The sequence below is a fragment of the Cheilinus undulatus genome, linkage group 1 (assembly GCF_018320785.1).
Source record: "Cheilinus undulatus linkage group 1, ASM1832078v1, whole genome shotgun sequence".
NCBI classification, from domain to species: domain Eukaryota; kingdom Metazoa; phylum Chordata; class Actinopteri; order Labriformes; family Labridae; genus Cheilinus; species Cheilinus undulatus.
The window spans coordinates 15448716-15585303 of NC_054865.1; the positions used below are offsets into that span (position 1 = coordinate 15448716).

General features: G+C 38.3%; 2 protein-coding genes across 6 annotated transcripts; one reads left to right on the forward strand and one right to left on the reverse strand.

Annotated features, from left to right (window-relative positions):
• The first annotated feature begins 8341 nt into the window (after positions 1–8341).
• LOC121509906 (high choriolytic enzyme 1-like) lies at positions 8342–9136 on the forward strand. Its single transcript, XM_041787696.1, has one exon. It carries the CDS (start codon positions 8342–8344, stop codon positions 9134–9136), a length of 795 nt encoding a protein of 264 aa, XP_041643630.1.
• A 10318-nt stretch (positions 9137–19454) lies between these two features.
• On the reverse strand, positions 19455–118539 carry LOC121507593 (multiple C2 and transmembrane domain-containing protein 2-like). Of its 5 annotated transcripts, none has more exons than XM_041784022.1 (23): positions 118309–118539; positions 96067–96640; positions 85948–85995; positions 84176–84290; positions 76046–76188; positions 72727–72803; positions 69243–69357; positions 69037–69069; positions 64300–64470; positions 59361–59491; positions 58539–58725; positions 56534–56627; positions 56334–56436; positions 53861–53963; positions 53576–53677; positions 53404–53478; positions 47637–47756; positions 40731–40844; positions 32068–32109; positions 27533–27642; positions 27177–27286; positions 23378–23475; positions 19455–20702 (listed from the first exon to the last, which is right to left on the reverse strand). In XM_041784022.1, the coding sequence occupies exons 2-23, from the start codon at positions 96589–96591 to the stop codon at positions 20655–20657; spliced, it is 2664 nt and encodes an 887-aa protein (XP_041639956.1). In that variant the 5' UTR covers positions 96592–96640; positions 118309–118539; the 3' UTR covers positions 19455–20654. The 5 variants fall into 5 exon arrangements, with proteins under 5 accessions (XP_041639956.1, XP_041639955.1, XP_041639954.1 ...); XM_041784021.1 differs by having other exon boundaries at positions 118272–118539; XM_041784020.1 differs by lacking the exon at positions 118309–118539 and adding an exon at positions 117822–117968.
• Between the last annotated feature and the right edge of the window lie 18049 nt (positions 118540–136588).

A 136588-nucleotide genomic window follows, 5' to 3' on the forward strand; every position in this document is an offset into this window, starting at 1 on the left:
TTTTTTCCTCTCAGGCAGACAGCACATGTAGTAAATACTTCACTGCCTGGAGCACAGCACAGTCATTTAGATAAGACTGCAAGAATCTGTCTCAACTCACAGAAACATTTCCAGGAGCTATTTCAAAGGCATCCACAGGTTTAATTGGCCAGCATATCATCTATGGCTATGATGTGTTTACGTCTGCACTCAATGCTTTCAGTCCCATCATCTTCTACCATTCATTATTTATTTTACTGAAATACAATCTTGAAGGATGGCACCATAACTTGAAATGTTTGGAGCTTCAAGTAGCATTGCAATTTTGGATGGCAGTACGCCATCCAACAGTTGGGAGGCCCTGGACTGACACCAGTATAAACTCCTTTCCCATTTAGGTATCATACTGAGTGAAAAAAATAATTTGAATCATCATTTTTCAGGCAACAAAGCCAAAGATCTACATCAGAACTTGTTCATTACCTCTTGGGAGAGCATCACATCTCAAATTAACTACATCTAAACATCTTAACATGCCTCTAGCCTGGGTGTAACATACCGTTCATACAGAAAGTATGCAGACCCCCTTCCCTTTTTTCATTTTTTATGTTGAGGCCTGATGCTACTGTCAAATACAGTATATAGATATTCTCATTAATCTGCTCTCAGTACCCTATCATGGCAAGCTGAGAAAGGAGTTTTAGAATTTTTTGCACATTTATGAAAAATAAAAACCTGAAAGGGAAGGCTACAGAAAAATGTCTGCTGCACTGAAGGTTCCCAAGAGCACAGTGGCCTCCGTCATTCTCAAATGGAACAAGACTGGCACAACCAGGACTCTTTCAAGAGCTGGTCACCTGGCAAAAATGAACAGTCAGGGGAGAAGGGCCTTAGTAAGAGGGTGACCAAGAACCTAATGGTCACACTGACTGAGCTCCAGAGATCCTGTGTGAGGATGGGACAAAGTTCCAGAAGAACAACTATCACTGCAGCCCTCCACTGATCTGGACCTTTGGCAGTGGCAAAACAGAAGCCTCAGGCTGCTGCAAAACACAACAAACTTGGTGTTTGCACAAACTTCCATGTGGCACCAAGCTCACTCAGTACAATGATGCTTTGATTGTGATCACGATTTATCTGCATGTAAATGCTTAAGAGTCTGTGCCAACAATAATGGAACTAAAAATTAATTCATCCACCAACCCTTTATTTTCTAACAAAAACCAGTAGTATCACTGTTTTACATGCTGTGGGACCTACAGTGCTCATCAGCCAGTCTGTGTACCCATCGTCCTTTGCACTCCACAGACTGGCTTGATCTTACACTGCAAAAACATTGGATGGTGAGGGAGAATCAGACCTGAGTGACTTGAAGTTTTTGAGAATGCGGAGGCTTCAGCGATTTTACAATTTAACATGTGGAAGCATTTTGGTTTCCCTGTGTCAAGAAATGAGAAAGGAGAAAAGGTGATGGAAAAACAAAAAACAACGTACAGACACTGCCAGACTTAGGTGACACAGTTACGTAATGGGAATACGAGTGATACAAGTAGCTACTCAGCAAATCATCTCATAAAGATTCGCAAAGATGTGAGGAGCGTTCACGATCCCACTTCACCAAAACAGGGTGAGGGCTCAACAGATCACAAAGTATATCAGTGAATATATCACCAAAGATCTACAGCTGCTTTCAGTGATGGACAACAAAGGTTTCAGCAGGTTAGTAGACACACTGGAGCCAAAGTATAAGTGTACACTTTCAGGCCTAATGAACACCTGAGGCCAAAATAGTTTAACTTTTGCAACACAGCCGTGGTCATGAATGTTAATTATCCCTCATTAACCAACCAAAATCAGGAGGATGTCAGGTTATTCCAGGGCAGGATTCCTTCACATGGTTGTTAGATTATTCTGAATAAAAGCAAATGCTAAGCATTCAGAGGAATCTGAAGCAGACCATAAGTGTGCAAAAAAGCTGTTACTGGGCACAGGCCCTTATTTGATTATGCACTGACCTGAATATGGTAGAGACAGTCACAATCAATTATCTAATATTGAGTGGGTTTCATATTCTGGCAAACAGAAGAAAATTATTTAGCCATTTTGGTATAAACAAAGATATTTTGTAAGTTCTCCTTCTGTTCTGTGAATATTGAAAGAAAACAGATCACCTTATACACTAGCAGTGTCAGTTCTGGTTACTAAATGAGGTCGTGCCACAGGCTTGTGTGTTATTTTAAACAAGAAACATTTGTCATGGGGTTTGGAACAAGCGTACTAGCCTAGCAGCACACTGCTTTCATGCCACTGCCATGTCGTGCTGCTCTATTTGGTTTAATCAAATAGATTTCACTAATATAACAAAATGAAACTAAAAAAGTCTGGTGATGTCACACTTAAAGTGACATGACAGCTGAAAGCAGAATTTCTCAACAATACCACACTCAGTAAATGATGTAATAAATATCATGATCAACAGACTGTTCATTTTATTGTCATTATCATGCTAAGTGGTCGTAGCAGAAGTTGCCATTCTTCTAAATTGAGACGGAGAACATGGCAAACATGTTGTGAACCTCAAGATTATGGTTGCCACTCTGAGTGTTACATTAGCATTTAGTTCAAAGGATCAGCTAAAGCAGGACTTTACATTCTAGCTGTGCACTATTTAACTGTTTGTATCAGATTTTTGTGCATTTGCACTAAATCTGCATGTAAACTGCCTGTTTGACTTTTAAACTGCTTTGAAATCTGATCATGTTGATCAGCTGGTTAGATTCAAGTGTTCTATAATCTTTAAGACAATTTTAAATCCTCTTTATATTCAGAAAATAAGAGTTCATTATAAACAAGAGTATTTGTGTTGTATAAGGATTAAACATGACGCTGTGAGAGTCTTCAGACTGATGTGAAGTAGTTTGGGGAGTTTTATAAGCAGAGTGAAAATGAGTCTCACTTTCAGACCACCAAAGTTTCAAAGTGAAACAGATATATGAACAGATGTGATATTGTTTACTGGACAGATTTTCTGCTCTGTGTAGAAACATGAAGGACATCATCGACCATAATTTGTGATTTCATGCAGAGGATAGAAACATTTATGTCACCCGCTCACAGCTGAGAAATGTTACATGAGGTTTTCTTCAGTCTCACCATGAAATGATAGCGCACACATTTTGCCTTCAGACTTATTATTCCTTTTCAGCTCTCGGCCCCTCAGCGTCAGTGATGATCAGTCTGAAAAATAACCAAGGACAAACTCACAGTCCACGGCTCTGTTTGTATTCTTGAATACTTTTTAAAGAGCACTCATGTACTGAAAGTGTCCACAGAAATACATGAAAAGCTGAATAAAATGTACATTAGAGTATTTATTTTTTAAAGTATAAAATTATTTAGTTTCCAGAACATCGTGATTCCTCTTTGAGGGATTAATGTGCCTCCATCAGAGACAATGACTTTTCAAATGGTTGCTGCATACATTTTTAATAAATTTAGAGGATTTTCAAGGTCTTTCTGCACCAAACAAAGATAAATTAAACCATTTGTGCAACATGTAGAGTCCGTGTTTTTAGGATTTCATGGGGCTCTCAGTGGCTTCAGTCCCCATTGTAACAAGTATAAAAGCATGTTTACATATTCTATGAGTCACCTCAATATCATCCTCAATCTGAACTCTCGCAGTCTCTGTACGTTCTGTTCAAGGTTTGTAAATGGGTACACAAAAACATGCCAACGAACTTTTATGTGAAGAAGCAAATCCTCAAAAACATTCATTAAAAATACTGTAAAGCTACTGTAACATAGGGGTCTCAAACAAAACTCTAACAGAATTCTGCCTGACATTTTCCAAGTTCATACATACCCATTTACACTACCCCTCACATAGTTAAAAACATCATTCAATTTTTCAGAGTGGCTTGTTTGACATAAAATAAACGTGACATGTCTGAACATGTTTTTGAGTTTTTGAGGGCTATGTGTCTGGCTTTTGTCATCGTGTGGCTGCTTTCTGCTTGAACATCTCTTTCTTAACTGAAAATTAAAATGGATGACGTACAGTTTTGAGACAGATGGACTTATCAGTAGGGACGCATCCCAAGACAGTCTGACTGCAGACGGTTTATCGCTGATGGCCGTTCTCACCAACTGTTCGTCTGAGACACCGTAAATTTCAGAATGGGAATACACGCAAAAACTTTCAAAATAACATCGGATAAAACTTCAATTTAGGGTTATGGTAAGCATAGTTTAGGAAGCTCTGTTAGATGCATAATCTACATAGATCATGTAGCTACATTAGCTATATTGCTGAAGCTTATGTTAATAAGGCAAACTTAGCTATAAATAACAGAGCTACATAGATAATGTAGCTAAAGCTAAGTTCACAAAGCAGCTATGTAAGCTACATAGATATATTATCCACACAGATACGTTGGATTTAGCGTTGCCAAAGCGTTGTAGTAATGTTAATTATGTAGCTAACGTAGCTATGTTAGCTTTAGCTCAAGCTTACGTAGCTAAAATGAGCCACCATTTGTGTAACTTCTTCTCAAGCTGGTCTATTTATAATCTAATAGAAGATTAGACCTCTGATCTTTCTTCCTGTTGTATTGAAATGTTAAATGTGAAATGTGTCTGTTTTGTTTGCAGCGTGGTGATTTCATGAATGTAACTGCCAGTTTTTGTTTATGAATGAAGTTGAATTGAAAAAAACAATCTAAAACTGGAAATATGCTGTACGGGAAAATTATGGTATTCTCTTCTGAGATATTTATCTATATAGTCTTTAAAACGTACTTCAGAGTGTAAGGAATGATGATTAATAAAGAAAAACACCTCAGCTGACAAAAGTCTGTGGGTCGAGCCTGAAACTGCACAAACTAATCTGTTTATACAGCCAATATTTACAGCTAATATACAATAAAATAATACAATACAATAACTTTAGCTATCCCCGGAGGGAAATTCATTATAGGGTTTTTTTTTTTTTATTGATAGAGGCTCATATAACCAAATATCAGCTAAAATTTTCATATCAGCTAGTACCAATAATTCAATAACTGCAGATACTAATATCATGCCAATAATACTATGCATCCCTAGCAGAAACCTTATTTTTGCAACAAATGCAGCCAAAACGAGGCACAAATAGGTCAAAAAAAAAGGGGCAAAAATGAGCAGCTGAAGTAGCGTAAAGAGTTAAAGGTAGTAGTCGAAGCTTTGCCAGCAGCAGCACGGTGCATCAGCATTAATACAAGCAGGCATTAGTAAGAAACACATCATTTCTAATACACAGCTGTGTTGAGAGAAAGAGCTGTGATTGGCTATAAGAGCTGGGAGGCAGTAATTAGTATCAGCTGGCCGTCAGCTGATTGCGGCTGAGCGTAAGACTTCTGTGAACTAACGCTAGGCTTCATCAACATTAGACAGAATGAACTAGGGCAGAACAATTAAAAATCTATGTAATTATTTTTGCTCATATTGCAAATTTGATATCAATTAATTTATTGAAGGGATCATCATTTTTCTTTTATTCTCTTTTTGATTTATAAAAAAAATACAGAAAACTGAAAATTAGGATTTTTGTGAACCATTCTATAGAAATGTATACTTCAGTGATTGTATAATATGCTTACAATTCCTGCAGCAAAAATAAATGTATTAAACTTGTATTTTGACACATTTCAAGAAAAAGAAATATTGCAACTTCTGTGATTTGAAAATTGCAGCAGGCCACGTTGCGGTTTAACCTAATCTGTGATTAATTGCCCAGCCCTGCTGAAAACAAAGGACAACATTTTTAGAAATAATCCACTTTCTTTAGATAACTGAAACCTGAAGTGACCCTCCTTCAAGGATCAACACCAGCTCTTAAACACTTTGAGTTTGAGAGCCCTGCACAAACTTTTCATAGTAGATTTGATAAGATATCCAGCAAGCATCAGTCAACATGCCATCAATACTTGAAGACCTCTAAAAAGCAACAATAAGATTTTCTAAGACACATTAAGACCTTGAGTTTTTATCCATCCAACTGATATTTCAATGATCCACATTTAAGACATTGCCAACATCAAATGTGACTCCATTTCAACACAGAATCTGAACTATAACTTCTAAATGTGTTAAATATTTGAATGTAAACCAATAGGCGGACTCTTTTCCTCCTACAGCTTACATTCAGTCCATGTCCTTCTCTTTTCTGAGCTCTGGCTCCAGAAAAACAAATGCAGTAAATTAATTGTCGGCTGAATGAGGGGATTCTAACTCTGCTCTTTTCACACATATGACCAGTTTCTCTTTTAATAAGTTATATTGAATTTCCTCACTGAATGCTGTCTTTGCTCACCAGCAGCATTCATCCAATCACCCCCCAGTGTTAGCTTTTGAGATTTGTGAGGGGAATGATTTTCATCTGCAAACAAACTGCTGTTCTGGATAGAATTCCTCTGTCGGTCCGGCCTGAGTGTTGTTATTAAGCAACCTAAAGTGACACAGTCTGCAGGGGGGCCTGCCAGTGGAAAGATGCTGTCCATTAGCTGTCAACAATGACCACTGAGTCCACCCTCCCATGGGACTGGCAAGCAAGGCATCGTCTCATCCCGAGTCTGGCTGCGAGATCACACAGGCGCCATTGTCTCAAGCAGCCCGGGGTCTTATTGTAGCAGCGTCTCTGGGAAAGGACGAGCCTTCACGTCCGTGGCCCGCTGAAGAATGGGCTTTCTGCAGGCCAAGGCCATGAAAACTGTAAGGGATGAATCCGAGAGGCTACGGAGTAGATTTGGAAAAGGGGCACCCCTCCTTAGACGAGTTTGGAGTCCCCATCCAGACCTCCCTCTCCCTCTCGCGGGGCTGACCTCCCTTCTCCACCTCTGCTTAATAAAGCCCGGGCCTTGGTCATTATTTTGGGCAGATGGAGACGGGGGCAGGCAGTGAAAGGAGCTGGTGTCACTCCTGAGGAGAGGATGGTAGGGATGACAGAGAAGAAAAAGCGAATCAGAGAAAAGATCAAAAGCAGAAGCTCGCCTTTCACTGGCCTGAAAGCGCTAAAGAGGATAAGGAACGATCGGGCCTGGGGTCTCCTGTCCTCTCTGGCAATTAGACTCAGCTGATGGAGAGAAAGGCGTGAATGGCAGGGTTCAAGGCCCTCTCTAGGACTCACACAACGGGAAGGAGTTTTTTCCCCGACGCCTCCTTTATCTTCCTCTCCTTTCAGAGTGTCAGAAATGCAGCTGAAATATCTCTCCAAAAAGACAGCACAATCCCCAATGCCAAACCTTAATCACGGTGGCTGATGAGATTGAGGGGAGTGGGGGGTGGGGGGTGTTTGAGAGAAAACACACATTCTTTTCACAATTCATCTTTACACTTTATACGAGGCCAGGATTCAAGGAAGGTGTAGTAGGCTTATATGTGATAATTAAATTGAACAAATCCAGAGTCCATTTCTTTGTGAGACATGAGCGCATGATAAATCTTTTTTTTTTTCAAATCAATAAATAACGACATCTTGTTGTGTGTTTTTTAAAGAATGAAGATTGAATGATATAAACTGAAATGAAAACCATGGGTTTGCTGGTTGGATTTTAAATCAAATAACACATAAAAAGCACAAGGATGTTCAAGGTGTCAAAATTCCTTTATAGATGTATAAAACTGAAAGAAACTCTTTCAAAGAAAAGCATAATAAACAAGCATGCAAGCATCAGTACACAAAAGCTATCTTATGAGCTACCCTGATGGACAGGAATCTATGATGGCTCTATACAATAGCTTTGACTGTTTCATACTATTTAATATTCTTCTTTTCTTCGTCTAGAGAGACGTCCCGAGCTCGGCCACAGCAACACGTCCCACAGGAACCTATTAGCATCCTCTACATATGCACGAGATTCAATAGGCCGTCTATCATTCTCACAGAGGGACACGCGGCTTCTGCTACATCTTTAGCAGCTTGTCATAAGAGGCCCACCGGGGATTTCAATTACTCAGGTCATCAGAGAGTGAAGAGATTATTATTTATTTGGGTCACTTGGTTTTTATTTTAACATATAGTATTTATTGATAAAGGTTGGTAAAAAAATCAGTTTGTAAAGCAAAGAAACATAAAACCAGCTCTGCGCAGCTTAAGGGCACACAAAGTGGACAAAAGAAACATTTAGGGATTAGATGTTTGAAAAGTAGGTTTGTCTGTGGAGTCCTCCCTCACAGGTTTATTCAGGATGAACAAAGAGGACCCCAACCCATAATCCTCCTGCAGACACACCTGTAGAGGAGAGTATAAAGAGTGAGGACTGAGCTGAGTCAAACATCAAGCTTCAAGGAGTCTCTCCACAGAAGCTCCACAGCCACCCTGAAGATGACTCCCTCTGCCGGCCTGCTCCTGCTGTTCCTGCTCGGCCTCTCTCAGGCTCTTCCTCTCCAGGAGGAAGGAAGCACAGAGGGAGAAGAAGTCCCAGACAGCGTGGACATCACCACCAGGATCCTGACCTCCAACAATGGCACAGATGAGATCCTGCTGGAAGGAGACCTGCTGGCTCCCAGAACCAGAAACGCCATGATGTGCTGGTCTCAGAACTGCCTGTGGAGGAAATCCTCCAACGGCCTGGTGGTGATCCCCTTCACCGTGAGCAGCCAGTTCAACAGCTGGGAGAGGAAGAAGATCGAGTATGCCATGCAGGTGTACCACAGCAGGACCTGCATCCGCTTCGTCCCCCGTCAGAACGAGTACGACTACATCAGCATCGAGAACAAAGCGGGATGTTTCTCCTCTCTGGGCAGAGAGGGAGGCAGACAGGTGCTCTCTCTCAACAGGCAGGGCTGCCTCTACCACGGCATCATCCAGCACGAGATCAACCACGCTCTGGGCTTCCAGCACGAACAGACCAGGAGCGACCGCGACTACTACGTCAGGATCAACTGGGAGAACATCAACCCACAGATGGCCTACAACTTCTACAGGCAGTCCACCAACAACCTGAACACTCCCTACGACTACTCCTCCATCATGCACTATGGAAGAACAGCCTTCTCCATCCAGTACGGCAAGGAATCCATCACCCCCATCCCAGACCCCAACGTCCAGATCGGACAGAGGCAGGGCATGTCCTACTGGGACATCATGAGGATCAACCTGCTCTACAGCTGCCAGTAATGATGATTCTGTCTCAGAGTTCTCATTTAGGACAAGAAGGAAGTTTACAAGTATTCTTGAATAAACAGACAGGAGAGTAAGAGATAAAGTCAATGAATGTTTTAGCTCTAATGTTGACTGAATAAACTTGAAGAACATATCAATTAATTTTGTCTCTTGTTTCTGTGTGAACTCATTAATCTTAAAGCATTAAAACATCTCAGCTCAAACACATCAGAAAACTTCCATGATCTAAGTCCCTGATGCTCAAAATAAAAGCCTGACTATCTAACATCTCCATATAAAGGATTAGTCTAGCACTGCTCTTTGTCTGCCAGCTAATCCAACAAAAGGCCAAAAACCAACAGTGAATTGATCCCACCAACAAGCTTTATCTGTGTATTTAATAAAGCCTCATAGTTCTTTCCTCTGTGTTTTTTCTTAAAACTCTTTAAAACACATCAGTGAGTCTGGCTGTTGGACTGGGTTGCCTTGAGACAGAAGACACTTCAGTCCTGGTTGCTAAACCTTTTCAGCCAGACCCCATCATTTCAGAGATAAAAATGATTTCAAGCCCCTTTCACCATACACATTAACATATAAACACATAAATTCTGATAGATACTTTATTAATCCTGAGGGAAATTCAAGCCATACACGCTAAAGCCAAAGCAGACAGCAGGATTTTTTTGTCCATTATGACTGTCACTATATCAGACTAGGCAATCACAGAGCCATGAATTTGTGCTGTGACTTGACTAACAGACATGACAGACTACATGGAGGGATGCAATCAATCATTGCAACCAATGGGGTGACATTAGAAGGAAAAGGGCTTGGGCAAGACTACAGACAAACGTACTGTATTTAGCAGAGAGTTCTAGTGGATTTCAAGAAGTGGGTAAATCTACCTACAAGCCGTTCTCAGATAAAGTGGAACTTTACTCAACACAGAATCATGCCTTCAGAAAGGAGTGGATAGCTTTTGTCTTTCTTCAGGATTAATCCAAATAAATCACAGTGGTTGAATTTGACTGTTTTGGCTGTGGTTGGAGTGGAATTGATCGTTTATGAGGACTAATATTGGAAAATTGGCGGTAAGACTCAATTTTTATTTGTAATGCTGAGTTTTAAGGTGGTGTGTAGTTGGGGAACACTGATGATCTGTTGGTATTTTCAGTGGAGGATGGTATTTGGCTGTTGTTAGTGGATAATTTATGGTAGCAGCTAATGTGCTAACGTTGCTAATGGACTATCTCAGTGATAACGGTGCTTATATGAAACTAAGTGCTGTTATTATGGGAGGCTCCATAAATTTTACAGGCCTTTCATTCTTCATTTTTGATCATTTTGGCCGTGTTCATGTATATGGCATACATTTTGGCAAGATTGTGCCTTTTTTATTTGATCTTGTTATTTCCAGCTTAGCTCCTACAGTAAGTCTAAAATATACTGTTTACAAGCAAGAGTTACACTTCAGCTGTTAAGTGCAAAAAATGTGCCATTGAAACCAATTCAAACTGCAATCTTTGATCTCATTTCAGTAAAGCAGAGTATATGTATCTTATTAAATCTGGCTGTCAGTCTCAATAGTATGTATCTGCAGACCTGCAGGCAGCAGTTTCAGGACCGCAGATTCAGGATCGTAGCTCTAGGACCCCCTTCTTGTTTATCTAGGCTTTTGCCCTGAAACTGATCATTTTTACTACTCTCCACCAGATGGTGTCATTTTGTCCATATATGGTATAAAAACATGGTAAACATGTAAAAAATGATAATGTAGAAAAAAACAATGTTGTTACTAATAACTGACATATTCCAGGCTGTGATGATTCAACACAAAACAATTTACTTTACATGTAGTTTATTGAGAGTAATTAATTTTTCTGTTTATGTTCATTGAAAAACACGTTGGCATCATGACAAAAAAACTGACATTCAAAGGGTTAATAAATACTTGATATCAATAATTAGGTCAGTTGTAGGTGAAATAAATTAGCTTGAAAGTAGAATAACTACTGGTCATAACCTGCCACATAAACAAAAATAGGATAAATAAAAAAATAAATCACAGGAGGGTCAGAGGCCTTTACAAGGAAGCTGGATTTTCTCTTATTGAGATAACTTCAGGATTAAACCTGGATTTTCTGTACGACGACACTGGTTCACTTCTTACAGGGATAAATCACCACGGTAACTTATCCTGAACGGCTAACGTGCTGCAGAGCAGGTTATGTTCTGGATACGAGATCAGTGAGTATAAAAGCACCGCCTCCTGACCGAGGCAGTGCTTTTATACTCACTGATCAGTTCTCTTGGAAAATGGCCTGCCCATTCTTAGAAGATCCTGTAGACGTTGGTGCACGGATCATGAGAAGAGCGCTTAGTAGAGAAAGAATATTTAGGGATGGATGATAGATAAATTCCGGTGATTTCATCCATACATCAGAGACAGTGTGGAGAAATAAAGCCTTGTCACTTGTCGCTTTGATGTATGTTTTTATATTTGATCTTCACTTGTTCCCAAGTCCTTTTTGCTCCACTAGGGTTGCATCTGAAATAATGGGGTTAATAATAATAATAACAATAATAATAAAGTGAAACTGAGTGATCAGAGTGCTGTCCGTTTATATTGTCCGATGAATTAATATTGTATAATCTGATGAATTTACGTGTTAACAGGGTCTGAAAGTTTCGACCAGCATTCCTTCCTGGCTTTTGCTGCGGCAACAGTGTTGTTTCTAACCTGGATGATTGCTTTAAATTCCTCATATTTTTCAAGAATGATTGTCTGTTCCTCCATTGAGAAATACGCTTCTCTGCAGGGTTTCTCCATGTCTGCGATTGGTCAGATGCTGCAAACACCACCCCTTTTATGTGAGCGCGCACTGATCCAGCTTGGAAAACCCTGGGCACAGTTACTGAGTTTTTAACCAGCTTCATCATACAGCTGATCTGGATTGTGAATGTCTTTATAAGTCAATCCAGCTAGCAGAGAGATATCCTGGGTGTGTTAATCCAGCCTCGTTGTACAGGCCTCAGGAAAACGTTGAGGCTAACAGCAAGCAGCGTCCGTGTCTCTGCTCCCGTTGTTGAGGCAGTAGCGTGACATTGACCGTTAAATCCCGCTGTACAAAGTTCCACCAAGCAAGCGAGGCTGTATGTTAAAAGGTTAACGCCATTTATCAAGCTAACAGCTAAACACGCACTAGCATAGACAATTCTTTTCTGTAAACAAACGTCAGGCTGACAGGCTGACAGGCTGACGTCTTCTTCAGGGTGTTTGGTCCACAGTTTCTTAACAGCTATGTAGCTGACAACTACAACATTTATACAAAATATTTCAACCGTAAACTCATTCATAGGGATTATTCTCCTTCTGTTCGCCTCTCTCTCATCCTTGTACAATCCACCACCAGTCTCTGGTGCCTATGTCGCCCCCTACTGTTCAAAACCTGCCACATAAACAAAAATAGGATAAATAAATAAATCACAGGAAGGTCAGGTTAAAAGTTATTATTTACTCTTTTGCACAGTACATTGTTTTAATTTGTCGTTCCTCACAGATTCCATTTTTCTTATTTATTTTGCCCCTCTGGGTTACTCAACAATAACAGCTGCTTTTTGAGACAAAATTGGAAACACCTGTAGTGTTCCAAATCACATACGTCCATTAGTATACTTCAGTGCACCAGGTGCATCTCAAAAACTTCAGATATACAAAAGGTTTTCTTTTTTCCTGCTATTTATGTCAAAAAGTTAAACCTCTATAAATTCCAGATCCATCTCATTCGAAATGAAATGTTCCACTGCTTTTTTTGTTTTAATCTTGATTAAAGCTCACAGCTTCCACCATCTCCACCAAAATCCACCATCTCAAACTATTAGAAAATTTTGAAAAAGTACAATTTCTTGTCAGTTATTTCTCTCACTCTGGTACAGTACACTCAACAGGAATCATGGGAAGACTGTAGACTTGACAACTGTCCAAGAGACAATCAATGACACCCTTCATAAGGAGGGTAAGCCACAGAGGGTCATTGCTGGAAGGGAAGGCTGTTCTCAGACGCTGTATCTAAGCATGTTCATGGAAAGTTGACTAGAAGGGAAGAGTGTGATAAGAAAAGGTAACAAAGAAACAGAGATGAGCCAGAGGATTGCCCAAAAAAAGCAGATTCAAGAATTTAGGGGAGCTTAACAAGGAGTGGACTTAGGCTGGAGTCAGTGGATCAAGAGCCACCACACAGACGGGTCCAGGAAATGGACTACAAGTATGGTGTTCCAAGAGTCAAACCACTCTTGATTCGCTGACATCGTAGGCGTCTCACCTGATCTAAGGAAGCAGAACTGGACCCTTACTCAGTGGTCCAAAGTCCTGTTTTCAGATAAAAGTAATCAGTGTATTTCATTTGTAAATTAATGTGTGACTTCAACGTGCTTGAAGTCCAGTATGTTCAGTTTCCACAGTCAATGATGGTCTGAGGTTCCATGTCATCAGCTACTGTTGGTCCATTGTGCTTCATCAAGTCCAGAGTGAATGCTGTCAGCCATCTACCAGGAGATTTTAGAGACCTTCAGGCTTTCATTTGCCTAGAAGCTTTATGGAGACACTGATTTTTTATCCAGCAGGACTTGTCACCAGCCCACAGTGAAGCCAAAAGTACCAGGAACTGGTTTGCTGACCTGGTATTACTGTGTTTGATTGACCAGCCAACTGGCCTGACCTGAACCCCATAGAGAATCTCTGGGGAAATGTCTGGAGGAAGATGAGAAACACCAGACTCAACAAAAAAGACAAGCCGAAGGCTGCTATCAGAGCTAATTTGGATTCATAACACCACTGACCATGGCGCTGGACTACAAGCACCTGAATTCCGATCTCCCTTCAGACTCTGGGACCTTGATTTCCAAATGAAATGCAAAACTGTCCTTTCATCTGAAAACAGGACTTTGGTACCAGCTAAGAAGCTCAGGATGTCTGTTTTGCTGGATTGTCTCGACACTAGGAACACAGTACTTAAAGCCCATCTCCTGGACCATCTCTGTGTGGTGGGTCTTACTGACTCCAGCCTCACTCCACTCTGGTACCATATCCGTGTCTTTTAACAAGGACCACCAATGACATATCAGGAACTTTCAAGGTCTCATTTAACAGGGGGAGACTTCATCAGTACCCCTAGTGGGAAAATCTGACACAGACAGGGAGATATAAAAGTACTGACACACAGTGTGGGTGAATTTAAAAGTAAAGTTATTGAATTCAAATACATATTTTTTGCCAACATTATCCTCAGAGATAGAATAACAAACTTCTTTTTATTTTTCCTTCAAAAAAGTCTGCAGATCTAAAGAAACGCTGAAACAAAAGCCAAACTTGTGGTGTCTGTGTTGGTCTCCCTCTGTTCAGAGTCATTGTGTGTCCCCCCTGTCAGTCAGAGCTGTCGGCTGCTCGTAGCCTCGGGCTCTGCGGGATCGAGGCTTTGATGTTGGCCGGCTCAGGGACAACACAGTCGCCCCACCGCCTCTGGGCAGCGGCCCAGCTCCAACATACTGCGCCTGTGATTTACCTGCACCCAAACTCCCTGAAGGATTGTTAACGCTGTGGGGAGCAGTGGGGTCATGGAAGTGGTGCACATGGTCACAGTCAGGCTCGTTATTAAAAGCTCTGAATGTTGAAGGAGGGTAAACAAACTGTAAAAAGACAAATGTTTTCCAAAATTAAAGCTTGGATGGGATATTTAAGCACAGATAAGTGTACACTGTTGCAGCCGATTACTTTGAAGTGAAGTAAAAATAGATATTTTGGGAAATAATTCCCATTTATTTTGTAAACATCCACACTCATCAGGAGTGATGTGTAATTATCATCAAGTTGTTCTGATTATCAAAATAATCATCCTCTCCTATCGCTGCTGTTAACCTCTCATTTGCAACAATTAAACAGATAGTGTGTTCATAGAATGGGCTTTTCCACTGACAGGATTGGAGGGAGAATGAATTTTTCTCTTGCTCTAGTAAAAAGTAGGTGGAGTGCAAACAACCTGCAACAGCCCGATTGATTCACATCAGGAAAAACAAGCTGACAGCTATACTGCACATTCAAAATATATGTAAAAAATAAAAAACAGTAGCATTTTTGGAAACATGCTGCTGATATAAAAATAATTCTGAAGGGACAAGCACCTGCATTAAAATCAGATGCCCTGCAGATACATAAATGATGTCACACAAACAACTAAACAGAACAACTGCAAAAGCAAAGCACAGCAAATCCTCTCACTCTTTGAACAGTTTATAATTGAAAGAGAGAGTGAGTGAGACCACACTGATACAAACTGTAGGATGTCCTTTATTAGACTGTTATGATTAATTATAATTTAACACAAAAAAAAAAAAAAAAAGAGCTGTCATAAGAATGTACCTAACATTAGTCATTACTAACTCAAACGCAAATAGTAATGCTTCATTTAATGGCCTAAACACAGAATTTAAGCCACTTTAAGCTGTTTGATTTGTACAGTAAAGAATATTTATTGCTAATTAAAGTAAATTTTACTTACTATTTAAATTTTGTTCAGCTGGTATGGGCATCTGCTCACTCACATAGCCAATCCCACGACCTATCAGGATCCAATCATCCCGCTTAAACTCAGTTCTCTTCCGCAGTCAGTCGGTTGTATCAGTGAGACAGCTGCAACCCTCCTCCACCCCAGCCACCTCCATTACATCTCATCTGTGTGTAGGTCTGATCTTCATCATCTTATCCTACTCCATCCACATCATTGTCATGACTCCATGAGGGTTTCTTACCCCTGCTGTTGGCCCACCTTCAAGTTCCAAGGGTATCACGATAGAGTCTATTTATCAGCGACACTACACAATTTCATACATTTCAAAAATTGTATTGTTAAACTTTTATTAAGTCTCTCTTGACTGAAATGCATTTATCAGTGCCTAACCAGAGTTTCATATAAACAACTACAACTAACCATATTTATTAATGTGGTCTCTGGACTTCCTGTAGCCCACAGTCTATACAGCATGTTAAAGCTTAAACTTCTGATGCAAATAAGCATTTTCCCTATAAAGACTTAGAGCTGTGTATCTGAGACCTGTACATGGTTGACCAGCTACTGTATGTCCATTTCAAATAAGTGAGAAATAAAGAATGCAAGCGTGCCTTTCCATCGTTGAAACTCTTTTTGTTTTCGTCTTTTGCACGTTCCTGAATTTGCAGCATGTTTTTTCTACCGATGTCAGCTCTTTGGGCTGTAATAAGTCATACACTTGTGGGCCACCATACTTTTCTGTAAGCGGGAGAAATGTTCGTTTTTATTCCAAACCAGCCGTCTGAAAAAAAATCTTATTTTATCAAACACATTATCCATTTAATAGCTGCAGATGAGAGGTTAACAGCAGTGATAGGAGAGGATGATTATTCTCATAATCAGAACAACTTGATGATAATTACACATCACTTATGATGAGTGGGGATGTTTGGAAACAGAAAGATGTTTCTGAAAGAATGAGTGGATATGATACTGACTTGACTGCTCTGCAGGACCTGAAAAGTGTTGTGATCGGAACCAATCAGCTTTCAGCATGAAGGTTAACTATAATTGAGCCTTTATGCTACATGTTACAGGCTTTTGTCCTGAAAATTAATATAAAATTCATGTTAAGGATTCAATGCCCATTCAGTTTCAAAGAGCAGGAATAGTTTGAAGGTGAAGTGTTGCAGGAATAGAGACAAAGTGACGCTCAGAGCAAACACATCTGTCACTGTGGAAACACATTCATGCAGCTTGGGAAGTGTTTGATGTTTTATATTGGGACGGGTACAGCACCTATAAAAAGTATTCACCACTTTGGATGTTTTACTCTTAATGATTTTATAAATCAATAATGGGCCACATAATTTGGCTTTTTGGACAAAAAAACGCTCAATCAGTGAAATGGGAATCACCTGCAGTAAATGTGTCTCAGGTGATTGTATTAAAGACACCTGTATTTGGAAGGTCTGGTCACTGGTTTATCAGTATGCCTGTCTACCATTACCCCATGAAGACAAAAGAACACTCCAGGCAGCTCAGAGAAAAGGTTATTGAAAAGAATAAGTCAGGGGATTGATACAAAAGAAATCCAAGTCACTGCACATCCCCCAGAGTTCAGTTAAATCCATCATCAAGGAATGGAGAATTTGGCACGTGTAAATCTGCCTAGATCAGGCCGTCCTCAAAAACAGACTGATCGTGCAAGGAGACAAGTGGGAGAGGCCACCAAGACACATATGACTACTCTGAAGGAGTTACAAGCTTCAGCAGCTGAGATGGGAGTGACTCTGCATACAACAACTGTTGCTCAGGTTCTTCACCAGTCAAAGCTTTATGGGAGAGTGGCAAAGAGAAAGACACTGTTGAAGAAAATGCAGATTAAATCTCGATTAGTGTTCACCAAAAGACATGTAGGAGACTCCATGGTCAAGTGGAAGAAAGTGCTTTGGTCTAATGAGACCAAAATGGTGCTTTTGGAAATCAGACAAGATGCTATGCACATCACCAGAAACACACCACTGTGAAGCATGGTGGTGGCAGCATCATGCTGTAGGGATGCTTCTCAGCAGCCAACCTGGGAAGGCTTTTAAAGGTAGAGGGTAAAATGTAGGAAAATCCTGTTGGACAGTCTTAGTCTACAGGAGAACCACGGCAGTGATCTAGTCAAAGCCCAGACCCCAGTCCAAAAGAGAATTGGTAGATGGACTTGAAAAGTCATGCTTATCCCTGTGCAACCTGACTAAGCTTGAGCAGTTCTGCAAAGACAAATGGAGTAAAATTGCAGTATCCAAATGTGCAAGCCTGATTGGAACCTATCCACACAGACTTAGTGCTGTGATTGCAGCCAAAATACTGAGTTGAAGGGAGTGAATATTGATGCAGTCACTTATTTCACATTTCATATTTTATTTAACTGACATTACTCTGTAATAATCTGTTTTCACTTTGCTATTAAAGAGATCTTTTGGTCAAAAAAGCCAAATTATATTGATTTTTTGATCAAATCAGTAAAAGGGTAAAACATAAAGGGGGGTGAATACTTTCTATAGGCATTGTCATTGTGGTACACCCTCTCCATCCTGTGTGCAAACAGTCAACATCAAGAAGTTAATTCAGTGTTTAAAAAGACAGTAAATTGATGATAGTGGACATTCACAGCCTCTGCAGAGCTTTATATAAAGTCTCTCTGTGTGCACACGCACACAGCTGCACGCTCTCAGGTCCAGTTTTTTGAGTTTTAACAAGTCTTTAGAGACTGATCAGCCGCTGTATTTGCGGCTCATCAGGATGCGTGTGCCACCTCACATTAGTCCCCATGTGTGAACTGTGATTTTACTTGGTAATTCTGACGCGTCCTGCTGCCTATACATATTCATGCTGAGCCTGTAAGTGTCAAATTGAGATGTCCTTCCAGCGCCCTTGACAGCGAGTTATTAATATTGAATACCTAAGTCAACATTGTGACTAGATAAGGAGATACACAGGCCCTCGTCTGCCATACACTCCTCATCCTCAGTCCTTGAGACAATTTAACAAATTCAACACATTATTTCAATCTGTAAGCATTATGTTGGGTATTATATTCACTGTATGTGCAATGGGAATTGAAGAGACGTCAGGTGATATTTGATGTATTTTTCATCAACCCCAGCGTTAATAGACAATTTCCCAAAATAATTATAACATTCTTTATCTATAATCAAACCCTACAGTATTAAAATATTTCTTTTGCATCTGTAACAGATATTAAAGGGTTGTGATTTTATTTCAGAGCCGTTTTCCTCTAATTTTCCTCATTTCAGAGGCAGCAGACTGAGGGCCCACGCGCTCTGACTTAAAAGGCAGAAATCCCGGGGTATTACTGTGAACGCCAACATCTTAACTACTCCCATTCTCCAATCCCTAAATTGGTGCTGCTCTTGTTGTTGCTTGTGGCTGCTTTATAAACCTCCTCCTGCTCTTGAGCGCTGTTCAGCCTGCGAGCTGCTGCAGGTCTGTCTGGCTGCTGTGCTTGATAGGATGCTGGCTGCAGGCGTCTCGTCACAGCAGCTGAGAGGAGGTCGCCGAGGTCCTCCTGCTAGTGGCGACGCCCAAGGGCCAACAGCACAGCGGGGAGCCTGGGTGCCAGCGAGGTCTCACACAGCCTCGCCTCGCTTCATGAAAGCCTAATGAAGAGAGGGGGGCTCTGAAAAAAGGGCCGTTAGACGCCCACAATCCTGCAGCAACGGAAAGGAGGAAGAATACGGCGTGTAGGGGAATTCAAAGAGCCGAGACACAGAAGAATATCGAGTGGAGTGCATTTATTGCTGTTGGATATGAGAAATAAAGTCTTCATAAGTGGTTAGCATTAATAAATAAAGTTATGTGTGTGCAGATCTGGTCCCTTACTGCTCACAGGCAAAGAATAAAACATAACAATGGGCACAGTGAATCCTGGATGAATTAAATCGTAAAACAATATGAGAAATGCAGGCACTTGTATTAATCCTCTTGTAAAATCAGATCTGTGAAGAAATAGTCAACTCTGCTTGCACATAACTCATACATATTTCAAGAAATAAGGAAACAAAGTTTTACGATGCATAACACTTGTACTTTTTTTATATAATGATGAATATGGTCATGCAATATATCAGAGCTCTGAAAAGGCAAACCTTACCTCACTTTTATTATGGTAATTGAATCTTGAAACATATAAATGTGCTTAGAAAATGTCTTAATCTCTTAAAAGAAACTATTAATTTTAATCTTTAGGTTGTTTTTAGAATGTAGAAAATCCAATTTATGGTTAAAAAAAAATCTTCACATTCATTAATAGAAATTGTAAAAAATATACAAGTGTCACTGAAAATACATTCAGTTATGCAACTTTAGCTGACATATCAGCTGTTTTCAGTGGGACAAAACTCAAGCCACACTGCAAAGACTCAAGTCTAAGGAAGTGTATTTGCTTAATTTGTAGCCAAATCTCTCATTACAATAAATATATTTACCTGACAAGCCCACATTCCGACCTCTTCTTTGAGAGGTGCAAGCAAAATTTACTTGTTGGGTGTCTTAACATGTATGTAATATCAAGGTTTGTCAATGCACTATATAATATAATATAATATAATATATAATATGTAATAATAATAATAGAGCAAGATAATATTTTTCAACAAACAAGACAAATACACATCCTTAGATTTTAGTTTTAGCAGTGCAGAAAAATAAAACAGCAGCTTTTGACTGTAAAGAACAAACTGTACAAACACTTAAAATCTTTGGACAAAATGTTACAAATGTTCCCAGAAATGCACAGACAGACACATGGTTAAAATCCTTTGTAAAAATGTGCAGTGAGCCTGGACTTCTTTGGTTTCAACGTCTTTAGCTGCATGAGTGCAACACTCCAGCAGATGCTTTGCAGTTCCTTTGCAGTTTTGGGGGAATTAAACTCGTAAACAGCAGCATCGTGTCCTGTTTTCCACACTGTCCTGCCTCTATAAGATCTTCTTCTTCTTGCTGCTTTTTGTCTCGCTGTATTGAACCTGCAGAAAAGAAGAACCAGAGTCACTTAAACTCACACCGCAACAAAGATGTTAAGTCGTGAGTTTACTGGGAAGGCTTTAAATAAATGCATCTTGACGGCAAAACATCAGATCTTGGCATAATCTTATTACACATAATATAAGCCATAAACCACATTTCAAGTCCTGATATAATACTATTTTAAGATATTATATTCAGCTAATGCAGCAAGAAAAATTTACTTAAGTCTTTAAAAAGGGGGTCTATCTCTAAATTTGTATTTCTAATTTCATGACATACAATGTGCAAAATTATCTTGCTGCAATCACAGATATTTTAACTTTGGTGTTATTCATGCCTTATTTTTTGCACAATATAATAAAATAAGATGCTCATCTAGACTTGTAAGGTTGATGTAGCATGTAAGATATTTATAACTTGCTAAGATTTGACTTTTTGCAGCATTCTTTAACTGAAAAACATCAACATGCACAAACATTTGTGCATGATGATAAAGTAGTGCCACAGCAGAGCAGGATGACTGCAGTCATAAGGACAGAAAAACAGTGGTCAGCAGAGACACTAGAGAGAGAGAGTGAGCGGGCGTCACTATACCCAGAGGCCCAAGGGCATCAGAGGAGGAGGAGGAGGCAAACGGGGTCAAACAGCTCAGAGAGCCACGGACAGAGTCGCACAGGGAGAAGAGGAGAGATGACGGTGGCTAAAAAGAGAGAGAGGACAGAGGAGAGAGGCAGTGGAAGAAAGGAAAGAAGCATGAATAGAAGAGGAAAATAGAGCCGTTTCACAGACACACACTGCTGAAAACTTGTAGATCTTTTCAGTCAAACTGCCCCTGAATCTTCCTGAGTTTCTTATTCACACATCCACTTACAAAAAGAGATTATCCCTGTCAGATAAGAGGAGGAGGGCTGTCTCAGGAGGAAGAACGTGATGTAAAACCAACGAAGCAAAGCCAAATGAAGCAACACAGCACCATGATGTGATAGTTTGTCCTTTGAATCAATGCTTATAGCTGCAAATGTTAATATTAGAATAATCAGGGTTGTTCCCACTAACACCACATATACTGCTACTCTTATTGTGGACATGGGCATCCTGCTGCTGCATCTGACTACCACTGCTTCAATTATCAACATCAGCCTAACATCTATTATCCTCATTAGTAACATTTACGTGCAACAGCTGCTCAGTTTCACCTCTTATAATTACCAATATCAGTCTTCTTCCTTTCATTATCATCTTAATTGCTATTTCTGTTAATAAAATGATTAGTCTATAATAATATGATAATTACTACTAATTCTACACATATTGGTAACACTGTTGCTGGCATTATAGAAGAAAAAGATTAGGATAAACTTATTGCCGGGACAGCCAGTATTTCTTTCCATCATTGTTTGCCCTGCTTTTTTTCTCTCCATCCCATCCCATCCTTTTCTGCATCTCCCTCTATCCCAGTGGTTCCCATCCCGAGGCCTAAGGCCCACTGGGGAGGCAGCAGGTTTTGTCTGCCTCTGTGGCTGTCAAAATTAGATTTATAAACTAACAAAAACCAATGTAACACTTGTTTTGATGGTTCATAAAAAGGTCTTTGGTTGATCAATTGGTATTTTATCACTGAAAACAACTGAAGTCGACTTTTATGTTTGACAGTAATAAATCATGTTTTCATATTAAAAAAAGGTTGGGAACTACTGCTTTATCCCCTCAGACCCAGCACAGCATCGGCAGAAGGCTGATCAGCATGAATCTTGCTCTTCTCGAGGTTTCTACTTGGTTAAAGGTGTTTTTCCCCTTGCTAAGTCCCGCTTAAAGTTGCCCAGTGCTGTGCTAATGGTGAACTGGTGTTGGTGGATTAATATCAGGAAAAATGTATTTTTTCAGAGAAAACATGAGGTGAAAATCTACCAAATCTGGCAACTTTTAAAAGAGGGCTTCCCACTCTTATTTTTCTGCATTGTCCTCTATCCCTTTACAAACTCAACACAGCTTTAAGAGATGGCTGATACACACAACGCCACAGTTTTTCCTTTGGTCAGTTCTCACGGGATTAAAAACACAGAAGACCGGTGTGATTATAACAAATTACCAAAGGTCCCAATTCTAGTCCTGTGCAAATAGGGCATTTGTGCCATATAAATGCATTTTTAAGCAATCCCTGCAACTTTAATCTTAGCACAAAACAACAAAACGTCTAGCAGAACTTTTACTTAGAAGCAGAAAAAATGCAGCTAATCTTCTTTAAAAATGTGTACAGCTGTCCCTGGTTTATGAGCTTATCAGCTATATTGAATCACCAACAGAAGTCCTGCATCCTTTGTGGAGACTTCCATAGACATAATTTTGGTATTTTTTGTTAAAGTGCTGTATTTGATGCGTCTTATTTTGCCTCTTTTGTCTGCTCATCACATTGTACTCTAGTTAAGGTCATGCAGGAGACACCAGCAGCAGCATCAGCAGCGTCTCCTGTCTCAGCCTGGGAACAGCAGACCTCCACCAGGGATGTATCGTGACCAAAAACACAACAGAAATTATACAGGGCTACATAATTATACAGAAGAATCTAATTATACAGACAGGAGTGCTGAATGCCTGGGAGTTGTTGTAGTAAAACTCAGAGCTGCAGGGCTCTGGGATTTGGGGCTTCCTGGCCGGCTGATCCAGTGAGGCTTACCTTCTGCACATCTGAAGGCACCCTCGACAGGAAATCAAGCACTTCATTGTTGTCGATGCTGTACGGGTTCCGTAGCTTCTTGGTGAATTTATTGATACCTAAAACAGAAATTCACACCAACATATCATTAGCACTAGTCTCCTGTGGCTGCGCTCTTTGTTTCCACACAAACAAGTAAGAGGAGACTCGTGTTGTCCAAGAAAATATTGCCTCGAGAACCGCGGCCTGCAAGTGCCTTTTTCTTGTTTTACTTTCACTTTGCAGACAGAAAAACAGCATTTTTTACTCTTGAGGCAGTCAGACAATATCCATCTATCTGCACAGTTCTGAGAACAAACTTTAATTCATGCATCAAAAGATAAAAGCAAAAAGGTCAAAGAAGCTGAAAATACTGAAGGAAATACTCTTGTGACCATGTTTATGTACAAGAGAATGAGAAAGATCAAATTGAATTAAAAAAGAAGAAAGACTTTGCGAAAGATTCTTTTCTATCGGTCTTTTCAGATATATTTTTGTTCTATTTTACTGAAGTCACCTCACATATGGCAGTTAAACAGACATTTACATCTTTATTCTACTTTTGTGTTCACTGTTTTGCACCAAAGCATCAGAGTCCTGTATCTGTAAATGTAATCAGAAATAAACCAAAACTCTGATTTTATTCTCTGGTTAATTAGACATGTGACACAGCAGTAGACTAAAAGAACAGATAACATATTCACTACAAAGTAACATGTTTGAAAAGGTGCAGGACTAAGTCAACACGTATTTATCCTTCACTTTAAATCAACTTATCCTGACCCTAACCCAAATATTCTGAAACCTGTTGCTGCCAAATCCTTTATGGGCATTAAATTTTAGAAAAATTTCTCAGGTCAAACATCTGATATGTTCTCCTTTTGAAAATTTGTTATGAAATACAGGGTTTCGATGGTTCAAATATCACTATATTTTGTCTTTATTTCCATTTTACACAAAATGCCAACTTTTTAGGAAAACAAAGTTTCACCTAGTGTCAATACCAGAGGAAAATAAATACATTAACCTCTTAAAACCCAGCATGTATGGACATTAGGAGGACATTTTTTTTTATACGATAATACTTTGTGCTGTAAGATTTTTTAAGATAATTGTCCAAAATGTCCAGCGAAGTTGAATTGATCTGATTGAAATGTTGAGAAAATTTGCTGTGAAATTTTCATCTGAAATTTTAGTGAACGTGTTTTTATATTATGGGCAATCTGCTACTTTTCAAGTGTTTTTATTAAATTTTTGGGGTTATATTTATATATACTGAAGGGTTTCATTGAAAGATTTTGGGGTAATTTACTTTGATTTTCATTCCCATTTGTATTAGAATTTGGGAAATATATTTTGATGTTTTGTGGAATTTATCTGAAAATTTTCTAGCACATGTAAATATTTCATTTCACACATGCTTTGAATGTTTCTCTATTTTATTTTCAATGAAAATTTGGAAAATTGTTTGTACAATTTTGGGACTTTGACTGGGAATTTGGGGAGGGGGTCCAGAATTTTCATGGAATTTTTTAGATTTGTTTTTATGGCTTTTTATGCATTCATTAATAGAAAAGGACAGTGGATAGAACCTAGAATATGAGTGAAAGAGTGGAGGAGAGACATTTGGGAAAGGAGCCACAGGCTAGACTTGAACTCAGGCTGCCTGCATTCACGGGGTGTGACTTAACCGTTGGCCATCTGCTCCCCAATTTTCATAGACATTAGAGGGACTTTGTTTGGATGTTTAGGGGAATTTTGTATCTATCAGGGAATTTGGGGAATGTACTTACACATTTTTGAGAAATAATAATAATCTTAGGGATGATCTGCTTTTATTTGGGGGCATTTCAATTGAAATGTTATGGCTTTATGAAAAAGTTACACTGAAACATTAAAGGAATGATTGATCAAATTTTGGGGTTCTTTTTATGGGATACTTTTATAAATATGGTGAAGAATTTTAACAGACATTTTAGGTAAACCAAAGAGAGTTTGGTTCATGCTTGGTTTTAACACGCTCTTGTGGTCCATCTGCAGACATCTGTGGACATCATTTTTGGTAAAAACTAATTCCTATTCAAAGATAAGTCTGAGCTTTTAAACCTATCAGGTCCTACTGATCCTGAATAAGTGGTAGAAACTAAAAATGTATTCCAAACAAAAGCTCAGGACTCAGGAGGTTAATCAATTGATTTAACAAGAAATAACCATCTCCCCTCTTTCCTTTACCTGTGCAGTTTTGCTTTGTTTAGTTCAATTTCAGTAACTCATCCACTGTTTTAGCACCTGTGTATTTTCATTGTTTTTTAACACACAGTTTCTCAAGGTTAGAGTTTCTCCTAAAATTATAACAGTCTGCTCTGTTGAAAAACATGTTTGAATATTAGCTAGAAGTCATACATTGCTTTATTTGTTAAATTTAATGAGATCCATATTTCCACACGTGATTAAAAAGCTGTGCTAGTGAGTTCACATTATCCCACATTGTTAATAGTCATTATAACTCTGTTTGTCATGATTGTAATGGCTGCAGGCTGCTTTTGCTCCCCAGACTTTAACACATTAATTCTGCTAAGACTAAACCCCTGAACCATGTAAAGAGTGTACTGCTTCATGATCCAAAATGTACGCTCCCTCATGACTGCAATATTTTTCAAGGCTTCACCCCAAAGTGTCTTACCACAATGTGAAGTTAAGTCATGATATGAGCATTTCTAACAATTAGATAGGAGAAAAAATCTCTCTTAAAGGCAGACTGAACTGGTCACTGCTGGAGGCGGTGCAGCAACCTGACTGCTGACCAGCGGTGAGTTTTGAGCTTGATGGCACTCTATATTGAGGGGATTAACCCTACATGCTAAATGCCCAGAACAAATACTAGTGGCAAGCACAAAAGGCAGTTATCAGGAAGTGGCTCGACAAGGAACCATCAAGAAAGCAGAATAGATAGCAATCATTAAGAAACTATTTGATATGGAAAATGTCCTTTTAGTTAAGACTCTTTCATGAGAAATTTTTATGGTACTGGTCCAAATGTATAAGAGGTAACATAGGAAAATGGTGTTTGGTGCTTCTTATTACCACTACTAATTTAATTTGAGTTTATTCTCCTTGCCTTTCTGTGACTTACTCCGTTAGATTGCATAGGTTTGTATGTAAAATGTTCTGTAAGGTCGTTTATGAGACAAATGGGGGTCAGTTTGGCCTGAAGATAAGATAAACCGACAATGATAGTGACTCTAATCTTGAGACAGTGACCTCGACTTTAAACGTAATTGGAAAAAAGAGCAAATTGTTTTGTAAAAAGAAACAATAATTTAAAAAATGTGATCAAACTCTACCAGTAACTGTTTCAATACACAGCAACAAAAAATAGAAGCCTTAGGACCTGATGCTGCATGGGCAACAAGTTGAAAGCAAACTCCTGCACACTCTAAACTGCACAAATATGTTAGCAGCAAAACCCTTTTGATGCACGACAAGAGCAATCCAGACAGCAGTCTGTTGTTTACTTGCTGTAGATTTTGCCTATATGAATAAAGATTTACAGTGTTTTTTAAACATTTTAGTAAAATGCAATATTTCTGATTATTAAAATTATAATGTCATCTTCTTATCTCACGCTGTATGACAAAGCCTTGAAGTAGCTAACATTTTGACAACCATGCAGGTTTTGCAGTTCCTCATAAAGAGAGGATGAGCAACACTCAGCCAAAATGTAAGTGAACAGACACACAAACAGAGAAAAGAAGATGCAATGTGCAGTAATTAGACTTACCCCAAATTAAAACTATGTAGCGTATGGGGATGAAGTATGTGAGGATTGTTGCTGTGACAAAGATCAGAAAAGCCAGACCGGACAGGAACGGCACCGACCAGTTAAAAGTGCTGGAAAAATGAGATGATAACTCAATTTTACATAGAAATTACAACATAAGAAGGTTAAACTAATAAAATAATTGAAAACTGACTTTTCTGATTAACTAATATATAACAGAGAACTGGGTATTTACAAGAATACATAGACCAGTGCATTTACTCCTGTAGTGATGGTAAACATCTGAGGTCCCTCCAGCTGAAATACAAATGAATATTTAACAGCAGCAAGCTGGACTATGAATCTTTTATTCTTACTTTTTAATTCTCTCTCCAAAGCAGGCGATCTCGTCCAGCAGGGTCTGGAGGGTGATGATAGTTTCTTGGACCATGTGGATTTTCTCCATCAGCCCTCGTCTCTCCGACTCCTGGAGCAGAAAAACAAACAGAATACAAAGTCTGAAGTTTTTCAACTCCTCCACAAGAAAAAGGGAGCTTAACTTTCAACTCGTAAAAAAGGCTGCTGTCCAAAACCATGTACAGCGGTTTTCAAATAAAGCTGATATCAGCGTTTTAGTGCTAGGCAGTATAATGACTGGTCATTGATTTTCCTCTGCAATAAAACATTTCATGATTGGGAGAAACTATGTTTACAGCGATCAATGATTAATAAAAGTTCTATTATATTGTACCGTATCTTAACTAATCATCCTGTGTGTCTACTATATTCACCACATATATGTTTAAATGGCATATTTTAGGAATTAGAAAGTCTCTTTTAGTGGACGTTGTAAAGAATTTATTTTCTCAAGAAAAAAGCTTTGTGTTGGTTCCAACAACAGCCGCAAAAGGGATGATTTTTAAACATGCCGTTAATTAGACTCTATAGTTTAATGTAGAACTACGATAAAAAATAGACATTAAATACGTAGTCAACAGTGAGTTCAATCTCATTTAGCAAAACGACAAGGAAAAAGCCATTAATGTGCTTCTGTTTATATAAAATGTTGTTTTAAAGGGCTTTTGTAGTTGTCTGTTGCATCATATAATTTTGATTTCAAGCAGCTTTAAAACCATGCAAAAATTTAACAAAGCTTTTTGAATGAAAGTATCCTTCTTTAAACTGATTTATTAAGACAGCTATCATGAAGAACTTAAATTTATGATTTTGTTTAATTTAAACAACACAAATACCAACTGAAATCCATCAGCTCCTTTAACAATAAGATTTTATTCAGCTTTATCCAGGCAAACACATCTGAAAAACTCTCAAGGCCACAGCTTCGACTGCTACAAGTGTTAATAATAAAACCTTTCAAAGAGGAGTTAAAAACACTGAAACAGATTCTCTCCACACTGATAAGAAAATCTGCAAAATGTGGTTGAAAACACAGTTTTTTAAAAAAGACTTCTTGGAGTGAACGCTCTTTAAAAAGGGACTGGACTTCACATTATGGGGAAGACGAGCAACTGTTCTCAGGCTCGTCCAGATCCCAGGAGGACGGACGGCTTTAAAGTAAACAGAGGAGCTCAGACTTCAGACGGAGACACGGACAAATGTCCACATCAAACAGAGAGAGAGAGCGGAGGAGGACTGGAGAGAGGGGCTGCGGTCTGTGAGGGGGAGCTGCTGCGGATATAAAGAGGTTATTTAAAAGCCAAAGCCACGGTCCTCGTCACTTTCTCTGTGATACACTGCAAAAACTAGAGTCTCACCACTTGTCTTGTTTAGTTTTAAATCAAAGCATTGCATTACTCGAGATAAACCACACTCACCTCAGAGGTCCAGATAAACATCTTATTTGAGGATTTTATTAGCAAAAAAAGGCCTGCAGTGCTTGTTCTTTATTAGCAATATTTGCTATTGGGGAAAGCAAATTTTAATCATTCAGAGTCTAAAAAATGAGAATGCACAATCTGAATAAGTTAGTACAATTCATTTTAATGCACAGCAAGAACATTTTCAACAAAATAAGTGCAATGAGATATTTTTGACAAGAAATTGAACTTAAATGGTTTTTATTTTATTCTGTTTTTTTGCAGTGTACATTGCTAAAACTCAAATCTCAGCAAGAGAACTATAATGTTGTAATTTTCACTTAAATGTATCTAAACTTAATAAAAGCCACTTTAAACTAATTAGTCCAAATAAACGTCTTATATCAGCATTAACAAATGTTAAAAATTTTGATAGTGTTTTATTAGGAAATTGGGGAAACAGTTCCACCAAGGACGTAATCAACATTTTTTAAATGTTCTGAAATATGATGAATACACAAATAAAGAAACAGACACTCAAGTAAAATTTCTCTGCTGCATTTGCAGATTTTTTACTACAAACATTTCAGGCCTGACTTCACTTGAAATTACACGACAAAAACTAAGACTCAAGTTTTTGCAATGCATGAATTCGTTTGATGCCTGGAGTTAGGGCTGGGTGAAAAATTATTATTACTTATGAATCAGATTTGTGGAAATTGAGATTGATCTCAATTTCATCGAAAATGTACAAAAAGAAGTTCAAGCTACTGTCAGGAACTCTTAATTTTTGTTGGCTTTGGTGAATCCTGTGAACAAAATGATGAATCATTTATTTACATACCGATCATGTATAGAGTGGTATAAAAACCAGTGTTATCTTCATTGACTAAATTGTTTGCCTTTATTCCATGAGGAAGACGAGACAGAGACTAGCTAAGAACAGACTACTGATGATAAAAAGGGACAAAAACGAGACTTAAATGTCAGTGCTGGAGTGGTGGACCTTCAAAATCTATGAAATTTCTCCACTGTGTAGTTTGTGAAAACACAAGGACAGATTGGGTTGACAGTATTATCTCCCGTATACTTTATAGTAATTAAAGTGTTGATGGCCCATTAAGATGAGTCTTTAACAATTAACTTAGTTTTACAATATGGATAACACAAAAAGTGTGAAGAAAATAATTAGTTTAACTAAATATAAAGATTTAAATATGAGGACTTTTTTATGCTTTAATTCAGGAGGGAGGGCAGTGGAAAGAGTTGGAGACAGGGATCTGGGGTGACAACAACTAAACAACTAAAACCACTAAAACTTGACTAAACTGTGTTTCAGTTTTCGTTGACTTAATCTAGACTAAAACTTTCAAGAGTGAAAATGACTAAAATGGGACTAACCCTAAAAAAGTATTTTCATATAAAAACTGAGACTAAATTGATAACAGCTGCCAAAATAAGCACTGTCCCTTAAAACATCAAACTGACTTCAATAATCAATCTTTAATAATCAACTTCTTCTGTTTAAAATACTAATAAACAGTTTTGACGACATTCAAAAGCATCTCCTCTCTGATTTTCTGTATCACTAAAATTTACCAAAATGCAGTCCTTCTCCAATTATCGACATATGGAATTAATCACCATTAATCAATTACATGCCTTTAATTAACTGAGTATTTTTATTAACCAACTGACAGCACTAGAAATAACATAAAAATACTGAAATGACTAAAGTCCTCCTGAGGTCTTGTTTGCCTTTTAGGTCCCACAGAGACATCAGCATTAGTTTCAGTCTTTTTCTGAAGTCAATAAAAACTTTTAAGACCCTGAGTATCAATGTAAATAACTCCCCTTTTCCTGAAACTACACAGTGTAGTTTTAAAGACAAGTTCACAGCTACTTTAACCCTTAAAGGGAAATGTAGATTACATTTTATGTGATCAATTAAATAAAAGAAAAATTTTTCTGGATGTTTATTTTACTTGTAGTTTTTTAAGCTGTAAGGAAAATTGATTAAAATGGTAAATTTGGTTTGGAGTGAGAAAAAAAATCAGAGACTTTATTTTTAGGCTGTATCGCCCAGCCCTACCTGAGTAACATTAATACTGACTAAAATCACTAAACATTTTAGAGCATGAATTGTAAAAACTAAGAGGTGATTTTATTGTAAAAAGCATGCAGTAAGTACAATCTATGTGTAAACATGCTCTGACCACTAATAAAAACACTGACTGTAGCTTATACTAATATCAATCAGATCTTTTTTTGACAAGCTTTCAATGAATGCACAAGAAAACATCAACTTTTTGCAGTGTAAATGTTTTCTTTTGCTCAGAATCTGAGTGATCACTGGCTCATTGCCCTCCAGCAGTGGGAGGATGAGCCTGGGAAAAATACTACAGAGGAGATCAAACCTGCGATATTCCAGATGCACACTGACTATCAGTCCCAAAAAACACATGTAAGACAATTTACTCTCATCCTCGAGTATTATCCATCAAACCTACTCACTGCATTTAACCACTTCAGCCATTTCAGGGTCATGTTCCCACTGGAACCAGTATGAGAACCACTTCACATCAGGCCCACGCAGCCCATTCAAAACGTCTGCAATAAACTGCTGTCAGTGTGGAGAAATATTTCATCTCCTAAAAGCATTGTAACACTCTGAACACAAACTTTGCAATGAGCTTTGAAAAGGCATGTCTAAGTGCTGTCATTAGTTCCATATTGATGGTATTATATAGCGTGTTAAGCTCAGGAGCTTTCCCAAATGCAGCAGGACCTCCTTCCCCCGCCCCTCTATTAGCATATGAATGTGTGCTGACAAGTGGGAACGGGCTGCTGAGGTCTTCATTAAGCTCAAATGTCTTTAGTAACCGCGTGTTTACAAAAAATAAAAGAGGTGGCTGGCAGCAATCAAACTGCATCAGAAGATTTAGAGCTGAATAAAAAGCTTAAAGAGAGAAAATCAGAGATCAGATGCAGATACCTTTGTCAACATGGAGAAATAAAACACTTCTCTATCCATCAGTATATACATAAATATAAAGAGGCTTAGGCAACAAAGAACTCACGCTACAGGTACATACCTTCTCATCATCCTCCTCTTCATCCCCCACATCCATATTTTCCTGAAATGAAAAAGAAGATTTATCTTAAGCAAAAGACAATCAGTGGATGATTAAAAACTTATTATTGCATTTTTTTCTCGTTTGGGACTCTGTATGAACTTCAGCAGGGTGACAGGGTTTTCATGTGACAAAGAGCAGAGAGCAGCCGTGACCTCCAGGTCAGCCTAAAGAAACACGGTGGGACAGTTGATTGACAGGTCACGTCGGCTTCTTTCCTCAACAAACCGGGGTGACCTAAGGTGAGACAACTCACACCAGTGCACGAGTACTTAAAGATCCAGTGAAGAGTTTTTAACGGTTCAGCTGAGATTTAAAATGAGGACTCTTCATGACCCACAAAATCAGGACAGCTCATCAGCCACAACACTGACTACCTCTATACAGATTTTATATGACAAAGAGTTCAGCTGCACAACCCAAAACGGGACATTTTAGTGTTTTAATTTTCCAATGCAAACACTGTTAATGGCTGAGTCTTTGCAGTGGAGAATAAAATCAAGCAAACTGCATCTGACGCATGCACCAAACACAAATGGCAAAGAAATAAGACTAACCTATGTCCAAAGGGGTTGCCAAAATTGACACAAGGATCACAGGAGCTTTAAAATAGAATTTAATCTTTATAAAGAGGTTTAAGGTAGGGCTGGGTGATTAATGAAAATTTAGATCAAATCACAGTATGGCTTGCTGCAATTTTCATGTCGCAAAAGGTGCAATATTTCTTTAACCTGAAATCTACATCAAAATACCAGCTTAAAACTTTTTTTGCTGCAAAATATGTATTACATACCATGCTTCATTTCTGTATGTTTTTTTTACTTTGAACTTTTGAGAATGACATAAAAAATAATCACTCCTTTCAACGCAATTCATATAAAATTTGCAATATGAGTCAAAATCAACACAATTACTTTTTTTTTTTAACTACTGCAGCCCAAATTTAGTCTAACATTGTGTTGGTTAGAATATAGAATGATTTATTGCTTGTGTTTGTTGGAAAATACATAAGATGAGGAACTTAAGAAATAATTGCATATCATTGCAATTACAATATTGGGGGAGAAAACTCAATAAGAATATTTTCCCAAATCACTGAGCCCTAGTCAACTGGTTTACTTAAAGGACGTTACTCACAGTATAAAGAAGCTGCACAGAGTTTAAAATAAACAGATTTATTATGTGACCTCTTGATATTCCCCTATGGTCCTCTCAGCTTTTACCCTTTAAACTTGTGAATTTGGGTAGAGATGAGAATGGGCATAAACTCTCAAGGCATTAATTATAAATGTGTGCTTTCTACGTAGTACTGTCTTCATGACAGTAATTAAAGCAATACCGAGGCTATCTTTCAATACCCCGGTATAAGGTATTACTGTATCACCGCCCATTCCTAAATGTGAACATGAAAAATTAAGTTGTTGTCATTGTTTGTTGTAGCCTTTTTACAACTGCCAGAGGGTTCAAGCGAGCTAAGGCTCAAGTCAAATTAAAAAAAAAAAAAAAAAAAAAAAAGTTAGCCATGGGATTTTTTTGTTTGCCATGAAACAGGAAGTTTTTGATCATATCCATGATCGTATTTTACGTTTTGTTTTGGTGGTGTGCAGGTCTACTTAGTTTTGCAGTGCACTGTTAATTCCTACAGATGGCAGCAAACCTGATATAAGAGCATAAAGCTCATCCTTAAATTTCCACATACAGCGAACACGCCGCGAACTGCCGGCAAATCGTACTGCAGAGCACATCGCTCCCTCTCTAGTCTATCAGAGCATTTCCACAGCCAGCGCTCCAGACCGGCAGCAGCGTGTGCCTGGACCGACACTTTGCTCTGTTTCGTTCGAGATACGCTGCAGGTCTATTTTCAGCGCCGGCCGCTGCCAAACTGCTTCAGTATCCATCGATCAGAAACACAATACAATGCACAGACTCCCAATCGTAATTCATCAATATATCAACATTACGTCTCATCCTGCATCAAGAGCAAAGGGTCACCAAGAGGTCAGTGGGTCACAGAGCTACAACAGCACCATTGAAGAGGAAGAGTTAGCCTTTGGGAAATTAAGCCAAAGAATTTTACATAAAACCACAGATTCTTTAAGCAAACATGAACCTTTTAACTTCCTAATGTACTCATCCAATGGCAGAAGCAATAATATCATGGACTTATACCGGAAAGAATGACAAATTAACCCCAAAAGTTAAAATAGTCCGCTGTGGACATACTATTCCTGTGTGAACTAGCAGTTCTCCTGTGATCTTCCTGCTGGTCAGGGCTTGCGCGCTGCAGCGGAGCACTCTAGACTTCGCTTCCAATGGGCAAGGTCACTTGCCTTCGATCAGGGCAAACCTTGTGGTGCTTCGGTGCACGGCGCAGTCATCCTATGTGGAAATTGCGGGTTATTCAGTCAACAGGCTGCTCTTACTGCCTTTGATCAACAGCACTTCTTCTCAACTGGTCCAACCTCAAGACCCACCATTATCTCGTTAATGACAAAATGCAACCCAAATTTCTTACATCTTGCAATCATAAATAAATGTTTTTAGATTAAAAATAGGGCAGTTTGACTTAAATTGAACAAAAGATAAAATGAAATAAAAGGATGAGACAATTAGAATAAGAGCACATTGGGGTACGGATGGTCTCGTGGTTAGGTCATGCAGGACCAAAAACAAAGTTTGGGGATTTAGCGATAGCTGGGTAAAGTTTATTATGTTGACTGATGAGCAGCATACAGGTGGACAGAGTTGTTTTCAAGCTGACAGTTAAAGGTGCTGCATTTCATTTTAATGTGATTCACAAAGCTGATGACCTCACGACTTATTGGCTGACAGTTAAGTTGTATAATTATACTACAGCACACATCTGGTCTTTCCCACAGGCTCAGACACCAGGGTACTAACCATATCAGCTACAAGTATTAGATCAAACTCACAAATTAGTCTTTCTTTATATTATTGTTGGACTTTTTGCTATTTTTTGGATAGGACAGCGGAAGGACAGAAAATATAGGGGGGAAGACATGCACTAAAAAGTGCCCAGACCAGGAATCAATCCTTCAACCAGTGTGTCGAGGACTCCAGCCTCTTTAGTATATATGGGTAGCTGCTTAACCAACTGAGGAAAAACAGAGGCCATCAATGTCATTTTATTTTAAATTAGAAAACCAGATAATGATTGGTTGCTGATTAATCAGGGCATCTCTAGTTTGGTTATCCACCTTGGAAATACATCATTTGGTTCACTGATAGCACATACATAGCTCTGATGTAACATATACAATTATTCAAAAGTGCTTGTTCTTAACAATAGAAATAAATGTTTACATCAGGGTTTTAAAATAAATTGTCTACTCAAACACACTGCATGAGAGGTGAATTCTTGTCATCAGTTTTCAATTTATGAGGGATGAGAGCTCCAGCTCTAGCTCCGTCTGTTACTGGGCTCATTCAAAGTTATAGTGAGACAGATTTTGCAATAGTGAAACCACCTTTGGGCTTCAAAAGCAGCTCCAGGAACCAATGGGTGATGTCACTGATATTATGTCCATGTTCATATGCACTCTATGGTGTGAACTTCGCAGGTAATACTCAAGAAAATTCATCAAAAACTAATGGGTGGTGGTGATAAAGTTTATTTCCTGTGAGCAATGCAATCTTCTAGCACAGTATAAAAGTGCTCCATGTGCTCACCAACATTTCTCCTCCTCCCATTGGGCACTGTAAATACGTCCGATTACATGGACTATCAATATCAGGCGTGTTCTGCCTCCTGAGACGCCCCCACAAGCATCTGACAGAAATGTCCCTTTTTGGAAGGCACATGAGTTAACTTTTAGGGTCAGCCTGTCCTGAAAGTTTATCAAACTTTGCAAACATGTAGAAACGGTCAGAGATTTTTTTAAGCATTGTGGCTCCCTGATATTTCATTCAGTACCACTGAGCTTTTTGGGCCTTTACAGCTCCCTGTTGTTTTTATTTCTGATCAAATGTTTCCCATTCTTGACCTTCATAGCACTGCTCCTGGCCCTTCAAGATCCATTAAAAAGGCTACAATCCATCATGTCAAATACATTTATACAATAATATGTTTTCCCTACATTTATCAACATGGTTATAAAGCTGATGTGATAAGCCAATTTTTCTTGGGTGTAAGTGATAAAATAAACCTCTAACAACTTTCCTAATAGTTTATTTCAGTATTGATATAACTGCTTTTTATGTTCATAAACTGCAATTTTTTTATTGTGAACTGGTGATCTCATGAAAAAGTATCAAACAAAAAGCAGACAATTTGAAGAAAATGCCTGAGGCTCTGGGAAGTTGTTAAAAAAGCTAAAATTACTTGATGTATTGATTAAAGAAAACTTAATAGCCAAATATTTTTTAAACTGATTAATTGCTTCAGTCGTTAAACCAGCAGAAATTTCAAACATGTTGGTTCCAGCGCCTCTTTTTATGATGTTTCTGTCATTTCTGACATTAAATCACTCAAAGAAAGCAATTTGAAGACATCCTTTCAGGCTTTCAGAATGGTTTTTTTTTGTCACATTTTTTGACATTTTTTCATACCAACTGATTAATTAGTTTCTTGAAAAACATGATTGGCAGAAAAATAATTTAAAAATTGTTGCTCCTATTTCTCATTAATTGTCTTTTTTGACAAATTTCTGACATGAGTAGACTGTTAAAAAATCCCTAATTAGTGGTTAGTGGCTTCTCTTCTTGGTTGTAAATCAGCACATGCTCACCAGTAATGACTATATAACAGAGTACACTGTGTTGTGAGCATTGTTCTGTGTATATAATTTGCAGAAACATACAGTTTGTGTTGAACGACCATCAATGAAGTCAGTAAATACAGCTGCTGCTCCACACTGAGCACACACAAGATACAACATCCTTCTGAGTCTGTGATAAAGACAGGTATGAAGCAGGGGAGGGGGGCTTTGAATTGCAACCTTTACAAAGTGAAGGCCTTAAAACTTTTTTTAAATTTGACCAGTTAGATCAGGAAGAGGCCAACAGAGCAATTATAGCAAAAAAAAAAAAAAAAAAAAAAAAAAAGAAACAGAATTCACGTTGATGACTGGAAACAGAAAAAAAAAATACAGTCTTAGTGGCAGACAAAAACTGAAAATTAGTTCAGACTGTAATCACATGTTGCATTATTCTATTCAGTGAGTTTTCTATGCTTATGTATTATGTGTTATTTTATTATTATGTGGCTAGGTTGCAGCTGGTTGCTATGGAAACAAACCAGCTTTAAAACATTACCACAAACCACAATCTGTGGTTCATGAAGCTGTTCTTTATTGCAGAAAATAAAAAGCTGAGAATGAACAGAGGATGTCTGGGCTTCAGTCCAAGGAAAAGATGAACAAAGGAGATAATTACGTTTATTTTATATTTATGTAGCACCTTTAATAACATGGGTTCAACATGGGTTCTTTGTCATACATGCAAAGGCTAACATTATAAAGGAAGCATAAGAATCAAAGCAACTCTAAAATAATCTAAACAAATAAAAACTAAACAACTTTTGAGCCTCCATTTTTAACGTACATGCAGACTTCATCCAGCAGCCTTTTAGGACCATAGGAATGTTATGTTGTGTCATATATATAATATGATATGTCAATTATCATATATCAAAAATAAAAATGTGCTTATTTTGCATTGACAGTAGGAAACCTCCCTAAAGGGGCCCTATCTGAGATTCAGTGCAGGGGAAAATATGTTGGTATATTTGTGTTTTAATGTATGCTTATGAAGTGTTCTGAATTCTTTCAAAACTCATCTCTTTTGGTTTAATCACCGTGAACTGGAGGACAGACGTGTCAGTACTGTATGTTTTTAACATTGATTTACAAGTTAATCTAGTGTTTCTAGCGCTCAGCAGCCTATGTGCTAAAATGCCTTGGGACTTTATTGTGTTTTTGCGGCTCTCTAAGTTTAAAATACAACCCCAACTCCAAAAAAGTTGGTTCTGTGTAAAATATAAATAAAACAGAGTACAATGATTTGCAAATCTCATAAAGCTACATTTTATTCACAATTGAACATAAACAACATATCAGATGTTAAAACCAAAACATTTTACCACTTTGTGAAAAATATTAGCTCATTTTGAATTTGATGGCAGCAACACATCTCAAAAAAGTAGGGACAGGGTCATATTAACCATTGTGTAGCATCTCCTCTTCTTATAACAACAGTCTGTAAACATCTGAGAAGTTAGGAAACCAGTTGCTGAAGTTTAGGGAGAGGAATGTTGTCCTGTTCTTGTCTCATGTAGGATTCTAGCTGCTCAACAGTCAGTTTGGTTTTTTTTTTGTTTTTTTTTCGTTGTATTGTGCTAAACATTTTCTATTGTGAAAAGGTCTGGACTGCAGGGAGGCCAGTTCAGCACCAGCACTCTTCTGTGGAAGGATGTGATGTGGAACAGATTGTCTTGCTGAAATATTCAAGGCCTTCCCTGAAAGAGACAATGTCTGGATGGGAGCATAGGTTGCTCTAAAGCCCATTATACTTTTCTCAGTCTCGATAGTGCCTGTCCAGATGGGTAAACTGCCTATGTCACAGGCACTAATGCAACCCTACACCGTCAGAGATGTAGACTTTAAAACTGAGCGCTGATGACAAGCATGGATGGTCTCTCTCCTCTTTAGTTGTCAGGACATAGCATCCATGGTCTCCAAAATTATTTTCAAATTTTTATTATCTGACTGCAGAACAGTTTACCTTTTGCATCAGTCTATTCTGAATTAGCTTTGGTCCAGAGACACAGCCGTGTATCTGGATCATGTTCACATACAGATTTAACTCATATTTGTTGATGGCACAGTGAGCTGTGTTGACAGACAGACAAGAATTTCTGGAAATGTTCCTGGGCCCATGCAGTGATTTCCAGGACAGAATCAGGCCTGTTTTTAATGCAGCGCTGCCTGGGGGCCTAAAGATCAGAAGCATTAAATACTGACCTTCAGCCTTGTCCCTTGCTCAAAGAGACTTCTCAAGATTCTCTGTATCTTTTGATGATATTATGGACTGTAGATGATGGAATTTTCAAAGTCTTCACAATTTTACATAGTGGAAAAGTTTTCTGAAAATGCTCTACATTTTTGGACAGTTCTTCCACAGATTGGTGAACCTCAACCCATCTTTACTTCTGAGAGACTCTGCCTCTCTAAATTCCTCCTTTTATTCCCTGGTCATGTTATTGACCTTTTGCCAGTTTACCTAATCAGTTGCAAAAGTCTTCTCCAGCTGTTTTTAATTATTACCACCTACTTTTCCAGCCTTTTGTTGCCCTGTCCATTCATTTCTGAGATGTGTTGCTGCCAGCAAATTCAAAATGAGAGCATATTTTTCATGAAATGATAAAATTTCTCAGTCTCAACATCTGGTATGTTGTTAAAGTTCATATGGGTTTGTGAGATTTGAAAATCATTGCATTCTGTTTTTATTGCACGCCTTACCTTCATGTGTCCTAAACATACTGTCAACCAGAGTTTATAATAGTCAACATGTGCTACAGTGTTTTTTTCCTGTACATATATATTTTTTTTATATTTTATGCAGCTGATGCTGTGAATATTATTCTGCATTTTATTAATTTAGGATCATTACGTACCAACAACTGTTGTCACGCAGATCAGCTGTTGAAGCCTATTCCAAATTGTAAATTGTGTAATGCATAAAATGTGCAGCTAAATAATACTGATATAAGATCAGGCACTTGTAAAGAGAAGCTGTAGGAGGAAGAGATGAAGCACTGTGCATATGAAGAGAGCTGAGGTGCGCACACACACATAAAGTAAAATAAAGTCATCTTTGAACCTACGCTGCAACTAACTGACAGAAAAGCATTATTAATGATGCGTCTCTGTCAAAACTTTGATAACAATGTCATACACAACCTCTAGTTTTCACAGGTGCAGAAAAAAGTCACACAGACCTTTAAAAAAAATTATCACTCTAAATTACAGAGATGCAGATTCACACAGGATTCCAATTACCTGTGGACCCCTGGGTGTGCTGAAATATGGTAGGTATTTTGCTCTGAAATTTTTACTCCTTAAATTACAGACATGGTGATTGGCACGGGATTAAAACACAAACATCCTGTGGTTATTCCAAATTACCAGAGGTCCCCAGGTAATACATGTCCAGCATGAAAAGGGATTTTGTTTTAGTAATCATGATGCCTGGTGTTGATTCATCATTAGTCACATATTTACTGTAAGTTGTCAGACAAAAAATACTGTTTTGCTATTAATGCAAAACGGAGCACATTGTTTTTCTTTAGCCTTGCTGAGCCCCCCTGTCGTCACTTCAGCCCCCCCAGGGGCCCACTTTGCAAACCACTGACCTAGCAAATGTGAGAAACCCTTTGAAAGTGAGGTCGTTGGCACTGCCAGGACATAAAGCCTTTACTGAACACAGGACCAGAGCTGTTGAAAGTTTTGTGCCACTGCCATCCAACCATTATCAGCACTGAAACAGTCTCTGACAGCAGCTTGTCTCTAAAATCGTCTTATGTATAGCAATGAAAGCAGACATGATGGTGCAGGATTATCTGGCAGAGTGTCAGGTTGTAAATACAGATAAAATCAGATGCTCACCAGATCCTGACTGACATGACCCGACCGGATCTGGAGGTAGTTCCAGGAGATGAGCAGGACCAGAAAGAAGGGCAGCATGTAAAACTCCCAGTACCACACTGTGACCACAAACACCTGCAGGCAGAAGAGGTCAGAAGTCAGATATCAGTGAAGGCAGACACGAGGGGGCCAGGAGGATAAAACAAAGTGCTCTTCATTAAGACATTTCCAATAGATCCTGAATCCCTGCCGGCTAAAGGTCGATTCCATCTGCTATTGATTACACAAGCACTGGTCAAGCTGATGAAGGCTACCCCACCACTATCAAAGCCGTGTTCCTGCGTACAGTTACTCTGCATATGCTGTGCGGGCCGAGCACACGGCTCAGCTGGACCTGCTCGCCCTTCACCCCCCGCATATCCACTGACATTAAGCACGTTAGTCTAATTGCTCTGCCTCTCTCATCTCGTGTACATTAAAGACAACCACGCAGCCACAGGGAGCCTCTGTGTGAATATGTCATTAGCATCCATAATGGCACTTGTGATGCACATTCCACCTGTGCGTGGCTCAGGTAAAAAGGATAAGAGGATAAAGGGGTATGGCTTGTGATGTCTCTAAATGGAATGATAAAATAATCCTGTCAGAGAGGCAGCGCCGGCCAAAATGGCAGCAAGCCACAAGGCGTGGGGAAGGGTTTTACTGGTTTTTATACGCTAATAAAAATAGAAGTGAACATCTGGTAAAGACATCACTCTCCTCTGAGGCACCAACTGACATAAAAGATGGCAGACGCCCCCTCCATCCGCCGCCACCGCCACTACCAGCACCAGCTTTAATGTGCAAAAAGCCAAGCTTGCTCTTGTCTGTGTTATCACAAGCCAAAGCAGGGCCTGGGAGAGGAGATGAAACCAATTCCTCACTGAAAGGGTTATGTTTTATTAGTGAGGACTTTGTAATGACTGCGAAAGCCGGGACAGAGGGGAAAGCCAAGTCACGCTTCGGTGGAAACGTATACTCAGGCCGTAAAGATTGTGATAATTGCAGCCCATTTCAACTTGAGAGGCATTACACAGTCTTTGACAGCAAAAAGGGCTCTGGAAATACAATCCAGATCAGAGAGAGAGAAAAATGAAAGGCTACCTAATATTAGGAGAGCTACTGAACTGGAGGGTAGCACATTTTTAGAGTGTAGCAGGATTTCCACACTAATGCTCGGAGGAAGGGTTTGCATGGCACAGCTGTAATCCCGAGAGCACAGAAACCACCGACATCATTCAGTCCACTCTTTGTTTAAAAGTCAGACTGTGTTACTTTTACTGGACACCAATTATCACAACCATTAGTAGCACTAATGAAGCATGATGAATATTGTAATGCAAAATTAGAACACTTTAGGATGTAACAAAACCTGGAAAAACAATTAAAAGTCATTAAATAAGGAAATTTTAAAGAATCTGGCAAAATTATTATATAATTATTATAGCATATAGCAAACTCTACAGTCAACAGAGGGAGAATCCTGTAACATGCATAGTTTTTGTAAAAAAAAAAAAAAAGATATTTAAAAAGAAAAAGAAAGGGGGATTTTGCCTTTCTATGTCAGAAAAAAGGATATAATCGTATCAAGACCCTAGTAGTGGGTCGTAGTGAGTTGAGTCTATCATCGTATCCCACTAATGTCCAGCTGATTAGACACGTAAAGAGCAGAGAGGCTTAAGTTAGCTAAAATAAAGGCTGGCTCAGACAACTGATTTCTTTGCAGCTAAAGTCCAGTGTTGTCTTGGTTGTGTCCTGTGTTGACAGCCTGGCCACACAACTCCCAACCACTCATCATATGCCGACGTCACCACTGTCTCTGCTACTGTGTGGGAGTTCACAGGTCATCAGGGGGGCGAGTCAAAGAGAGTGAATCATAGAAGTTCTCTATGCAATGTAAGGGGTCTTATGCTCTGACAAGAAGAAAAAACACAAGAAACAAGTATGAACTCTTCCTGAAGCAACAAGAGGAGGAAAATATGGACTAGGCCTCCAAATAGAACTTTAGCAGTGAATGCGATGAAATGTCAAGAAAAATCACTGCATGTGCACATAAATACCCGGAGACATGGGGACTTGTTTTATACCACTTTGGTGAATGGTGGTACTAAGATAAGAACAAATGCTTTCCTGTTGGTAGGCATCAGGACATGCCTCGTTGACGTTAGGTCAGGGTGTGAAACTAGACAACAATACAAGAAAAAATCCTGACATGCTAGTTTTGTTAAATCATAATCCTGGGGCAATGTCAGCTCTTTCTGTCAAAAGGTAATGACAAAACTGCTTCTGGAAAATGTAGCTAACTACATGTTTAATGACATATATTTTCCACCCCATATTACCTCTTTACTGCTAGTCGGTGTGTATGTCATGAACAAATTTTGAAGTGTGATTCTTGAGACAAACATACAGTTAAAGTGAGACTAATGTGAGGATTCTTAGACAAGCAGAAGCAATATCTCCTGTTGGCAAGGACCCTTTAACTTGAGTCAAATTTCTGAATTACTTGAAAAGTTGCACAGTTGTCATTCAGTGTAGTATAATGCATTTTTTTTACTGGAGCCTCACAGATTTTTTTCTCTCTTATTAAAGATTAAGACACGTTGTAGAATTATAGATATGGACAGGATGCAATGGTGCACTCACATCAAGATTGTCACATTTTTATTAGGTGTTTTAAAACCATAAAATTGTTTACTTTTATGATCAATAGTAACAAGGAGCTCTGAAACTGTATAAACTACATCTATTTAATAAGACACGTGCTGTGCTATACTTCTACACTAGTGTATGGCTTCTCATGAAGCCCGTCAATCAGATTTCTTACTTCTTTCAACAGCAGACAAATAATGTTGCTTGCTGTCAGAAAGCTTTATTTATCCCTGATTTAATCAACTCTTCTAAACTGCTAAGAGAGAAATAATTGAAGGCAAGGCAAGCATGTTTTATTTTTAAAGTACACTAACAATCACACTACAGTCACGTCAGTGTACATGAACACTGAGATGATTCAAAGTGTTTTCACAGTGAAGCATCAGCAGTTTTACCATAGGGCAAAGTTTGGCAGTTAAATAGGCCTGGGGCCTTTGAGGGGCCTCAAGATATACTCATCCTAGGTGTGCCAATATGAAGCTTATGTCTAAAATTCATACATGGAATTTATATAAGTGGCCAAGAGTGAATAAAGGAGCATTTAATTGTTTGTCATCCAAAAAATGTCCCTGGGAAGGACCCCTGGCCCCAACAGCAATGGCCAAGCCCCCAAAATCCCCAAAATGTCCTCAAATCAAGCAGATCATAGTTAGGTGGAATCCTACAGACATAATGAGACAATAAATTGTTGGATTACTGTGACAAATCAATCAGAAAATCCCATGACAAAGACAAGACTAGCTCAAAATAGATCTTTGATGACTAAAAATATGTTTACTTTTCATCAAGCGGACTAATGCAAAACTGAATTGTATTTTTTGTCCGTTTTTTAAAATCCATTATATTTCTCCACTGTGGGTAAATCTGCCAAAATACAACACATCTGTAGCTCTTCTGCCTCTCAGCTGTAGACAGCAAAGACCACAGTTTCCACAGAGTACATAGATCAACACTAGTATGATTTGGCACAAGATTCAGGAAAAGAGAATAAATCTTTTGACTAAAAGGAAAGACTGAAATGTAATCACTTTTTATGGATCAAAACTGGACTGCAATATTTTGAATCTTTCTCAACGAAAGCTTGACTAAAACTATGAAGGGCAGAAATGACTTGAATGTGACTAAAACTAATGAACATTTTGATCTTAAGATGAAGACTAAAATTAAAGGTAGATCTCAAAATTAACATTATTGTGCATGTTAGACGGTATGCAGGAGTTTGTTATTTCTACGGTATTAAAACAGATATCAGTATCATTTGATTTTACAAGAATATCATCTATGTTTAAGATTCTGGTATTTTGACAGCCTTAATTCAACCTCGAGAAGCTCTAAATTCACTGATACAGAATTCATGGAGATGCTCTCTGTCTTTCAGGAGCGGTTTGATGTTTTCAGTCACTGTGTGCAGCAAGGGTTACACCAGCCTTTCCTAAACAGACATCTCTATTTTCTTTTCAAGTATTCATCTCCTAATTGATAAAGTAACATGTAAGTTATATCCTTTGTTTATTTTGTTACTTTTTTACTTTGAAAGCACATTTTACCAAGTATTCAAGTATTTTATGATTATTTACAGTTTGATTCTAATTTTCAAAGTTATGTTTGTGGTTTTTATATGATTTTATACGAGGCCCTCCTTGCAGTCTCCAAACAGTGTGCCTAGGCCCACACTTTGGGATCCACTGGTTTACACCACAAGGCAATCGTTAGTAGGAAAGAAGGAAGAAAGTAATAGAGAACATGGATTCCCAACCTTATTCCATAGAGCTCCCCTACTCGTATCTAAGAAAAGCCCACCCCACCAGGACCCACTTGAATTCTCAAGTTTAGAAAGTTGATTTACGGGGCGCAGGTGGCCCAGTGGTTTGGGCGTGCCCCACGTGTGCAGACTGCCCAGGTTCGAATCGACCTGTGGCCCTTTGCCGCATAGAGCAAATGCAGTAATATTGGATATTTACGTTATTCATAGTTATCGTCATAATCTAGTACCTAACTCTTCTGTTCTGTTGCACCAAATTATCCATACATCTTGATCCACTTATAACATTTTATTCCCATTACCATAGAAATTCTTCTTGCAAGGCGTAGATAACCTAGCAGTTAGGGTGCATACCAAGTACGCGGGTGGCCTGGGTTTGAGTCTGACCTGTGGCTTCACAGGTCATTCCCTGCTCTCTCATGCCTGTTTCTGACTCTATCCACCATCCTTCACTCTGAGTAAAGACATAAAAAGCCCAAAAATAAATCTTAAAGAAAATGAAATCCTTCTTGCACTGTCCCATGCTAAATGTTACTACACTGTTGTTTCTCTGAAACTCTGAAATTACAGGTTTATTGTAAATTCCTCTAAAATTGTGAGTTTATTTCCTTGTAAACATACGACTTCATAATCTCCAAAACTGTAATTTTTTTCACTAAAATTTAGACTTTTGCTCAAAAATAAATGGATTCTCGTCCTTTTTTTATTTGTATTTTTTTGTGTTGCCCACCGTTATACATTGTACTTCCAATCACAGTTTAAAAAAATATACACATGTACATATAATTTTGACATTGTTAGAGCACATAAGGTCCCGTGCCTCCCCGCCCCCACCTGCACCCCCCCCCAGGGGTGCCCAGACCCCAGGTTGGAAAACACTGAAAAAGAAGGTGCGACATAGATGAATAATTATCTCTGTCCTGGCCTATCAACATTCAAACAATTGCTTTAAACCCACCTTTTTAATACATTTTTAATGTTAGTTTGTGCTGTTTTACATGCTTTTGATTATATAACCTGAGTGTAAATGTTGAATGCTTGTTTTAACTTATTTATTTTATATTTCTTAACTTTTGACTGATGTTAAGTGCATTTGAGTACATGAAAAGCTGTAATATTCCGTATCTTCTTAAACTGGGCTTCTAGATATTTTCTTTTTTGGGAGAGAAGGCAGAGACTCAAATATTTTGACAGCCCGTACATTTTAAGTAAAGTGCCCCGACTGAAGCACTCTGCATGAAGGTGTGTGACACTCGGCAGATGTTGCAGGTAGATCGTCTCTGTCCTGTCATGTAGAGTGAAGCTCTGCTCCATCACTCTCATGTGGAGATATTAAGCAGCCATTTATTTCTTCTCACTGAGGCTTGAAAAGGCAGGAAGTGTGAAAACATGAGTACAGATGGTACTGTCTTTCAAACACTCAGATGCAGTGGGAGGATGTGTGTGCGCTTCTATGATCTGAGCCTGACTGTGAGTGTGCGTGTCTGAGCTGTCAGGCAAAACAACGATATTATCCATAATATTTATCAGAGGGAGTTGGGTATTTTTCTCAGTCTTAATTTAAAGAATGGTTTGCCGTCAGTGTGTTAACTGTGGTTTTAATATTTTTATTGAAAGCAGTTTGTGATTAAAGCATGCTGACCCCTCATGGCACAGTTTCTGCTGGTCCAAGTTTTCCTAAATTACAAATGCACGGCTCAGAGCTAAATAGTAGCTTCTGTTCAGATAACAGCTCTGTGCAGCAGCTCCCATTTTTCACAGCAAATTGAACAAACTGTGCTATTGGCCGGCATACAGTATCTGTTCACCACTCTGCCTGTGTCAAAATGCTGTGCAAAACTATAGTGCCATCTACAGGATGCATGCTGCAAAAACAAGAAGAACTCTCCATGACCTTGATTGCCTGCATAGTTAATGCACAACTGGCTGTTTGGTTTGATTTAAGCAGGATTTGAAAGTGAATAAAGCCAAAAAGATCAGCACCCATTCCTCTGTGCGGTTTAGAGACAAGGCCTGAGAGACTTGTCCCGTGTTTCTGTCTTCACACTTGCTTAACACTTGTTTTAAACAATGGCTGGATGGAGAATAAGCCTTATCTCCAAAGAGCCTTTTAATTGGACTTCTGTCTGCATAATGGGGTCTAAATCAAACCGAGTACAGATTGGACAGAGGGTTAATGAGTTGTCAGGGAAGTCGAACAAAAATAGACTCTATCTCATCTCCACTGGGACTGTACCCGCTCCAGCTGAGGCTTAACTCTGCATCCACGAGACACGCAACACTAAAAAGCGTCCACTCCAACACAGAGTGAGGGCCAAGCCTGCATTTCTGCTGAGCCCAACACCGCATTGATTAAGATTCTCTCCGGGAGAGTTCAGGCAGGGGCTGGCCAGACTGCGCCTGTCTTCTGCAGCTTGGAGGGAAAATAGAGAGAAATGCAGATAGTGTGATGATAAGCAGTTAAAGCACATCACCAGGAAGGCTAGCAGGCTCCTCTGAACGTTCTCCCACTGGAAGCAGCTTTTGATGTACTGCAGCGTGGATATGATCGCCCTGTACAGCGTCTGAACACGCAGCACGTTCCTGGCCAGCGCCTGAAAGACAAATTTAAAAACATGCATGAATATTACAGCAGTTGTGCACAAACATGGATTAAAGTGTTCCTAATGGTGTGTGTGCATGAGAAATGTATTCAAAGCAAACAGGAAAGTGACACAGTGAAATAATGAGAGTAGCCGGTATGTTTTGGAGTGAGCCACTATGGTCAGGTCGAAAAATGTCAGTAATCTGACCTGATTTTGTCAACTGACACTCTCAACATTAAAACAGAGGGAAACGCTGCACGTTACCATCCCAGTGCTCAGTGTGTAAGCCAATTTCAGCATTAGCGAGCGATGTATTGTCTGACAACAATGAGCCTTTGTAGGGAGTACAGACAGTCAGGCACCCTGTCTCGCACCCTGTCCTGCACACTGTATATCAAACTAATGTAGCAGAACAGCGGACAAGAACTCTGCACAGTCGGGGTCAATTAAAGCCCGATTCAACAAAATCAGGCAGAGGAAAGACTTTGCTCCCTGCAGTCGATGCTTTTCAGGAAAAAGCAGAGCAGAAATGTTCACGCTTACTTCAAAAACAGATTAACATTATTTCTGCAAAGGTATGTATGATCACTTCTTTATCTGACTCTACGTTTTCTCTATGATTGGTTTTCTAATTATCCATACATCACAGGAATATTGTCAAAAGTGCAGTGACCTCTGATCCTTGCCCTCTTTACACTTGGATGCTTGAAATGTTTAATGTTATGGGTTTCAGGGCCGTCATTATTTTCACTGCCACTATAAATCTGCCGCTGTACATCATAATGAAGAAAAATCTCTTCTGACCTATAAATGGTGGGAAAAAATTGAAAATGTGCAACTTTTTAGAGTTACAAAAAAAGCACAGCGTCCTATTTATATCCTAGTAATCTTCCCTAATCTGAAAAACCAAAAGAAACCAGTGAACTACTCAATAAATCATCTGTTGTCTAACTTGTCACTCCATAAAGTGCTTTTCTACTTTTCAGAAGTATGAAAGTCTTCAGCCACCATAACATTTTTAAAAACATAATTCATCAAACATCTGAAGAAAATCTGTCCAACTTGCAAAAAAGGGGTACGTATTTGCAAAGTTTCAGTACTAGACCTTCGTCAGGCTAGTATTGAAATGTTGTAAATAAAAACCCTTTATTGCAAGTTGAACGGTGTGCAAGAGTCTCCTTTAAGTTGTTTGCTGAACACCTTGCCCACTGATGCACCTGTCCTAAGAAATAGATGTGGAGAGTGATTCTTTCATTGAAAACTGTAATCCATGCCATTTGTTCTGTAACATAAATGACTGTGTAAGATTGTTTCTAAGCATAACAACAATCTCAAGCAGGCCGTTTTTCTTGCTTGTGGAGAAAAATAGCAGACGAAACCCTGACGGTCAGTGCTGACCTACACAGAGGTCTGGCACAAATAGCATAGAGACACTATGTTATCGCTGGAACAGAGAGACAAATAAAAGACAGCCTGCATTTAAAGAAGAGCTCTGTTAGTGCTATAGAAACCTGGTATGATGTACTAGAGTAGTGGTTTTCAAAGTGTGAGGTGGGCCTCCCCTGGGAGGTGCAACAGGACTTCAGTGGAGGCACAGAACCATAAACCACACAAAGGTGATTTGCTTTGCTAACTCCTGCTGTGCACAGGGAAAATTAGACAATTATCGTTAATGTAGAGTTGACAATTAAAGTTGGGATTTTCCTGCATTGGTACTGATGATGCAAATGGCCACATTGTTTAATCAGCAAAGATGTACACATTAAAGACAGCATTAGGCTGTGTAAACCCTGGGGTCATATTGAGACAAAAGCACTAAGTCTAGTGACCAAACCAGGGGATTTTTTTGAGAAGAAGTAAGAGGAATTTTAGACACTGAAGGTAACTGAGAATCAGCCTGTATGAGTGCAGGTTTTTTGCACCAACAATGATCAAAAGTGATTACGAGGCAAGGCTGAAGGTAGAGGATGATCTGTTGTTATGCAACCCTGCATTAACTGCATATATGCTAACTCATAGTTCCCACTAAATAAGAGTGTAGAGCATTAAAATCAGGTCTTATTGGCAATAAGTTCATCACTGAAACTAATTAGCTGACTGCCTTGGAGAGATGTATGTTTAAAAAAATATGCTGAACAAAATATAAAAATGTAAAAAAAAAAGCTTAAAAAAGAAACATAAATGTTTGATAATAAAGTTGTTAAAATCATATTTTTTTTATGGTGGTGGGGGTCCAAGGAATAAATTATTTTCTCTTGAGGGAGGCTCACTTTCCAACACTTTGAAAACCCCTGTACTAGAGGATTATTGGAAAAAAAACTTTAAGCTAGTCCCTTCATAGGAGTTTAACATGTGGTACATGCAAAGTAAGGTCACCCTCAATACTAAATTTGGCCTTGGAAACCACTTTAATGTGAAAATTGTGGTCTTTGTTAATTGTGTGTACTTATTATTGTAGTTTTTATTTTACATAAGACACTGGTGGTCATTAAAACTTTACCAACAGTATGAGGTCTGTGGTGGCAAAGCATTGATGGTGTACTTAGTGTAGATTGCTGAGAATAAAAATAAATTTAAAAAAACTTTATCATCAGACATTGAAAACATTTAAGGGGGTCTGAATACTTTCTGAATGCACGGTAAAACTTACAAAAAAAAAAACTCTTTTAAAAACCCATTTGAAACAAACTGCAGCCATAAAAAAAGCAAGATTGTTAAAGCAACAACTGATAAAACCAAGTGTTGTATAGAGTTTGTTTTATGTTGTTCAGAGTGGTTACTGCAGAGGAAATAAGCTATGTTTACAAAGGCCTTGATGTTCATGGAGAAAATAAAATGACATTATGAAACAATCTATAATATATTTCTGACTGAAGGTGGTTTAAACATCACATCGCCTGTTCCTGTGACATTATTTGTCTTTTTGGGCTCCTTCAGAATAGCAGGATGTTGGCTGTTGTTCACACCATCATGGTTGTGAGCTGCTTCTGTCATTCCTGTGTTTCTTTACAAGCTTTATCCAAACTGAGTCAATAAACTAAATATTTTTTCCTGCCTTCATACATGTTATAACAATAATTTTCTAAATAGGAGCTAAACAGTAGATAAACTGTGCATATTAATCAATTGTTAAAGGAGGTTGTCACCAGCACATATTATTCTAAGGAGTGAAGAATGACTGCTCTATGTAACTGTGTGCTAGTGAAAAACCAATACTATGATAACCCCAGAGCTGAATGGTATATTGTTTAACAGCCAGGGTGGGGATGTGCACATGGCAGGACCTGCAATACTAGTCATGTGACCTCAAGCACATCATGCCAACACGTCTGTGCTGTTTAATGCAACCCAAAATGTAAATTTTATCGATTTTGCGACTAATTTTCAATAAAAATCAGTCTGAAATCACCATCAGCAGTCAGAACTGAACACAGGGCATGCAGAATCTGTGTTAATCCTTCCAGTACATTCAGGCTACAGGCGACGCTGCCTCTGTCAGACACACCGGCATTGAGCAGGTAGATGCTGAACTATGCAAGGTCCATCTTGCGTGAGCGCTTTCACGCTATCAGCAGCACTTCTTCAGGTTCTCATTTATACATGGTCCATAAATGGCACAGACATGCCATCATACAATAATGAGGCTGATCTTGTCAACTAGATATTCACAAACTGTGAAAATTAAGGTTGATACTGATGTTTAGAACAACAATTTAATTTTCCATAACTTATTTGGTGTAAGACTCCTAGTATGCCAACATTCTCTCACACATTTGACCATGAATACAAAAAACCATGGGTGAGGGAAATATATTCATGCCGCATTATTTGGCTGATAGCCCACGTTGGTAAATAGTGCTGATATCAGCCAGTTCCAATGTTAAACTAATGCATCCCGACATCCAAATATAGACTAAACACAACTTTCATTGTTGTTGGAAATAGGTGATGGCATTAAAGCTGCACAGTAACAAGCAATAATCTTATTCTGCAAAGTGAATAAAGAAATGAGGGCTCCAACTTTTCCTCCTCTATTCCTCCTTCTTCTTGTGTGTGTCAGAGCCACTTTCAGAGGGCTGATCCAGTGCTGGATGTTTTACCCTTTAATTTATCTTGTTAATCAATCATGGTTAATATAATTTGGCTTTGTGACAACAACAAAAATACCACAAAACCTTGTTAATGTCAAAATGAAAACAGATTTCTATGAAGTAATGTCAGTTACACAAAAATATGTAATATGAAATAAGTGACTGCATAAATATTCAACCACTTCAAGTCAGTATTTAGTAGAGTCACCTTTGGCTGCAATCACAGCACCGAGTGTGTGGATAGATCTCAGTCAGGCTTTCACATCTGGACACTAAAATTTTACTTGTTCTTCTCCATAAAACTGCCCAAGCTTGGTCAGACTGAACAGGGATCAGGCATGAACAGCCCTTTTCAAGTCAAGCCACAAATTCTCTATCAGATTGACTTTGCCACTCCAGAACATTCACCTTGTCATCTTTAAATCAATTCTGTGTAGCTTTCGCTCTAGGTGTTGGGTCATTGTCTTGCTGGGAAATCAATCTTCTCCCAAGCCTTAGTTCTCTTGCGGACTGAGTAAGATTGTCCTCCAGCTTTTCTATATTTTGCTGCATTCATTTCACCCTCTACCTTTACAAGCCTTACAGGGCTGGCTGTTGGGAAGCATCCCCACAGCATGATGCTGCCACCACAGTGCTGCACAGTGGGGATGGTGTGTTTGTGGTGATGTACAGGGTTGAGTGTCCGCCACACACAGTGTATTCTGATGGCTAAAAAGCTCCATTTTGGTCTCATTAGACCAAAGAACTTTCTTCCACTTGACCATGGAGTCTGCCACAGGCTTTCTCTCTGCCACTCTCCTATAACGCTTTGACTGGGCAACAATTGTTGAAAGCAAAGTCTCCCATCTCAGCTGCTGAAGCTTGTAACTACGTCAGAGTAGTCACAACCAGCCTCTCTCACCAGTCTCCTTCTTGCACAGTCACTCAGTTTGTGAGGACAGCCTGATCTAAGTAGATTTACACATGTGCATTTCCTTCCATGTATCCATCCCTTGGCTTATACTTTTCAATAACCTTTTCTCTAAGTTGCTTGGAGTGTTCTTTTGTCCTTATGGTGTAATGGTAGCCAGGAATACTGATTAACCAGGGACCTGGACCTTCCGGACACAGGTGTCTTTATACTACAATCTCAGACACATTCACTGCACTCAAGTGATCCTCATTTCACTAATTATGAGACTACTAGCACCAGTCGGCTGGACCTCTAATGTATTAGGTCAGTCATATTTCACATTCCATTTATTTTTTTAATTGACAGCATAAGTCTGTTTTCACTTTGACATTAAGGAAGTTTAATTATTGATTTATAAAACAAATAAAAGGGTAAAACATCCAAGGGGGTGAATACTTTTTAAAAGCATTGTATCTTAATTTGGCTTATTTCTTAATTTATTAAAAAAGAAAATCAGCATAAATAACACAGAAATTAAAGACATTGCAACATCCATTTTTTCTGATATCCTTCAGCCCTAGTCAGGTGTTTGCCAAAAATGTATTTTACTGAATTGTATCGTTGATTATAAGTCCTTTATTTTTAGAGTTAATAATTCAGTGCTGCTTCAAACCTTTTTGGAAAACTTGGGGTTATCCTCCATGAATGTCCTCTCTCTGGGCTGGAACGTTCTGATACTCGCTCTGACCTGATGAGAAAACATCAGTAAATGATGAGAAGCGGACAGAATCAGGCCTTTCTTTCAGAGCTGTCGTGTCCTCTTTACGAGCTGAACTTTTACTCACAGGGTTAAAAATAACCTCGAGCTCCAGAGTGATGCTCCCTTTCGACAGCCCGCCTAGGTCCTCTTTCTTCAGCGGGTAGGTGATCTGCTGTCCCCTGCGGATCTGTGGGACAGAAAGGGCATCAGGTGGTGAACTCAGACATGCACCTGACCATCAGTCAAGCTGGATTACATCTTAGCAAGTCCTCAACCTGCAGGAGTGTGATCGCCCTCTTCACTTTAATTTACACTAGGAGTGGTAATAGATTAGTCTATACAATGGACTCCTGGAGAGGTGTGTGCGTACCGAGAGCAGAGGAATGGCGACTTTTCCCAGGAAGTCTGGCGCCTTGTCTCCATCCTCATCAAAGATGGTCACTACCAGAACATCATGAATGTCTTTGACAGGGCTGCAGGAACAAATAACAAGGTCAGATACTCCTTAAAATCAGGTTTAAATAACAAAACCCCATTTCCAAAAAGTTGGACCATTGTGTAAGATGTAAATAAAAGCAAAATGAGATGTTTTTCAATGAATTAAACCTAATATTTAATAAAAATGACACAAAGACAACATATTAAATGTTGAAACTATGGAAATGTTTTGCTCCTGTAAAAAATGCATGCTAATTGTGTTGCCAGTATGAAATAAAAAAGGCACAATTAGCATGCATTTTTTACAGGAGCAAAACATTAGAACGGTGATGATAAAACTTTAACAAACCGTATGCTTGCTTTTTGTTAACGAGTAGAGACAGGACTAAAAGGTTAGTGGTGCGCTGTCGGACATTCAAAAATCCATGATAATTTCTCCCACTGTGCATCTGATCTGTCTGTCAAAATACCAGCAGGAGACAGAAGTGCTGTGTGCACTGCCCAGCAAAGAGCAGGAGCCTACGTGAATACATGCTTGCATGTATGTGTGCAAGAAGCAGAGCTGCACACAGAGCCAGCTGATTAGATAACGACCCTTAACAAGCTAACGTTTGCCGGGCCACACAGTAAGTAATCTCTATTAACAGATTCTACATAGAAATCTAGAACCTGTACACAGGGGTCAGCATGGGAAGTGCTCTGGTTTCTGTTTGCAATACATTTGTTCAACTGTAATTACAAATATTGTACAAGCAGGATTTGGTGTGTGCAGAAGAAAAAGTCCATGTGAGGGTTAGAGTTCCAAAAGTCCTTTTTGCTTAGGAAGGTTCTTGATCGAGGGAAGCGGCCCGGAAGCATCAGAGCAGCAGAAATTATACGAGCAAAAAGGAGCTTCACTAATTCCTTTATTATCTCCTTTAGCAGAGGATACACTGGACCATCCTTCACCAAAGTGGAGAAGAAAAAGAGAAGAAAAACCAACAATTCTTTGTGTCAATTTCATATAAAATAATGCCCCTCATTTAAAGTCCATGTGAAGTGATTGTAAAAATAATAATCATTAGGTTTGCTGTCTGACAGGTCACTATATTATGAACCACCAAGACAAATTTCAGTCATGAAAAACATACGTTCAGAAAATCATGCTTCAATATCATGAAAAATGAGGCAGTAAAATCTGCTCTAGGATAGTGTGGGCATGGCGGTTTTATGAACTGTAGCCACGCCCTTTACGAGAAATATGATCCTCTAAAATTTTATGAAAAATACATCTAATCAGAGCATAGCTGCCTGGCTCTGTGCCAGAGCAGAAAAGGAATTGGGGATTAAATTTACTGTTTTCTGGCACAAATCTCTCCGCTATGATACTTCTAATGACCCGTGGGCCACTGTGGCTGATAGATTTGGGAAATTTACCTCACGATGAACAAAAACACAGCATGTAGCTGACTGTTAACTTTCAATGAAGGCAGTTATATCAGCAAACAAAAGACTATTAAGATTAACTGCTTAGTGATTTTATATCATTGTAGCCTCAGGGGGGCATGGTTATTTCCCATCAACACTGGTGATATCATGGGCTCAGATTCTTGCCATACCTAATTTAAACCAAGCCAGGAAAGAAACTGTCTAAATCAAAAATATACACAGATCTCAGTGTTTTCCCCTGTTTACAGCAACCTTATTACAATATATCAAGTGTGTAAATCCACACTCAGTAACCCATCATGACAAAGTAAAAACAGAATTTTAGAACATTTTAAACCTATTTAAAAAAAAGCTGATACATCACATTTCCATAAATAATTCCACTAATTTTAAGTAGTACCTTGCTGCTGTTATCAAAAACAGTCTGTATTTAAAAAAAAAAAATACTGATGTAGTTTATAAATATCCCAGCAGTGGCTGCACTTCCTCCAAAAGCTCAACCAGTTTGGGGTGTGCCGCAAACTAATGTTGGTGTTTTATCACTCCACGGTTGAATCTGTCCTGACCTTCGCCATTATCTCCTGGTTTGGTTTCCTCTTTTTAGGAGATAAAAAGAGGTTAGAACACATTGTTAAGGTTACCTGTAAAATGATTGGCATTAAATTTCCTGATTTTTTCTAACTTTTTACAAGAGGGTTTAGTCTACGGCTCAGGACATCAAAGAGTGTCCTGAGCGTCCTCTTCATGATGAATTTTTGAGCTCCATCCTCTGGCAGGAGCTTCAGATTACTGAAGGTCAAATCCAAAAGGATAAAACATTCTTTCATCCCTCAAGCCTTTACACAACTAAATTTGAAAATGAACAATCATGATGCACCATATCTTCACCATATTTCACACAATGCCCCAACTTTTTAGAAAATGTAAAAATGTAGGGGATAAAAAGACAAAGTGTGGTTAGAAAAAGAGGAACTCACAATGTGAAGGCTTTATTCCACTCTGGGTGGAGGCTCTTGTACACCGTGTGGGTCTGCAGTCTGTCATTGCCCAATTCGAGTACACAGAAGGGATCACTTTTACCTGCACATCACAACAACAAGAAAAAAAACTCTCACTCTGGGCTCCATCTGTCCTGTGACACAGAATAAATACAGATCTGAAATGTGCAGACACAAACCGTTTAAATCAGCTGCCAGCAGATCTGCAGCCTTGATAACCTTGATTTGAAGGAAACCAACATCACGCAGGTTTTTCAAGGACCTTTTCAAACTCTGTGAGGACAGAGGAGAAATGAAGAGTTAGACTTCAGTTCATTTAGACAACATAGAGTGAACAAACTAACTACAAGACTACACAATTGTTGTTATTTTTTATCCATTTTTTAAACTCTGAAATATTCTAATCCATTTAAATCCTCTGTGGGAAAAACCCAGTTAAATTAAGTGATAACAGCTGACAAGGTTGCTAAAAAAATCTTTGGTCTTCTACAGGAGCATATACCATTATTTCACACTCTGGTAGCTCAGGTTAAGCCTACTTTTAATCGTTGTGACATTATGGTTAATATCAGGCTCTATTATGGTTAATGTAAGGCTCTGGCTGATGGGGTAGTAGAAAAGAGTAAGCAGACATGTTGTATCCCTCCTCTCAACCTCTGAAGGCCCTTTTATGAATTCCCAGGGTAGATTCACCTCAACTGAAAATCTGGCGTTTAGCTACTCTTTAAGTTGCAGAAGATAAATGGACCCTGTCAGACTTTTCCTTCTCTCCAGGAAACATTTCAGACAACTTGGGTTTAGAAATAAACCCTGTTTAGGACTCTGATCTTTATGAGTCTAAATCAAACTAAAAGTTGCATTCTGTTCAGAGTTTTCTAAGACAAAGGAAACCTGTGGGGTCTGATACAAGTCATAAGATGTTCTTTGTAGCACAGTCACAAATTCATATCCATTTTCCTCTAAAAATCATCTGTTTGCTAGAGAGACCAGGGTTACAGCTGGACCTCTTTTCAATGTTTTTACATTCTTTGGCAAACTCTTCTGTAACGATGGCTTCTCTCCTTATTTAGATATCTGTGCTGCACAGCTAAGTCCTGACATAATACTGATGGAATTCCTCACTAAATGACCTTGTGGCTGATGTCATGGCTTATGTAACATTGAATAAGGAGATTTTATCTCAGAGATAGAAGAGATGAATCAGAAATCTTCAGACCAGTTTACACCTGGTGAACCTAGATCTGACTGAATGCTGGGACCCAAGGGTGCTGGTTTGGTTCAGTAGGTAGAGCAGGTGCCTCATATGCAGAGGCTATTGTCTTTGATGCTTTGGCTCAGGTTCAACAGACCTCAGCTCTTTCATGCATGTCTTCTTGACAGGGCTGCTCCTGGGGAACTAGGTAGAATTTTCTGTAAAGCCTTTATCTAATGTTAAAACAGCTCTCCAGATATACTCAAGGGAGCATTATTATACTGGGGTGAAGTTGATCAGTATGAAAAGCTGGATGATCATTTAACAACAGTAAATTTATTATTTAGATACCATCCTGATGAATAGGAAAAAATCATGTGATGTGCAAACATAACAGGACCCCCATAGTGAATAGGCTCTGCACACAACAGTGTTAATTTTGTTGACTAAAAATGTTTGTGACAGCCTTTTCATCCATGACAAAAACTAGACTAAGACTAACAAAAAAGATTTGTGATGACTAAAACTGACAAAAAGTAAGTTTAGTTTTCATCAAGATGACTAAAACTAGACTAAAATGTAATGTAGTTTTCATTGGACATTCAAAACCCATAATATTTCTCCACTGTGGGTACATCTGTCAAAAAACAATGCAAAAATGTTTTGAGTTTTCATTGAATAAAACTAAAATGGATTTCATTTAAAGACTAAAACTAAGACTAAAATTAAAAAATAGCTGCCAAAATAAACACTGGCACACAAGCCCGCTCTCTCTTCCCCACGTTTCCCTACTCTCTTACTAAAAGCAAAAAGGCAAAATAATAAAAAAAAGAAGAATGAGTCTTTCATCAGATTCAGACTGAGTTTGAACTGAGGGCTTTTTCTATCTTAATAACAATTTTTAAACGACTTGTGGTTTAGCTAAATTTTCCTGATGAAGTGACGCCACAGGACAGTAAAACTATAATAACTACAGTAGTGCAGGTACTGACGTAGGTGTCGAGCTGGTTCTGTAGCTCACGAGGCTCACTGAGCGGAGCGGAGCAGAGATCGGAGATGGAGATGCCGCTGCACGTGTTCAGCGTGAGCAGGAAGATCAGGCGTCCTCTCCCGTTGTCCAGAGTATGTGTGAACAGCTGCCTTTGATCATAAGGAACCTTGGACAGGTTGATTTCACACCTGCACATAAACATAAATACAGAGGCCTTTAGATTAGGACCCTGACAATTACACAGAATAGAGGGGTAAGCACTGATGTCACTCTGAGCGCAGGAAATGGATGAAAAGGGAAGGAAACAGTTATAACCACTTTAATTAGGGATATTTGAACTCAACAGAGATCTATACTGTCTTCTGAAGACACAGCAGATCATTAAGACTGATATGACATCACAAATCCGAGTGTCCTGAGAACTCTGGAGAACTCGGGCCATGCACAACTATGGGACTGTTGTATGAGCACAAGTTTTGGCCGTGTGTCATAAACGTTTCAGTGGCACAGCAAATGCTGACATTAGACCACCGCTGTTTAAGAGTTGGATGCAGTCAGTCTGAGCAGAGGCAGGGATAAAACAATCATCAGAGGGAGGGAATCAGAAGCAGAAGTGGGGGAAATCCCCACCATCCCCCCTGCAATTCATACCCTGTTCATCCCTACTTTAATTTATAGTAGATGTGGCTGTAGAAGACTCATGGTGCCTCTTAGGTACTTACGGAAACTTTTTTCTGAAACAAAAAACAAATGGCACATAGACAAGCATGGTCATAGCCAAACTCATGCACAATAACAGAGGTACAAAGCCACGCATGCTTACGATCCCCAGCACTCCTCAGTCCTCCGTCCCTCCTTGCACCAGAGCTCCACCTCCAGGATGTCTGAACCATCCATGAACTGGTTAAATGTGAACCTCTCTCTCCACTGAGGGTTGGACACTCTGCCCTGAGTCTAAATAAGGAAAAAAGACCCATAAAATATTACAACCAAATAACAAATATTTATTTGCATGTACTCTGTCAGCTGATAAAAGCATTTCAAAATAAAATAACACTGTCAAAAAACACAGAAACTCTTATTATCCTGGTACCTTACAATTATGATCTGCTTTCTGTGCTTTACCGATCAATTCTGTGTCAGACAAGAAGCAGAATTTTCCATTAAGACAGGACAATTATTAACCATCTCTGCTGGCAGCCTGAGTTTATGCAAAGACAATGGACGCAGTGGCAGTGTAGCTCATTAGCATGTGCTGCAGCTTTGATGTGTAATGGATGATGCTGCAGAATAACAGGATAATCATCAGTGACAGCAGCCACAGAGCCAGCAGTGCACAAAAATGAGCATCATCACTGCCAGACGTCATGCAGCTGCCAGGATGAGCCGGATTTACGGCTCAGGCATTTCCTGTCTCATACCAAAAATCCACTTATCTTATTTTGAACTCATTCATTAATTTTAGGTCACCCATTGACACAAAATCAGCGATGGAAAACATACGAGAGAAATTAAATATGTGGTGTGTTTACTTAGTTCTGCAGTGTGAGAAACACCCAGCTTTCATGAATTTAGGGTCATACAACATTTACTTTTGCAGAAGCATGTATTTCATAATGTTGACTTCTAAAATTCCAAGGCAGTTTTAAATTACTGATAAATGGGTATAGAATACTGAGCACCCATGTTTTTTTTAAATAAATGACTGAGTTTAGTTAACCTTCACTCCAATATCAATGTTTCCTGCCAGCCCCTAGGGAAAATTGACAGCAAATGCATCTGAGGAGGTGATAAAAATTACATCAATCAGAATAAGACCAGAGTTTACACATAGCAGTGACAAGAAGATAAAGACCAAATGTTGCGTCACCTGCCATTTCTTTGTCGTCCACTTTATATTATGCCTTGCCTCCTCTAGCCCCCACCCCCAAAGTCTCCCACAGTGAGTTGCATGTGTTAGTCAGTTCAGGAAGATCAGAGGGGGAGTCTTTATTGAAATGAATAATCACATGAAAATATGCAATATGCAGAATGCTGGAGGCTTGCACTTGTTTTTCAAGTCTTTTGAAGTTGCAGGAGTCTATTAAATTACTGAGCATCATTTATAGGCCATACCAACAACTTTGCACAGACTTGTGCCTGTTTCGGACTGGGTGCATGTTTTGCTGCATGAGTGTGTTTGCTCCAACCCGCACTGTCACAGCTTTGATACCAGGCGCATGTGTGCTGCTTGTTGGCTTTGTCTCTTCCTCCTCCTGTCTTTCTTCAGGAGTAATAAATTGGTAAATCTCCCTAGAGGTGACATTGTATCACTGAAATGAGATGAGGAATGTTCAGGAAATAAAGCATTCTGAACATGTGAATTTCTCCACAGACATGCTAGACTGGGCTCTTACTATGAACGTACAAATGGGAAATAACTTGTTTCTTTTGCCTGTGACACGTTTTATCGATGTCGAAGCAGAACGCTTCACCAGTAGCTGTTATTAACAACTTTATTAGACTGGCCCATTTCAGATAATTGCCTTCATCTACAGACACTGCAAACATACTTTACCATTGTGACAAACATATTCTAAAACAAGGTCAAACTGGCTTTCTATTTATAATATTCCAGTCTGTTTAAGCCAAAAGATGAACACAGAAAAAAATAGGAAAGACTTCTATACTTCCGATTCTCTGTATGTGGGAGGCATCATGTCTGGAAGATGCGGCATTCATAGGAAGTCTGAAAGTCCTGAATAACATGCGAGCCAAATTGAAAACAAGCCGTGTTATTAGCAAGATCTCATGTACCCGGTCTGAAACTGATCTTAGACCTTACATCATATAGGTATAAAGGAGACCTAATCTAGTCACTTTAACTGGTTACATACGGCAGCAATGTCTCAAAATGCCCTGTAAAGGTCACTCCTTTGTATACCAGTTGTGAATACCCCCAATTTTATTATAACTCATATCTATTCTTTTACCGTTTTCATTAGAATTTTTGTATTCACTACCTCTTTGTGTGCTTTACAGAACATGATAGACACACAACATATCAAATTTAAAAACTGCATATTCAATGTTGTTTATGCACCAGCTTGATGCATAAAACCTGATTAAAAGCAGATACTTCTTTATAGAACATTATATTCAACCCCCTACATAAAGTCAGGAAAAAGCCCTCCAGTAAAAATCTGTTTTTAAAATGACTTAGAGGAAAGAAGAGTGTCAGCCACCGTGGTTTCCTCAGGTAGGTTGTTCCAGAGCCTTGACGGAAGATGCTATGCCCCCCCTTAGCTTTCAGCCGAACTTCTGGTAAAAATAAAGATCTTTGCCTGAGGATCTCAGTGTGTGTGCAGGAGGACAGGGAGATGGGAGGTTGGTGAAGTAACTGGGACAGAGACACTTTAAAGTGGTCAACAAAATCTTAAAATTTATCCTAAAATGTACTGGCAGCCAATGTAAAGATGCTGTAACAGGTGTAATGTGCTTGTACTTCTTAGTTCTGGTTAAAATCTTGGCAGCAGAGTTATGCACCATCTGTAGCCTGCCCAGGGATTTGTGGTTAAGAACTGCTGTTGCAATAATCAAGCCTTGAAGAAATGACAGCATGTAAAACTGTCTCTGTATCTTTAAAAGTTAAAAATGACGGAATCTTTGAAATATTTTTGAGGTGATAAAAACGCAAATGTAAATGTCAATATAAACATGGTATCATCTGCCTGCCTGTCCAAGACTCAACTGACTGCAGTTTCAGATTTAGATCAATCAAATGTTGCATTTGAAACCAGAGAAAATACAAATGTTAAGAGAAAACAAAAGGGGAAATTCTACCAAATTAGGCAATTTTAGAAACACAACTACTCCCTCTTCTCTTTTTCTGCATCTTTCTCACTAGCATTGGTTATGAACTGAGACACTTTTTTTTCTAAACATACATGTTGTATGTGTTGTGACAGGTATGTGTCCTGTTAAATATTACAGATGATTGTAAAGCTCAAGAAAAGTAATAGAAATTAACCATTAGGTCTAATTTTAATTTGATCCAGTAGATATTAAATTAGAACAAGAGCTGTTGTCTGCTTGAGATTTTTTTCCTGTTTTCCTTTTTTCTCCCCTTTACATTTATTTTCTTTCACTAATAGTTTACTTTGCTGTCCCTGCTAATATCACACATAGTTGAAGTCTTGTTATGCCAATATGAGTCTGGTCTGCTCAACATTCCTGCCCTTCGTTAGAGAACGTTATTTTCACCACTGTAATGGCACTAAATACTGCTGGTGCTGTAGTCATGGTGATGAACGGAGGTCTTTATTATAATAGGATAAATTCTTTATTATAAAACTGATGATAACACTGATCTATAATAGGGCTGTCACGATATCAGATTTTCACTTCACAATTATCATGGGCAAAAAATGTCACGATAACGGTATTATCACGATTTCAGTAAAAGAAATTAAATAATAATGGGACAATTAATCAAATTGATCTTTAACTTTATTTATGTTGTGTTCTCTCTTTTGGTAGATGAATTACACTCAAAATACCTGTCTAAGGAGGTACTGCAGCTGCTGTGTCATTGAGGAGGGTCAGTGTTTGTGTGTGAGGAGGAAGGGGGAAGGGAGACGAAGCAGGGTGGAAGAAAACAGGGGCGGATGTAGAAACAAACTGTTGAAGTGGCACTGAATCATTTACACGACATTATCATATGCACATTTTTAACATGATATTGAAATTTTATTTTTTAATACCACGATTATCATCAAAATCGGTATATCGCGACAGCTCTAGTCTATAATAATAGGCCACTTCAGTTATGACTTGGCACTCTACAAACAAAGACTGATTGATATTAGTGTAATCATGATTCTGTAGATCATCTAGACCAGTGGTTCTCAAGTGGTGGGCCAGGACCCAAAAGTGGGTTGTGAAACTCTTAGCAGTTGGTCTCGAAAAAGTGCCCGGAAAAAAAATAGTGCAGAAAAGTCTATAAAGTATGGAAGCCATAAGTCAACACAGATCCATCCTTTTATTTTACTTTCTTTTCCTTTGATAAAGAACACATTTCAGTCTCCAAACTCATTTTCTCATGATTTTGAGTTATTTATCTGATTTTCTTGGAATAATAATGCTGTTTTTTTTCAAGATAATGTAATTCCTCACAAATTTACAAAATTGCATGCTGTCCAAGGAAAATGGAGAAAAAATAAAATGTATGCATGCATGATTTATGTATCTATGCATGTTTTTTAGATATACTGAAGCAATTTAATAATAAAAAAAAAAAAATTTGGGTAGTGACTCCTGATAAAGGTGTAGTGGTAGGTCCTGATGCTTGACCAGTTGAGAACCACTGTTCTAGACCTGCTGTCAATGATGTAACATTTGTAATGAGTTGGTTGAAATGAAACTAAAAACTGATCATCTAACATGTTATTTAACTCCTGGAACACATACTTGTATGTGAAATCTGTACTTTACTGGACTGCTTTACATATCAAAGTAAAAATAAATACATAAATTACATCAGTTTTGCAATGAAAACTGCAGATATGCATCGTTCAGTACTCATGGAAGGGCTAATGAAAATAATAATGGAAAAAGTGAATAAATAAATGTGTATATGATTGAGTAATAAAGGGAAAGAATCAGAGGAAAGGGATTAGGGGGTGACTAGGAGGTGGGAAGAATAATACGGAAAATTCAAAGAAGAGGAGGAGGGGAGAAGAGGAGAAGGAGGAGTTGAATAGGTCCAGTCCTCCAGCCAGTACCTTGCTTTTGTATCTCTGCTCTCCCAGTCTGAAACGAACAAAGAGTTGACCCCCCAGCGTGTCCAGCGGCAGCTCCTGACCCTCGACCAGAGTCACTGACACCACAGACGTCCAGAGCTGACTCTTCCTCAGCGTCTCTGACAGCCGAAAGCTCTGAGATGAGCCGCCCGACTGCAGGAGAGGGACATCAAACAAAGAGGAGAGAGGGGGGAGAAAAGGAACAGAGATCCATTCATAATACAAATAAAAATCTTTATACAAAAAATTCCTTTTACAAATAAATTTAATTGTCTTGCAATATTCAAGAAAAAATGCAAACCGATGTGTTAAATAGAGGGGACTCTACTTTGAAAAGGTCACTTAAACACCATTAACAGCTTAAATCAGATGCAAAGATGCTCTACGTCAGAGTTTTGTACCATCAGGGAGAATAAGAGATAGCACTATCTCTCTTCTGCAGTAAAAGAGCATAAAATTGTTCCCTAATTTCACTTAAAGATTAGCTAAAGCCTGACATCGCTACAATGCAGAGCCTATTCCTTGTCTCTATACAATAACAGGGAGCCATATTCTAACATAATTAGCTGAGCTTACATGAAGGCACGGCTCTGTGGGGAGATAAATTTAACCCAGATTCAATTAATGCAGATCAAGCTGACTATGTAGTCATGTCTGAGCATGTTCTCCCACATGCAAAGGCAGAACATTGAGTGTAACTGAATGCACAGTAAGGCAGAGTGTCTGAAGGAGCAGGGAAACATGCACTCAGTGGTCACTTTATTACGTCCATCTGTGCAGTAGCACAAACAAACTGCTAAAGACAGAATCATGTCATGGCTCATGGCTCCAACTGAATCTATCAGCATGCAGAGTTGGTTAGAAGTTTTTGGACTGGTCCCAGAAATAAGTGAAGATGTGCTGGTTTGAGCCCTGCTCACATTCACACACTCGTGCAACACAGAGGAGATGGTGTACAGATGGGATGAGAACAAAAACAAAGCATGCATCCAGCAGCTGCTCTGTGGGTGAGGAACACAACGACCAGACTCGATTCATGGTTACAGCTATTTTTAAATGTTTTTTTATTGTTCATTTTCTTTAAGGTCCTACACAGCTGTCTCTTCTTAAACAGCTAAACTCAAAACCTATCTATTGTCACTCCATGCATGAGCGCAGATGTGATAGATATTATAGTTGGTGTACGTGCACTTTTGCTTTTCTAGGTTTTTATTTGAGTTTCTTTATGTATGCTGTGTGCTGAGTCCAAAATTTACTGGATTAACGTTTTATTGATTTGATTCCTGTAACTCATTCATGGCTGTAGTTTAGACTTTTATCCTTGTATTCCTGTTTTAACAGTTGATGTACAGCACATTGAGCTTGTCTTACAGTAAAATATATCCTCTAAATAAAAAAAAAAAAAGCCATTGCTAGTTCAAGGTTAACAGTGAAGCCTTTGAAAAAGAGAAATATTAAACATCTGTATTTAAAAAGCTAAATAAATCAATAAGAAAGACCTTTGATAGTTTCGCTTGCTATGATTCGTAGCTCATGTGATGTTTTCAGGGATGCTCAATCAACTTTTCAAGGTGAGCGTCATATGTGTGCACAAATAGCCATATTTATTCACCCAGACTACACCAGAAACCTTTGCTGACAGCCCCTAAGTCAATTTGCATGAGAAGTATTAAGTAAAATTTACTATTAGCACAAGGGAATGAGATGTGTGATGTTTGCATCACACAATAGGTGAGTCTGGTGCAATTTTTCTGCACAGCACAAAGATGTTTCATTCTCTTTACTGCTCTCCAGTATGTTATTTTCCACATTCTTTGATACTCTCACTATAAAAAAAATCCACGTAGCACTGATATTCCAGACATGTTTCAGTATTTCTAAAGTTAAGCTGTACAAGGTACTTGGCAAAAGTAAAGCTTTAGAGATTTCAGTGTGCATCGTTTCTTTAAGAATGACAATGAAGCTAGGCTATACAGGGCTACTGATGAGTGCAGTTTCCCCGTGTAATTTAGCAAATTCAATATGATTATGGGCCTAAAAACAATGTTTTTGAAGTGTTTTATTTTGCACCCAGAAAGCCTCTGTGTTTGCCAGTGCAAGCTTTTGTTATCAGTTATGTGGCTTCCGCCCCAGCATATCCTATCAGCGGGTCAGCTGTCAAAACACCTTCAGGACATTTCTGATGCCTGCAGCCTGCACCACTCCCCATGCAGAGTTCCTGTCTCACTGAACACTGTTGTTTAACTGACCTTCTGCAGAAAAATAAATAAAATAGTGCCAAACACAAATGCCTTCTTGGTGAAAAATGAAACACTTCAAAAATTTGGTTTCAGAGTAAAATTGAGCAAACACTGCTTTTGGCCCAATTTTTCCTTAAACTCTCTGACGCAGAGTAACTGTACCTGTCTGTAGTGCTGTATAGCTTAGCTTCCCCAAGCGCGCCCTGTCTGAAGAGGTAATGCCCACTGAAATCATCGTAAGCTAAAGCCACTCCTTTGGCAAGAACTTCATACAACTCAACTTCAGAGATACAAAAACATCCCTTTGAAGCTAAAACTGCCATTATAGTGCTGGATTCTCTTTCTTCAGCCAACATTTCTGTGTTGTCATGTCTATGTCATTATCACTCCATCAGTAGGACAGTAAAAGTCTCCTGAAGTGAGTTTCACATGTCAACAAGCAGTTCAGGAGGATTTGAGGGGCAGCCTGTCCAGAAATGGTTAGGAGTGTGAAAAAGGCTATGGTTTCTAATATAAGCAAATTTTACAGAAATACTGCTATGGCTGACTTTGTGTGTAAGTTTAAGAGCCTGACTATCGTGGGATTTTTACAGATGACATTGATACTGATTGAAGATGAAAAACCTCCCAGTGAGCCCAAACTGAGCTGGAGAGAATAAATTTGGGGTTGATTTTACTATGCCAGTTGACTGTATATGAATATACAGTGCATTCATTAAGTATTCAGACACCCTTCACTTTTTCTAATTTTGTAATGATGCAGCCTGAAAGGAAGTTGGGGAATTTTTTTTTTATTCTCATTAATCTACACTCAATAACCAATGAGATAAAGTGAAAACAGAATTAGAAAAAAATGCAAATTCATTAAGAAAAAAAAAATTTTGAAATATCATATTGACCTTAGTATTCAGACCATTTGATCTGTGCCTGTCAACATTCCTGTCTCTGAGCTCTGCAGGCTGTTCCTCAGACCTCATGGCTTGGTTTCTGCTCTGATATTATTGTCAGCTGTAAGGCCTTCTATAGAGAGGTGTGTGCCTTTCCAAATCATGTCTAATCAGTTTAATTTACCACAGGTGGACTCAATCAAGGTGAAGAAACACCTAAGCAAAGGTCGAGAGAAATAGGAGGAACCTGAGCTAAATTTCAAGTGTTTTTTTAAAAGGTCTGAATACTTAATGTGATATTTCAGTTTTTTGTTTTTAATCAATTTGCAAAAAAAAATCTGTTTTCACTTTGTTTTGATGGGGTACTGAGTGTAGAGTGATGAGGATAAAAATGAATTTTTTCGACTGTAGCATCAGACTGTGACATTACAAAACTGAAAAAAGTGAAAAAAGTTTGAATACTTTCTGAACCCACTGTAAAAAGCTTTTCAATCTTAAAACATAACTTTAGTTTAGGGCATTATATGATAGACCTCTGGGAATATTGGACCACTGCAAAGTATGGATTTATTTGGTTCTATAAGCTAAAAATTTGTGTTTGAAAACATTAAACACTTTGTGTTTCATGGTCAATCTTTCCTCCCAACTTCTGATTAAAATATCAGCATTTACGCATTTTATTTGCGGAAGAAAAAGTGCAGGCGGTGTGGAAAACGATCTTGGTGGTCTCTTAAAAAGAAAAAAGACTTCCAACTTTTTTCTTAATCAGCATCAGTTCTTGCAATGAAGTCATTTTCTTTCAGTTTCTGTCGTTTCAACAAAGCTTTAGTTCATTCTTCTTAATGGAGTACTGATATTCGTTAGCTGACTTTGCATTATGGTGGCACGACTGAACCTTTTAGCAACTAATCAGCTTCATGTACTTGATATTCTTTATTTTTTCAAGGACAGAAACATGAAAACAATGTAAATTAATCATGTCCTGGCCTTAGCAGCAGCTCTAAAATGATAGACTGTTCCTTAGAGACGAATCAGTCAAGTTTGTTGTTGACATAGCTGCCATCATAAGTGGCACTCCTCCTTAATTTTTTTTTTGAATGTTCTAAAAGTTAAATTCTTTCATTTGTGAACCTCTGAGCACAGCAACAAAAAACACAGATTGAAAATTGGACTTAAAGTCCATGATCTTATTGTTTATAGTTTTAACCCAACAGCGGCCTATGGCAGAAAGGAATATGCAAAACCAGACTTTGATTTGATAATAATCAAATATCCTAATTCAATGCTATTGTTGGTTTTTAAACAGGATTTGTTGACATAAAAAAATTATGTAATCTAACACTTTTTTAGTTTGCAAGGCAAATACTGTCACAAAATTCAGCAGCTTTGTGTAGCAGGTGAACAAATCAATTTGTATATAGTTAAAGACTTCTCTCTAATCTGTAGTTCTAATCCTCTTTTCCTGTTTCATTAAATGTGGGGATTTGCTGCCCTCTTGTGCATGGAAAACAAATGAATCAGATCAACTTAAAAACCTTGATAAAAAATTGTTTTCTAAATGTCTGTCCAGTGCTCCCTCCACCGTGCCTTACCCTAATGCTTCTTTTCTGTTTTTGAGGCCACCACTGCCAGCAGGAGCATGCATGTTAGGTGCAAAACAAAACAATACTGGGGTTAGTTGTCAGACACGGACAAAACAATGTGTAAAACAAACAGTGATGAGTGATAAATACGATGCAGCACAAGTATCCCTACTGCTAGATAACATGCAGTAAATATATATGGGAGGTTGCCACACATGGCCTCTTTTGCTGTCTCTGTCCCTGCGTGACAGGCTCAAGTCCACCAGCACGGAGCCCATGTCGTCCTCCAGGCTGTTTGGGTCATCTAGGGGCAAATCCAGCTCGTGGACCCTGAAAAAGGAGAATTAAAGCTTCAGTTATAAAGAAAATTTCAGCATGTGAGAGGAAACAAAGCAGAAGTGTTTTATGAATGGACTACATGCACTGGTGCAGCTGCTTCATAATGTGGATTATGAAATTACTCGTTTTTACTGAGAAGGACTTCAGCTAATTTCTGGTCATCTAACTATTCAAAGCTCTTCTTACACCTCAGATCACCTTCAACTGTTCACACATTGATGGCAAATGCTGATACGTCGAATTTTCATCAGTATAAACGGGTCCCATTCACACACATTCACATGCCACAGAAACAGGAGCAAACTGGAGGTCCACACCTTTGCCAAGGGACACTTTAAAGTGATTGCAGGCTTGAGTTGTCTTGTGAAATGGCCATTGAACATGACAATAGTTCAATCTTGACAAAGAGTCTCTAACTTTTAGGATCACTGAATAAGGGCACAGAACCAAATTTTGAACAAACACTAAAATGTTTTTTTCCCACATAGCCACTGCAAAACTTTACTGTTCAAAGGTAAAGGTTTATCAGATTTAGATTTATCAGTTTATGGTTGAGCTGATTTCAGTCAGAAACACTTTCATCATACATTTTACCATTTTATTGCAAAATGGATCTATAGTTTTACTTGGTGGAACATGCTCTGCTCAAAAAGATGCTCACTGGGTTAGCCAAGCGGCATGCAGTAAGCAATGAATCCATAGTAGCAGGAATCTGAATATGAGGGTGCTACAAGCTTTATGCTATAAAGGAGGAGGCTGGGGTGGAGGAGGTTAAGCTTTGCTAGCAGTGGCAGCAGCATGGTGCATCAGCATTAATGCAAGCAGGGCTTATTGAAAAAGTACATCATTTTTAAATACACTGCTGTGTTGAGAGAAAGAGCTGTGATTGGCTGTAGGAGCTGGGAGGTGATAATTAGGATCTGTTGGCTGTCAGCTGATCACGGCTGGGCGTTTGACAACCGTGTCCTGCATGAACTAACGCTGAGCTTCATAAATGTGGAAAAATCATGATCATGATAATCTGGATTAATATTAAGATTGAGACAATCATGATTAAAAACTTTAATTACTCACTTATTTTACAACAAGACAAGCAATAAATGAATATCTGAGAGTAAATACAAATATCTAAAATAATAATTTATCCACCTTATTCCAAACCCCCATGACACTTTGCATAAATGTGGGTGCAACTTCTGGTCCTTTCTGTCAGAGCAGGACTTTGCATAGTAATGAGATGTGGATCCTAAAATATGTAAACATCACCTGTTACACCTCAAATGGAATAATTCTATTATACCTTCACCTTCCTCCGCCCCTGATAACGTGCATAAATTGAGCTAACTTTATTTGCTTCATAATGGTTTTTGCATATTAACAGGGATGAGTGTAATAAGAGTTGTAAAAGGAGTTGGAACATGAGCTTTTATACTTCAAATAAGATGTAGAGCCCAGTCAGAGCTGTAGCTTGTGTCTCTTTAGTTTGTGGGTTTTCTGAAATTCTTATTTCACCCCAACTCTTTAAATGTGTGAATTATATTAATATCCATGAGTCACTTGTTTATCTCTTCAGTCGGTAAATCTCATATTCCTTCAAAAAAAAAAACAAATAAATAAATATTAAAGGGCACACATCTCTGACGCATTCAGTCAGTTAACAGCTTGTTTTAACACTGTAGTTAGAGACACATTCAAGTTAGTTTAGTTATTAGTACCACGACAATAGAAACAAGATGTTACAGAAAATATAACTTAAAACTTTCAGCCTACCACAGAATTTAGCTGGATTCCTGATTTTAAAAAAGGAATTAGTCTTTCCATAATTTAAGATTTATTCATTCCGAAACAGCTGCTATTGGTGCTGAGTTACTTTTTGTAAGTAATTGGAAAAACCCCCTCAGGAATAAGGTGGATTTATAATAGAAGAAAATCTGGAAAAAACACTACATGGGACATAGTACTTATTTAATGTTGATGGTCTTGTTTCTATGATCATGGGAAGCCTGATTCATGAGAAAATACAATCAAAATTCAAACGTGATTTATTGCCCTACATTAGTTTTCTTGCAGAAACTCACAAATGTCTGATGAGGTAAAATGACTTGCAGTGGAAAAAAGTTTGGAAGTAAAATAATTCAAAGGCTTCTTTACAGTGCTTTAACTATAATCTAGAACAAAAAGTAAACCGGACAAAATGTATGCAATATTATTGCCATGATATTGGCGTTTTGAAAAAACAAGCGTGCTTAGATGCCCTTGCCAATCTGACTCACTCATCACTATTTTATAATGTCTAAGGGTGGCACCTATGACATAAATGAGGATAAAGTAGAAGAAGATAATGACAGTAGGACAATGTAGGACAGCGTTGAAAAGAAGTCAAAGGATGAGGAGTGATCAGAGGTGAGACTGAAACCAAATGAAATCATTATATTAACATTTGACATTTTCAAGATTTGTAAACCAATAAAAAATAAACTTATTTTCTGCACACTTTCTAACTCTCTTCATCTTAAAAAAAAAAAGATATTCGTACAGTAATATATATAAAAACGTTAGCCCTACAGCATCAGTGATAAGGAAGACTCCACATATTGAGTGAGTAGCGTTGTTTAATCCCTACTTGTCATTTCATTGCAGAAGCTCTGGTGCCGTTCCATGCAGATGTGAAGCAAAAACACATTTTTGCAAATATAAGTGGACTTACCGTCAAATGAAACCAGACTATTATTGTATTACATGAAACACATGAAAATATGATAACAAGTAAGAAAAAACAATGTTTATGAAACCATTACTATTTCTAATCAGAAAATTTTAATTTGAGCTGGGATAAACTCCAGCCCCCTGATCCTAAAGGGATTAGCATAGTTGAAAATAGATGTGTAGATGGATATCTACAGGATATCACCTGTTTTGTTTTTTAAAGTTATAGGATCCTTAAAAATATGCCTTTTCTGTTATACAACAGAATTAATCAAGATCAGCAGCTGTAATAAAATCTGTGCAGGTAAACTTTACTATCAAAGACCTTTGTTGTATGTCTCATAGTGTGGCCTCTGTATTATAAATGTATTTATATAGTGAGTTTTACTTTATCAAGAGACTGTGGGAAATACTCAGCCCTACTATGTCATCAAAGCACTGACAAGTTTACTGATTAAGATCAGACTCTGACTCATTTAAATTCCCTCTAAACCCCTGCTATTTAATGCTCTACTAGGAGATGTTTACATGTCTTGAGTGTTGACCTCTACAGTCCAGGATCAGTTTTTAGCTACAGTTGGGTTCACTCCTGCTGCTTCCAACCCAAACCACACTCACTAAGAGTTGAGAGCTAACGCTCGCTGAGAAACTCACTTGTCAATCTCCAGATCGCTCAGGAAGACACTGGTGGAGCCCATGAAGTCATCAGTTGTCAGGTCACGGTCGTACACCTGTCAAATACCAACAGACTGTTAACACACGACATACCGCAACAGTGAGCATCTGTTAAACTCATAGCACCTCTGTGTGAAGAATCTAGATTATGTTCATCACAGACAGACTAAAAATACACAACAGGAACAATTAAAGGTTTCAGTCTGACAGGTCGAATTGAGGTGGAGAGTCAATGGAGCACAAGCAGACTGAAATATGCCATTCATGTGATGACTGATCACGCCTCATAGCATGCCTCTGAGGTTTAGGTGCCATAACGGTTTTTCTCACAGTGCAGGGTGATAAACTCAGCAACCAGGAAGTCATCAAAACTGAGAAACCATCATCATAAGACTTACTACAACAGTAACAACAATCAACCACAGGGATTTTAAAATCCATAAACCCATGTTTCATTCACAATAGAGTAAAATAAACATATCAGATGTTGAAAATGAAAAATTTTACCATTTCATGAAAAAATATTAGCTCCTTTTAGATTTCACGACAGCAAAAGAGTAGGGACAGGGCCATATTTACCATTGTGTAGCATCCTCCCTTCTTTTAACAACAGTGGGAGGTGAGGAGACCAGTTTTGGGAAAGGAATGTTGTCCCATTCCTGCAATCCATACCATTCTTGGTGAAAGGTCTGCAGGTAGGCCAGTTCAGCACCCAGACTCTTCTAAAGTGAAGCCATGCTTTTATGATGGATGTGGTATGTGGTTCAGCATCGTCTTGCTGAAGTATTCAAGGTCTTTAAGATGGAAGGATATGATGTTCTAAGACATCAGTATACTTTTCAGCATCGGCAGTATCATTCCAAATGTGTAAGCTGCCCACGCCATGGGCATTAATGCAACCCCATACCATCAGAGATGCAGGCTTGTTAAATGTGCACTGGATGGTTCCTCTGGTTTTAGTCTGTAGGATATGGCATTCATGGTATTCCAAAAAGAATTTCAAATTTTGATTCATCTGACCACAGAACAGTTTTCCATTTTGCCTCAGTCCTTTTGAAATGAGCTCTGTCTCAGAGAATGTGCCAATTGTGCATCCTGTTCACATACACCGCGTTCCACATTATTATGCAAACGACGTTTTTCTCTGATTTTCTAAATATCAATGCAAATGACAGTCATAATATTTTTCAAGTCATCAACAGTTAGAGTATAATTCAAATGTTTTTGAACAAACTTCATAATGATAACTATTATTCTTTTAAAAATAAAAACCTCAAAATGCACTTTTCCACATGTTCCACATTATTAAGCAGGCCACAGGTTTCAGCAATATGGGAAAGAACAAGGATCTCTCTGCTGCTGAAAAGTGTCAAATAGTGCAATGCCTTGGACAAGGAATGAAAACATTCGATATTTCAGGAAAAATTAAGCATGGTTATCGTACTGTGAAGAAATTTGTGGCCGATCCAGAGCACAGACGGGTTTGTGCAGATAAAGACATAATGAGGAAGGTTTCTGACGGGCAAATACATCAGATTAAGAGAGCAGATGCTAAAATGCCATTACAAAGCAGCAAACAAGTATTTGAGGCTGCTGGTGCCTCTGGAGTCCCACCAACCTCAAGGTGTAGGATCCTCCAGAGGTTTGCAGTCGTGTATAAACCTACTATTCAGCCACCCTAACCAATGCTCACAAGCAGAAATGGTTGCAGTGGGCCCAGAAATACATGAAGACTCATTTTCAAACAGTCTTGTTGACTGATGAGTGCCGTGCAACCCTGGATGGTCCAGATGGAGGAGTAGTGGATGGTTGGTGGATGGCCACCATGTCCCAGTGAGGCCGGGACGTCAACAAGGAGGGGGCGGAGTCATGTTTGGGCTGGAATCATGAAGAGAGAGCTGATAGGCCCCTTTAAGGTCCCTAAAGGTGTGAAAATGACCTCGGCAAAGTATATAGAGTTTCTGACTGACCACTTTCTTCCATGGTACAAAAAGAGAATCATGCCTTCTGTAGCAAAATTTTCTTCAAGCATAACAATGCTCCATCTCATGCTGCAAAGAATCCCTCTGTGTCATTGGCTGCTATGGGTATAAAAGGAGAGAAACTCATGGTGTGGCCCCTCATCCTCCCCTGATCTCAACCCTACTGAGAACCTTTGGAGCATCGTCAAGCTAAAGATCTATGAGGGTGGGAGGCAGTTCACATCAAAACAGCAGCTCTAGGAGAATATTCTGACATCCTGCAAAAAAAAAAATTCTAGCAGAAACTCTCCAAAAACTCACAAGTTCAATGGATGCAAGAATAGTGAAGGTGATATCAAAGAAAGGCTCCTATGTTAACATGAAACTTGTCCTGTTAAGATGTTTTTTATTGAAATAGCTTTGATTTCAGTAAATATGACCCCCTGATGCTGCAATTTCTACAAATGACCATTTTCAGTTCTTTACAACCTATAAAATGTTTTAAAAAGCTGTTGTGCTTAATAATGTGGAACAGTGCATTTTGAGGTTTTTATTTTAAAAAAAAATTTTTTTGTCATTATGAAGTTTGTTCAAAAACATTTGAATTATGCTCTAACGGCTGATGACTTGAAAAATATTCTGACTGTCATTTGCATTAATATTTAGGAAAATCAGAGAAAAATATCATTTGCATAATAATGTGGAACACGGTGTATAGAAGGCTTCATCTTTGCATGATACAGCTTTAACTCACATTTGTGAATGGCATGTCACTGTGTACAGACAAGGATTTCTAGAAAAGTTCATGAGCCCATGAAGTGATTTCCAGACAGAATCATGCCTGTTTTTAATGCAGTGCTGCCTGAGGGCCCCGAGAGCCCCAGCATCCAATATTGACCTTCCACCTTGTCCCCTGCTCAGAGATTTCTCCAGATTCTTTCAATCTTTTGATGATATTATGGACTGTAGATGATGGGACATTCAAAGTCTTCATAATTTCACATTTAAGGAACATTTTTCTGAAAATTTTTCGACAACTTTTAGATGCAGTTTTTTTTTTAGATATTGGTGAACCTCTGCTCATCTTTACCTCTGAGGGTCTCCACCTCTCTTAAATGCTCCTTTCATACCCAATAATGTCACTGACCTGTTGTCAATTAACCAGATTAGCTGCACAATGCTCTGCCAGCAGTTTCACTTAGTTTACCAGTCTTATGCTGACCATGAAATGGTAAAATGTCTCAGTTTCAACATCTGTTATGTGGCAGCCCAGCTTTTCTGGAAGTGAGGCTGTACTTTATAGTGAATTTAACTCATAAAAGTTAAGAGAAAGTTACCTTGATGTACAGTTTCTGGTTCAAGTCTTTCACAGGTAAGGAGAAGGTCTCATTCCATGTGGGGTTCAGATCTTTATAAACCACTTTGCTTTTGTAGAAGGTTTTTCCGTCCAGTTTAAACTTCACATACGGGTCACTGGTTCCTAAAAAATGATAAACAACATTACACAATACAGTTTTACAGTGTCAGTCTTCTACCTTTCAACTGAGCATCCCTTTAACATTTCAATGTTAAATATTATTATTATGGATTGATATCTACCACACTATGTGTGGTTTTTTTTGCCCTTCTCTGCCATTGCTCTATTGTTTCTGTTTTGTTCTTTTACTTGTGTTTAATTGTTGAAATGTTTTTAAAGGCACATATTTGCACATACAAGTCAAAGGAAAACTTCTTCCTTTGCATGCTAAAATAATCAATCTAATATTTTCTCATCTAGTTTTCCTATTCTACTCTGAATAAATGAGAAGACCACTTCTGTCTTTCGCAGGTCTGAATTTTTCCCCATGACTGTGTCTTAATTTACCAGTGAAGCCCCTGTCTCTTATTTCAAAAGTAGTTCACTGAAGCTTTCTAGTTTCCTGTAAAAGACAGGACCTGTGAGCTCATAATGTCAACTCTCATGAGTCTGTACTGAGGATGTGGTTTTGGTTTCTATCCTCTTCAACCGATCGGACCACAATTTCCTGAAACAGAGGCCAATCAAAACTAAGCTTGCCCTGTGAAAGTGACAGCCAGCTTTTGTGAAAGTTTATTGGCATCTTAATACTGTTTATTATTCACAAATCCGAAATTAAATTAAGAAGACTGTTCCTGGTGTAACACAAAAAGAGTTTCTTTAAGTTAAATGGAAGTGCTATAAAACATTTAATTTCATTTTGTAGCTACAGGGTGGTCACGACCAAGAACTTTAAACTTTTATAAGGTACTGGTAAAAATTGAACAATATTTCCTGTTTGGATAGCACAAAAGCAAAAAGTAGAAGTAGAAGTCTTAGGTACCCAATGTTGGGTAACTTCTTTTAAATTTCCCAGAACTTTAAACAAACTCCTCTGTTGTCTCCACTGCTGGCTTTTTAAAGAAACATCAACATAACTCTTGCATTTTTATGGAAACCCCAAAAGGCCTTGAAAAACAATGGACATTTTTTAACTTGTGAAACTGATTTCTCACTTGTGGCAGCTTTTGGTAGAAATATGACCCAAAATATTTCCAGACTTTGCTACTGGACTCCTTGGGTCATGTAAGTAAGAGACGTCTCATTTTTAAACACATGGGGTCAAACATTACAAAGGCTGTCAACCTTATGTAGGTCCGGTCCAGTTATTAATCTTCTTTGACTTAACCAGCAGAGGGCAGCAGACTCCCAACTCACTGTGTGCATCAACGTCCATTTAGAACAAATTCTGCTTCTCTGGGGTTTTGTTGTACCAATACGAGCTTTACACTCACCATTTATTACATAATAAACGTAAGTCATCATCAGCAAAAAGCTATAGGTATATAGTATTTCATAGAAAAAAAAAACAGAAACTCACTTAAAGGTCATTCATACTTAAAGTAAATAAAACATTTTAAGGGGTAAAATAAAACCATAACTACATAAATCAGTAAACAAATGAGTAAATTAAAAAACAATCAGCAGATGAGATGAGTGAAGGCTGATTCATATCACACTGACATAAGTGACACTGTAAATTTAGCTCAGGTTGCTTCCATCTATCCAGTCTGCCATAAAGCACAGATCCATGGAGGGCTGCAATGATGGTTGTTCTTCTGGAACTTTGCCCCTTCTCCACACAGGACCTCTGGAGCTCAGTCAGAGCGGACATAGGTTTGGCCACCTGATTGCTCAGTTTGGCCGGTCAACCAGCTCTTGGGAGAGTCCTTGTGGTGCCAAGCTTCTTTCACTTAAGAAAGATGGAGGCCACTGGCCTACTGGGAAACTTAAGTGCAACAGAATTTTTTCTGCCCTCTCCAGATCTGTTCCTGTCAACAATCCTGTCTCTGAGCTCTGCAGACAGTCCCTTTGACCTCATGGTTTGGTTTTTGATCTGATCTGCATTGTCAGCTAATACTTATGCCATTGTGATATTTAAGTTTTTTCATTTTTTTAATACATTTGAAAAAACTGTTTTTTTTTTTTTCACTTTGTCATCATGCGGTAATGAGTGTAGATTTATGAGGAGAAAATGAATTTAAACAACTGTAGCATCAATCTCCAACAGAACAAACTTTAAAGAAGTGAAGGAATACTTTCATTAAATGTGTCATGAGCTTCTCATACTAAACAAATAAGAGGCCAGACAAGACAGAAAACACTCTTACATTCAATCACCTTCTAAAAGATCTTTTCCTAAAAAGGGAATGGTGTTCTGTGGGGAACAATATCAAATGTTAATAAAAACAGACTCAGTTCAAAACATTTAAACTGCATATTTACATGAAAATTACATAGATAACATATCAAATGTTGAACTGAGAACTTTTCTTTTTTTGTGAATGATGTACCCTTTTAAATTTGATGAAGAACCCACATTTGAAACAGCTGGGACAAGCTGGGTGTGTTTCAGCTCTACATCATCATCTTTTGTTTTACCAGCACTTTACAGTGCTGATCTTAACAAAGCATCGTCAAACATTTTGTGCTTGCTGTAGGATTTCAAAAGTTCAGGCCTGGTCTCCTGTTGTATTTTATGCTATTTTATTCTCATGATGAGTATGCAACAAGTTGGGACTGCAGGCAGGTCGACTCCTTTTCTCTGAAATACATACCAATTTGGAAGCTCAGCCTTTCATGGAGAGTGTGAACCTCTCCCAAACTTTACTTTGGATAGACTTGGCCAAACACATAAATCATCTGTTTCCACTTGTCCTCAGTTCCTATCCAAATGTTTTCTTTAGTATTGCGAAACTTTTTCCTTCTTTTGATCCAATTCTAAAAAGATGTTTCTGGCAAATAACTCAAAATTAACATTGATTTTAACAAAATCAAAATTTCTCAGTTAAAGCATTTGATTTATTGTCTTTTTGATCATGTTAACTAAATATGGGGTTTGGAGGTTCTGCAAAGCCTCACACCCACTTCTTTGGTGTTTTTTAACAACATCCCCTCTTTTTAGGAGGGGTTTTAGTAGGGTTGCTGACAGCTGAAGAGAGACAGGAAACATGGGGAGTGAGACATGCAGCAAAGTCCTCTGAATATGGGCGCCTGCTCTACCCACTGGGCTACTTTAGCACCCTTGGTTTGACTTTATAATGTCTTGCTCTTGATAATTCTCATATTCTCTTTCATAATCTATTACAAAGTCTCCTTTTTCCCTTTACCTTGTTGCAGAAATGTGCTCTATCAATAAACTTGCCATTTGTTGCCTCATTACTATATTTGTCTATTTTCAAACATTTGTTAATGTACAAACTAAACTACGTATTCTTAATGTTTCCTCACAGCTCATCAAAAAGTTCTCCCTTTGGCAGATCCACATCTCTGCTTCATATTTGTCTTCTCTATTGTTACTGTAAAGCACATATACATTATGTAATGCACATAGCTGATCAAACAGGAAAAAGCTTGTTTATGCACTGTTTTAGAAAAAAAACCCTGATGACCTCAACAATAAGAGAGCTTAATTCTGCTGCCACCTGATCCTTCCCTTTCATTTGGTGCATTATCATTGCACAGAGCCTTTTTGTGTAAATATGCAGCCACACGAGAGCAAGAGAGTCATCATAAGAGTGAATAGTTGGAGTGAAAGGCTTGCTGTTATGAATGCTGGGTGTGGTCCAGACAGGTTTTAATACGCTGTGAGGAATCCTGCCCTGGCTGTTTTACACTACAGGAGTGAACCTGATACTCAGCCATCTTAATGTCCCTGGAATCATTAACAAAGCATGCAATAAAAACATAGACACTCCTGGATGTCATTGACTAGCCAAGGCTAAACACACACAGCGAGGACAGTGCAAGCAAAACACAGTACGGATAAATACAAGACCTTTTTTTAGCAAGTTTAGACAATCTTCCTAGCACAAATAGGATTTTTAGTTGAGACTAAGTTAACATGAGCAAAGTTGAGATCTGATAACACTTTAGTTATCAGTGATAGTTCATGAGTGATAAATGCCATTATTAAATGATGAATGAGTTTTATTAACAGTTAAGTGAGCAGAAGAAGGAGCAGCTTAGAACAGCAACAGTAGCATTTATACACATGGTGAGAAAAACACATTAAGATAATAATGATGACAAAGGTGGCTAGCAGTTAAAGCATGCATTATACCCGGCAGGAATGTAAGACAAACTTTACAAACAACAATAAGAGTACAGCTTTCGCCAAGAGTTTTGAGAATGGCACAAACAGTGACTTTCACAAAGTCTGCTGCCTCACTGCTTTAGATCTTGTCAGATGTTCTGAAGTTTACTGAAGTGTAATTACAAGCACTTCATGAGTGCAAAACGCTTTTACTGACTATACATTAAGTTAATGCAAAGAGTTTATATTTGCAGTGTTGACCCTTCTTTTTCAAGACCTCTGCAATTCACCCTGGCATGCTAGCAATCAACTCCTGGGCGACATCCTGACTGATGGCTGCCCATTGATTCTTCAATCAAAGCTTGGAGTTTGTCAGAATTTGTGGGTTTTTGTTTGGCTTCCCACCTCTTGAGGATTGACCAAAGGTTCTCAATGGGATTAGGGTCTGGTGAGTTTCCTGGCCATGGACCCAAAATTTTGATGTTTTTTTTTTTTTTTGACAGACCCACAGTGGAGAAATATAAATTTTTAATGTCCAACAAAGATTTATTTAGATTTTAGTCTAGTTTTAGTCATCTTGACAAAAACTTAACTTACTTTTTGTCAGTTTTAGTCATCACAGATCTGTCTTTGACTAGTCTTAGACTAGTTTTTCATCATGAAAAAAAGGCTGTTGACAAACATTTTTAGTCATAGTTTTAGTCGACAAAATTGTAACTGCTGAGAAGGCAACCCCACACATGAATGGTCTCAGGTACTTTACTATGACAAAGGACTGATGGTAGCACTCATCTTTACTTCTCCAGACAAGATTTTTTTTCTAGATGCTCAAAACAATTGGGAAGGGGATTCATAAAAGAAATTACTCCAGTCCCCAGCAGTCCAATCCCTGTACCTTTTGCGACCCTCCAAAAGCCATTACCTCAATGTGCATGCAGATGCACCCACACCTGCCTGCTGCCATTCCTGAGCAAGCTCTGCACTGGTGTTGCCCTGATCCCGCAGCTGAATCAACTTTAGGACACAGTCCTGGTGCTTGTTGGACTTTCTTTGGCACCCTGGAGCCGTCTTAACAACAACTGAACCTCTCTCCTTTTTGTTTTTGATGATCTGATACATAGTAGATTTAAGTGCAATCTCAAAGCAGCCCAAGAAGCCCTTTTTGTGCAAAGCAACGACAGCTGCACTTGTTTCCTTGCAGGCAACCATGGCTAACAGAGGAAGAACAATGATGTCAAGCACCAGCCTCCTTTTAAAGCTTCCAGTCTGTTATTCTAACTCAGTCAGCATGACAGAGAGATCTGCAGCCTTGTCCTCCTCAAAACTCTCTTGTGTTAATGAGACAATCACTGACACGATGTCAACTCGTCCTTTTGTTGCAGAGCTGAAATGTAGTGGAAATATTTTTCTTGGGATTAAGTTCAGGGCTTTGCAATTAATTGCAATTCATGTGATCCCTCTTCATAACATTCTGGAGTATATGCAGATTACCATCATAAAAACGGAGGCAGCAGACTTTGTAAAAATTAATATTTGTGTCATTCTCAAAACTTCTGGCCACAGCTGTATTCTGTTTTTGCTACAACCATCTGCGCAAAGAAAAATTATGATTTCACTGAATATTGTAGCAGTAAATAGTTTGATGCAGCCTTATATGTCATATCAGATAAGAGCAAACAGATCAGTAAACCAACAACCAGTGTGAGTAATCATCAAGTTCCCTTAAAAATACCAGTGTTTATTCTCCAAAACAGTAGCTGTTGAAGATTTTCCAAGTTTCTGTGGATTATTGCATTAGGATTTTTGCATGTCTAAAAACTCCTCTGTTTCAGCCATTCTGAGAACGAGCAGTTTCTGTGTCTGTGACACAGAATGAGCTGTCTGGCCCCGCCCCTGACCATACCTCTCTCAGCAAATGGATGCAGCACTCCTGATGTTACAATGTTACATACACTTTTATCCAAATTTAAGGATTTGAACCATCAATCTCCCAGACAAAAGTCAGCAGGGTAACCCACTGAGCTATCCAGCATCTCAGCTGGTAGCTGAGAGGATCAGAAGAGGAGCGTGGAACTTTCTTCCAAGCGGGGAGAGCTAACCAAACCTGGGGGCAGATGCTTACTCCCCATGTGACATCATGAGGGTAAAATCTGAGAATGGCTTGTTCCAGCACACATTTTCTGAAAGGTGGAGAAAGAGAGGGTGGAAGGAAATGGATTTTTCTGGTATTTGGGGGGGATTGTGGACAGGCCAGGGGCACATATTTTTGTTAGAAAAGCCTGAAAAAGTGATTTTTGCACAATATGTCCCCTTTAAATGATGAGTTCATCTTATCTTTGTCTATTTTTTATGATCTAAATCATTTGAATGTGACAAATGTGCAAAAAAGAGAAAACAGGAAGGTGGAAAATATTTTTTCATAGTACTGTATATTTTGAGTATTTTACATGTCGTGCTTTAGTTCTTATGGAGCCCATTAAGGGACACAGGAGAAAAAAATAAAAAATGGGAGAATTTTTTTTAAACAGTTTGCGAGATCTCGCAAAAGTAGATTTAAACGATGTAGCAGTAACTACTTCCGGGTCAAACCAACCAAAACAATAGAGGGCGAACATCTGTGGGGGAGATTAATTGAATTTTACTTTGAAATTGGCCTAAAATTTAAAGAAATTCAATCCGTGTTTAGTCGCAGGCATGCTTTTCGTCTCAGAGAAAGGCATTTGAAGGCATTTTGGGTGAAAGGGGACTCTTTCGTTGTAAAACTTACTTGGATCTGGCGTACCTGGTCGAATTCATCAGCAACCAGTTGTAATCTACCAGACAGCTGCACGGTAAAGATGGGTGTGTGCCAAATGCAGAGAGCTAGTATTACATGTAAGTAAAGAAAACGTACAAATGGGTTTGAAAGAGATGGATCCAGGATGGCATTCATTAAGACAAGCCAGCCATCTAAGTAGATGGAACTACTTTGCAACAGGAGCTCACTTCATCTGGCACTTGGATTCATACGATAAACTGAAGCCATATGGGATGCATATCAATGGGGGCATTGTTGGCTTTATAAGGAAGGTCAAATGGCTTAATGCCTACATAACATTTGGCACTCACTCATCTGTACCCGTGCAGCTGTCCAGAGGATTACAACTGGTTGCTGATGAATTCGACCAGGTCCACCAGATCCGAGTGTTACAACAAGAGTCCCCTTTCATTCAAAATGCCTTCAAATGCCTTTCTCTGAGACGAAAAGCATGCCTGAGATTAAGCTTGGGTTGAATTTCTTTAAATTTTGGGACAATTTCAAACTTCAGTAAAGTAATAAAGATATTCACAGATTTGTCCTTTCCGCCATAATAACTCAGCAGAGGACCATCACATTTACAAAAAACCTCAATCACCGTACATATGGTCTGATTTCAATCTACTTTTGCGAGATCTTGCAACCTGTTTAAAATATTTTTTTCCACCCAATTTTTTATTTTTTTTTTTTTCATGTCCCTTATAAAAAAAATTTTTCTCCCTTAATGTTTTTTTTTCATGTCCCTTAAGGGCTCTGTAAGTTCTTTGTTATTTTGTAAGGAAAAAAACTTTTTAAGACCTATTTATTTGGAAATTTTCTGTGATTTTTTCTGTGATATGTAGTTATTGTTCAGGAGTCCTATGTGTTTCTGCCTCTGATTGTGTTGATAAACTGGTTTTGCAGTGGTTTATATCAAAAGATCTGCAGGTGGAAAGAATGGGGGAGCATTGAGGAAGGAGACTGGTTTTGTACAAGGGCGCCACAAGACCCATGCCAGTAATAATGCATTAGAAAGTAAAAATGATAAGGTCCTATAATGTAAATGCTGGTGCAGTAGTTTTTAAGGAGGATGTTCTTACCACAGCGGTCTCTGATGACCAGGTTTCGTCCTTCCTTCAGGTTGATGGTGAGCAGGAAGGACTGGGACAGATCCCTGTTCTCCAGCACAGTTGGGGTCTCATTGCCCATCTCACTCTGCACACATAATAAAAATCATCAATCACAACACCAGAATTTTAATTTAATATCATACCAGTGAAAATTAGATACAACCAGATACAACGGCAAAAAATCTAAGTCCTTGGCACTCTGTTTCACTAAAAAATGCAAAAAAGTCCAGCACATTGTCTTTATTTAATAGATCAAACAGCAACATTTCTGTAATGTGCACATTCTCTTTCACTGATGGTAGTTCTGTTCAAAATCTGACTGAAGAAGTCATTTGACTGAACCTTTAAAACTCAAACTTTTCCCGCAAAGCATTACCCTCCAGCAGTGACCCTCTGCAAGTTAAAAAAAAAAAAAGAAAAAAAAGTGCTATCATAATAATGTGAGGACTACAGATGAAATTAGCATCACACTAAATCTGGTGCAGCCATCTTTTTATTATTATTTTTTTAATAGTTAATGACACTGCACACTGTCCTGTAAATAAACTAAACTAAACTCGATCATAACAAAATCTGGTCATAGCACAAATCTGCACAAATAACTCTTGCCTTTTTTTAAATTTTGACATCAGTAAAGAGGAGGACAAAGACTTGGATATGCAGTGATTTCTGAAATTGCATACAAACTAGCCTATTAAAGTCTAATAAATATTACCGTCATAAACAATGTTGAAGTTAATTTTTTGTGTATGTTCTGTTCCACCCCCCCTTGTTTGTAGCTTAAAAAAAGCCTTAATCGTGGCTACTGTGGTGGTTTTATCCTGGAATGGTTAGAATCCTGAGAATCAGAGCTTTTTGGTGATGTACTGTAAAATATGTGGCATACTTATAAACAGTCATTCTGTAGATAACTGAATAATTACAAGAAATATCTGCAGCTGTCCTGATGATGGGCCCTTGAATTTTCAAGGGGATAATGTTGTTTTCTATTATTACAAAACCACTCTTCATTTTTCTCTTTTTGTTGCATATTAAGTTATCTCTTTTAACAATGATGGTGTCGACACTGTCTCTATGGCAGCAAAAGCCAGTCATATAAAAATACTGCTTTAAGCTTCTTTTAAACTGTGACACAAAACTAAAGCTTCTTCCTTCTGCTTTCATTTATCTATGTGAACATCACTTGATCTTCACATGCTGGAATTTACTTTAGTGTGTTTTTTTTCTCCTGATTTTGTACTTGTATTTTGCTAAATGCACTGTATATATGGGCACCCTCCCTGTGGGGCTTAATGCTGTTTTATGCTCCCTGTTTATGTCATGGATTTTGTAATCACTATTAAGCCCCTTGACCAAACTGAGCATCTTTCAGAGAATAAACCCATATCACCCAGAATCACCCGGCTCAGCGCCCTGACCGTGACCTGCCACAGAGACCAGAAAGACGCACACAGACTCAATACTGTTGTTTCATAATATCCCAGGGGACACACAATAATCTGGATTTAAACTTTGACGTGAGCGTGCCCTTAAAGACAATGCTTCTGCAGAAATGAAGGGAAAGGCCTCCTGCAGAGCCCTATTGACTGCACACATGTAGCTCAGGGCAAAACAACCTAAAATCAAATTTTCAGCATGATTATTTGTACTTGTTTCATAGAAAAACAGGCAACGCAGGTATTTCACCTCATCTGAATCAACAGACTAAGTAAAAAATGACCAGACTGAATAGCAGCACTTACATTTTGGTTGTCCCCTTCTTTCAAGGCGTTACTGTTTATATCTTCATTCTGCAGACACAAAGAGAGTTGCACATCAAAAATCTATCCTGTGATATTTAAAGAGTATAAAGTCCCAGATTATGAAAGAGGGAAGTTCCAGGCTGCTTTCATTTCTACCTCCAGCCAGCACAAATCCTCTGAGTATTTATTAGAAATTCCTGCAACCTGGGGACTGAACGGCTTCAAACCAAGCACAAAATAATGAAAAAAGGAAGAATCTAAAACCTCTGTTACAAATATAAGCCTTTACTTCCTCGTAGAAGCTCTGACAAACTGAGAATTTTATTTTCTATCATTTATTGGAAAAAGCACAAAATCATTCCTTGAAATTTTCATTTAGAAATGTATTAAGCAACATTAAATCTCAAAAACTGTTTACAGACCTTCATGAAGTTTCATGATAGAGCACTAGCAGGTTTACTGGGAGAAAGTGCATTTCAGGAATGAATAAGAAAATCATGACTTTCCAGTTTGTTTTTCAGCTTTTGTCCAGTTCTGCTTTGTGTTTTAAACACATGTAAGGGGCATTGAGTTCAAGGACCTGCAGAGCCCCAGTTAACCCCCCTGGATTAAACAGCACGTCTATTGTGTACAGTGAGTCAAATCAAGTCAGATAATCTTAATTCAGCTTGACTCTACCGTTGAATTTCTATAATACAAAGACAATGGTTGTGTTTAAAGTTTTCAAACTGTGATTTATGGATTCACACCATGCAAAAGCATTTGTAATGAAATAATAACAATCTTAAGAATTACTTGTGACAGCAATTAGAAACTGACAACCATGCTATAAATGTAGACTGTGAGGCATACAAGCATGTCAATGTCAGTGTTAATGTTTGGTGTTTTGATTCAAATTTTCACGTTTACAAAATTATAATAAAAATAGAACAAATGAGTTTTTTGTATTCATGGGAAGAGAGAACAGTCGGCACAGGTGGACCCTAACATGCAGTTATCATCAGCAGGCCTGTCCACAGAATTAGCTGGGCCCTTGAAAAGACCTTGAGAACGGGCTCTTCCCAGTTATGATTTATTGATTATATCAATGCAAGTGTTTGGTCAGTAGCATTGCTGCTAGCATTCTCACTAAGAGTTCCTTCATTTTGAAGCTGAATTGTGTGTAAAGCTGCTATTGCATTCTGATGTTGGACTTATTTATTTATTCTACTTTTTAATTGCTTTTTACTATTGTTTGCCTATTTCTGCACCTTCTTATTGCAACTTTTAACACATTTTTGCCACTTCATGCCCTTTTATTGTCAATTTAAAGTAATTTTGGTCATTTTTTGGGTGCCTATGCCAGCTTACACCCGTTGTTGCCTCTTCTTTTCAAACTTTTTATCCAGTTTTTGCTGGCTTTTTCCCCTTTTTGTCAGCCCCAATCTGGACTTCTTTACTGTGACATGAAGCCACCTGCAAACAACCTATTGATAAATGTTTGATTAGAAATGTGCATTTCAAAGAAAATCACTGTCTTAATGAAAAAAAAAAAATCTTATTTCTCACAAATGAACAGGGATGTGCAGCTTAGTCTGGTAGCTTGATGCTAAAATGTAATGGAAATTGCCATATACAGGGTAGCTGATGTAGGTCTGTGCTGTAGTAAATGAAAATAAAGGAACGATCTATTTTGCTTGAGAATGCAAATTTTGAACATTGTTTCAATGATACTTTTCTTAACAATGTTAAATAAGTAGTTTTTAAAGTTAAAAGATGCCTACTTGGTTACTTAAGGTACATTCATATCAGGCCCAGTTGCCCTGTATCATGCTGAAGCTTGTCTAGCCTCCCCAGGTCCCTGCTGGCCTGCACTCACATTGCTCCAAGCAAATAGGTTGTATCAGTTTTAGGTCACATGCTTGCGTGCTTTCATAGGCAATTGTGCAGTGTTGAAGCCCACCTTTTCTGTGTAAGAGTAAAGGAAGTGTATGACACTTTAGCACAGTATGGAGCAAACTGAACTTTAGGGCTCAAGCGTACTTTGTTTGACCATTTTTCATCTCTGTACCAGAATTATCTTTTATTTGATTTGATTATAATTGCATTATGAAGTATTGTGGCATCCCTAGTTGTAACTGTCAGTTTCTGTAGCCTTGCAGAGACTTCTAATAGTTCCTTGTCAACTCATGAATTTACTGAATTAGCATAACATTCATAACTGATAGATGGTGCCATCCACTGAGCATAGGAATAATGGCTTAGTTTATCTTTTAGCAAGCTTACTCCGGAAAAAAAGGGAAATAAATTTAACCAATAACAGTTTAATTATTTCATTAGAACTGCATTAATCTGTGGGATCTCGCTAGAGTAGGCATGTTAAGTGTTCTTTCCTTTTGTTTATTTTAGGGAAAGCTTTTAAGAGCCAAAGAACAAAGTCTGAGTCGGCATGAGCTGAGAGCTTACTGTACTAAATGTCATCACACAGGTTGGGGTGCAATCACACAACATTCACTGTTTAATGTCTTCCTTGAAAATCACATTTATTTCCCCAGCAAAGATCTAATGTGGGCCGTGTATCACTTCTTGTTCTACAATAGGTCTCTTCTGAACTGAAGCAACAATAAAACCAGGAATAAAGGAAAGAAATTTACATTAAACTATTTTTGCACTGTCAAATTATTCAAACAAATGTGGGTTTAATCTCCGTCATGAGGAGATAATAGGGAGCGTTGTTTTCCTGTTTATTGTGACACTAAAAGATGTGAACTATACACTTGTTATCACCTGGCGCTGTATTCCTCATTGTTAAAGATTAACTAATAAAAGGAAGTGTATTTGAATCAATTATAGTTTGGATATGCTTGGTAGGAATTAAATTCCTACCAAGCATATTCATATACCACTCTAACTGCAATCACTGATCTAACTATTGGTATGTGATTAATTTACTTCCCAGTAATAGATATCAGTTAACCACTATGCATGAGCATGAGGTCAAATCTACACATAAAATACTTTTTTTTCTCTGTTCAATCATGTGAAAAACGTGGATGTAAGATGAAGATAAACTGTTGATGAAAAGTAGTGTTTTACAAAATGTTTTAACTGCTGCATACAATTTTAACCAAGGTAATGATAAAATAAGTTTTAGACATCCTTTTTATGAACATTAAAAGCAAAAATTGTGTGAGTTTTGTGTAAAGAATCATAAATAAGGACATTTCTTATGACCTAAAAAGTGTTCCAAATAATCTTAATGAAAGGGAAATGTTTTGTACTGAGAACTCTTGGGGACATCTGGGAGAGAAAAAAGTATGGCGTCTGTACTACACACAGTGCGTTCAGAAAGTATTCAGACCCCCTTCACTTTTTTTGTTTTTCTAATGTTGCAGCCTAATGCTACAGTTGAAAACATATTTTCATTAATCTACACTCAGTAACCCAGCATGACAAAATAAAAACAGAAATTTAGAATTTTTTAAAATTTAAGAAAAATAAAAAAACTGAAACAGCAAATTTGCATAAGTATTCAGACCCTTTATTTTAATTTAAATTTAGCTTAGGAGCATCCCACTTCTCTCAATCCTGCTGACTGAGAGACTCCCTCCCTCTTGCTCTGGAGTTTGCAAAACAAATAAAAGTGGGTTTTTGTGTGTTCTGCACTGAGGAGAGGCTTCCATCCAGCACTCTGTCATAAAGCCCAGACCAGTGGAGGACAACAGTGATGGTTGTCCTTCTGGAACTTTGTCCCATCTCCACACAGGATCTCAGTCAGCCCAGTCAGAGTGACCAGCAGGTTCTTGGTCTCCTCTCTTACTGTGGCTCTTCATCCCCAATAACTTAGTTTGGTCAGGTGGCCAGGCCCTGGAAGAGTCCAGGTCATGCCAAACTTCTTCCTTTTGAGAATTATAGAGGCCACTGTGCTTTGGGGAACCTTCAGTGCAGCAGAATATTTTTTGTTGCCTTCTTCAGATCTGTTCCTGTCAACAATCCTGTCTCTGAGCTCTGCAGGAAGTTTCTTTGACCTCATGGCTTGGTTTTTGCTCTGAGATGCATTGTCAGTAGCTCGGTCTAGAAGGAACTGGGCTGGAAGGAACTGGGCTGGGAATCCGAAGGTCGCCAGTTAGAGTCCTGGTTGGACCATGTCCATGTGAGAGCAGCAAGGCCATCACTCTGTCAATGTGTGTGTAACATGTAAAAAATAGAGTGTAAACTGTGAATTTCCCTTAAGGGTATGACTTTACTGTTTTTTGTCTTAAAAATATGTTTGTACAACCTCTCTGTGTCACAGATATTCTTATCTATAGAAATCCTCTCATTTCTGCCTAACATGAGCTGCTCTCCACTCTGTTGACTCAACACACACCTTTGTGGCCATGTTCTTGCTAGCATGTAAGCCAGACAAAATGTCTCTTTCTTCCTCAACAAAAGACATAGATGCAGAGAACAGAGAGTTCAACAGGGATTGGATAGAAAAGTATGTGTTTACATCTGTTTGTGAAAGCCCATGTGTTTACTCTGCACAGACTGCATAAATGCATAATTGTACAAGGAATACAACTTGAGAAAGAATTTAAAGGCAGTTCTTGTTAACTTTGACACCACAAAGAAGATCTTGGGGCTGGCCTCATGTTACAAGCAACAATTTTTTGGACCATTTTTCAGACTTGTAAAGAACAAGAGAGCTAAATCAACAGCACTAGCAGTGGCAGGAATTTTAGGCAAAAGAAAAACATTTTACAGACACAGAGACTGTGAAAGAGTGCTTGTGTCTATGGAAGAGGCAAAATGCAGAAAGGTTTCATTGAGAGAAGTTGTAAAAATAGGACAGATCTCTCAGGCCCTCCATCAGGGATCATTTCTCAGGAACTGGTCCTCATTCTTAAGTTACCGAATAGCCCTGATGTAGACTATGCCTGGAGCCGGCCCGTCTGTTGAAGCAGGTGATGTGGCCACTTGGCTGCTCACGCTCTAGACGTGGAGTGTTTCAAATAATGTGAGGAAATGGCCTTCAGCTAGAATCGTTGATGCAGCAGCAATGCAAAATAAAACAATCGAGCTAGAGTCTCGTTGTGAAGTCTTGAGAGGCAAGTCTAAGTCAAGTCTCGAGTCACTTCTGTGGGTGAATCAGGTCTGAGCTTCAAACTTGAGTTCCCATCCTTGCATAAATATTAACTTACGTATCATGTTACGGTATATAGAGACCTTGAGGTCACATCAGAGCACGCTTGGAGCCATGGCATGTTCAGATTGACAGAACACAGCTGGACAATAATAGAGTTCATAGCCAGGCTTCAGCACCGAGCCGAGTTGAGTTTTTGCCTCTAAGATTAGTAAATGAGAACATCTTATTAATGCATTCATTCACTGCATAATGAACAGTATCGCATCAAAGCTGGCAAGAGCACACAATCTTGAACTGGAATTATCCCATTTCCAATGTTTTACTTTCTATGGCCACAAAATAATTACTTTTCTGTCATGGGAATGAAAGTTATTTTCTCACAGACATCATAAAGGGCTCTGTCCTTATGTTTTTTTGACATTTAATTTTTCAAAGATTAGTTTTACACATTTTTGCCTGTGACTGAGGGACAGGACAGTGGATAGAGTCTGAATGCAAAAGAGAAAGTGGACGATGACATGCAGGAACGGAACCACAGGTTGAAACTGAACCTGGGCTGCCTGCTTTGAAGACAACGGTCTCTGTACATAAAGCATTCAAATTAACCACTAGGTCACCACCCCTTTTGTGCATGATCAAACTTAGACAGCCTTCTAAATACTCCAAATCTCTTGAATGTAACTCTAAATCATTACAACTTAAAAAAAAAATCTGAGTGTGAAAAATAATCAGCATCCAATAAAAACCAGAATGATACTTTTCATAACAGCTGTGCAGGTGTTTTAGATTGAGTTGCACGGCTCCAATGGATAAAGTAGTCTCTCTTTTTGATGATGGATGATTGATGATGGAGAGAGCAAAAGATCATTGAGAGGTCAGAGGGTCACAGAGCTGAAACAGCATAATTGACAAGTAACAGTTAACTTTTGAGGTAATAATCCAGCTGAATAATTGAGCTTACTATTTTTGCAGGTCAGACTTCCTGTATGCCCAAGTTTTCTCTCACATTTGATCAAAGAAACAGAGCAGAGTTTGTCTAACTGGTTACTTCTTTGCCTCACAAAAGTCTCTTATTTGATTCAGCAGCTAGATAAATCAGATGTCAGCATAGAATTGAATAGATAACAACAGATACACAGTGCTAACCTGTATCTGTTCATGGCACATCAGTTGGCCAGTGTTTGTTTGGGCTGATATCAGCTCATGCCAATAGTAAACCAGAGCATCCATAGTGTCAAGCCAAAGAACCACTGACTGGTGCAGTGATATTACTGGATTTTGAGCAAATATGACTTTACTAGTGTCTACAGCCCTCTGTTTGCAAACCATTTGCATGTATATATGTTTATTCAGCTGTTTCTTTGATGTCTTTAGTCTGTGGCTAAATGGATCAGAGAATAATCTATTACTTGCTAGCTGAGGTACATTTGTAAGACTCTAAACTTATGAATTTAATTTGAAGACTAACACGATTAGAGACAACAAAAGATGGATTTCTTGATTTATGGTTTACAAACCTTAGACCAGAGCTCAGCGCCTATCGTGTAATGGCCTCTGAACTGTGATACATATCCTATCGTGGCCTGTGTCGGGATACGTACGTATCGTATCTTGCCTTCTAATCGTGATACAAAACATGTTCTGTTCTGGCCTCTGTATGGTGGGACATATCATATTGGGGCCCCTGTACTTTGTTACATACCATATCGTGGCCTCTGTAGAAAAAATCCACCCCTAGCTGGTACCAGTGAAATGACATAATCATATTTTCTACTCGTAGCTCTCATTTTCCATGGATACCCATTAGGGTTGCTCCGATTCTGCTACCAGTATCGGAAAAAAGTCCAATACTGCTTAAAATGCAGGTAGAGCCATGTTCTGAGTCAAATATAGGTCTAAAATAAAGTGCTAGTCTGCACAGTTAGTCCAGAAAGTTCACACTGGTATCGGATCAGTACACAGTATTGGCAGATACCCAACACCTTGGTATCAAAATCCTTTCGGGAAGGAAAAAAATGGGATAGGAACATCCCTTATACCCATCCCAGTGCAGGATTCCACCTCAGATAACGTCAATGATTTTCTATATCTGATAAAGCTGCTAAACATGAGACAATGCTGACACCATAACAATACAGCCTTACACTATGTTGTAATTACCCACGCCGATTAAATTGGCAGGGGATTATGTAAAGGGTTCCGTATCTTCACCAAACTTTCAGGGAATATTGGGATAGTGACAGGGAAGAATCGATTCAATTTTGGTGATGATCTATGCACACATTCGGTTTTTCTCTGACTTTGAAATTTTGAACACCATAGTGATGAAAGGAAGTGCGAGTTCCTTGGTGGCACTGCTTAGGCATGGGTCTGCCGCCTCAGACGGCCATTCTAGTCGATTATGTGTACTGTCTGTAAGGATGTACACTACTCAGTCCGATTGTTGCTCTCCCTTTTGCCTTTGGACAGATTATTAAACAACTTGCTGGTATGTCTACAACTATTTAACAACATGGCCAGCTTGGCAACAGACTTGCAGCCTACCTGCCAACTTGTAAAAGCCTGTGCAGTATTTACTCTAGTCCAGATTTTTGCTTGCTCACTATTTCTCCCTTTCTCAGCTTCATCCATCACCTCTCTGTTTCAATTTTTTTAACCTCAGCCTCTGTAACAGAGATGTGCTTACTTTAAAGCTGAGGGCGGCTGAACTATTGCTGCAAAGCCCTCCACACAACCAAAGTTACGTAGTGCTAAAAGCAAGTGACCAGGGCACTCTGTGGGCATGGGATGGATTTCTCTCTTCCTGCTAATTGTTTGGACAATTATTAAGGTGGAAATATTACAAATTGCTGCTTTAAGTAAGTGTTTCACTCCTGCCTATCATATCTGATTATTTCATAACTAACTTTAATGCCTTCCAACACCATATCTTGTTTATTTTGATTAGCATTTGGTTTTTTTTATACTTGTGCACAATTAGTAAAAATAAAGCGTAAACAGAAAAAAATACTGCAAAAGATTTTTTTTAACAAGCACATGCAATAACATAAAAATTGTCCAAATATTTTCAACATGACATGCAAGTTTTGCTCCTTTAAGTCCCCAAGCTGTGAGAAAGTAAAATTATCTGCTGATTCCCTCCTGTAATATTCTTAAAAACATCTGATTAGATAACATGATTAAGTCATTGATTATCTCATTGCTGTAGATCAAATCACAGTCAAAAAAAATAATAGCTCTGAAAGTGTACAGACATGACTATAGGAAATACTGCCTTCCTCCTTTAGAGTAAAGTAAACAAACAATCCCCAGGACTCAGGTGTACCAGGTATGTGACCACGCTAGTTCAGCACACATGCCACATCCTTGTCACAGCTGATAAAACAAAAATGCTTCAGAGGCGTAGTTGATTAAATCTAGTGCTTTGGCAGCGTAAAAACATGCGCAGTCATAGTTTACTCAGCGCTACTGTTGACTGTTGATTTTGGACGAGCTTTAGATTACAACTTCATCCAGCTCCTGCAAGTCAAACCTCTGGACATCCTGTGCAAACACACATGACACTACACACCCACAACTGTACACAAACCCGATGGTTCATGAGAAAGAAATGCATTATCTGCTTACCTGTCTTGTACTAGGAAAACAGTACAATACTGTAAGACGGTTGTCAAAACTTTCAGCACTTCTATGCATTTTGATGCCTTGTGTTATAAAACAACAGAATCTCTTTGGTAACAGTGATTGGTAGTGATAAGAAGTACCAAAGTTTTTAAAAAACCTTCAGAGCTTCAGTCATAGTTTAAGAGTAAAAATAAGAGGAGCAGCCTTCTAGTAGAATTTAACAGATGATTCACCTGGATAATGTTTGATAACTGAGGGGAAATATTTTAAAATGTCTGTGTTTGTGACAACTGAAGTCCCTATCTACACTGCAAAAAAGCATTGGTGACATTTCCGCATGCTGCAAATGCTATTGTGCAATTCAGACAGTACCTTCTCTTTCCATTGCAGCAGCCTCTGGTTTAAAGTAGGCATGAAGATTTAAGTTTCTTTGAGTTTGGATTTTTTCAATACTTCTCATTAAGATAACTAAGATTGTATTGTTGAAAAAAAAAAGGCCATAAAGTATTAAGAAGTTTTATTTGTTGACAATTTCAGCCTGTAAACAGGGGGACTGCTAGTGTTACTCAGTCCAAAATCCACATTTTCCAATACTCATAAGGCAATCATATTTTTGTATAATCATAATCTTTGTGTATGCATTTGCACATATGTCACAACACTTTGCAAACTCCTGTTTTTTAAACATGTTATATGAAAAATATATTATTATGACCTCATTATTAGCATTTTTTCACAGGGAATATGTTGACAAAGTGCAAGAGTTTGCCTGCAAATGTAGTAATAGTGCACAAGAAATTGGTCAAAATTTGGTGCTTAGGACTCAAGTTATTGTTGTGCATTTACAATACTCCAATCCTTTTTAACACCCTGATTATAACAAATACATCTGTTATTGTAGATGTCGGATAGGATCAAAAAGTTTCAAAAACCAGGACTAATCTTCAGTCATACTTAACCAAAAGCTGCCGTATGCAAAGAGATTTTTGTCCAACTTGTCTAAACACATTAATGCTTCAGTTCAGAAATTTTACCAATGATTTTGTGCAATATAGACTGTGTGAAGGAGTTTACTTATAATTTTGCTACTTGAATACAGGAAATCAAACACAATTTGGTGCCTAGGACTTGCATTTTTGTTACTGTGGTTTAGAAGCAGTTATCCATATCGTTTGGTTTTTACTACAACTGTCTTTTAGTTTTAAGTTGTGGTTTTGTGACAACTTTCAGCCCTAATTGCTCATTCTACTGTGTCTGAATCCCCAGAAGCCTTAGATGTTAAATGACGCATAAAAAGTCCAAATCTACATGAGTATCCAGGTGTATGTTAGGACCATCTGTTAGGTGCTTCTCTATACTGAGTCAACATTAAGCTGCAGTGTCTGTACCTGTAAGCTGTCCTTGGAGACCTCCACAGAGGGAGGGTCTGGGCTGTAGACAGTCATCATCTCGGGCAGGCCGAGCTCTTCAGGCTCCATGCCTCGAGCAGCTTTGTAGTTTCTCTCTGGAGAGCTCTTCTCCTCCTCATAAATGCTGCTGAACGACTCCTGAGAGGAAGCCCAGTCAGTGCAGTCTATGGGCACGCTCAGCCTGTGTTCACTCCACCCTGCTCCTCCTCCATCTACCACCTCCCTCCTCAGACCACTCCCACCTCCTCCAGGGCTCCTAACAGGCTTGTTGAGCGGTGATACTGGGCTGCTGTAGCAGGGAGAGTTGTACTGTTGGAGCTGCGTCTTGGCGGTGATAGGAGTGTACTCCTGCCTCATGATCCTGATGTCAGGGACAGAGGAGCTTATCCTGTGATCCAGGCCATGCTCGCGTGGGACGTCCAACTTATTTGCCTTGTCTCGTCGCAGGTGTGGCATAATCTTCCTGCGGATATTCCGCAGCACACCTGGCTTTTTAGAGTCCATGATGGGAGGGAGGATTGGTCTGTGTCTAAGGTCTGGACATCACTGACAGCTGAAGAAAAAAACCAAGACAAAGAGGAGTCAGCATTATCTAAAGCATTGACTAACTCTTAACAAGACGTTTCATGTTCTTACATCCTTGGTATGCAAACACCAAAGTTAACAAAATCCTCCAGCTTGTATCTCATGAAGTCATAGACATCCAGTTCAGTAAACACTAAAACAGCTGAATGAAATCTATAATCTATAAAGAGGTGGTGCAGGGGAGCTTTTGCACTACAGCATGTGTAAGCCTTATTCAGCCAGGCCCATTCCTACTTGTTTCAGTGCAATGCTAACCCTCTGCTGGCCAAAACTTCACATTATTGTGACAGTGTTCATCTTTCATCAAACTTTGGTCCGTAAATGCCATTCCCAGATACAAAGTCACTACTAAATAGCTTGAGCTGTAACTAAATGCAACTATGACTCAGTGGCAACCCTCACTGTAGTGTCATAGCATATTTACGGAAAATGCATTATGGGCATACAGTTCTCTGCAAAGATGAAATTTACAGCTGATATATCGGCCATACATATCAGCACTTTAAAAGTTTTATCAGCCTTAAATATCTGCAAAATATAAAGCTGTATCACCAGGTTCAGGTGGGGGCCTAGAGCGCCACACACTCAAGGGGAGCCACCATGAACCTTGAATATTTTGATGCTACAAATATGCTAAAAAAGCATTAGTTTGAGCACATTTTATAGAGCTTTTTAATGTTAAACAATAATCTGCAGCCCCTTAATGCACAGAAGACTACAGTAGATGCTGAAACTATCACCTCTTTGTAAGAAATAGGGTATGTTGTGAATTAGGAATTAATTTGAACGGAAAATCAATTCTGAACCCAATCGTGAACCCCGGAATAGGAACTGAATCGAATTATCAGATACTTAAAGATTTCCATATCTACAGAAAGGTTGATACTTCGATCCACACCACATGTTGAAAAAAAATGCAATCTGCATTTTTGGAATATTGATATACTGAAAAGCAACAGAGCTTCGAAAATGACATTTGCATATTTAAACAAAACACCTGCAATAAGAAGAGAGAGAGAGAGATGAGTGTCTCTTACAGACAGGAGAGCAGGTGACACTGTCTAAAATGATGTCTGCTGGTACTAGTAAGAAAAAAAACAGGAAACTACCCAACATTCTGAGAAAAAGACTTCTATATTTACTGCAGTGGTAAAACTGTTATCTACAAAATCTTAAGACCAGTTGAAAAATTGCAAGATTTCGCATTTTGCACTGTTGGATCTTAAGAAGGTTCTAAGTAGAGCTTCAAAATGCAGAAAGAAGAAATGGGAGCGAGACAAAAAAAAATATTTGAGTAAGAAATTTATTGAAAACAACAATTAAACTGAAATAGGCTGTTCATCAGCTGATCAAAAGTTTAAGAACACAGCCTTTAAAAGACAAAATCTGCACAAAAATGTGGATTCCATGTCATTTTCTATCAGGTATTCACACTGTCATGACTTCCTGATGGCAAAGGAAAAAAAGCTTTCTGTCTTTGATCGTGGTCAGGTTGTTGAGCTGCATAAGCAAGGCCTCTTGCAATGCACCATCACTGCTGAGGTTGCAGTAAGACAGTCATTTTGAATTTCTTAAAAGATCCTGAGGGTTACAGAACAAAAAAGTCAAGTGGTAGACCCAAAAAATTTCACTGGCACTGAGCCGGAGGATCCGATTGTCTGTCTGTCAAGACAAGGGATGATCCTTGACCCATATTAAGACCGTTACTGGTGCTGACTGCAGCCCAATAATCATCAGACGGCATCTGCGAGGGAAGGGCTTAAAAAAATGAAAACGTCTTCAAAGGTTTTGTCTCCTCCAATGCCACATAATTGCCCGTTTGGACTTTGCAAGGGAGCACCAAACATGGGACATTGAAAGGTGGAAGAAATTTTTATTCTCTGATGAGAAAAAATGTAACTTTGACGGTCCTGATAGCTTCCAACGCTCCTGGCATGACAAGGAGATCCAACTTGAGATGTTTTCTACGCTGCACAGCGGAGGGGGCGCCATCATGATCTGGGCTGCTTTTTCCTTCAATGGAACAATGGAGCTTCAGGTTGTTGAGGGGCATAAAATGGCTGGCTATGTGGAGATGTTGCAGCGGGCATCCCTCATGACTGAGGGCCCTCTTCTGTGTGGTAATGACTGGGTTTTTCAACACTACAATGTTGCAGTTCACAATGCACGCCTGACAAAGGACTTCTTCCAGGAGAATAGTGTTTCTTTTGGACCATCCTGCATGTTCCCGTGATCTAAATCCAACTGAGAACATTTGAGGATTGATGGCAAGGAAAGTTTACAAAAATGGACATCAGTTCCAGACAGTGCATGCCCTTTGTGAAGCAATCTTCACCACTTGGAGCAACGTTCCCACTAGCCTCCTGGAAACACCTGCATCAAGCAAGCCGAAATGAATTTTTGAAGTGATCAACAAGAACGGTGAAGCTACTCATTACTGAGTCCTTTTTTGAAACTTTTATTTCTGTTTTGAGGGGTTTTTTTTTTCTTTGTCTTTTTTTTTGCTGTGGTCTTAAACTTTTTATCAGCCAATGAACAGCCTATTTCAGTTTAATTGTTGTTTTCAATCAATTGCTTGCTCAGTTTTTTTTTTGTCTCGCTCCCATTTCTTCTTTCTGCATTTTGAAGCTCTACTTAGAACCTTCTTAAGATCCAACAGTGCAAAATGTAAATTCTTGCAATTTTTCAACTGGTCTTAAGATTTTGATCAGGAGCTTATGTTGTTTGATTATTACTATAATCATAACAAAGTTTAAATACAGGAATGATGATGGCACTCCTCTAAATAAAATATCAGCTTACTCATCTATCATTCATTTTGTTTATTGTGCAGAGTCAGTCTTATTACGTAAAACCGGATCTCTGTTTCAGAGAGATGAACAAACAGCAGGTTGACAAGGCAGTTCATGTTTATTGTGAGGCATCATTTCAGCTTTAAGCTGTCATCACTGTGAGCCATCTCTGCAGTACAAACAGCTCTGGTACCTGCCCTCAGCTAATGCTGCTGCCTCTCACAAACCCTGATTTTGTAAAGCAACACAGCTCCATAAGCCTCTTACTGGCCTTGTTTGCATTGTCATTAACTGCGACCGATGACCGGCCATGTTATCAGCTGGAGAGGGGAAGTGGAGGAAAGGAGGGGGAGGTGACAGATCAGGGAACAAGACAAGAGCCTGTGTTCACAAAAAACCTGTAGACATGATGATGGAAGAGAATGTCTGCAAATGAGAAAAGACTTGGAGATTGAAATAGTGGAGTTTTAAAATCTTGCACTCCACAGCTGCTGAAAACAACAGATAATCCAGGTGTTCAAGCATGCTACTGTATGTTTCCACTACAGATTATAGCATGAACTGTCAGCGTCTTAGTATTTTTTCTATAAATTAGAATAATTTCCAACTATGTGAATCTATATCTGGTTCAAAGAAATAGTGGCTCATATGTGCAGCTCAGATTCAGTTCTCTATCCTGACCCAAATACAAGGATTAGATCGTGGATCACTGAAAGGGAGAGACACTGACGGCATGCACAGGGAAAGAAAAATGACCAGTGATAGGCCTGACAGCAGATTCTTCTTTAGTTCATCTTTTAATCTACTTCATCGATATTATGATACTTAACTTAGAGCAAAGGACTACCTGCAGGATTATTCAAATTCAATACAAGTCTACAGCATTTCTCTGATTCATCCTCAAATGAGGGATTGCGACACAGCCATTGGACAGATCTCATTAAATAAACTGCCATCATTTTAAAGGTTAACTCAACCCCCCTCTCTTTAACACTAGGGGGTTTAATGCTGTTGATAAGTTAGGATCAAAATCTTGATATTTAAGCACCAATTAGGCAGATTCTGAATTTTGAGATAAAACTGTGCAAATCAACTTCCATCTACAGGTCCAGACCAGCAACTAAATTGTTTGAAAAATGTCCTACTGGCTGATCTGGTGGCAACCAGAGGTGTCAAGTAATGAAGTACAAATACTTGGTTAACTTACTTAAGTAGAAATTTTGGGTATCTATACTTTACTGGAGTAATTATTTTTCAGCCGACTCTTTACTTCTACTCCTTATATTTTCAAGAAATTATCTGTTCTTTCTACTACTTACATTTTAAAAATAGCCTCATTTCTGTTATTCCATTTCAGCTTGTTTTCATTCCAGCTTGTCATCGTTCAAAAAAACATTAAAAAAAAACCTAAAACCTATCCAGATAAATCGCGCCATCCGGATAGAGTGACTTTAATTGTGGTTGGATGAGAAGTATAAACATAATACCATTCCGACACCCTACTGGTTTGTACACAATCCATCGCACCTGCGCAGATGATACAAATCACGTCACACTCCAGCAAGGAAACAGCAGACGTATGTCGCCTAGTACGAGGGTGTCCGGCAGAGACTCAGGAGAACTCCAGCGAAACGTCCCAACCAAGCACCAGCGAGGAGGTTGGTAGCCAGGAAGGCCAATACTTATAGGCAACTAGTCATCATATCTTCCGCTCCATGAAACACATGTTAACGCTCAGTAGTACACATCTGTATATGGTTTTGAATGTATTTGCATTGTACTAAAATGCATTCATTTTAAATGGGCATAAATGCAGCTGAAACAGGTGCATCCCAAATTTTTCAACATTAACATTTTAATATAACATTATAGCCATTATGGCCTTTAGAAAAATGTTTTTTGAGGAGGTGGGGTAGTGCACTATCGGCCCCTGTGGCATGGCCTAAGCTTTTGTCCTTAATGGCATTTTATCCCCCTTACATCAATTTTACTTTTATACTTTAAGTAGTTTTGAAACCAGTACTTTTACACTTTTACTTGAGTAAAAAGGTTGAGTTAAAACTTCAACTTCTACAGAAGTCTTTTTAAACCCTAGTATCTAAACTTCTACCTGAGTAATGAATGTGAATACTTTTGACACCTCTGGTGGCATCTGACACACGTGGTGCTAGCTATCATCACCACAGAGCTTAACAGAAACTTCCCACTCTTTACAAAACTGTCAGCTTCACTCATAGTAGCTGGAAACTGAAACTTGCAGCTCCACCAACCAGAGACATTGATGTGACACTATAGGATTGTGGGTATTGCAGTACTATTGATCCTGAGATCTGAAATAAAATTTGTCTTTCTTAAAACAAAGTCAATAATATACTTGCTTGTGTTCTTCTGATGTTCATATGAGGTTTGGCTAATAAAATGCCATAATACAATTTATGGTACATAAACATTTTAAATGTCTTTCTCTTTCAATGTATGAGGTATGACTGTAAACACACTGCATTGTGAGGATAAAACCACATGGTTCACAGTCACACTGAGTGTTATAGATTAAAGGTTACGGGTTCACGTACAACTGCTGCAAGTTTCTCATAAGTGATGTCTGTAGATCACGGCTAGCTACTGAGTGAGTACTGCATGTCACGTTCTCGTGTGTTTGACTGGCACAAGAACATTTGTGAAGGCGGAGAGGATTTCAAAGAATAAAGATTCTGGGCACTCATGCAAATCATAAACTTCTGAAAACATTTAACAAATTGAACAAATCATTTGAAATTACTGATTGCTCAGTATAAAAATGACAGCAGTAGTGGTCTCCATAGTTAAAGGGACAGTTCGGCTAATTTGATATGAAAATTTAAAAATGACAAAAGAGTGTGCCAAACTTCTGACTCCTGGTCAAAAGGAAAAATGCAAGCAAATGTGTGGAAACGTTTTGAAACAAACTGAAGGAAATCCAAATATTTTAGAAGGAGCGATTACATGATTACATTACACTGATAAAAAACACCATCGTCACCAAGGATGAAGAAAGCACGACTAAGCAAGTCTGAATACAAACAGGTCCTAGAAAAACTGAAAGAAAAAGTCTGGAGAAAGAGAGCACAGTTGTGGAAAAATGGTTTCATTCTTTGTCAAGACAACGCACCACCTCACACACAGTAGTTTCTGTTTTTACAACAAACCACAGTGCTTGATCACTACTCACTCCCTATTCACCTGATCAAACACCATGTGACTTTTTCCTTTTGTTAATATTAAGTCTGTGCTCAGAGGAACATGTTTTGAGTCAGAAGTTAAGAGAAAAATGACAGAGGTTCTGAGACGACTGTCTGAAGAAGACCTGCAGCCCTGATTTGATCAGTAAAGACCTGAATGCAGCAGCGTGTTGATGCAGAAACACTGAAAAAAGTTTATGATCAACAAAATCATATTAGAGCATTAGTCTTATTTTAATATCCATACCTCATATATCAGTGGTCCTCAACTGATCTAGCTTCAGGACCAACCAATTATGACCAAAAATCAAAAATTAAGAAAACGCATGATTATTCAATCAATAATGTTGAAGTCTGGATCTTGGATGGAACAAATTATATAAATGACAAAAGAGAAAGGAGAAAACTCAAATGTTTCCTCAGGATTACAGACATTTCTTTTGCAAATTTCCAGAGATCTTGAGAAATTACCTCACTATCAAGGGTAAGGCAGCTCTGTTTTTGCAAGAAATTGACAAAAATTAGTTGAAACATTAAGAAAACATTTAAATTTGCCCATCATCATGATAAAAAAAGTACAATAAAATGCATGAAAGCATGTCCATCCAATAAGGACTGCAGTGCTCCATGGACCTTTTGCCACCATTCTTTTTTGGGCACACACTTGCGAGCCACTGAAAACAGCTCTGCACCCCCTTTTCCAGACCCACCAGTTGAGAACCACTGTCGTTTATCATCATTTCACTCTCAGCTAGCTTGGTCAGTCTACTTTGAATGGTTATGACATTATGGCCAATAATCAAATTTGAAAAGCATCACTCATAGAAGCTGAAAACTGAAATTCACGGCTCCGCCAACAAGATGTCCCTGTGAGACTTTAGGATTACAGAGAGATTAGTGCTGCTGCACAAGATCGCAAAAACACACGTGGAATAGACTATAGTCCACATGCCAATTCAAAAATACATCCAGGCTCTATAACCCAAGCACTTCTCCCTGCATGATCACTCAGTCATGTGATCATCAACTCTTAACATCATCTAGTCACAGCTATCCAATAGCACTGCTACACTTCTTCACTGTCTGCCTATCATGCTGCAGCTGGTTATTCACATACGGCTTTCTCCTCCACCAGTTCATTCATGACATGGTTGCATGAAATCTTTCACATCCCCATCACCGTCAAGTCTACAAGATGACATCTTCAGCTATCAATGCCAGTCTTCACAGTACAGTCATCCTCTGTACCCCACCAACCTCGGACGACATCTTCAGTCATTGTGTAGTCAACACCGATCTTACTGCCACTCTGACAGACACTCTTTGAATTTGATATGCCAAGCGCCAAGACTCTCTAACAATAATTCAGTACCACTTGTAAATCACAGAACATGTTGGTGGTGTTCCCGCTATATTTCACAGCAGCAAGACAGAGCTTGCAAACGGCATTTCCTTTCTTTGACTCGCTGTCACACAAACATGTGAGCAAGTCAGATTTTACTAACAACTCAGCTAAAATATGAATTTTTATTTTTTACCAAAAAATCGATATTAAGAGTTGAAGTATCAATATTTCATCGGAGGTCAAAGTATCACGATATATTGCCGTATCGATATTTTTTCACAGCTCTCTTATCCCCCCTCACTCTTGGCTCTTTTCATAAGGTTTAAAAGGCTTTTCCAGAAATTTCAGGATAGATGAAACTCAGTTGAAAGTCTAGGGTTTAGGTACTCTTCAAAAATATTTGTGCTTTTGTAGGAATCAAGCTGATACTGCTTCTCTGCAAGAAAAGCTAGGGATACCCTAATGATGTTTCTTTGCTGCTGATAATGATTCCAATCATTTATGAGTGAAATCAGCTCATACCAGCACTGATACTGGTCATGGTTGGAGATTTGTTCTAGCAGCTGGTTTAGCAGCTGGCCAATCCACTTTGCTTTGAGACCTCTTGTTCTCTTTAAATCAAGTGTGTAACATAATAAAAGGAGTGCAAACATCATTCTTATTCTTTTGGGTTTTTCAATGGCTGTTAAATCAAATGCATATTTTGTTTCCCACTGAGAGTGGAAACTGGGCCAAAAAACAGGTTTAGGTAGAGTGAGGGCAGGGAAGCTGGTGTCAACTCATCTCTTTGTGTTCAGGGAAATATGCCCATCACAGGAACGGACAGAAAGTTCCCACCCTAACTGTGAATTGCTTTGAGATCCGGTGTTTTAGCCTTTCTCTGCTTATTGTTTCACTGAAATTTCACCAGTGGGAAACCGTTTTTAGCAACAACTACTACCTACAAAGAACCAAACAGCAGACAAAGACAGAAACTATACGATTATAATACTATACAGTTACTGTTCAGTCATTTTAACTGAGAGCTGCTGCAAAAGAGAGAGATGCCAAAATTTATTAAGCATCTTATCAAGATGTTTTTGCACTTCAACAGAGTGTGGGAAATTGTATAAATGTCTACTGTTGCCATTTAAAAAAAATGTATAAATGTCTGGTATTTCCCTTTAAAAAAGTGTATACATGTCCAGTCTTGCCATTTTAAAAATGTAAAAATTTCTGGTATTGCCCTCGCATCTGTATACGCATTGCTGCCAACAACAATTGATGACATATCAGGAGATAGAAATGTTTCATTTCATAGGGGAGGAAATGTTTCATTTCCTTCCCTATGAAATGAAACATTTCTAGCTCCTGATGACATATCAGGAGCTAGAAATGTTTCATTTCATAGGGAAGGATTTCTGCACTACCTCTTGTAAATCTGTTTTAAGGGGCAAAGGACGGTCAAATTTATGGAGGACCAAAAGTTAGAAATGGAACTGACCCAAGATTTTGTAGAGACTGAAGATTTTGCAGAGTCATTTACTGCAAGACTACGATATATTTCAAACACGCACCTCAGTAACTAAAAATTTGGAAATCAAAATCCAGAGGCTGGATGTATCATATTCACTGGGCCATCAGACGAGCATGCTGTAGCTAACTAGTTAAGCTATGACATGATCAACTGGGATTTTGAGGGCTGCATCAACTTCTGTCCACTGTAGTGTGGCACAAATGAGAGGCAAGGAAGCATTCTTACTCTTTCTGTAAAACTCCAACACTTTCTCTCTTTCCACACTCCATGAGATCTGCGCAATCCTTCACCTCCTCGCCACGGTAACTAGTTTTTAGCTTCCTGTTTGGTGCTGGTGAGATTGCTCCTATTAATTGTTGACAATGGTCATGTCATTGGACAACACAGTTTGCATAAGTAAGGACTAAAACCAAGGAAAATATTAAACGTTTTAAAACTTAGCAATTCTGAAAGAAAATCTATTGTGATTACTTTGACTTATTGCAAACCTGATGTGATGTTGAACTGAATGGAAAGATAATTTTAGGTCTTTATCACTATTAGTGAGACAAAAACAAGTATGACTTTTTACAAATTAATCTGACACTCTGTTTGCATGTGTAGAGCATCATGTAAACACATTCTCTACCTCAAAAATTGTAATAAACTGCTATTTTAAAACATTTAAGGTCAAAGAAATATTGCATCTTCTGTGATTTAAAATTGCAGTAGGAAATATTGCAATTTAATCTAAATTTCAATCAACTGCCCAGCCCTACTCCAGCAAAACTCTGACCATTTTATGCAGACTTCAGAAATTTTCTGGCTGACCTAGAAATTTCTTGTTGCTCAGATGTAAACATGAGCTTTCTTTACCTAGGTTTTGACAACAATAACACATGTGGCCCCATAAAATTTGACAACTAAAGTGCCTAAAAGACAGGAATGATAGATGATCCTGGTATTTTAATTCAAACCCACCAAAGAATCATTACTCAGATAAGTCTGTGGTACTTTTTCAATTACCAATAGAAACCAGAGGCATGGCCATGTTAAGTAATCAATTCAGCTCAAATCTACTACGACCAGTTTATCCAGCCCTGAGGGAGCACCAGTCAGTCCTGGTCTAAAACCCTGCAGGGAGCAGATAAGTTTAATACGTTTCTACAGAAGGCCAATGGTCCCAGCAGGGAAACCAGTTCTTCATGATCTTCAGCAGCCGTCAGTGCTTCTTTTGTCTTTGCATTTTATCGTAAGGGTGTTTCATTACATAAGATTGTGGCAGGGCATCTTAGAATCCACTTCTGTTCTTAGAGCTACAATGTTTGTACATCAAGCAACACAAGAAAGAAAAAACACCTATGGCCAAGTTTTCATTCTGATGTCAAACAAAATCAAGAGAAATTCAGAAACAACAAAAGTATGAAGGTGCATTAAAGCATGTGCTTTTCCTTTAATGTGTAAGTGAATAAGATAAGCACTTTGAAATTGAGAAGAAGCTCTTTAGGTAAAACAAATGTCTATAAATCCAGCAATCTTGTTGACAATTTTAAGCTTATGTATGTGCTGTATATGTGTGTTATGATGGGTGACTGGGTGGGGGTTAAGGGGGATAACCTGGGGAAAAGGGATGTGGGCAGATCCTGTAACAAGACAAGCTATCGTGTTTCGTTTTATTGAAGAGATCTGAAAGGGAAATAGGACAGTTTAGTTAAAGGTTCTCAACATGGGGGTTAGGACCTGCTTTGGGTTTGCGAGACACTGAGAGGGAGCACCAGATAGCTTGCAAAAAACTAAATATTTTAAAATGATTTCAAATCATATATTTTACCCATTTTCATAAGTATATATGCATACAATATTATACACTTCTATTCTTGAAAGTGCATGGCTGTGTTAAACTACGCTTCAACCACCTCCAGGTACAGTGTGGGTCCCTGGTCTCCTGCACCTCTATTTTGAGGAACTCATACCATTTAGGTATTTTAAGTTTGAAGGTGTTGGAAGGCTCTATGGGTGCATGGGTGTATTTATGTGTGTAGGTGTGTGTGTGTGTGTGAGTGTACATGTATTTGTTTTTGGGGAACATAATGAAAAGGTGGGGATATGGGTTGAAAATTTAAGTTGGGATTAAAATGTATAAATATATGAAAGACAGGAGGGTGGACACTGTAAGGATGCAATATATACTGATGTAGGTCAGTATATGAAAGGAAATAGTTAAGGTGGGGGGGGGTCAGCTTGATAACAATCGTTATAAAAAAAGAATAGAAAATAAAAAATAAAGAAAACAAATAAGCAAATAATACATTAATCAAATAATCAAAAAAGATATCAAATATATGTGTACATACATTTATATATATATATACACACACACACACACATACATACATATATACATACATATATATACATATATATAACAAACTATTACTTTGTGAATATTAATAATTTTTTAAAAATGACAATAACAATAATAGCTATAATAACAATCTAATTATTGTTATTAACATTATTCTGTCCCTTAATAGTAAAAATAAAATAAAATAAAATAGGAAAAAAGGGTTATACTAACAATAATGATAATAATAATTATCATTATTATTCTACTATAATGGCTAAATAATCGCATGAGTTAAGGGATGGAATTGGAAATCAGGTGACAGTAAGGGTTAGTTTATTTATGAATGTGAACCAGGTTTCATTAAAGTCAGTCGATCTGTGGGTGAGAGAGGCAGTCATTTTTCCATAGATATGTGTTCTGTTAGAAGATTTTTCCATTGTGCAACACTGAGGTGAGCTTTTTTTCCAGTTTAAGAGGACTGTTTTCTTGGCGATACCTAGAGCCGTAGATAGTGAACTGGAGGTGTTGTTATTAAGTTGTAATGCTGAAAAATCTCCTAAAATGCAGAGGTGGGGGATAAAGGGATGCGGCAGCCCAGTATTGAAGATAAGTGATCTGTGACTTGAACCCAAACGTGCTTGACTAAAGTGCAGTGCCAGAAAGCATGCATGATGGTGTCTGTTGTGTTGAGTGAACAGTGAGTGCATTTTTCAGATTTGCTGAGGCCCATTTTGTGTAATTTATCACCTGTGTAATGTGCTCTGTGGAGGATTTTATACTGGATCAGTTGTAAATTTGTGGTTTTATGCATAAGAACCCCTGATTTAAGAAGCAAGAGAATCCCAAATAAGCACTGACAGAGTGAACAGACACAGCAGTGTCTGCTCCTCCCTCTTATCACTCAGCAAATCCCGATCACCTTTATCATACAACTGAGCTGAGCTTACCCTATAAAACAATGTAAATAACTGAGAATAAACGCTTTTGTTCAACAATCAGACTTCTCTAAATAATATCCTTTAGTGGAGGAGGGAGTGCTGTTTGATGTGGGCACTGACATTATGTGACGAAATCCTCTGTCATTGACTTACATTTAGGGCTGAAAGGATTCCTTGAATTATTTGGGTGATTCGATTCAAAAAATTCATCGAGGCTTCGCTTGAATCTGCCATGTAGCCATGTACGCCTGTGCTGCAATCTTGGACATCACGCCGTGTGTTGGACGGCGTTCTGTGTTTCACATGGACGGCTGGCACAGTACACTTGTTTTCGCTGTTACTATAACGTGTGCGCACGTTGTACATTTAATTATAAATAATTTAAATTCAGCACACTGAGGTCTTTCAGCATCCCAAATAATTTGATAAGACTTATATTGATAATGAATTGACACCAACACCTTATTGCCACAGACAGTGACTGAGACTAAATAGGTTAAAGTTCATCATCATACAGTCAAGATTCAACAGGTCATAGAAGCAGCATTAATTATCCCTTTAAATGTGTTCTCCATGCCAGTGGATGGTCTTCAAAGGTCACATTAATCTAAAGGTTCACCTTTCAGACGTCAGACCTTTGTGTGAATGATGAAACTTTATTCTTGCTCGAATGTGAAATATAAAAATTATGCATAAAGTAGAGGATGTTAAAAGGATTACATGTTCCTTTACTTTAATGGCAAATTGGAGAATAAAAATAAACTACAAGAGAAGAAATGAAGTGTTGGCAACAAAAATGTCCTGGGAGAGGATCCCTACAAACCGCAAATATGGCACAATCTAATGTCAATATTTTAACTTCCTGTCCTTGTAACTTTAAGAAATGAAAATTGTCATCATAACTTCATTGCATTTTGTAAAATATATTTTCTTCAGAGAATCTGTTAATACCCATTTTTAATAAAGAAGTAGTTCATTTAAGGGGCCCAGCTTCTTTTCTCATTGGTCTAGTACTACTTCTCTTGAAAAAGCCAAAGTGATTGGTAAAAAAAAAAAATGCAATAGTTCTTATTAGAGTACTCGATTAATCGTCAGAAGAAACGATAGAGTACTGGATTTCAAAATAAATCAATTACTGCAGCCCTACTTACATTCATTGTCAGCCGCAACTCACCCTTTAGAGTACAGCGCCTCTCCTCAATAGGGTTGAGGTCAGGGGAGGATGGGGGCCACACCATGAGCTTCTTTCTTTTTATGGCCATAGCAGCCAATGACACAGAGGTATTCCTTGCAGCATGAGATGGTGCATTGTCATGCATGAAGATAATTTTGCTACAGATGGCACAGTTCTTCTTTTAGTACCATGGCAGGAAGTGGTCAGTCAGAAACTATATATACTTTGCTGAGGTCATTTTCACACCTTCAGGGTCCCTGCTTTGTAATGACATGTTAGCAGCTGCTCTCTTAATCTAACGAATAATTTCTTCACAGTATGGTGATCATGCTTAATTTTTCATGAAATTTCTAATGTTTTCATTCCTTGTCCAAGGCACAGCACTATTTGACACCTTTCAGCAGCAGAGCGATCCATTTTCTTTCTCGTATTGCTGAAAGCTGTGGCCTGCTTAATAATATGGAACAGTGTATTTTGAGTTTTTTGTTTTCTTTTTTTAAATAATAGTTATCATTATGAAGTTTGTTCAAAAACATTTGAAATGTGCTTTAACAGCTGATGACATGAAAAATATTCTGTCATTTGCATTAATATTAAAGAAAATAAGAGAAAAATATCATTTGCATAATAATTTGGAGCACGGTGTATGAGCGAATCTGCGCAGATACACGATCTAAATAAACAGTGTTTTCTCCTCACAGAGACTGTACATGTTTCCAGCAGCAGCATTTCATAATCTTTCCCCATTAATGATGAACTTATTATGCATTTGCAGATCGTGTGTGGCCCCAAGTAGCGCACGTGGAGGAGGGGGTGGGGGATGGAGCGGTGATCATCGAGAATTTTTGTGACGTTTTGATCTCGTCACACCCCTATGGGTTGCCATAGCAACAATTGGTTGTCAGGATGTTTACTTCCACTTCCACTTCCACTTCCGGCCAGTCAGAAGGTCATGGAGATATACCGAAGGATCAGCGGGCCGGAGTCAGACAATGTGAAACATCAAAACACAGCCCTCATGTTAGAACTCAATAAGCTACTGAGTACGGCAGCCTGTGAGGATCAGGAAAAAGTAGAAAAACTCAGCACAAAGCTGGTTTTAGAGGAGAAAGAAAATAAAACCCTCTGGGACCAGCTTGGGTACCTGATGGTTAAGCTAGATAACATGGAGTGTTCCCTCAGACAAATGGCTGAGAAGTTTCGAAAAGAGGCAGCCAAGTGTCAGGAGGAGCAGAGGCGGAGAATAGAGCTCAGCCAAACCGTAATAATGCTCCTGAATCAATTAGACCAGAAGGAGAAGCAGGCGGAGCTGCTGATTAGAAAAGAGCAGGAGACCAGGGAAGAGCTTGGGGAACTCAGGGAAGAGTATTGCAAGATCTACAGGCCCGAGTCGATGTTTCAGACTGAGGTTATCTACAGCCAAAGGCTTCAGCAGGAGCTTGAGGCTGAAAAGACGGCTCAGGCTGGAACATCATCAGAACCCAAGCTTGAGATTCAACAGGAGAAGCATGAAGAAGACACCCTGAAACAAAAGGTAAAACTCCAACAGCAACGGGAGACAGAAAGGAAGTGTCACCCTCAAGGTTTGTCTCAGCTCCTGCCCCAAAATAAGAGCCTGAAGAGCGAGGGTGACACCCTCAAACAGGCTAATGATCTCCTAAAACACGAGATAGAGGAGGGCTCTCATGACCATAAAGGAGAAACGCAAGATTTGGAAGAAAGTCCACCAAAATTGAAATTAAAAAGACCTCCCTGCTGCCATGATTTGACTGATTTGGCACAGAAAAATCACAAATGAAAAATTCAAAGCCTCTGCCTTTTCTCAGACATTTCCTATTGAAGCTTTCCCTGATGGATGTGTGAAACAAATCCATCTGGCGTGTCAGGTTACAATAATTACCCCTGTGCCTCCCACAAACGAATAGAAATTGCTGCAAAACCTGTGCTCAATGATGTGTGGTTGATGTTTGACAGTGCATGAGTAGCATGTGAATACAGCAGCATTAATATGGTTTATAACCCTCCCTATCATTGCTATCAACAGTATGTGTTGTCTAACCTTCCTGTCGTTCACAGAAACTTCACTGTCAGTGTCACAAAGTTTATTTTCTTTGGCTTCCCTCCAGTTGCCGTTGTGATTCACTGCCAGAAACCTTTGCCCTGTTGGCTCCTTATGCACTTTATTCATAAGAAGTTGTTTACAGGGTAATCAGGATTTCTAGACGCAGCTGAGTGTTTATTTCTACTGCCGGACTAATTGAAACATGGATGCTGTCTCAGTGATGTCAACCACTGCTTTGTGAAGACACCTGAAGAAGCTCAATAATGGAGCTCATCATACTGGAAATGCTAACTCCATCAGATGTTTATTTAGTCAAGAAAAAGGCAAACAGGTGGAGGTGAAGCAGGCCTTAAGCTTCTGGAAAAACAGCTACAATGCATCTCAGTTGCAAGCTTTGTTACACCCCCATATTCATTTTATGCTCCTACAGAGTAGACTGCAGCTTAACACAATTTCATTATGTTTAAAAGCATTGCCATAGATGTATCCATCCATATGGGGGGTATCTAGGAATGACCTCCCTCGAAAGTGAAAGCTTGCTGCTTGACTCACCCACTAACCCTGCTTGTCTACTGATTTTGCAATAAATGAATGCCAAACGTGTTACTGCCTGAGTTGGTTTTCTGACGTTCTGCTGCTTGGATTTAACCTCAACTCATCCCAAAACATCTGAATGCACAGCCTTTACAGCTGTCCAGATTTACACTTTCATCAAAGGGCTTTTGGTTTTGGAAGGGTCCGTCTGTTCAGGGTGTTGGTTCAGGGACCAGGGTATGTCTGCCAGCTCTCTGTTGACATATGAAGGCTGAGGCAAACTCAGCCCAGGTCAAGGAGACGCTGGAGTGTACGTCTGCAGACGACCTTGTCCAGAGACCCTGCTCTCACTGATGTTATCACATTTTTGACATTTATCTTACTTGTGTAAAGACAAACAAATTAGGGCACCTTAAACCTTATATACCCTAATTATAAGCAATTAAAAAACAACAGTTGAAAGCCACTCTGAACCTTAGGGATGAATACATCAGTAGAGGTCAAAGAATAATGTAAATGCTAATGTTGAGCATTTACACGATTATCAGTGTTGGCATTTTATTTTAACGATAATTGATGAGACTGATTAATTAAAGGGTGTGTTTCTTTGGTTTTACTGCAGGTGTGTCTTCCCCTTTATCATTGTTTTCACTCTCTGCAGTCTCACCTAATGTCCCACCCACAACACTATCTGACTGGCTCTATGTCACATAATTACCAGACAATCAATACTTTTACCTGGATGGCACAGACACTTGGAATGTATGAGATCATTTCCTATTATCCTGCTTCTCTGTGTTGTTTCTCATGTGGACAGAGCTGGTGCTAAATTGTTCATTTTCTTTAATTTCTTAACATGCAGTTTTATTTATCCACATTTCAGTCAGGAACACTCTGGTCATACATTTAACCATATTATTGCAAAACGGATGTACAGTTTTTCTTGGCAGAGAAGACTCCGCTCAAAAGATGCTCTTTAGGTTAGTCAAGCTGCTTTGACTTTCAAGGGAGTGCATAGCTAGAAACCCTCATATAGAGAGATCCATTATAACAATTCGTACTTAATGCAATATTACGCAATCAATCCATAGTAGCATGAATCTGAATATGAGGGTGCAACAAGCTTTATGCTATAAAGGAGGAGGCTGGGGTGGAGGAGGTTAAGCTTTGCCATCAGCAGCGTGGTGCATCAGCACTAATGCAAGCAGGGATTAGTGAGAAGTATGTCACATTTTAATACACCGTTGTGTTGAGGGAAAGAGCTATGATTGGCTGCAGGAGCTAGGAGGAGATAATTAAAATCAGCTGGCCATTAGCTGATCACAGCTAAGCTTATGATTACTGTGCCCTGCATGGACTAAAGCTAGCTTCATTAAATGCATTTTGTTTAACATAACAAATGCATATCAATTTTAAATAATGGTTGTTAGTCTCATGCACTCATAATATGCAAAGAAAAAAAAAACACAATATCAGTCAAACCTTACAAAACACCAAACTCTCAGAAATGTTGGCTTCGACTGCTTGTGGTGCAGCCTTATGTGAGTACACACAAAAAGATAATTGGCCCAATTTTGGACTAAATTCTGTCTATCCAACCAAAATCAGTTTGGCCCCAGAAAGATGATCAAAGGGAGGAACTGCAACAAACACAGCTAAAGCAACGTGAAGCATGAACTTCAATGGTGTCAGAAATAGAGGGTCAACTTGTTGATTTGCGAATGAACACATGTCCAGTAAAACATACCACTATGAAAGTGACATGAAGTGGAGATGGACCTAAACTGCTACCACAAATAACGTTCCACAAATGTAAACATTCAGGACTGTCACTACAAATAAGTCAGAGAGTATGTCTACAACTATTCAAAATGTGATTTAAATGAAAGTTCTAGTCATGAGTGGTTTAGCAGGCATGAGGTTTCTCTCTGAAATATGCCTCCAGAAGGAGCTAAGGCCATATTAAAGATGGTTAAGTCATGTTATCTGATGCACATTAATAATACTGCATGTATACGTATGTGCCAACAAGAGCTCCTACATACAGTCAGACTCTGCAGGTTTTTTCCAGAAGCTGAAGCAGGCTGACACATGTACTGCCGACTGTTAGAAAAACAAGCATTCATCTCTGCTATCACTGTCAAAACGAGGTCGCCTGCATTTGAGACAAAGACAAAATGCTAAACAGAAGAGAAAGATGGGATGATGGTGTTTTAAAGCAATACTGGGTTAATCCCTTGTTAAACATGAAAGCATTTTTTCAGACCAGATTCTCCAAATATTACTGATCTGCTTTATGAACAAGCCATAGTTGGTCTGCTGAAGAGAGCAAAAACATCAGTTCTGATCTAAAGGATCAATGCATCGATTCCCATGTTATAGCGCACATCAGATACACTGCACATCACACCACAGCTTTATCATTGATGCAATATGAGAAAATAAACACATTTCAAAGTTTGTAATTATCAGAATACATGAGAAAATATATTTTATGAATGATGTATATTCACACAGCATATGGACATTTTGCTCAATGGAGGCCTGAGTCTTACAGCCATGCTCATACCATTTCTTTGTAGTCTAATGAAGCTCAGTCTATCGGCCACTTTCATATTGATTAGTGCTAATTTATTCATGAAAAGAGATGCCTTTTGGATTTCAACATTGTTACCCATCATCCCATTTTCTATATAACATGTCATGCAAGACAAAAATAAAATTGACTTTGGGTATAAAAATGTGTACGTTATGATTGTATGATCTAAATGCTAATAGATTTTGAACAACTTCTTGTATTTTTAACTTTTTACTTTTGGGCTCTCTATGACCTTATTTAAATAGGAGAACAGGGAAACATGCTGTTATGTCAAATCAGTGGGCGTCATGTGACACTGAGGAACTGTCAAGATATGACTTCCAAAAAAGTTATTTTTTTGAAATTATTTAAATGGCATATTTTACTCATTACTGTAACAATATTTAGATAAAAATATTTCAATTTAAGATAAAACCATAGTCATTAGTCCAGTCAGACAACTCACATTTGTAATGTTTCATGTTTGTTGCAACAGCAAAATCTCTTTGAGTTTGGCATCTAGGCTCCAACCTCATCCTTCCTTGATGATATTTTTTATGTGTAGAAATTGAGGAGTAATGACTTTATATCTAAAACTCAAAGTCAGAGCCTGCAGCTGGATACTGGGATGGCTGGGGGATTTTTTTTAGAGCAGTACTGGTGTGAGACGGCAATGACAACAAAAAGAGAGGCAAAGGGAGAGACTGGATGTTTTGCAGTTTAACTAAGCCGCTACATTGGGAAGATACATGTGATATGAGAAAATATCATGTTCGGTACGAATCAATGTAGCTTGAGCTGTCCACCTCATAGGGGTCAACCACTTATCAGCCTAGAGGATTATTGAGGCCAATAATTGACATTGGGCTAATTGCCACTATTGTCATCTTAATTTTATTTCATTGGTAATCAATAAAATTAACTTATCTATAAGTGCATTACCTTGGCTCCATTGCAAGGTGGGTCTTGCGCCCTGGCTTTATTTTCACTCTCTCTCACCAAATGTGCTGCATATAATACAATCTGATTGGATAGCAGTGTTAATTTTGTCGACTAAAACTATGACTAAAAATGTTCGTCGACAGCCTTTTTTCCACGACAAGAACTAAACTTAGACTAACAAAAATAGATCTGTGATGACTAAAACTGACAAAAAGTACATTTAGTTTTCATCAAGGTGACTAAAACTAGCCTAAAATGTAATCTAGTTTTCATCTTACATTAAATATCCACAATTTTAGTCTTGTCACATTAAGCACAAGAAGCATCAAGTAATATTGGATGTCATAATAAATTATATCGGTTCCAAATATTGGTTATCAGTCTTATGAACAACTATTAATAAGTATCAGCACTGAAAAACCAGTATTGGTCAAAGCCTAAAGTGCAAGAATGTAAGTTTGCACATGATAGCACAAAGACATCACCTGTGCTGTACGATTTAAGTATACCCGCTCAGTGCTGAAGGCTATCCATGGGGTCTACAGTAACTGTATTCTGCTCCCAGCCTTTATTGCAATAAATTACCATTATGTCTTCTAGGTTGCGGTGTTCTTTTTAAGTTCCTGTGCCAGTGTTGGGAAAGGCACAGAGCATGCACACAGTTTGCTTTAACCACTGCCAGGCACAGTGGGACAGTCTCCAGCACAGTTATTTTGGGGTTGCAGGCTAAACAAGCTGAAAACCCCTGTCATAGACCATACAGATGCAGTGCCATCATACAGACTTTACATGAGTACAGTCAATGAGGGATTAATTTTCTCAGTTAATGGGCTGACATGTGTAACAGGCACCCTGTCTGAACAAGAAGAGGAGGGGAAGCTATTTCCTGAAACTCTTTTCGGTTTGCGGTTCTTTCACTTTGATATGGTGCAAGACTGAAGTGACTGCAGAAGCTCATTACAAGCCATAGAACAACAGAGGAACAAACAAACCAGACGTCTTAAATTCCAACAGATATCAAGAATCTGGGTGTGAGATTAAGCTTGTGTACAAATCACGGCGTGATGGGATTAAAGCCTAACATGATGGAATTTATTTAAGGAGCCACCCTTATGAAACCAAGTACCTACAACATTTTTAAGATGCCTATACTGTCCAGTAACTGACAACTCTCTCTACTAAGCCCTGAGAAACTCTCATTAACACTTTCACATCACATTAAAAAGACAGCTTCCTCTGAGCTGCTGCTCTCTAAGAAAGGTCAGACCAAACTCTTTCAAAACTTGCACACAACATCCAGCCTGTTGTCAATTAAGAAGATAAGTCATTTTATCTTTAACTTTATCGTTCATGGTGGCTGGTCTTAAAGTAGACTTGACAAACGTGTTGGTAACGGCTTACAGAATGACAGAAACTTTCATGGTCACAACTTCTTCATGTTGAAACAAGTCTGTCTTGCTAGCTATCAAGAAAAAAGTACGAGTAAGTCTACAATGGTTCCCAGATGTTTAAAGTGAGTTTGACTTCAACCTCACTCTAAACGGATAAGCAGCAAACCTCCTATGTTAACTGAAACATGTTGAAGCTGTTAATTCTACTTCTCATCTGTCCATAAGAAGAAATATTTCCGAGCAGGAAGGTGAATCACCTGAACAACCCCACCTCACAGACCCCCACAGGTAACTATCTCAACGCTTCTCTGGATTGAAGTCCAAAACTTTTACCTTTATTAGTCGCTAAGTTCCGCCAAACAACGGTCTCTTCTTCAGCTCATGACCGCTACATGTCGTGTTGAGAAAACAGACGACTGTAGCTCAGGACATCCACCGTAATTTGAGGCTTTTGCAGACTTCCTCCTCTCCTCCTGAGCATCAAATATCAAGCCCTCAAACATCAAGCCGCACGCAGCAAAGCCTTTTTAGTGCAGCGCCTTCAAAATAAAAGTCCTACCAGACGGTGCGTGCAACAGAGACGACTCTCCTTTTCCAAATACCAACAGAACGCGTCAGAAAACTAAACCTTATCAAGCACAACTAGCATCAAGATATTTACGAGATTAACATTTCGGATAAAATACTTTTATTGAGTCTGTGGTTTTAAGTTGAAGGCGAGGATAATCAAACAAGGTCTGTGGTTTTTGGACACTGCTGACAAACACAAAACAATGCTCTTACCGGAAAAAATTAGGTAGCTGAAGCCTGGAACACCCACCTAACACGGTTACTTTCTCCCGGGCAGACGAGGCTCAAATCGTTTTTCCCTCCACGTGGACGGGGCAATGTTTACATCCGTGATAGACGCACACGCTGCGTCATAAAATGGTCACACAACGTTATCAGCACGTAGGCTTACAAACCTTGACAACCCTACGTGAACTTTTCTGTCAGTTCTATTATTTACTGTCGACAGGCAAGTCCATTAGTCAGTGTGAGTACGAAATATGTTACTATCAGGGAGGAATTAGTGATATGTACGGTGGCCTGGAAGTGCAATACAGTATTACAACGTTTAAAACAGTGGTTCCCAACCCGGGGATTCGCCGAAGATCTCAAGGGGGTGCGGGACTGCTCTCTCTACTCTTTCTGTCTACTTCAAAATAAGATGTACATATACATTTTTTAGAAACATAATGCATTAGGGCCAACCTACAAGACGAAAGGTGAATAGAATCAGTCATTTTTTTTGTTAATTTTTGTTATTAAGATTATAAAGTTGGATATTTACAGTACAAAGAACCAAACTTAATAACTATCAAGAAAAACATTAAAATGTCCATGTAAGTGTAAAAAGTCTTAAATTTTGAGACTTGAAACTCAAAAATGTCAAGTTTTTAAAATTGAAAAATGTACAACAGTGTAAAGTAAAAGATTTACAAAAAACCAAAGTGAAAACAGTGGTTGGATTTTTTTTTTTTTACTTTTTAGTTTCAAATTTAAACGTTTTGGTTAGATATGAGTGGGGGGGGCCTTGAGGAAAGAAAGGTTGGGAACCACTGATCTAAAACACATGACATCACCTGAAACAAATTTACATTAACTGAAACATTTTTACATTTCATAAAGCACATTTAAATATGCAAAACACTTTTACAAATGAAAAAAAAAACCAACAAACTACCACATACAAAACACATCTACAGCCCAATACAAAATTGTATTTAAAACACTTTTACACAATATGAAAAAAGAATAAAAAATACAAAGTCTGATATGAAATTACAGGGTCTGAAACACTTGGAAAAAATTACAAAGTCTGGTACAAATTACAGAAACACAACCACAAGGTTGTATATAAAATTAGAAAAGCATCCATTGTAGTTGCAGTTGTCAAGAGCAAATCTTCTAAAGAGCTAAAGGATTTTAGACCAGTAGCTCTGACTTCACTCATGAAATGTTTTGAGCGATTGTTCAGGAAATTCCTGACAAATAAAGTGCAATACCTGCTTGATCTGATGTAATTTGCATATCGTCCATTCAGACGAGAGGAGGATGCTCCTCGGCTTTACTTTCTCTATAAGCATCTGGAGGGTACGAGAACCCATGCCACACTCTCATTTGCAGATTTCTCCTCAGCTCTTAATCTAATCCAGCCACACATTTCGTCTCATAAATTAACAATTTTAAACTTGATGTTGGTGTAACAGAATGGCTTAAAGGCTTTTTAGCATGTAGGCCCCAGTGGGTCAGGGCAAATGGTGTCTCATCTTTAAAGAAACTGTCATCCACAGGCTCTCCTCAGGGGTGTGTCCTGTCCCCATTGCGGTATATTTTGTATACTAATGACTGCAGGAGCCACCAAACTAACAGGCATCTCTTGAAATTTGCGGACGACACAGTTTTAGTCAGTCTTCTCCAGGATAGAGAGGTCGACCAGTTGTGACAGATTTTGTGAAGTGGTGCGACAGTCATTTCCTCAAGTTAAATGTAAAAAAAAAAACAAAGAGCATAGTCATCCATTTCAGAAAAACCCACAGCCATCTGTCCCAACCACGGTGGAGATGGTTGAGTCTTATAAGTACTTGGAGACAGTGATTGATAAAAACCTAACTTCTGGCCTAAACACATCCAAACTGGGCCTGCAGAGTCTGTATTTCCTGCACAGACTGAATTCTTTTATAGTTGCTAAGACTTTAATACGGGAATCTTACTGTCAAAACACAAATTGTCCGTCCAGAATTGTCTCAGAAGTTAGCAAGATAATTGACATTCAGCAGCTCTCTCTTGCAAAAACCTTTGACAGACAAGTTTTACAGAAAGCACACTCCATCTTGTCACACAGCAGTTTTGCAGGATTTTCCTGTTATGTATTTATTTCCTTTATATGTTGTAGATTTTGGAAATGCTGTCATCGTGTAGAAGTCTGTTTAAAAACATAGGTGGCCCCATAAAAGCCCAATATGAGGTGTTTTCCCATTTAGCTAAGAAGTTTCATATGTGAACAAAACATTTCAGAGCGTGTCTTCATATAGTATTGCCAGAAAACTACAGCATAGACCCAAATATGAAATGCACAAATACCAAACACTACTTCCTCCTCTTCCTCCTAGAAGACTATCATAACTCAAACCTGCCACATTGTAATATTTTATTAAGTCTCATGGCCAGCAACTTATACAGAATATATAAGCTCACTGTTGGTGTAACACCCAGGCCTGCCCAGAGAAATCACTGGGTCCCAATTAAAAGGCCCTCCTTGGATCTGATTTAATATTATGAATGCATTAGACAGTATTATCAGCATGTTATCGGTGTAGGCAGATATGAACATTTCTGATGCTTTTACAGCTGATACATCATCTGAACGCGCAATTTAGTGTGTGGAGTTTTTAGGCAGGACCATTAAAACAGTCTTTTTCTTTATTCATCCTCATTCCCCAATTTTTAAAGTGTTTTTTTTTTTAAGAACTGAAGTTTGCCTAGAGGAAAATTTTACTGCTCAGTGCTTTCTCTTCTGCATCTCATGAGACAAAATCTTGATTCTCATCCTAGCCACTTTAAAGTTTCAGATTTTTTCTCATTAGTTTCTTTTCTATTTCTCCTAAAATTCACTAGAAGCAATGGTTGAGACTATAGCCAAAGGAGTCTTGTTTGAGACTTAAAGCAGATATCTTGGTAATGTTTTATTGTCATCTCCAGAGGACAAAATAATAAGAAAGACTGTGAGGAGCCTATAAACCTCTAATACATAAAAATTCACAACTGGACATCCATCTTCTGTACCATTTATCACAGAGCTGACATGTGAAGACAGACACCCAGGCACACTCACAGGCAAACCATATGGCCAACTTAGAATCACTAATTAACCTAGTGAGCATGTTTTAGGTGATGGGAGGAAGTGAACCGGGGACCTTCTTGATGTGAGGCAGAAGCGCTAACCCCTGTGCTGCTGTGCACCCACAGCTTGACATTTCACAACAAAAAGTTTATCTCAACAGCAGATTTGAAAGCAGTACATTTTAAACTGCCCATAAAACAGACATCATTAAGTGCTGATGCTTCTATAAAAAACATTTTTAGCTGGGTGGCCAACGAAACGAAACCGACAATCAGCAAGTTTACCTTTTCCTGTTATTTTTAGTACCATGGGATAACATGAGAAACAAACAGAGGTACATCTTTACAATGAGAGACACTTTAGACTGTAACAAAAAGATCACATTATACACTAACAGTGTTCTGAAACCAAGTCTTTAGTTGTTACCAGAGAAACAGATTGCAAATTTTGAATTCATACCTTTTAACTTTCAAGTTACAGCTGACTTCTGACCACTAGATGGTGCAGAGTAACAGGGGAATCAGTTATAGGCCATCAGATTTAATTGATAAATTCAGGAATTTTATCTTATGAAATGATCTCTGTTGCTTCTTTTTTATTGGTGGATACATAAATGATTAATGCAATATTGTGTCTTAAATTCTCATTTAAGATTCCTGATTAGATTTGGAAAAAATGATGCCCAGAATAAAGCAGTCAATGTTTGTTACTATTGTCTATTGATTCACAGACACCCAATAGAAATGTTTTTTGCTCTGAATAATAACATGAATGGTGTGTCTGAGTGACTGGTCATATGTTTTATTTCCTGTCTAATTTTTATTTCATTTTCATAACTATGCTGTAATGGGTTCATAAGATTTTAGAAAGAATTTACCCAGTTTTGGACCATTTTCATAGCCTACTGCAGTGTCTGCCAGCTACAGCTTACTGCTTCTTAGCTTTTCCATGTGTCTGTAGCTCATATCATTAAAATCCAAAGGTAACAAGCTCAGCCGGGAAGAGCATACTCTGAAAAAGTAAAGCAGTTTGTTAAAATAAATATTTTCTCACATAATCTTATCAGAGGTCACATGATGTACGTATGCGCTGTAAATATTAAAAAATGCAGATGACAGGATCATGCAAAATTAAACAGATAAAAAAGAATAAGAGAAAAACTGTCAGGTTCAGACCTTTAAAAATAGGGCTTTGTTTCCAAATGTATTGCATTGAAAGTACATTTTTAAGACGATAAATTATTAGAAGGTCAGTGAGAAGAAGACTAGGTTTTTCCTCTGTGTGAGGTCAACATGAGAGTCAGAAACTGAGTTTGAAAAAAATTCGAGGGATGAGATAAGATTGAGTAAATCAAGAGATCTCTCCAAGTTCTCCGCCTGAGCTCAAAAAGAGTGTCAAAACTTGAGAAAATCAAAGAATCATTTGAGAACTTGAGGTGATCTCCTTTGGAACTGAAAGGAAGACTAGGTTGTGATGATGTGCAGCCATTTTATCTGTAAATAAGGTTGGGAAGCTGTAGAAATAAGCCATAGTCTCATTTAGCTTTCACACAGATCTCAAAGTTGTCTAGGAGAAATATTTAAGACATTTTCAATATCTCTTTTCTAAAATTCTTTTCCTCTGGGTGTGAATTTGTTCAGCCTCAAATCTTGTTTTAAAGGCCACATGTTTGACCCCTTTAAGACAAGTTTATATTGGTCTCAGAGGTCCCCAAAACATGCCTGTAAAGTTTGTTGCTGAAAAAACATTCCAGTATTGTATTTTTGTACGTCTAAAAACCCCTCTGTTTCAACCCTGCTCAGAACAAGCTGTTTCTGTGTCTGTAGCTTTAAATGTAACCAAGTTGTCTGACCCTGCCCCTCTCAGGAAATGGATGTGGCTTAATTGATGTGGCTCTCCTGATTCTCCTCTCAGCTGATCAGGAGAGGAGGGTGGAACATTCTTCCAAGCGGGGAGGGCCAACTGAACCTGGGGACGGTGCTTACTCCCCACAAGACATCATGAGGGGAAAATCTGTGAAGGGCGTGTTTTAGCACACATTTTCTGAAAGGCGGAGATATAGAGGGTGGAAGGGAATGGATTTTTCTGGTACTTTAGGGGATTGTGGACAGGCCAGGGGCACATATTTTGTTAGAAAAGCCTGAAAAAGTGATTTTTGCATAGTAAGTTCCCCTTACAGACTGAAGAATTAGGTCCGAGCAACATGTAAATACAGTGTCTGTATCAATATATCAGCTCAAATTCACTTGTACTTGATTATGCATTGTAAGGATGCATGATGTTAGATGCAGTGATTTGTGACATCAGTGCTGCTTAGCCTCCAAAGCCAGGCTCGGATCAATTTTGGCAGAAAAGGGTTTGCCAGGAGGTCATTATTGGGGTCAAATGCACCTAATTTTATTGTCCTTTTCTTTTCAGCTCCCACTTTTATTCATTCCTGGCATGGCTCTATGATGTCTGATTTAAGAAGAGGGGTTGCATTTAGAAGGAAGTACATTTTTGAAGGAATAATAAAACAATGTTTTTTTTGTTGCTGGTAGGTGTAATTTTGAGTATTTTTGTTAAATTATCATTGGATGTTATTAAGAATTGACCATGTTTTTGCAAAACATGATTGAATTTTTTTTTTAATGACTTTGACCTACTGTAGCTGCTGGAACCAGGGGCCCTTTCAATGTTTTGGGGTTTTTTTTTTTTGGTTTTTTTTTTGTTTTTTTTTTTTGGATGATCAGAATCTATTTTGATGCCATTTGATTCAAACGTTTTATCATTTAAAGTAAATTCAGAAGTATCCTGTTTGATGCACACCTACACTGTAAAACTGAACAGGTTGAAAATACTCAAAATATTTGTTGTAGCTGATTACGTAAAAGTTTTAAGAAGTGGAAATACATTTTTTTGAGTACAACCAAAGTTAAGAGATGTCATTTACATGTTTTTCATTCTCTAGAAGTTCATTGAAGACTGACCCAGAAAGTGCTTTTCCACATAGACATTGCTATGTAGAAGTTAATCTTCACAGGTGGGACTTCTCTAACTGAGAGAGCAACTTCACTCATGGTGCAAAAACCACCAATGCCCAAAGGTGTTCTTAGAGAACTATGCTGATTAAGGGAAGATTTAAAAAAAAACTGTGTACAATTAAGTACAAAACCTGCTTAGATTGATTCATTTCTGTTTACTTTAAACTAAAAATGTGTTCAAATCAGAAAAAAAGAACTGAAATAGCTATTCAATATTTAAGTTAACACATCAGGTTTGTTTTTTTTAACAACCCTTTACCATCTTTGATCTTACAGTGTGTAATGACTATATCTTGAGGCCCAAGGAAACAGCTGATCTTTGCCTAAATGTGAAAGTGCCTGCAGGGATCAGTGTGCTTCAACTACATGGTTTAACTCTCCTGTCAGCACTATCTTTTTAATGTATGTATGTATGTTATGTACATATTTAATGTATTTTTGGTTTTAATATCAGTAAACATTAGTTATTTTAATATATACAGTGCTTAACAAATTTATTAGACCACCTGTCATATTTGTCTCAGAGACCATCCAGCATCATGAAGTGCTTTAATGTGGACTCTTTCATTTTCAGTGAGCTCTCCATGTTTTACCATTTTGAACAGGAATGAGGGATTTCAAACTGAGCCAGCTCACTGAGCCAGCTCACTGGGCTTCTCTGAGAAGTCAGGATTAATCAGGCATAACATTCAACCACTAAAACTCATTTTTCTGTTCAGGAATGCAAACAAATAGCTATAATTTGACATATTAATCAAGAAATAACAATGTGCTTTACTATTTTTTCAGTTTTTTGTAATCAGTAAATTTGAAAATTTGTGGATAACAATAATAATTATATTTTAGCATTAAAAATATCACTTGGGTTAAAGAGCTTCTACATATTGGTGCATTAACCATTGCAGAAACATAAAAAATGATTTTGGTAATTACCAGTGCTGTTAATTTAGGGCAGCTGTGGCATAAACCTTACTTTGGTGAGGGTTAGGGTGGTGTAATAAATTTGTTAAGCACTGTATATTTAATACGTCAATATCCCTTTGCTCCATTCACTGCCTGTTTAAGCTCTCAATATTATAAAAATTTGTCTTTAATTCTGTAAAGCTCTTTGTACTAGTCTTTGTATGATCACTGCTTTATAAATACATTTACCTAAAGTTCTTATTTTAAGAATGAAGTCTTACATTGCCATATCATTGCAGAACTTGGGAACAACACAAACCTTTTTTTTGTTACAGCACAAAACAAGTGGAGGATTTTCCCCTCTAATATTGATATCAAAACCCCACGCTGGTTACGACTAGTTTGGTATTTTATAACATTAAAAATGATTTCATGTATATTTAAAACTATTGTATAATCAAGAATTGTTATGATGGTGATAGGATAAACAAAAATAGCCCATTTTCATAATTTAAAAAGCAATCCTGCTTTGTAAAGGAGATTTATTTCATAATACTCCAGGGAAAAACACCCTTACATAATTAAATATTTTTAAACCATGCATATGTTTTCTTTAAAATATAGTATAAGTATAGTATAAGTATAGTATAATGTAATGTAACATACCTGCAATGAATCCTCACTGAGGTTCAGCTGGTATGGCTAACTGTTTGGTTAGTTAACTGTTTGGTTGGTTTTGAGAAAGGTTATATTGTTGTTGTTTAAATGTGTGGTGATAATGAATGCAGCAACGTGACTTTGAAAAATATATTTAAAGCTAGACTGTAACTGCTAATGTTGAAATGACAGCTTTGTCAGCAGTAAGCATGTCATTTTTTGTTTCAATATACCTTCTTAAAAATTGGATTTTATTTAATTGAAGCAGGGATACTGTTGGTCTTCGATACTTTAACTGTGCAGTTCTGAGGCTGATTTCATAAATCTTTTTTCAGGACTATGTATTTGTATTTTTATTTAAAGCTAGATGATCATGAAGTCAGAAAACCATTTGAAATGTCCATCTATTTGTAAATTGTGTTCTTTTATCACCATTATTTTCTCCAGAGTGGTCATTTGTGGTTGACATAGCCCCACTCCTTGAATCAAACAGCTGTTTGTGTTTAACTTTGTTGCATTTAATCCTTTAGCACGTCAGTCCTCCACCTCACAGTGACGCAAGCGAGTGAATGAAACCTTGACCTGCTGCTATCAGTTTTCTCTCTTTCCTACAAACACACACCCTTTTAATGTTATGACTATGATTATTAAATTAACCTTATTACACAGTGAACTGCTTTAAGCCATCTTTTAGCACTGAGGCTATTCTGAGATGTTTAGGAGCCTTTTATTTGGCAACATTTAACGCCTATAAGAAGTATTCAACCCCTTGGATGTTTTACCCTTTTATTAATTTTATGAATAAATAAAGTGTCAAACTGACAATACATTTCTACAAAATAATGTCAGTTAGATTAAAATATGTAATGCAAAATAAGTGGTTGCATAAATATTCAGGAGAAAAATCTACATGCACACCCAACCAAGGTGGAAAGGTGCTGAGCCAAAAATGAGACCAAGAATGAACAGAAAAACGTCTCGCACACTACAGGGCTCCAAAAATACAATTATTATTTATTTATTTATTTATTGTACCAGCGTATTGATGTTTTGAACACTGCTGCTTGAAAAATAGCAACTTGAATTTGAATTTGATTTTGTCCACTTAAATCTGAATTTGTCGACTTGAATTTGAGTTGAATTTCTAGACATGAATTTGAATTTGAGTTGAATTTCTCGGCTTTGACTTTGATTTTGAGTTGAATTTCTTGACATGAATTTGAATTTGAACTTCAGGACGCGAAACTGATTTTGAATTATTAGACCTGAAATTGATTTCTCGACATGAATTTCAAATTTCACAACTTGAAATTGAATTTCTTGACTTGAATTTCAATTTCACGACATGACTTTGAATTTCTCAACTCAAATTTAAATTTAATCTGTGTATCATTCATTCATTTAATATTTGATTGATAATTGAATAATAATGAAAAAATGTTTCATTTTCTAGTTTTCATTTCTGAATCAAAATCAAATAAAGAAATGATGTGTCTATTAGACTTTTGCCATAAATGTTGGGATCAGAGAATATAATACGAAAGAACGGGCGTAAGCTGTTAGTATGATTTCAGTATTAATTTGCATAATCTGGTGCAGGTCACCCTCCATGGCGTTACAAAAGATACATAAAAACAAGGCAAATTCTTGCAAAGCCTTGATGTCCTCTGATTTGACAGGTGACCATTCAAGAGCCTTTTTCATGTATGCAGTTACTATTGTTTGCTCATTTCTGAAGTGTTCTTGCAGACGTACCTTTGCTCTTTGGTAACTCGCTGTCAGGTGACGACGTGTTGACAGCTCTTGACCAGCTCCTGAGTCTGTCCCTTTGTACACTGCTCCAAAAATACAAACCATTCACTCTGCTAGCAGTCTTTGCCTCCACCCCATGCTCAAAAGCTCTGATAAATGCATTGTACTCAAGTGGGTCTCCATCAAAGGTTGGTATATCTCTTGGTGGTAATGATAGAGGACTGCTGTTGCACTAAAACAGCTGTTATATCATTTTGCTGCTGCATGATGGTAAGACTGCCTTGGTCAATATGAGCAGAGCTGGTTCTAGTCATTTTGGCACCCTGGGCGAACTTACAATTTGGGCCCCCCCTGCCAAATACAGGTGCATGTTTCTTAAAAAAAAATGCAGAAATATTAATAGTAATGTTTTCATTTATTCTGTAGCATGTGCTTTTAAGCTTTTCAAAGTAAACAAAACATCTGATTTTTTTTTTTTTTTTTCAGTTTGGCAACAAGAATGAAACTTCCATGTTGTGATCAGCAGGGTCAATCTCTTTATCAAAATCTAAGATAGTTCTTTTTACATTCATCAGTAATCAGAGATAATGTACTTTTACCAAAGTTAAAGATTCAGGGCTTTTGAGTAAACATTAGGGGCATAGACCCCACAAGCTATCCCATGGCTCCACCTCTGACTGATAAACTTATCCACCACACAGGATTTACACATCATATCAGCACCTGAAACGTAGGGTTTCAGAAAGCAGGTGTTAATGGTCAGGAAATGGGCAGGTAGGGTGTTAGCTGTCCGACACAGGGCTCCATCTCGACATCCAGTCTGTTCAGCGCTGTGTGAACGAGGAAAAAGAGAACTTTTTTTTCTCTAAACGTCTTGCTGGGCTCCCAGAGTGTCGGGGGCGCGCATGGAGAGAGACAGGGAGCAGCGAGGTGAGTCTAGACCGTTTCACGAACGAGGGGCGCAGAGGTCAGAGGAGTGCAGGAGTTGATGATCTGTTACATTGGTGGACCTATTCAAAATGTTCAGGGCTGATGACGGCGCCCCCCCCCCCACCGTGGTGCCCTAGGCGAATACCTATATTGCCTATGCCCAGTACAGATGTCACAGTGAAGCTCTCCTAACAATGGGAGCACGACCCAAAGAAACTGACCTGAAGATTGGACCAAAAACTCATGCTCTGAGCCGCAAAGCTCATTCACATCAAGTCTTGCAGCAAAGTTATCAAGGCACCTTTCCACAACAGGATCCCACCATGCATTTAACCCGGGAGCCTATTCAATGTGGCAGCCCTTTGTAATCTCATATTCAGGACACCTCCAGTAGGTGGATGATTACAATATTTATTTGAATCTCTTGGCTGTGCCTCCATTTGCACTGTAGCTTTGCTGCCTCCTATAGGTGGAACATTGAATTGTTGGTTTGACTTTTTGTACTGTCTCCAATGACATTGCAGCTTTGGCGCCTCCTGTTGGTGGAACTTCATATTACACAGTGCATTTAGAAAGTATTCAAACCCCCTTCACTTAATGAATTTTATTTTCTAGTCTGGTGCTTCAACTGAGAAAAAAAATTTTTTTTTCATTAATCTACACTTCGTACTCTATAATGACAAAGTAAAAACAGAATTTGGCCTTCATGTAGAGTATTTTGGAAACTCCAAGCAGGTTTTGCACTGAGTAGAAGAATTATTATATTGTTATACTGAATTTACTGTTATGTTATACTGAATTTAATGTTATATACTGATTATGAGTGTATGGCATGAGCATACTACTAGTAGGCCTATTACAAAAAAAAAAAAAAAAAAGAAATCTTTAAGAAATGTTAGCACACATGATGATTATGCATTCTCCCCCCTTTATTTCAGGGCATTATATCCTCCCCCCAAACAGAAATGGCACTTGATGTACATTACGAAACAATAAAAAGCATGATGCTACAGGGAGCCACATATAATCAAATTTCTTCAACACTCCTTTCCATGGGTGTGGAGAGAGGTGCATCAGCATCAAGTGTGAAGAAATTTTGTCTTAAAAATCACCTGTCCTGAAAAGGACTTGTTTCCAACTCTGCCCTTCAGGCCCAAGTCACCCAAGCAGTTCAAGAGGTAAGTTAAAATTGTGCTAAATATAAGACAAATTCTTTAACTATGTTTTGCTGACAAAAATACTCATATGTTCAAATTCCATTTCATCTTCAAACTTGTTCAAATGGACAATTCAAACAAAATGGAGCAGATGCAAGGGTACATATTATATATCCCAATATAACACATGTGCACACACTGACACAGTCACACAGTCCCACCAGGAGGCACACTCGTACAAATGCACACTCTTATGTACCATCCACATCAGTGTTTGGCAATTGAAAACCCTTCATGTCACTGTCTTGGAATTCTATTTTTATGCAATGCTAAGGTTTATTGTTTGAAATAAGCTTGTAAATTAAAGTAGGCCTACACTTGTGAACACTTTGAAGTAAAAAAATAACATTTTCATTTTTTCAAAAGACTATTCTACATCATTTTTTTAAGCCTTACAGCTACATATAAAGATAGTGAGCCATTGTCTTTATGCTGCTGCTGTCAGAGTGGAATCATTACTATATGCAAAAGCACAACATTCCACAGCGTGTACAAGTTTAGTACCTGTATGTACATACGTAATCACATGAGTGTCAAGATATAGTAAGTACCTGCAATTCTACACATTCACAGTTTTCAAAGCACAGCCGATTTATTTCTTTTGTTTTCCCTGGTAGTGGATTTAAACGACATTTTTGCAGTGTGTGTGTAATTCAGACTGAAAAAGTTTAGCAGGCAGCAACAACTGTTTTGAATAATCTTTTAACTGCATAAAAAGCTCAAAAACAAATTTGTTTTGTTTGGCTATCAGACAGGAACAACTAATGGTCACCAGCTGATGACTGGATACTTGTCCAGCAAAGGTATATACAGTATGCTTCACAACAACGTGTGGCTGCGGCACTTTGTTTGGTGAATCCACCAAACCATGAGGCAAGACAACAAGTAAGTTTGCATGACACTTCATATTCTGTTAAATCTTCCCCTGACGTTTCCTTTTTTTCATTTTCTGCTTATTTATTATTAATTGCCCTCATTCATCTCATTTGATTTTCTTACACCCTTACACAAAAAATACATCATTTAGTTTCTCAAAAAGCAGCTCAGCCCACATGTCTGATAGACATATCCTCGTTTTCTAAATAATTACAGGCCCTCTTTAGAATAACAAAGTCCAATATCCCATGCTGTTTTTGTGAGTGTTTCAATAGGGTTTGTTTTGTTTAACTTGGACAGATTTAGCACATTTTTAAAGTAAAGGGAGAGCTACTTTATTGTCATTATTCATTCATCTTTACAATGAATGTACAACAACATTAACCTGACATGCCAGATGGATGTGTTTCACACATCCATCTGGGAAAGCTTCAATAGGAAACGTTTGAGAAAAGGCAGAGGATTTGATAAAAACTCGGAGTGTGATTGGATGAAGGTTCTGTCTGTCACATCTCTACAGGCCAATCTGAGCAACAAAACACATGACGTAGCCGCTATCGAGCTGCGCGTGCGCAGCTATGGGGAATAATGTGAAACATGGCGACTATAGACATGCAAGTACTCGACTTTTGTGGTTTTTTAAAGAAAACAACTCACTGCTGTACTTTGTCCTGATAAAACTGGTGCTTTAGCAGCATCCACGCTAATCTCTTCCTCCATAACTGCACCAGCCTCTTGCTGCTGCTTGTTTACATCATGACTCTGCTGCGCCTGAAAGTACTGCCCCTCATAGCTGATTGGTCCTGTCACTTTCTAACCGGGCCCAAACGGTTCAGATGGGAGCTTTGCAAGATGGATTTGCCAGTGAAAAGCAAGGAAACGGGCGTATCCATCTGCTTTGCAAGGTTACAACAACATTGCATATTAACCAAATAGTGGATAATGGATTTATCCTCTTTTTTTTTTATTTCTACAAGGCCTTTGACTCTGTGGAGCACCCCTTTATAATGGCAGCACTTGTACACTTTGGATTTGGTACTAAATTCAGACACTTTATTAATGGCCTGTTTCAGAATATTAGTAGTTGTGTTATACTTCCCAACGGTACCACTCCCACCTTCAAGGTTAGCGTAGGAATACCCAAGGTTGTCCTATTTCACCATATTTGTTTATTTTAGCTGCAGAAATGCTATCAATTTATCTGAAACACTGCAATGAAATCAAAGCTTTAAATGTATTCGACACAGATGTTCTCATCAGCCAGTTAGCAGGTGATACAACATTATTTTTAAGAGACTGACACCAAATACCTATAGCCATTAACAAAATCCAAAAATTCTCCAAAGCATCAGGATTAATGTTAAATATTAAAAAGTGTAAACTACTAGCATACATGAAAAGAAATAAGAGAAATATACAATATCCCGATTAAGTCAGAATAAAATACCTAGGTATTCATCTATCAAAAGACCAAAAAGTGAGCCAATCTTTAAATGTTGATGACAAATTAAAGGAATGCAAAAGCTAACTAAACTCTTGGCTCCAAAGAGATCTTTCGATTCTAGGTCGAATATATCAGACAAAGATGGAATGTTTATCTAGATGTATATATCCAACTTTCTCTATTGCCATTCCAAATAGATAAATTAAATCTATTAATCAGATCAATCTAAACTTTATATGGTGCAACAAACCACATTATATGAAGAAAAGTGAAATGGTTAAAGAAATAAAGGATGGAGGACTGACAGTTATTGATTTTGATTGCCTTAATGGAACTCGTAAAATAAACTGGATCAAATCCCGGATCAAACATAGCAACTCATTCTGGTACTGTATTCCGAATCATTTATTCAATAAATTTGGGGATTGAATCTGCTTCTGAAGGCAGACTTTACAGTTGATAAATTATTGATTTCACTATCAGAATTTCATAAACAGATTTTGTTATATTGGAGGATGTTATATGTACACAACTTTTCGCCACGTACCACCATAATGTGGAACAACAGATATGTTCTACACAGGAACAAATCCTTATTTTATGCAGATTGGTATGAAAAGAATACATGGTCATTTATAGATTTACTGGACCTAGATGAGAATCCTTTAAGTTACAAACAATTCTGCAATAAATGTAGCTTCAACCTCTCCAGGTCAGACTTCATCAAATTGCATAAAGTGGTTCCTCAAGAGATCATGTTTCTCTTTAAAAATGTAGCAAATGGAGTTATACAACCACATTTAACTCCACCATCTATCAGAGGAATCCTACTATTCAACAGCAAATGTAACAATCTTTTTATAAGGTCCTGTTTCACTGAAAATATATCTCCTGGGAGACAGAACAAAAACAATATCCTTCACAATTTCACAAAAACTCAGTATGCAAATTATGCAAGATGTACTTAAAGTTCCCTATACCACCTAAAGCAAAGGAAGCACACTATAACATTTTAAACGGCATCTATCATTCAAATGAATTGCTCAGAATAGGATTTAACATTGATGATAATCTGTGTACACTATGTGAAAATGATACAGAAACAACAGACCATATATTCTTTTCATGCAGTGTTGTACATACATTTTGGTTCGATGTTCACAAATGGATTAAACAGAAGATTACATCACTTCCCTCTCATATCTTGAGAGATAATATAACCTTGGTTTATTCTTACGAGACAAGAATGATGACCTCTGCTGTAATGTAATTTTATGCCTTGCTAAATTCTATATTCACAAGAGTCATGTTTTGAATCATTCCCAAAATTGTGGATCTTCTTGAATGAGTTTAAACTATACCTAAAATCTCTAAAACTACTGAAAGAAGTTAAAACACAAAAGCTCTACGACATCCTTAAAGACTTTCCCTATGAAAAGGACAATAATTAAGAACAGGCTAACATCCCTTGTACATCTCAGCGATATTCTACCCACCTTATTGTATGACACTTGACTCTACTATGTATTCAGAACCTTTGCACTTTATTTTTGTATTTTATTTTTATATATACTTTTGATATTATTCATTTTATTTTATTTAGGTTCTTTATTCTTACCTGTCTATGTTGTATGTTAATATTGATGAAATTGTCATCAGTTTGTATCCCTGATCTTCTAATCAACAAATGTATTCACTCTGTTCCTTATACAATACCCTGTAATGTTAAAAATGTCAATATTGCCAAATTTGTTTTGTAATGCAAAAATTTAAATAAAGTTTGTAAAAAAACAAAACAAAAAACTGAGCTTTGTTTTGAATGCATTTTTACTTTCTCCCACCTAACTGGGATCAGTAGGACCTTTGAAGTGTGCAAGCTCAGTCTTGTCTTTGAACAGGTTTGTTTTTACCAAAAATAATATGCACAAATCTCCCAAAGGTCCTGTAAGCAACTAGGTCACATTTAGAGGATATGTTTTGGCTGTGTGTTGGTCAGGTTATCAGTTGTTGGGGATCCTCAATCAGTAAGGTGTCAGTCACTGAAAAGGTATGTTAGAGGCATTTTTGCCCTTATTTTCATAATGGACAACAAGGACTTGTTAAAGCCAAGCATCAACAATATTTCCACAGTAAATTTGGAACATTTTTAAAAACTCCCTTTTCTAAATCCACACATGCCTTAACATTTCAAAGAGAATCAGCTAAAATGTCTGTGTCTGTGGAAATTCTGAAACATAGCTTTAATTTATCCCATTAAAAGTTCCCCCCCTTTTTTCATATACCCCGAATGACACAGTGAAACTTTATCATAAAGCCTACACATCCTAATAATAGTTATCAAAAAGTCCATCAAGCTTATTCCCCCATAAATTTCAAAATTCCCCAAAATTTAAAAATACATTCAACAAATATTCTGTGAAACTGACAAAAAAAATGACCATTAACAACCCGGAACTTTCCGTGGAGTTTTAAGACAACCTCCCCAAAATTACCAATGAAATTTCCCCATATTTTTAAAGATTTCCCAAATGTACATGAAATTATCGTAAAATTCCAATGCACACCCCCCAAAAAGAAAATCAAATACATTTCCCCTAAATCAAAAATACAAAACCCACATTGCGATGAAAATACCTTTATTATATAATACCTTTTAAAATACCCTTTATTTATTTAACATTTATTTGACATGACACACAGTTACATTGATGCTGTGATATTTAATCATACACAGGTCCCAGATGCACTGCTCAAAACGGATACCCAGTATCCAAAAATGTCCACAAGATTCCAAGAATTTTCCAAACAAAATTTCCAGTTTCCCATGAATATGCCAAAGAAAACAATTTGAAGTCAAATTTTCCAAAGATTTCGAATGAATCTCACCAATAGATGAAAAATATCTCCAAAATTTCAATGAAAATCTTTAAAAATCTTCACTTCGATTCCCCTCGATATACCAAAAAATCCCCTCAATTTCAATGAAAATTTCTCAGCAAATTCTCCCAGTATTTCAAGCATAGCAGAAATGATTAGACTTACATAGGGAAGCCAGAATGGAATGTCCTCATTGGTACATGCAGGATCTTAGGAGCTTAGAACAGCTGAGAATCTTTTTGACACAAATGTCATAACAGAAAAGTTCACTGCGGAAGACCTCAGCCGTGTTCAGGAGATACAAGCACATCTGGCTGCATTTGAAGAGGTGTCTCTAAATAAACATGGCATCATTTCCATATCATGATGTATGGATAGTATGTCTATTTCAAAATGTATTTTTTCTCTCATCTACTGTCTTGCAGACCAGAATTCTAAGCTCTGAGTCCTCAACAGACTGAAGACATACTAGGGGGTCTGTTGAGGGACCCCAGCATTACACTGTATCTGATGTGATGTCGACTCCAACATCACCCTCCTCTGGCCATGACCCTAACCAACCTGAATGGTCCCTATGTTTAAGGTGCAGGGAAATGCCCACCCCTTTAGACAAGTATTGTGGCCAGCACCCACAACACTGCATTTCCCTGTTACCCCATGATATGTCTAACTCAACTTGACTTGTACTTGCCTTTGCCTCTATGGGCCATTGACAACAGAGATTTTTAAGCATGAATATTTGAAACCTTTCAGCACATTCTGACACACTACATATGTAGCACGTCAATGAGACAACTCAAAGTAAATTTATTTACTGAAGAGTGAAGCTATTTGGTAGAATTCACTCGGATTTCCCAGTCAATATTGCAAGTAAGGACAAATGATTTAATGATATCAGCTTGAAATTCCATGAACATTTGTAAGTTTGTACGTCGTGGAGTTTCAATTTTGTTGAACTCCTCTACATCAATGCTGTCCTCTCTCAGATCCAGTGACATCATACTACACAGACTGTCATTAGGGAATAACATCACATAACTGCACATCAAGATGTTTAGGCCAGGATGTAAGCACTAGGCATACAGTGGATAACTCATATGCTAACAGTTTTGTCATTAAAATCTAAAATATACCTTGCACTGAAGTCGCTGCACTGCTTTGTCCTCACTGCTGCTGTTTTCCAGCTCCTCAACACCGACAACAGAGAAGTTGTCTCTGAAAATGAGAAAAACAAGTTCAAACAAAATTAACACAAGAAAATATATATTCAGCTGGCGTTCGCTATACTCATTCGGAGGACAAAACAGAAAGGGATATCTGGGCAAATGTAAATTTGCAAAGAAGTATGAAAATAAGGAACAAATCATACGAAACTCACTGTCAGAAAGAGATCCAGCCAAATTTGCAAATTTAAATTTTCTCAAATATCCCTTTCTGTTTTGTCCTCCATAGTCTTCCATAGCGGGAATAAATGCAAGAGTGAGACGAAAAATACACACTGGCCGGGTGACGATCAACCGTGCCCCAGCTTTGAT

What these genes read in the sequence shown, in the direction of transcription:
- LOC121509906 (XM_041787696.1), top strand. Translation starts at nt 8,342, where the DNA reads ATGACTCCCTCTGCCGGCCTGCTCCTGCTGTTCCTGCTCGGCCTCTCT.
- LOC121507593 (XM_041784022.1), bottom strand. Translation starts at nt 96,591, where the DNA reads ATGGACTCTAAAAAGCCAGGTGTGCTGCGGAATATCCGCAGGAAGATT. An exon ending in AAGAAGGGGACAACCAAAAT is followed by an intron (nt 84,291 to 85,947) that starts GTAAGTGCTGCT and finishes TTATGTGTGCAG; the next exon opens with AGTGAGATGGGCAATGAGAC. An exon ending in TGGAATAAAGCCTTCACATT is followed by an intron (nt 53,964 to 56,333) that starts GTGAGTTCCTCT and finishes TTGTTCCTGCAG; the next exon opens with CCCTGTCAAAGACATTCATG.